Genomic DNA, 139,523 nt, shown 5'->3' with positions numbered 1-139,523 from the left:
TAGGAAAAATATGGAAATACACTCAAAACATTTTTTCCATCAAGGTGAAGATACAGGTGAAGATACAATTATGAAACTGGAAGGCAGCAACGAGGAAATATTTAGGATGCAATACAGGGGGAGTGGAATTAGACAGTTAAATACAGGGAGACTAGAAAGAGAGAAGCCCATGGATATGGGGAGTTTTGGGAAAAAGTGGTGAGGATGGCATCTGCTACAGCCCAAGAGGCTCATAGCTAGGTGTTTTGCAGAGAAGCAGAGAGCACACCCAGTGGCAAGGACCACAAATCTAGACTTAAAAAAAAAATTATTTCAAAGAGTTGGTTTCGCAGCCCACTGCCTGGTGCTTGCTTCAAACATCAATGTGCTCATTCAAACTGATGGCATTGCTGAAGAAACTCTTATCCAATGAGGACACAAAGAGCTTGATGTGTCCAGAGGGCATTTTTAGGAATGATTTCAGATTTCTCTGTCCTAATAAGGATGCTATTTTTTAAAAAACAGGGCCCTACTTATACGCATGTATTCTGTTCTCTGAAACATATTCTGTGTTCTGAGCTGAAGAGAAGCCTAGATCAAGGGATGTGCCTAATAAAAATAAGGAAGAATGTAGACTCACATATGACAGTGAACCAGAGCATGAAGGTGCGGATCCAAATAAGACACAAATGTAGTCTCATGGCATTGAAGTGACAAGTGAAGGGAATTGTTTTAAGAAAATCAGTAATGGTGGGACAGACATGTCTGCAGTTTAATAGCACCAGAGTCTCTACAGGCAACACTTGAGACGTATTTCATCATGTCAGCAACTTGTACTGCTCTTGACATTCTGAACAGTCAGTTCCCTCACATTGTGCTCCAGCTATTTCTCAGAACTTCCTGCTCAACAAGATTTATTTTCAAGAATTTACCTCATTGAATGGTGGACTTGTTGCCTTCTCTGTTCACATTCTCACTGCATTGTGGGCCCTCCTCTCGCTGTCTCGAGCCTGAAACAGCAGCACCCCGAGGGCCACCAGGAACAAGCCAGCAATGCCCATGCAGATGAGATTCTGCACTGTGTAGTCTTGGAGGAGAGAGGCTAAAAAAAATGGGGGTAAAGAGGTCATAGAGGTCAGGGCAGACTCAAATCACCCAAGTCCCCCTGAATAACCACCAGGGTACCTGCATTTCATTGACAGAGTTTGACACCCTGAGCATAGTCCCATAACTGAGATTTTCTCCTAAGCTCCAGTCTTGGCATATGAATTGTTTTGTGATCATCCCAGAGCATCAGCTGCTCCAGAGGAAAAGAAAACAGATAGGATGTGAATGAGGGGATGGGGGGATGCTCAAGTCCTCTCTTTTCTGATCCTGAATGGGCCTCTAACACCAAAATTGCCAGACTTTGTCCCCAAGGTGAGCATTTCGGGTGTCTTACTTTGAATTTTATTAGAAAACAAAGGTGAACATGCAGGAATGTAATTTGTCTTGAAAGTCATGGCATGAGAGAGTGAAGGGCTTGGTCTACCTGCTCATTGCTCTGTCTCAGCTAATATCTTTTATCTGTGACTTGGGAATATAATTTCCATGTGACCATTCTTTCAAAAATAAATGATATCATATGTACAACACAGAGTTTTTGGATCATGCATTAACATAACCCATAAGTATTCATTCATTTTGTAATCTAATAGGAAGATTGATAAGAAATTAGCAAAATGATAAAATAAAATATTTAGATGAAGACCTGCATGGAGTTACAGGCCTCGGTATATACAAGATAGGCTCTCATAATGTGACAAATAAAATTCCAGGAAATATAAGGACCTCTGAGAGGGGGAGGGCACTGACATGATTTCCTATGAGAGGTGTTTTGGAAAATGACCTGATTCAGCTGACAACCTGGTGCTCATGGAAATAGAGCAGAAGTCCTGCCATCTCTCCACGCCCACGTAATGACATTGGTCCCCGGTGGAGACAGGACATGCTCAGAGTGGACTCATGTTCTTTCTCCCATGAGCATTCACTGGCACCAAAGCTCTCAACTGATTTAGCTTTTTCAAATCTGGGCCGTATAGGCTTCTGCTGTGAAAGGTGAGAGGACCACATCCCAGATACGGAAGGATTCTGTCACTGGGAACGTTTCAAGGAGGCTGAGCCAACTGCACTTCAGCCTAGACTCCCAGTGGATCCTCAGTCACCCTGACCCAGACAACGGAGGCCCCCTTTACTCTGTCTTCCCCTGTGGGCCTCAGTGCACAGGTGCCAGGATGACGCCGGACCCTGGAATCAGCACCACGGACAGAGGCAGGTCTGGCGCCCACTCTTTGCTCCCCACCCGAGCTGGGCATCTTCCCCTTCATGCATCTCCTCTCACACTGACCAGACAGGACCCAGTGACCTCAGCGCTACTTGAGACATGCGGTCCCATCCTTAAGTCTTCACCGTAATCCCCGGGATATTAGAAACAAACCCTTCTGTAAATATGTGATGTGTTGAAGCATAAACTCAGAAACTAGCCCAAGACAGGTGGAGTCTGTGTGTCTGCTTGGCTAGGAGCACTCCGCTACCCCATAGACATACAGTTTGCTCATGTGGGTGAGGGTCTGTAGACCCAAAATATTGCATGAATCACGTACCAGAGGAGAAAGTGGGACTGTGCCTGCCTCTTCATGTCCCTTATAGTCCCACTTACTTTCCCCAAATGCTGGTCCTCCACCCTCTTCAGTCTGTTCCATGCAAACACCCAGTACCTCCTGGATCCTCAGACGGGGAGAGGCCTAGAGAGGGGGGGACACCTTATCTTCTCTGTCTCTTTATGGGGTGAGATTCCCCCTATTGGTGACTTCACTGTTTCTCCTTTCTCCCCATCCCAGCCCAGAGCTCTCCTGGGACAGAGTCTGCTCCCTCAGTGGACAGGGTAGGAGTCCCTCACCTGAGACCGTGAGCTCCAGGGGTTCACTGGGCTGTGACAGCAGGTAGGGGGAGGTGCTGCGGGAGCTGTAGCACCTGTAGGTGCCATTGTGGCCCGAGGTCACTGGAAAGATGACAAAGTTGGCCTGAGAGGGGGCGGCCGTGTCCTGCAGACGAAGCTGCCGGGGAGGACCCAGGGACCCCTCCCTGTGCAGGTGGAAGGTGTCAGACCCGACCTCGGATCCACACCGCAGGGTCACGTTTGCTCCCACGGGCACTGAGGGCCCTAGCTGGGCTGAGTGGGAGGGTTTTGTGTAGTCCTAAGGGGGAGGAGGGGTGTGATGTCCATAGAGCCCCCCCCCGCATCCTCTACCCCTGGTCCTGAGCTGAGGGACCATGTCATTCCCCAGGGACACGGCCGGGGCGCCTCACAGCTCCTCTATGTCCCTCTGGGAGGGTCTCCTTCATCCCCATGACCCACACTCCTCCTTCCTTACTCCTCTCCCTATATCTCAGCCCCTCCCAGCCTCTGCTCCAGGTCCCTCACCTGCACCCCACATGACCACGGTCACCCTGGGCTGAGCCCTCAGCAGACAGGACAGGGCCGTGCAGGGTCCTCACCTGCGATCAGGATGTCCAGGGGGACGCTGGGGGCCGACCACGCGTGGGAGAGGCTGAGGCCGCAGTAGCACCTGTACCGGCCCCCGTGGGTGCGGTTCACCCGGCCCAGGGGGAAGTCGGGGCTGGGCTGCCCACTGAGACGCTGGGGGGCTGGGGGCCCCGCGTCCTTGGTCAGAGCGAACCTGTCACAGCCGGGCTCTGAGCGACACTGGAGGGTCAGGCTGTCTCCTCGCAGCAGCAGTGCGCCCGGCTGGGCCGAGAGGGAGGGCGCCCTGTACACGCCTGGGGAGGGGGGTCGTCAGCACCCAGGGAGCACGCACCCACCACCTACGGGGCCGCAGGGAGAGTTCTCCTGGTCCCTCCCTGAGCCTCCCCCTGTGGTCTGTCCCCAACACACAAGTGTCCCTGACCCCACGACCCCCAGGGCTCTACTAGGCACAATGTTCAGATCAGTTACTTGGGTACAGGAAAGAACAGAAGACAAGTGTGGGCCACCTCACCTGTGACCTCCATGTGCAGAGGGTCACTGGGGTGTGACCACAGGTTGGGGTAGGAGCTCGGAGACCCATAGCATCTGTAGGTCCCCCCATGGGAGGAGCTCACGGGGCCCACAGGGAAGGTGGCCTGGGTCCACCACCTCCCAGCAGAGAACCTCAGTTCCGGTTCCATGCTTCGGGGCGGGTCAGCCCCTCCCTCCTTCAGCAGATACATGGTGCCCATGATGTTCCGTGATCTGCACACGAGGGACACGTTCCCTCCTGCGGCCACCATAGGTCTGGGCTGGGCTGAGAGGGAGGCGGCCTCATCCACTCCTGAGGGAGCAGGAGGACAGGAGGTAAAGGGACCGTCAACCCACCTTCCCCAGGTGTGGGCTGTGAGGAGTGAGGCCCCTAAAGCCACACTGTTCCCTTCAGCCTCTGAGGAGGAGCCCGTAGTGGGGAGTGGACCCGGGTTCCCCCTCACCTGTCACCACCAGGAGCAGTGGGTCACTCCGCTCAGACACTGTGTTCCCTATACTGTAGGCACAGTGGTATAGTCCTGCGTGGTGTGCGCTCACGGACTGAATGAGGAACCCAGACTTCCTGGGATCCTGTGCCGTCCTCATCAGCCAGGGCTCAGAGCTCTTCCCTATATACAGAGCGTAGCCATTTGCCCACAGAGGCCCCTGACACCAGATGGCCACAGGGCTCCCCCTGCTGACCACGGGGCCTGGGTCAGCCCAGATGGCGGGTTTGGGGAGGACTCCTGGAAAGGAAGAGACATGAAGTGTCAGGGGTGTCCTTGTTCCCCCAGTTTCCCCAGCTGTCTGTCCAAGGTCGCTCCCACACTGGTGACCATCAGCAGAGACCCACTGTGTGCCCCCAGATGCCCAGTGGTGATTTGGGGCTGAAGCAGGAGGTCTGGGGGAAAACTCACCGGCGTAGACCTGGTCCCATGGGCCCCAACACAGCCCTGGAAGAGAGTGGAAGTGAGATTCCCCCCCACCCAAAACAGGGGCTCCAGAACTGCTCTGGGCCCCTGAGCACTGGGGTCAGACCTGGGTGAGCACACCTATCCATCCTCTCAGGACTTCTGTCCCCACTCAGCCTCCTCGGTCCTGGGTCCTCTTTGGGAAGCTTCTGTTTCCCCCCAAACTCACCGAGGCAGAGAAGGGCAATGAGGGTCGGGGTCATGGCTCTGTCTCCCAGGGTTCCCGGTGTCAAGATGGCATATGAGGTCCACAGAGCCCAGTAGGACAGACAGACACACTGGAGTGATGAGGTCCTGGCTTGTGGGACAAATCACAGTTTCCTTCTCTGCCACAATCTGGTGGAGGAGACAGCAGGCTCTAGGAACTTTCAGACCAGAATGAGTCTCAGCAGACCCCACCACACACCTGCCTCTGCCTCATGGGAAACGCAAATCCAGAGCGTGACACCTGTCCTGGAACAGGAGGGGAGAGGACACAGGGCAGGACTCTGGTGCATCTCTACTTCTGTTGTAGCTCCGGCTTTTCCTTTTCTAGAACCCACATAACCTTGGAAATTTCACTTCCCTTTCCCCAGACTCTAAATACAAATCTACTTCCCACCTTTCTCCATCCCCGCAACCAATGGATGTTTCCTGAGCAGTTGCCTGTCCTGCATGAACTTCACTGGGGGAGGTGACCTCTACCCCCGGACACTCTCAGTGCTGATCTGTGACACCAGGCAGCACAAACATGTAGGCAGTGGGTGATGTGGGTGTCGTTGGTAATTCGTGGAGAAGGAGAAAAACAGGACAGAAAAAATCAGAGGGCACCTGGCACCTTAGTCATGGAGTGTGGGGACCTGCTGGTGAGGGACGGACCGGGACACCCTGGGGGTCAGCACAGGGTGCTGAAGAAGGGGGTGATTCTTCTACAGACATGTAGTCACCAGCGAGTGCTGTGCCCTGTCACATGGGCCTCTGCTCCCAGCAGGTGCTCCTGGGCTTTGTCTTCAAGGTATTGGAAGCCTGTTCATTACTGGGGTGTGTGAGCAGATTGTTGCTTTGAGAAGATTACTCTCTGTGGGGAATAGACCTCAGAAGTGGGGTGTGGGTGATAAGCTGTGATGGAGTTCCAACTTGTTCTCACCCCTATGGAATGAGCTGCTCAGTCCGCTCAGCAGTTTATGACAATTTCTCATGAAAGCCAAACACAAACCCCACAACAGAAGTACATTTGATGCTGAGTGAGAGGCTGCCGGGAGGTATCTTTGTCATTATCTGGTCTGGGACGTGTGCCGAGGCCTCTGCTCTGAGCAGGTTGGCTCAGGGGCGCCATGACAAGGACCGTGTGGTCACAACCCAGGTGTGAGGGTCTGGGGAGGGGGGGTGGTCACTGGGATGGGTCTGGTTTGCTGGCAGGTATGGGGACGCGCCCTGGCTTGGTGGAAACTCTCTGTCCTGCAGAGGCTTCAGGATCGTTGGTGCGGAGAACTGAGTTGACCCGGACACTGATTTCTGTCTGGGAGGAACAGAGGTGGCAGTTCTCTCTAGAGGAGAAAAGCCTGAACTCCTTTTCCTTGTGCCTTTTATTGAGAAGGATATACAGTCAGGATACACAAGTCACCAATTAACCCCAAAGGCTTTGGTTACTATTAACTTCGAGGGATTACAGATAACAATGGAAGGGGCACAGTGACAGCTTTAGGTCAAGGTGAGCTGGAGTCTCGTGCTAGAGAATGACCAGGTGTAGATTTTCATACATTTTTTTCTGCCTGTGATTTTGGACATTCTGTTTATGTTAAGGAGGAGATACACAGAGCAAGGCAAGCTTCACAGAGTCTTGTATGTCCTTCAAGCCTGACTTCTCACGGGAACCCTTGGTGCAACTATTGGGCCATGCCTGCCTCCAGCTTTCCCAGTTTTCCAGTTGAGACTTACAGGCCTTTTGCAAGGCATAGCACACAGTGGGGCTACAGTTCCCAATAGCACAGAAAGCCATCCTCTACAGGGAGGAGGGGGTTCTGCTTGGGGTGGAGAGTTGGGCTCAGCCCGCTCGTCAGCAACAGGCACCGTCAGGCAGAGTGACTGGGTGTGGCTGCAGCGAGGGCACCCTGTGGGAAGGATCCGTGCAGGGGAGGAGCCGAGACAGGTGAGCTCAGGTCCCCGAGAGAAAAACACTCCTCTGGTTGGGAGGGTCCACAGCAGGTCAGCGAGGAGGGTGAGGGGGGTCACACTTACAGGAGGTCCTGGGTCTTCATCTGAGGGGATGGTGGTGGTGAACTGGTCCCAGAAAGAAGGCCTGTGGTCAGAGCTGTGGGCATGTCCCTTGGATGGCATGAGGGGTGTAAAGGTGGAGGGCCCATCCCCTCTCTGTCCTGGTTTCGTGCAGGGGTCAATGGGACTGTCTCAGGACTGAGGACTGCAGGGAGTAGGAAGAGGCTGAGGAGCCTCACACTTCCTCTCTCTGACTCCCGCGTGTCTGTGAGCAAGAGACCTTCTCCGTCTCTCCCGTCCCGACCGCTGAGGCCCATCTGCTCCTCAGTGCCCTTCTCTGTGCGTGAGGGACTCCTCACGTGACACTGATTCCACCCCCACGCACTGGGCAGAGACACCAGGTGCGGACAGTTCACAGGCTGTGATTACAACGTGGAGAAGCACCGACTGATCGCCTGTGTTGACCAGTAACTTCCTCTCTATCTTCCTCATCGCAGAGACGTTGAAAGCTCAGCTCTCATGGTTGTCGTGAGGAGCAGCAGCACCTGAGACATGAGGACGCTGCATCTGGTGTCATTTCTGGGGCATGACGCACGCATGAGGGACTTGTGCAGGAAGCGCTGCTTGGGAGATGCAGGCCTCCCCCACTTCAACCGCCAGCCTGAAAGGGCCTCAGAACTGCGGGTTGTCCTTGGTTGAGTGACAGGTGAGCACAGACTGAAATAACAGAAATGCGCTGCTCACCCTGGAATTTGCACCCCCACACCCCAGAGTGAGGGGGGGCTCCCACCAGGGACTGAGCCCTGAGCACTGGGCCCTGAGGGCATCTCAGACCTGGGGGGCTCCCGCCTCCCATGAACCGGCACGGGGACCGGGTGCAACTTCTAAGGTAAAAGGGACCCACAGGGAACCATGAGGTTGACTAGCATTTGTTTTTGATGAAGTAAAATTCACAAAACATAGAATTAAACCGTTTAAAGCATAGAATTCCCTGGAGTTTAGTAAATTATGATGCTGCACCATCACGTCTTTCTAGTTTCAGAGGTTTTCATGCCCCAAAGGAAAACACCAAATCATCCGGCTCCCATATCTCCTGCATGTCAGCCCCTGAGAAAACACCTGATTTCTGCCCCAATAGGCTCCCTTCTCCTGGACATTTCATATAAAACCACAGAAATGCGATCTTTTATGTTTAGCTTTTTATTAAGCTGCATAAGTATGATGTTCACCCACAATATGGCAGGTGCCAATACTTTGTTCTTTACATTTAAAAAAACTTTCTGAGTATTGAAGACACCACATTTGTTAATATGAATGGGATCTGACATGAAGGGGTGTAGATGTGAATCCAAACCAGCCATGTCAGTGACTCTCAGGCCACAGGGGTGAGAACAGAAGGGCAGTCAACGGGAGTCCGCGATGACCACGAGGGACAGCCCCACAGTGGGATGGAGGAGGCGACTCACCAGGAACATGAATTGCGTTTCCTGCCCCCAAACCTTGCTGGCCACATCTGCTCCCCTGGACGACCTCAGCAGCAGCTTCCCCAGCTGCGGCCCAGACTGTCCTCCACCATATCCCAGGTGATCAGATGGGCTCCACGCTCCCCCACTCTGATCGGTGCCCGTCCCCTCCGTGCTCACGTCCTGGCTGCAGCGTGGGCCCGCCTCTCGCTGTCTCGTACCTGAAGCAGCAGCACCCCGAGGGCCAGCAGGACCAGACCAGCCACGCCCATGCGGATGAGGTTCTCCACCGTGTAGTCCTGGGCGTGGGAGGCTAGGGATTGTGGGTAAAGAGGTCACAGAAATAAGAAAGACAGAAGTAACCCCCGAATCATGGTTGTCCTCCCATAACACCTGCCTCCCTCTAACAGGACATGACCCTCTGCCCCAGCCCCGTCACTGAGGAGTTCCCCTGATCCCCACTCCTGGTACCTGGGCTGTTCTGTGATGGGCTGATGGTGCCGGCTGCTCCTGAGAATGACAAAAGGTAGGACCTGACCCAGCCTGTCCCTGCGTTCTCAGATCTAATACCCGCTTCTCGCAAAATAGGCTCTGTGTTGTCCTTAGTGACACATTTCTCTGCGGAGGAAGGTGCCCTCTGCAATCCTCGTCACTCACGCGAATGCAGATCCCCATTTCTCTGTCCCGGTGGAACCTATTTTGGTGGTTCCCCACATTCAAAACAGTTTTCTCTCCTATTCAATGCATCTCTCCTCTATTCTGGTTTCAGTCAGGGACCCAGGACCATGTCATTTAATTGCTTTGGGAGGAGAGTACCCACTTATTCTATAGCTGAGGCTGCAGGTATTGGAATGAGGGGATGGTGGTCTTGGATTCCTATGTCAGGAGCCCATTGGATTGAGGGTCTGGGCCTGACCCCTTTTTAACAAGTTCATTCCATTCACCTGGTGTTTCATAATTATTTAATCCATCGGTAATAATTCTTCCCCTAGTCAGGACTGCCTACCATAGGATATGTGTGCGAGTTTATTATGCTTGTATGTAATTTACATGTATGCACACATATGTGCACATATACACTCTTTCACATACAAGCACACACAGATCTATTCGTATTATTTGCAAAAGTTAGTGCTGAGTCAGTACATCATTATGACAGCATTTCTGGTTTTCTGTGGCTGAGCAGATTAGTAGCAAACATGTGAATCCACACAGGATGAAATATGCTGGTCAGATTCACACACACACACACACACACACATACACACATGCGCACTGAGGGAAGGAGACTATATCAGGTGCAAGGAGGCAGGTCTGCTCTGGGCAGTGTCAGGAGTGAAGGTCTTCCTTGAACGTGACCGTTGAGCTGATTTCTGAACGGGGAGGAGGGGCTTGAGCAGCCCCGTGAGGACCCGTCGCCCTCCCTGAGCCTCCCGCTCTCACTGCTTCTCACTCCCAGGGCCTCTGGGCCCAGAACCCTGGCACCTCCTCCCCTGACCGACCACCAGGGCTGCCCCTGAGACCTGCCTCCCCACTAAGTCACTCAGGGGTCAGGATGAGTCGTCCTCACCTGAGACCAGGAGCTCCAGGGTGTCACTGGGCAGTGACCACACTTGGGGGGTGTTACCGTAACAGCCGTAGCATCTGAACGTCCACCTGCGGCCGGGGGTCACGGGGCCCACGGGGAACAGGGCCTGCACCTGCCCACTGGGGTGTCGCTGTGAGTCCCGGGTCCAGGGGATCCTGTCCTCTCCTTCCTCGGTCAGAATGAACCTGTCAAATCCCCTCCATGAGTGACACTGGAGGGTAACGTTCCCTCCTGAGGTCACGACAGGGCTGGGCAGGGCTGAGAGGCTGGGTTTGCTGTACAATCCTAGGAGAGAAGGAGGCAGCGAGTTAAATGGGGATCACACCTCCCTCATGTCCCCCAGGGCTGTGAAGGGGAGACACCCTGAGAACACCCCCTTCCTGAGGGCAGAGCCTGAGGCTGGGACTGCTGAGTGTCCACTCACCTGTCACCACCAGCTCCAGGGGGTCACTGGGCTCTGACCAGCCAGCGGGGCTGAGGTAGTAACAGCGATAGCTCCCTGCAGTGTCCTGTATCATGTATGTGATGGAGAACTTGGCCTTGTCCCTGGGCTCCAGTGGTTTGTTTCTGTCCCAGGGAACTGGGCTTCCCTCTTTGTCCACACGGTACTCCTCAGCCTCCAGGGTCCCCTGACACCAGATGGTCACAGGACTCCCCCAGGGGATCACAGGGCCTGGCTCAGCCCAGATGGAGGATTTGGGGGGGATCCCTGGAAGGAACCAGGGGCTGGGTCACAAGTCATTTCCCAACCCCAGTGCCCAGCTGTCAGCCCCGAACATCTCAGACGTTCTTCATCCGTCAGCCCAGACCTGCAGTTCTCCACCCCCAACCTCCCAGAATGTGGCTTCTTATCCCAGTTAGGAGAGGGACCTGGGACCCTGGGGCGACTCACCTGCCTGCACTGGGGTCCGCAGGCCCATGCTCAGCCCTGGAAGAGAGGCGCTGTGAGAGACCTGCCCTGAATCCTGAGAGGGACCCTCCTCCCCGTGAGCCCCGAGTCCTGGGTCCTGGCAGAGCAGGGCTCCGCCTCCCCCTCCTCACGTCTCACCCAGGCAGAGCAGGGCCGTGAGGGTGGGGGCCATGCTGTCTCTCCTCTGTGGACTCCGCTGTGCAGAAGGAAGAGGCCCCGGTGTCCTCAGGGTAGACAGACGAACAGGGTGTGGTCACTGGGAGGCTGGCCCTCCCTGTCACGGGGTGTCTCGTTGGCAGCCTCTCAGGAAGGGGAACAGGGTCTCCCCAGGAGCCCGGCCCTCATTCCCATAGTGAAGCAGGTAACAGCTCTCGAGCCTCCTGAGATGCGCCTTGCAGGTGAATCGACTCAGGGCATGTCCTTCCAGGTCAGAGCCTCCCCCATGTGCCCACCCCTCAGCTGTCCATAAGTACCTGCCTGTGTGTCCTCCCCGTGGACAACGGCCACCCAGGCCCTGCAGGTGCTTCAGGAAGACGTGGTCCCTGTGCCTGCAGAGCTCAGACCACAGAGACACGTCCCCCTCTCGCTGTGCAGGCAGGTCCAGTGTAACCGTGACCATGAGCACCAAGGGCACATAGAGGGAAGGAGGGGAAGGATACGCGTCCCTTCCCCTGACCCCAGAGTGTGGCTTCTCTTTCTACCACAGCCCCTCCTGAACTTCTCCTTTTTTTTGGCAACAGCGTCCACCCACTCCTTCCAGGAAACCAGCCTGACTCACTCCTGCTCCTCTGAGCCCGTTCCCTGGGCAGAGCTGTCCCCACAACCTGCGTTCTGCCCTCTGGTCTTCACCCCTTGAGGACAATGAGTGGGTTAATGCACTCATTTGGGTGACAAAGCTCATTCTTAGTTAAATGCTCCTCCACCATCCATTGCCCTTGTGTTATTGAGCAGTAATATTTGGTCTCTGGGCCTCAGTTTCCCCACCTGCAACGTGTAGTCATGAACCCCCACTCATCAGAGCAGCTGTGGTTATCTGTGTCTGGGACATGGAGGGACCCGTCCTTGCTGATTTACAGATCCGATGAAGATGTGTGGGCTGAGAAATGAGAGGATCACGGTACCTGACTCTACAGTCAAGGTGGACCATAGACAGGCCCCCTCAAGAGCCCCCATGTGCTCCTAATTTCTGAAATACACACCAGGCTCAATGCAGAAAAGGAGAAGTAAAAGTTCCCAGTATCACAGGCACCTACCACAAATAAAACAGGCCAAAGCTGAGTGGCCGCCAATGCCTGACATGAGCAAAGGGTCATCTGATGGGTGGTTCCACTCTGTGGTCAGAAAAGATTCTGCCGGGTACTCCCACGCAGGGAGGGGACTTGGGGCAAGAAGGCAGTTGGAAGAAGTGTTTCCCCCTCCCCAGCTTTGGGGGTGGGTGTTGGGATATCTCTGTCCACTGATGGCCCATGGTCAGCACTGAGCCACGTCCCCTGTGTGTCTGAAACTGAGTCAATCCAGTCTCATCTGACATGGGCGTCTGTGCAGGTGTGAGTGTGATGCTCACACTGGACCCATCTTTTCTTTCTTAAAAATATTTTATTTATTAATTTTCAGAGAGAAGGGAAGAGAGGGAGAAAGAGAAGGAGAGAAATATCAGTGTGTGGCTGAGCTCACCACCACCACCCCCAACTGGGGACCCAGCCTGAAACCCAGGCATGTGCCCTGACTGGGAATCAAACCTGCGACCCTTTGATTCACCGGCCAGCACTCAATCCACTGAGCCACACCAGCCAGGGCTGGAGTCATCTTTTCCAGGCACAACATGGTCAGATGCTAAGTTTGGGGAGCGCACACCGCGGGGTGGGGTACGTTAGCCCTTTCAGGTCTGAATATCAGGACAGAAAAATCTCTATGGACAACTGGACGTGTGGGAAGTTCATTTCCAACAGGAATGGACATCAAGAAGAAACCCTCCAAACGACACCTGGTGGTGTGAAAGGCTGTCTACAGAGTCATTAATGGGACTGAGATTTCTGAGAAAACACTAGGAGTATATGAAACTCATTTTAACACAAGCGTGTTCCAATATGCAGGAAAAATAAAGAAGGAAATTTAATTCTTTAAAAAAATTAAAGGTTATTATATAGAAGAAGACAGAATTTTGTAAACAATTAGGCACCTACTTTAGAGGTAACAGAATAAATGACAATCTGATTTAACACGCTGCCAATATTTGGTGCAGCATGGGGACGATAGGGCTGCAGGTGCAACGACAGTGGGAAGGGAACGCGGAGGGAGCTCCGCGGGACGCACTACGCGGGGCCTGGAGTAGGACATGACGACACAGGGGGACCAGACGGAGGGAGGCCCACGGGGTGGGGGTTGCAGGGGCAAACGGGGAGCACGGCGTCTGCTGCGGCCCTAGGGGCCCCGGCTACGGTTTTGCAGAGAAGCAGAGGGAACGCGCAGAGCCCGGGAGCGTGGGTGTGGGAACGAACGGTGAGTCCTCACGTTCACGGCGAGTGGGAGAAATTGACAGACGCTGACCTTCAGACAAAAGCAAACCCTAGAAACTAAAGGCAGGGGCATAAAGTCATGGTCTAACTGTGAGTGAAGAACTCTGCACTCGCCCAATGCGACGGGAGCAGCGTCGGTCCCGGGAGCCGGGGGGCGGGGGGTGCCCGGGCCCTGCTGTCGCGGCCGCCCGCTCCCGAGAAGGCGAAGGCGAGCGGTCAGGCCCCCGCGCTCTCCGAGCATCCAGAACACGCCGTCGCTACAGGCTGGTCGGCCGTCAGCCCCGCCGCCGCCATCGGCTGCCGTCGCTCTGACTCGGGCACCCCCAGCGGCGCCCGTCTCCCCCAAAGGCCCCTCCCTGCGGCCCAGTTCCTTCGGGGCACCCGGCGGCCTACACTGTCCGTTCCTTCCTTATGCGGACTTGGCCTCGGCTGGACCGCCCGCGCGGACGGACGTATGCAAATGAGGCGCATGCAAATTAACCTGTCCCCCGCTTCCCCCAGAAGAAATGAAGATGGGCTTTGCTCCTTCCCAGAAGAAGTGCTGAGGGACCTAGCGCGACACACAGACCGGGAAAGTGGGGAGATGTAATAACCTGTTGACTGTGTTGATGTGTGGACTCACCCTAACCGGAAAGTGTGTTTTTGGAAAGATGTGGAGTTGGCGCCCGCAGATTTGTGATAAGCGCTCTGGAGAGACCTTTTAGCGGATTCAAAAGTCTTTTTAATTCATTTTTCTGTTTTTCTTTCAGTTCTTTTTTGTCTTCTTCTCTTTTCTATTTTGCCTCTTTTTTTCTTTTTACCTATTCTCATACCCCTGGCTGGTTTGGCTCAGTGGATTGAGCGTCGGCCTGCGAGCTAAGTGTCGCTGGTTCGGTCTTCCAGTCAGGGCACATCAGAGAAGGAAAACTCTGACTCCAAAAAACCTCCGCTGCCTTGCGGCATACCTCTTCAGGGGAAAGGCTAAGGGAGTAAACCCCGACAGAAAATCCGGAGCCGGAGTCCCTAAGGCGGTTTGACGTTGTAGTCAACACCGGCAACTCCTGCGGCGCACCTGAAGCCAAGCTGTATTGACTCCGTCTTTCCCTTGGACCCTTCAGCTGCGAAGAGAGGGGGGATCTGCTGCATGGGCAACAGCAGACCCTCCATATCACCCTGCCCAGGCTCTGTAGCTTCAGTTTCACTGGAGAGGACACTCCAGCGTCATCGCAAGATGTCGACTCAACACGGGAGGAGACAGATACCGGTTATAAGCTCATCCGATTGGCGAAGGAAACGAGCCCCAGGGGTCTCCTCTGACGGTGGGAGAGGTCATCGCACCTCACTGGACAGCTACCGCCTGCCTCAAGCTGGGCAGCCCCCACCCCCATTAGGTGCCGTCTCGCCACTGGGTGCGTGGGGATCAGAGAGGCGTCTCTCGAAAAATGGGCCACAAAACACTCGCACCAGGCAATTCCAAGCAAACAACAAGAAAGAAGCCTCCAGCTCTTCGCCTCGCTAGCTGGAACATCAGGACCATGTGTCCCGGACTTACTGCAGACCTTCCGTGGATCAATGGTGCCAGGAAAACCGCCGTCATCGACAGGGAACTGGCACGACTAAACATCGACGTTGCGGCTCTACAGGAGACCCGGTTGGCCGACAATGGAACTATCAGAGAAACCAACTACACCTTCTACTGGCAAGGGAAGTCTCCGGACCAACCAAGACAGCACGGTGTTGGGTTCGCTGTGAAGAACATGCTTGTTAACTCCATAGAGCCACCCACAGGAGGCACAGAGAGATTACTTACCCTCCGATTGTCAACAACTTTCGGCCCAGTCAGCATTCTTAGCGCGTACGCCCCAACCCTCTGCGCCACCACCGAAGAGAAAGAACAGTTCTACCATGCACTGGACGAAGCGTTATCCAAGATCCCCAGAAGTAACGCTCTTTATCTCCTTGGAGACTTCAACGCAAGAGTAGGAGCCGACCACATGGCCTGGCCCACCTGCCTTGAAACTTTGGGAGAGGAAAGATCAATGAGAATGGTAAGCGACTGCTTGAGCTTTTGTGTCACCATGTCCTGTGCGTGACAAACACATTCTTCAAGTGCAAAGAGATCCACCAGGTGTCATGGAGGCACCCCCGCTCCCGCCACTGGCACCAGCTTGACCTCGTCATCACCAGAAGAACGGATATTGGCAGCACCCTCCTCACCCGCAGCTACCACAGTGCAGACTGCGACACGGACCATGCCCTCATGGTAAGCAAGGTGCGCATAATGCCGAAGAGGTTGCACCACTCCAAGATGAACGGTCGCCCACGCATCAACACCAGTTGTGTCAGCAACCCAGTTAAGACCCAGCAATTGATCAACAGGATGGAAGATGCACTCGGCGAGGGAGTGGTGGCAGACGACATTATCGAATCCAATTGGCCACATCTCCGCGACGCCATATACAACTCCGCCATTATTGCTTACGGGAAGAAAGAGCGGAAGAACGCTGACTGGTATGAGGCTCACTGGGAAGAAATGGAACCCGTGATCGAGGCTAAGGGGAAGGCCCTACTGGCTTACAAGGCCACGCCCACTCCCAGTACACTTCAAGCTCTACGGGCTGCCAGGAACAAAGTCCAGTAGACCGCCCGCCACTGTGCCAACACCTATTGGCTAAATCTGTGCAGAAGCATCCAGGAAGCCACCGATATAGGCAACGCACGAGGAATGTATGAGGGTATCAAGAAGGCAACAGGCCCAATCCCCTCCAAGATCGCCCCCCTTAAGTCCAAGACAGGTGAGGTCATCACTGATCAGGAACAGTAAATGCGGCGGTGGACCGAGAACTACCTCGAGCTGTACGCAACGAGGAACACTGTAACAGACACTGCTCTTAACGCCATCCCAGACCTACCAGTCATGGAGGAGCTAGACACCCCACCTACTGCGGCAGAGCTCAGCAAAGCCATCGACCGCCTCGCTTGCGGGAAAGCACCAGGAAGCGACGGAATCCCTCCAGAAATCCTAAAGAGCAGGAAACCAGTCCTGCTACAGCCGCTCCACCATCTACTCTGTCTCTGCTGGAAGGAGGGTTACATCCCCCAGGATATGAGAGACGCCAACATTATCACCATGTACAAGAACAAAGGAGACCGCAGCGACTGCAACAACTACCAGGGCATCTCTCTTCTCAGCGTCGTCGGCAAAGTATTCGCCCGGGTCGCTCTTGCCCGCCTGCAGACCCTTGCTTCCCGCGTCTACCCAGAGTCCCAGTGTGGCTTCAGAGCTGGCCGATCAACAGTGGACATGATCTTCTCCCTAGGCCAGCTGCAGGAGAAGTGTCACGAGCAGCATAAACCCTCTACCTCGCCTTTATCGACCTCACGAAGGCGTTTGATCTGGTCAGTCGAAGCGGACTCTTCAGCTTGCTACGGAAGATTGGCTGTCCACCACATCTGCTTGCTGTGGTCATGTCCTTTCACGACAACATGCACAGCACGGTGTCCTACAACGGCGCAACCTCTGAGGCCTTCCCAGTCAGCAGCGGAGTAAAGCAGGGCTGCGTCCTCACGCCTACGCCATTCAGAATCTTCTCCATGCTCCTCCAATACGCCTTTAAGGACTGCAGCGAGGGTGTCTTCATTCACACCAGATCCTATGGCAAGCTCTACAACCTGGCCCGTCTACGAGCCAAGACCAAAGTCAAAGAGGTGCTCATCCGTGAGATGCTCTTCACCGATGACGCAGCCTTGACATCACACTCCGAAGAGGGACTCCAGCAGCTAGTCACTTGCGTTTCCCACGCATGCAAGGAGTTCGGACTAGCCATCAGCCTGACGAAGACGAACGTTATGGCTCAAGGCACGGGGACTCCCCCATGCATCACCATCGACGGATACACCCTGGAGTTGTCAACGACTTGACTTACCTTGGGTCCACCATCTCGAGCTCACTGTCAGTTGACTTGGAGGTCAACCGGAGAATCGCCAGGGCAGCCACAGTTATGGCCAAACTGAACCGGCGAGCATGGAACAATTCCAGCCTCACTGAGAAAACCAGACTGCGCATCTACCAAGCCTGCGTACTCAGCACTCTCCTCTATGGCAGCGAGACGTTGACCACCTACGCAAGGCACGAAAGGAAACTCAACAGCTTCCACATGAGGTGCCTGCGACGCGTCCTGCATGTCGCCTGGCAGGATAAGGTCCCCAACACCGAGGTGCTGAAGCGAGCCAACATGAGCAGTTTGTGTGCAGTTCTTAGTGAGAGACGCCTCAGGTGGCTCGGCCATGTCAAAAGAATGGATGCAGGCCGTATTCCCAAAGACCTCCTCTACGGCGAGCTAGCAGAAGGCCAGAGGATGACAGGGCGCCCGAAACTGCGGTTCAAAGACATCTGCAAAAAGGACATGACACAATGCTCCATCAATCTCAACACATGGGAAGTTCGAGCAGACGACCGCCTAGCCTGGAGGCTCGCGGTCAGGCAAGGTACGTCACGCGCAGAGGCTGCGCGCAACGAGGAGGCAACCCAGAAAAGATCGAGGCGGAAGCAGCGTCAACAGCAGCAACAACAGCCATCTGCCTTCACCTGTACCAAGTGTGGCAGGGATTGTCACTCCGGAGTCGGACTGCACAGCCATTCTCGGCGGTGCAGATAGACACTCAGGAAGCTACGCCATCGTCTCTCGAGATGGACGGCTGCCGACGACGATTATGGAGAAGCTCAATGAGCTCAGCGGAAACTACAAAGAACTCCAGAAAAACTACAGTGAACTCCAGAAGAACTATAAAGAACTTACTGAGAATTATACCAGCATCAAAAAGGACATGGAAGCTATCAATAAGAGCCAGGAGGAAATGAAGAATACGATCTCTGAATTGAAGAACACAGTAGAAGGAATTAAAAACAGGCTAGAGGAAGCAGAAGATCGGATCAGCGAGCTGGAGGACAACGTAGACAAAAACTCAGACAGTGCAACAAAATGAAAAAAGGCTGAACAAGACTGAAGAGGCTCTAAGACAGCTGCAGGACAACATGAAACGTAATAATATCCGTATCATAGGAATTCCAGAAAGAGAAGAAGAAAAGCAAGGAATAGAAAACCTCTTTGAAAAACTAATGACAGAAAACTTCCCTAACATTAAGAGAGAAAGAACCATGCAAGTCCAGGAAGCACAGAGGGTCCCAATGAAGATGAACCCCAACAGGCCCACTTCAAGACACATCATAATTAAAATGCCAACATTCAAAGACAAAGAGAGAATCCTAAAAGCAGCAAGAGAGAAACAACTAATTACATACAAGGGAGCTCCAATAAGGCTATCCTCAGATTTCTCAGCAGAAACACTACAAGCCAGAAGGGAATGGCAAAATATATTCCAAGTAATGAAAAACAAAGGCCTACAACCAAGAATACTCTACCCAGCAAGGCTCTCATTCAAAATGGAAGGTGAAATAAGGAGTTTCCAAGACAAAAGAAGGTTAAAAGAATACATCTCCACCAAACCAGTATTGCAAGAAATGCTAAGGGGTCTGCTTTAAGAAGATGAAGAAACAGAGAGAGACAGAGAGGAACACGAGTACAAAGGGGGAAAATGACAATGAATAAGTACTGAAAGAAAGAAGGAACTTCTACCATTTGCAACAACATGACTGGAACTAGAGAGAATTATGCTTAGCGAAATAAGCCTGGCAAAAAAAGAAAATTACCTTATGCTATCACCTATTACAAGAAACTAATGAACAACACAAACAAATGAGCAAAATTGAACCAGAGGTATGTAAACGAGGAATAAACTAACAGTAACAAAGGGGGAGATGGGAGGGAGAGAAGGGCTAAGAAGAGGAAGGGTCTAGTCAAAGAACATGTATAAATGACCCACGGACATGGACAACTGGGTGGGGACTGAATGTGGGAGAAGTGGGGGCAGGTGCAGGGAAGCAAGAGGGGGAAAAAAGTGAGACAACTGTAATGGAAAAACAAACAAACAGAAAATTTTTTAGTGGGGGGAAAAATAAAAATATAAAGAATAGAAATGCAAGTTCAGTGAATATTAGAAGGATGAGGATTTTCCTTCACACTGTATATTTTTCTCCCTATCTGATCCCTCCAGAATTTGGCATTCTAAAGAAGTAAGTAATGACCTAACTTCCTTTGCATAAAACTAATAAGACCAGTTGTTAATAGAGGTTTTGTTTTTTCTTTTTTAACTAAGACTTTGAATGGAAAGTCATGCCTAAAGGAGACATGCCTGGGCTTTGGTTGTTACCAAAAAGCCCTGAGCAACTGGGACTGACTTTCAAAGGTAATAAAAGTCCACAAGATAGAAAGCCTGGTACCTTGGATGGATGAGCGGTCCATAGCAATCTTTCCAGGGAAGGAATGAGGTTGTTTTCCTGAAAGATGGCTAGAAGGGACCTTAAGGCACAATGGAAAACCAGGAGGACCTGGAAAAGACAGGTGTTTACAGGCAAGGCTGAATGCCAGGTATGTGGATCTGCTTCTGTGCCTTGAAGGGGAGACTGAAGGTCACCCTAAATGTTCCTTGCGTAAGTTCCAGCAAAGCAGAACTACAGATCATAAGCGATCATTTGCTGCTCTTGTTGTGTTTATGCAAATGAACAGGATAAATTAAAAATGGACTTAATGCAGTCCCTTTAATGACAAGGAGGGTAATCTTAGGGAGAAAAATCAAGATTCAAGGAAGATGACAATGCCCAGTGGTAGACTATAAAGTAGTGCAGCTAACCATCTTTAAAGTTTCTTTTCATTTAAAATTTGTTTTCATTTGAAAGTTAAAGTATGTCTGTGGCATTATCAAAGATGTTTAATTTACAGGCAAGAAGAATGTCAAATGCCTTGCAACTGGAGGTCTTTCCGATAAGACAGTCCTTCAGATTTAGAGACTTGTATGTGGGTTATGTTACGTAAATTAACATGGGTTTTCTGTTTTCAAAGGGCAAAAGCCTACGATCTCATTACCTGAGTGATTGTCTGTATGTATAGGCCTCACTTAATCCTGTCTGCATCGCTGCCTCCTGAGACTCAATGGTTTGGCTGAACTAAGTGGCTGAGTTAGTGAAGAACGGGGTGGTCTGTGGGCTTCACTTTAAAACTGGTTTCTCTTTTCTATCCTAATGGCTTGGACAGAAAGAGCCCAGAGGCCTGAAAGGGGGGAAACCTAAACTATTTCCCTCAGTCCAAACTAAGTATAATGGGCAAAAGGGTTTTGGACAGGTGAGATGTACCTGGAATACCTTCCTCCAAAGAAGCCCTTATTTTCCCTAATGTGGGACATTGAAAAATTAATACCTGTCTTTTGTCATCTAGTGGTTATGGATTGAATGATGTCCTTTAACCCTGTTGCCCCCAGAATACAACGAGGATGCCAGCCTGTTAAACCAAGCATGCCGTTGACCAGAGACAGCCAACCAGCCTGGAGTCTGCACGATCCTTCCCCTTGTGGGAAAGTCACCCTCCCCTCCACACCCCTACTCTTATTAGGGATTTTTTGCCCAACGGGTAGGTAGGACGACGACCATGTCCAGCCTGAAGTAGCTAGAGGAGCTCGAGACCTTCGTCAATTGTCCTTTATAAGATTGTAAAGGGTCTTAAGTCTGAGAGGGAGGGATTGTTATTTTTTATTGTTAAAATATTTAACTAATTAATTAATTATTTGTTAAAAAGAAAAAGAATATATGAAAGGGTGAGGAAGGAGAGCTTGTATGTACGACCCATGGGCATCGACTTGGAGAGGGGATTGTTGGGGAAGGGGGGTGCTGGGCGGAGGGGAGCAAAGGGGAAAAAATTGGAACTATTGTAACAATATAATCAATAAAATATACTTGAAAAAAAAATAAACAAAAAGACCAAAGAAAAAATAAAAATAAAAAAATAAAAAAGATTTTCATATTGTTATTTTGTTACAAAAAGACTATCATTTTGTTGTAATTACTTTTTCTTTTTACTCTGGGGTTTATTTCTTTTTAAATTGACTTTATTGGGGTGACATTGGTTAATAAAATTATATAAGTTTCAGGGGTACAATTCTATAATACATCACCTGTAAATTATACTCTGTGTTCACCACCCCAAGCCAAGTCTCCTTCCATCACCATTTATTCCCCCAAATGCTTTCCCCTCTTGTAGTCGCCATACTGGGATTGTTTTATCTTTGCTGAATCTCTTTCCCGTTTTCTCCCAGCCCCCAATCCCCTCCCCCTGACAGCTGTCAATCTGTTTTCTGTACCCATGAATCCTTTTCTGCTTTGCTTGTTAGTTTATTTTGCCCATTAGATTCTACATATAAACAGTCATGTGGTGTTTGTCTTTCTGTGACTGGTGTACTTCTCAATGGAATACTACGCAGCCATAAAAAGGAAACAAGATGTTTTGTGTTGTTACAGCATGGATGGACCTGGAGAATACAAGTTCTTTTTAATTGCATACTTTTATTAAAATATAACCGGAGGCAATATTATATAAGCTTCAGGTGTACAGCACTGATTTTCTACTTGTGGATCTTACCATGTGCTTCCCACGCTAAGTCCAGTAAGCAAGCGTCCTGTGCAAAGTTATTGCACATTACTGACTATGTTCCCCTTGCCATCCACCCCTCTGCTGCACCCCCTCCAGCCACCATCACTTATTCTTCCTGTTTATGGGTCTGTTTTGTTTTGTTTGTTTGCATGATGTTAAAAATTCTACATATAAGTGAAATCTTTCTCTGTCCGAATTATGTCACTCATCCTGATACGCTCTAGGTCCATCCAGGTGGTCACAGATGGAAGGATGCATTATTTCATACGGCAGATTTTCATTCCATTGTGTGTACAGGCCACAGCTTTCTAACCAGTGGTCTGTGGTTCTAACAGTTTGATGAGATCTTTTTCTAAACCCTTGATAGAATAGCTCAGGCTGGTGATTTTTAAAGGCTTTTTATTTTCTGATAATTCACTCCTGGTTTTTACTGTTCTCACTTCACAGGTTTGACTTGTAATATTTACACAATCATTTACTCTAAACTCTTCACTTCTGTTTTGGTTCACACATTGGTCATTGAGAAGTCTGCTTGCTTTATTCCCAAAATGTGGGGATATTAGTTATCACTAACTATGAAATCTGCGGACCCCCGCAGGGTCCCAGGAACTGCTGGGGGCCCATGTCAGGCCTCCAGGCTGGCTGGGGTCACTAGCTGAGTGTCCTTGGGGGCAGCTCCTGTACCCTCTGGGGTACGTGCACGCCCCCTCCCTGGAGTGTGGGGTCTGGGTCCATCCTGGGCTAGCGGACAGCCAGAGCAGCGTACATGCTGGGCTCATCTGGGGGCTCCTCTGACGGGGAGGAACAGGGTGCCCTTGTCTCCCGTCTGATGCTCAAATGGTTCACCTGGGCATAGGTCACATCCTGGGGGTTGTCCTTGGACCTGATCTGCTGGAGAGACAGTGAGACCGAAACACGTCCCCTTGGTGCCACTGTGGAAATCCTTCATCAATTCTCTCTGTATCGTCAAGGTGACAAGTTCACTGCAGATCAGATGGGTCACTGTCCTGATGGTGTCTACAGGGACTTCCTGAGCCCTGGGCATCTGGTACTTCCATGGATCTGTTTCTTAACCTAACGCACTGTCTCTCTTGCTCACTCGGCTCCAGCCACACGGCCCATCCGGCTGAAGCAGCATGTGCTGCCTCAGGGCCTTTGCACCTGCTGTTGTCTCTGTTCTGGCCCCGCCCCCACCACACACTCTGTCCCCTGCCCTTGCTTTATTCTCACTAACAGCCCTGGCTCTCAAGGATGCCATCTGCTTGCTTGCCTGCATCTCTCCCACCCACAGGTGAGCACGAGGAGTGTGGGGAATGGGCTGCCCTGTGGCACCTAAATGCAGCTGGTAACCAGTGACCCTGTCACCGCTGCTGCATGAATGCGTGAGCGGGACCCTGGGACCTGTGTGTGTTCACTTATTCATGCCTCCTCCTGAGACCTGGGGCTGCACAAGGTCAGACAGAGGACAAGAAGCCAGCCCAGGGGACCACCTAGGAGGGCCAGGAGACCACAGGAAAGTGGGAGGAGTGAGTCACAGCAGGAGGTGCTCAGAAAGAGAGGTCAGCGTGGACGCTAATGAGAACCAGGTGAGGTGAGGACAGGGAAGGGACCACTGGGGTAAAGGGGGCGGCAGGAAGGTCCTTGGTGGCCTGGACAGGAGCAAGGATCTCACCTGAGGGTCCAGCTGCACGCCCTCCTCAGGCTGTGGGTCCTTCATGGTGGCATCTGTGGGGACAGAATGGGGTGTGTCTCCTGGCAGGTCCCCGGTATGTCAGGGCTGCAGACCGGCCTGCTCCCAGATGGGCCACTAACCCAGGGGGAGGGGAGGTGCCAGGTCACGCAGTGGGGATTTCAGTCCCTCTCCCCACTGATCCCACACCTCCCAGGCTGTCCCCTTCCCCATGAACCCTCCCCCAGGGCAGCCGTCCCTTCCTCTCACAGAGGGGCTCTTCCCGCGTGTTTGTAGCTGGGCTGGAGGACAGAGAGTCTCAGCCCTGGGAGGGGAGAGACCCCTCCCGTGTGATTCCAGAGGAAAGAAGAAAACCTTAACAGACTTGATGGGTGCTTTTCAAATTTCATGAGATTGAAAATGAAAAATTAACTTAAATTTATTTGTATGTCTGTGCTAACCTTGAATGTTTTCATTCTAGATTTTCCTTTTTTAAAAGAACAGATTTTATTTATTTATTTTTAGAGAGAGGGGAAGGGAGGGGGAAACAGAGGGAGAGAAACATCCGTGTGTGGTTGCCTCTTACACGCCCCCAACTGTGCACCTGGCCTCAACCCAGGCCTGTGACGTGACTGGGAACCGAACTGGTAACTATTTGGTACGGAGGCCAGCATTCAATCCACTGAGTCACAGCAGCCAGGGCTCTTTCTAGATTTTCTGATTTGAGATTCTGGAGAAATTTGTTTCTCAGCTGAGCATCTCCATCTTCTTGTCTTTCCTGTGGCAGATGCTCTGCACACCTCTCTCCTGTGGACCCAGCCACCCCGTTCCCTACTCACTTGATGTCCTGCCTTTGTTCTGATGCCACCTGTGTAGGAGGAAGAGGAAGAGGAGGAGGAAGAGGGGCAGCAGCACGACCACTGAGACCCCGATCAGGACGATCCAGTACCGTGGCAGACCTTGGGCAGGAGTGATGTCATCTGTGAGCCAAAGATGCCATTTAATGAGCACCTACTGTGTTCGAGGCACATGCTGGGTCTGTTGTTCGTCTCCTCTGAGCTCACAGACCTCAGGCCCCACCCCCAGTGCCCTGTGGCTCAGAGAGGTTACCCACGTGCCCCAGGTCACCCAGCCTGGATGGGCAGGGCAAGTACAGGACCCAGGATGTGGGGTCCCTGTGCTTTCCTCATGCTGCCCCCCAGGTGGACACCAGCCCTGAGCTCTGGGCTCCTCATCAGCAGGGGGCCTGTCCTGTCTCACATGGAGCTGAAGGTCCTTCCTTACTACCTGCCCCCAGCACAGCAGGGACACGGGAGGGGCAGGGTCGTGGGGTGGACCCTGTGTCTCTCCTGGGTTTTCTCCCCCCCACAGCTCTGACACCCCCTGGGGGTGTCAGGCTGGGCTGGAGCACGGCCTTCCTGAGGTTGTGAGACCCCTTATGTCACCTAATGCCACTTCAGTCCGTGAGCAGGAGGGTGACCAGGATGAACAGACATGAACCCGACGCTCAGAGCAGAAAAGGGATCTCTGACCCCGCCGTGGGAGCAGAAGAGCTGGGACAAGAACCAGGGCCCCCCAGTCCCCCACAGAGACCCTCACTTACCGCTCTGCTGACCTGACTCTGTGGTGGGGGGTCCTCCATCCTCAGAGCCGCCTGGAAATTCAGGATGTCGGTGAGGGGTGGGGGCTGCCTTCTCCCCTCCTGACCCTGGCTCCTCCCCCAGCCTGGGCCCCACATGTCCCTCTGCCATGACCCCCCTTTCCTGTCACCTGCAGCCTCAGAGCCCTGGGGGCCTGTGGCTCCCGGCATCTCTGCCTGACTCCCTACCCTGGGGACATAGCCCATCCCTGAGTGTCCGGGGGACATGAGACCCCTGATGGACCCTCAGAACTTCCAGGGCTGCTCTGTGCTCCGTCTGAGCAGAGGTCTCAGTGACTCACCGGTTGTGGGGATGGTCCTTGTGGGTGGGGATCGTGGGCCCCCATATGGTCCTGGGAAGGGGGACAGAAGCAGGACAGGGTCGGGGACTAACCCTGGAGCTCTCATCAGACGCTTTCCTCCATCAGCTTTGTGGGCCCAAGACACTTCCCTGCCCACCTGTCACCTCTGATCCCAGGGGAGGGGGAGGGGAGGCAGGACAGGGAGGGTCTCTGAGGGGCACATTTCTGCTGTGCGACCATCACTTAGACCCCTCAGTCCCCTCCAACCTCAGATGCCTCCTGGGGACACCACCCCGAGCTGACGGCTCAGGAAGGATGGGGTCAGGGGCCCTCACCTGAGACCAGGAGCTCCAGGGTGTCACTGGGCTGTGAGCACACCTGGGGGATGTTTCTGTAACAGCCGTAGCATCTGAACGTCCACCTGCGGCCGGGGGTCACGGGGCCCATGGAAAACAGGGCCCGGAAGAGCCCAATGGGGTGTGGCTGTGAGTTCAGGGTCCAGGAGAGCCTGTCCTCTCCTTCCTCAGTCAGAATGTACCTGTCAAATCCCTGCCGTGAGACACACTGGAGGGTCACGTTCCCTCCTGAGGTCACGACAGGGCTGGGCAGGGCTGAGAGGCTGGGTTTGCTGCTGTGCAATCCTAGGAGAGAATGAGGCAGTGTGTTAAATGGGGCTCACACCTCCCTCATGTCCACCAGGGCAGGGCTGTGAGGGGGAGACACCCTGAGAGCACCCCCTTCCTGAGGGCAGAGCCTGAGTCTGGGTCCCCTGAGTGTCCTCTCACCTGTCACCACCAGCTCCAGGGGGTCACTGCTCACTGACCAGCCAGCGGGGCTGAGGTAGAAACAGCGATAGCTCCCTGCATGTCCCTCTGTCACGCGTGTGATGGAGACCTTGACCCTGTCCCTGGGCTCCAGTGGCTTCTCTCTGTCCCAGGGCGCTGATCTTCCCCTCATGTCCATATAGTACTCCTGAGCCTCCACGGTCCCCTGACACCAGATGGTCACAGCGCTTCCCCAGGGGATCACAGAGTGTGGCTCAGCCCAGATGGTGGGCTTGGGGAGGGTCCCTGGAAGGAACCAGAGGCTGCATTGGAAAGGGCTCCCCCACCCCCCATTCCCCCACTCAGCCCACATCCCTCCTCATTACCACCTCATGCCAGGACCACTTGCTGCCTCCCGAGCCCCAGGGGTGAAGTAGAAGGTGGGACAGGGACCCTGGGGAGGACTCACCCTTCAGCTCGCGGGTTTTCTGGGCCAGGCTCAGCCCTGGAATAGAGTCCCTGTCAGAGGTTGGCCCCATCAGTGCCCTGTGCCCTCCTGCGGCCCCTGCCCGTCCCCACACTGACCGAGGCAGAGAAGAGCAGGGAGGATGGACACCATGCCGTCGCTGTGAGTGCTCCAGCTCCCCAGGGGGACGAGACCCTGGGCCTGAAGGACAGAGACGCACAGGATGTGGTGAGTCCGAGGCTGCTGCCGCACTTCCGGGCTCCTACCTCTGTGGACCCGCTGCGGGCGGACGCCCCGCCCTGGGCCTGGCGCTGGGTTTTTCCGTGACGTGAGCTCAGGAGGCCGGCAGGTCCCTTGGAGCCACTCAGCCCAGTTGTGGGGTCTGTGCTTGTTCCCAGGACCCTCTGCCTGGTCTGAGCTCCTGCTCAGAGAGGACGGGATCCAGACTCTGGTCCTCAGTCCACCCTCAACAGGCTGATTCCAGAAAGGATTGACCACTCATGTTCTCCACCTCCCACACACAAAATATACTTCTGGTGTTTGACTTGTCCATAGACAGACACTCGCTGATCTCCTACTACCTGCCGGGTGTTTGTGCCAGATCCAGAATTGCATCTGAGATCCAGGGGACTGATCTCCTATATTTCAAGAACCCTTCTTAGCAAAAATTCGGCATTCTAAGGCGATTGTTGCAATTAATGTGCTTAGAAAGGAGAAAGGAGAAAAATTATGAGAACCGGGGACCTTGAAAAAACATTTTCCCCAAACATTATAAATATTTAAAGTGTTCTGTGAATTATGACAAAACTTCTGTGTAATTATAATTACATTAGAAGGCATTGAACAACAGGTAGCATGAAAATCTCTAGTCAAAGACCACGCATGAATGAGCGACGGGCGTGACGACAGGGTGGGAACTGACTGTGGGAGCCGGGGTAGGGGGTTGGGATGGACAGAGGAGGCCAAAGGGGAAAAATGGAGACAAGGGTCATAGAAGAACAATAAAAAATGATGAAAAGACATTTTCTACATTGTTTGCTAAAGAAGAAGTCGTTGATTCACTCTTCATCCTGTGGCCCATCAGCATCAATTTTGTGTACGGAGTGAAGCAGGTATGAAAGTCACCTTGTTGGACACACACACAGCTGGCCCTGCAGCCCATGATGGGGAGGCCAGGGTCTCCCCCCATCCCTGTGAGGGTCTCTGCCGTGACTCACGTGACTGTGCTGTGGTCTGAGTCTGAGCCTTCCTTCTGCTCCATGGTCCAGGTACCTCTGCTTTTCAGTTTCTCAAACCTCCAGAATCTTCATCTGCTCTCAGTGACTGGCTTCCTCTCCCCCATGTCTCAGGCAAGAAGGATTCTAATGACATTTGTGGGGGCTGGGTGGTCTCACTGGGCTGTGACTGAGGGATCTGAGAGCTAGAGAGGAGGAAGTAGGCTGCTCAAGGGTCCTTCAGCCATCCATGAAGTGGTAGTGTGTGTGTGTGTGTGTGCCTGTGTGTGTGTGTGTGTGTGTGTGTGTGTGTGTTTACTGCTTTTGAACAGGACTCTCATGAATAAAGATTCTCTGAGTCCTGAAGAGCCTCCACAGTTCGAAGAGGACAGTGACACCCAGGATCTTGGCTGCCCTTAAAGGCAGAAAGGACTCCAATGATTCCCCCAAAGGGGAGGGAAGGAGAAAGAGCCCACTTCTCTCAGAGACACAAAGTAACGTGGGAACAGTGAGACTCAGCCCCGAGCTGCAGGCGAGGAGGAAGTGCTGGGATCCCCTGCGGAAGCAGAGTGCATGGCAAAGACCCCAGGCTCATCCCTGCGACCCCTGCTTCACTGTCCTGAGGGCTCCTTGGATTCCAGTCAATGAGGTGGGGAGAGATGGTCACCCTTCATGTCCCCCAGGCAGTGGTCACACCCTCCACCTGCCTGGGTACTGAGTCCTGCACCCTCACTTTCCTCTCAGTTCACCCTTCACATCAGTCTTTGCAAATTACATTTCAGATTCTGTCCATTTTCTGATGAATGTTTGTCCGTGGCCCTGTCTTCAGGTACCTCCAGTCATTTCTTTCTGAACTGAAAGCTATTCATGATCATCCACAGGTGACCCTCCAACCTCAGCTCTCACTTCTGTTTCCTCAGCCCCCCAGAGCTGTCATTACCCCGTGAGAACATTCAGTCACACGCACTCACACTCAAACCTTCACACACTCGCAGACACTCACACTCACACTAGGTGCTATTGACATTTTGGTTCTCCCCCATATCTGCTTTCTCAGCGTTCTATAGAACTGGCAACCCCTTCCGAAGCCCCCAGCTAAAAGCACAGAAATGGAAGGAACACGGAGATTCCTCCTTCTCATTTCTCGTCTTCACATGTGTTGAGAGCTGGGAAGAAGTATGCAAGGATGGTGTGTAAGTCCATGTAAGCCATCCATGTCCCATGGTTGGACATGCAAGACTGGAGTTCAGTTACTGTTGATGTTATACTTTATTGACACATATTGCTTGTCTCTGGTTCATTGGTAATCCATGGCACGTATGACATTTATTACTCGATCTGAACATACCTGTTCCCCTGTGTATTCTTCTTGTCTTATAAACATAATCCAACATCCTCGCCTGGCAGGGAGCAGGCCCGTGACCTGTCAACACCTCACCCTCTTTTGCTGCAGTTCAGAGAGTGGCTTTGTCTCCAGGGTTCTCTAAAATGTGGTCTTGTATTTGGTTGCACATTTTCTTCAACAGGAAGCCCAGAGGTTTCTACGTTCCATAACTGTAGATGTTTTTGCAACCCCCAAAGGTTTTACTTGAAAACAAATAAACAACCTCAGCTTGACAGCAATAGAATGTCACAGCATTTTGAAGAGCAAGTGTTGTTCAAAAAGCACGTCATAAAGTGACCACATCAGTGTGGGGCTGTTGAAGGTGGTGACAGAAACATTTTGGCTGGCTGAAAACAAACTCAGAAGACCACCCCTGCTCCTAACTAGTTTTTAAAAGTGTTTATACTTATTCTATTACAGTTGTTCCAATTTTTCTCCTTTGCCCTCTTCCCCCCAATCCACCCCCTCACCCACAGTTGTATCCCACACATGTCATGTCCATGGGTCATTCATACATGTTCTTTGACTAGACTCTTCCCCTTATTTCCTTCCTTATCACCCTTCCTCTCTGGTCACTTTCAATCTGATCCATGTTTCCATGCCTGTGGTTCTATTTTGTTTGTTAGTTTATTTTATTTATTAGGTTCCCCTTATAGGTGGGATCATACTCCTACCTTTTGTGACAGCATGGATGGACTTGGAGAATCTTGTGCTCAGTGAAATAAGCCAGGCAGCCAAAGGCCAATACCATATGATCTCATGTATTACAGGAACCTAATGAACAAAAAACAAATGGCCAAAATGGAACCAGAAGCGTGGAAACAAGGAACAGACTGACAGGGACCAGAGGTGTGCGGTAAGGGGAGAAGTGGGGAAAGAAGGGGAAGGGTGTAGTCAAGGAACTGGTATTAATGATCCACAGACATAGACAACATGGTGGGGATTGACGGTGAGGGTGGGGTGTGGGAGGGGCAGTGGAGGCCAATGGGGGACAAATTGGTAAATGGGCTGCACTAAAAATAATAACTGTTCCTATGGACACCCACAAGAGAGGGAAGAAGAAACCTCACAATGGGAAATGGTAGGAGGAGATATTAGCAATGGCAAAATAAGGCAAGGGACTGGGACTGAGAACACTTAAAACATATCTACACATCTGTAAGATGACAGCTGACACCCATAGGAGACAAACAAGTACTTTAACATGCAACTTACAAACATTGCTATCCAACGTGTGGTTATTTCTGAAATGGTTCCTTGGCTTTATACTTTATCGAAAGTGGGCATGAACTCTCAGTGTGGTAGCAACACATACATAGAGCGGTTCAAATATAAAGGTAGGAGCACCGACGGTTGACAATGGAGTGCACTGACCGTGAGAGCCCGGCACTGGTGATGGGAGTGAAATGGTGTGGTTACCATGGGCAAGGCCTTCCTGGCATCTTATCAAAGTCAGCACAGCAAACAGCCTTGATATCCAAATATTGAGCATCCTTTGATGCAAAGAACATCCTTTCTTTCTTGGTGTGTCTGGGCATCATTGTCTAAATGCAGTGGACTGAACTTGTGTGGGTCTATTTGTAGATCTTTATTATATTTCATTAAAATATGTGTCAATATTTTAACCAAATCCAAAATCCCTCTATTACAGGAATTTCATAGTAAGATTTGAAATGTGATCTTGTGAGTCCTCCCTTCTCACTATGCTTGCCTTCAGAATTATCTTTGGTTCATGTGGTAATCTTTTGGAGTTTCATGTAGACTGCAGAATCATCTTGTCCATATGTAAAGCATGAACTTGAGATGCTTCACCCTAGTGAAGTTTTTGAAAGTGTCTCTGTGCAGACACTTACACTGGAAAGTGGGAGTTGAGTGGTTGATTTTTTATGTCATGGAAATGCCAGGATTATTTCATCATTCATGCTTCTCAGGCTCATCCACCCAGACAGTGCTTCCTACTCAGGAGAGTTTTATATTCTTCCTAACAGTACACAGATTGTCCACAGGAGGATTTCAGCTTTTAAGTGTATATCCAGTCCTCTTCGTACTTTTGAGAGAACTCAACAAAAGATTATTCCCAGGCACTCATGCATACTTTCCTGTGAGTAAAGTAATGGGTGCACAGGTGAAATTTCAACTCTTCAGCAACGTGAATCTACCTCACTATTGTGTTCAGATCAATTATCGCCCCAATTCCGAGGACCTAAAATGAACTATGTGCTTCTGTCACTGCTTTTAAAACAAGCTCTCATTCCTTCTGTTGAATGTGTTCTTGGTGCTCAGCCCACCGAGAGGATAAAATACCTATATAAGATTAAAACACAACTGTAGTGAAGAGAAACACTTTAGAATACAGAAACCCATAAAATATTCTGCACAAAGTATATGTAAGTCATATACTCATATTTACATGCTCCTTTTACATAAAATTCAAGAAGCATTAGAAAATAGACAGCTAGATGACTAGGTGTGCTGGGGGGGGTGGAGCTGTCCAGGACCCAGTGCTGAATTCTCCACCATCTCTTGGGATTCATATGCAAACCAGGATAGAATGAGCGGAAGTGGAGGTGACCCATGGTTCTGAGGAAAGCCTCCTAGATACACATGCACATTTCTGTTCAAGGCTGGACAGGGCCTGGGTCAGCACAGCCTCTGGGCAGGAGACGCACTGTCCTGACTTGTGGATCCTGGGACAACTATTTTGAATTTTCATTGCTGCATCATGTTCCTCCTGTCCGTGCCTTAGGAAAAGGGGCAAACTCTCAGTGGACATATTTTATAGCAGAGCTTTTGATGACTCGTTTTTCAGTCTTTCAAGTGCAGCTCAGGAGACAGAGGCATAGGATGTGGTGGGCACTGTCCCCACAGCACAGTCAGTTCTGTGCACGAGGTGCCTGCCACACAGGAAGAAGACCAGCTTCTCCTCTCCCTACAAATAGCAGGTGCTGAGGGACTGAGCTGAGCCACGTCACTAAACAGCCCTCACGTCTCAGGTGTCACAATTGATTTTCCTAAACCCTACAGTCATAGGAGGATTTAACCTAATTTGCTTTTATTGGAGAACCATAACAATTATTAAGTTTATAGAAGTCAGCATTTCCTGGCAAAGCGAATTTATAAAATAGTTAATAATAAAAACCATTCTCAGAAGGCATATGATATTTGACTTCCACCTAATATTTATTACGCCTAGTATCACTTGCATATTTGTTATAGTTTACATCTTTAATAACACAAGAAGTATGAAATTGCAAACATATCAAAAAATCATTTGTAAGTTTAATTATTTAAATATCACTTATACCTGTTTACATTTGTGAAGTTTAAAAATATTTTTTTATTGTTGTGTCAGTTTCCCCCAATTGTCTTTGTACTCTGCTACAAAAGAAAGTCATTAACTGGGCAGTTTGATACTGCGTTTTCAGATGAGAAGAAAACTTGCAGAGTCTTATTTCAGCTGAAAGTATTTCTTGTGTATTAGTCAAAACTGAGTTCTTTCTCCCTCTATGGAGAGAGAGAGAGAGAGAGAGAGAGAGAGAGAGAGAGAGAGAGAGAGAGAGAGAGAGAGGAGAAGGAGGGCAATAAGGAAAATATAAGAAGGAGATGAAAAGAGACAGGAAGAAAAGAGAGGAGCTTGGTCAAGTTCTTGTAAGAAATTAAAAATAACTGGGTGGGTTTGGAAAAGAGAAATTTATTTTATTTTTTCCAGAAAGAAGGCCATAGATGATTCTCAGATGGCGATATATAGATAAATTGATTGAAAGATAGGTAAAGAGAGAAAAACAGCACCTGAGAGTTAGAGATACAGAGAGAGAGAGAGAGAAATGGATATATAAATACATAGATTCACAAACTCTGTGATATTTTCAGTCATCAGATCACATGACATTTGCCTGCTGTGAGTTATATTTTTTACATCAAGAATGCAGACAGACACTTCTGGCCAAGACAGAGACATAGACAGACACGCTGTGTCTCCCTCCACAAATTAGAAGGAACACAACTACCTCAGAACTAGAGACAACCAGAAGTTCCAGAAAATCAAGCTGCATGGAAGTCCAACAGACAAAGATATCAAGAAGAAATACTCAACAAGACAGGCAGGAGAAGCAGAGCCAGGGTGGAGAGGATGCGGTGTGGTGGTGGCAGTGGCAGGCCAGTGGAAAGCGCAGTCAGGAGGGACACCTGGGGGCGTTCCCAGCTCCTCACTGGACCTCACAGCTCAAGGTCCCAGCGCCGGGGAAAATCAAGCCTCATTGCTCCTGACTGTGCAGACCAGTGGGGGTTGGGGTAGAGGAAGAAACTGCCTGTCTCAGCAGAATCCACTTGTTTAAAGAGCCCCCATGGTCCTAGAACATCCACAGACCCACCTCATCTGGGAACGACAGCCAGGGCAGCAGCTAGAGGGGCACCCATTCCGGAGCGGTAGTGGAAGAGGTGTCTGGAAAAGGGGCAAGTGCTGGGCCGGTGATATTGTTCCCTCGTAAATCCCTTCCCCACATACAGCGCCACAACGTGGTGAAACAGATCGCCCTGTACTGAAGAATACCTAAGGCTCCGCCCCTTACAATGTAACAGGAGCGACAGCTCTACCTGGGATGCGGAGGCAAACAAACACAGGAACCTCTCAGAATGAGGAGACAGAGAAGTATGACCCAAAATGGGAAATGGATCAAGGCTCCAGTGGGAGACCTAAGCGGCAAGAAGATAACCAACCTAAGAAACGAGGATATAGCCAACCTAATAGACCCAGAATTCAAAACACTGGTGATAAAGTAGCTCACAGACTTGACAGATATGCTTGAGTACAGCAGACACATAAGGGAAGAAGTGAAAGCTATGCTAAGTGAAACGAAGGAAAATCTACACAAAACCAATGATGAAGGGAAGGAAACGGGTTTAAATCAACAATTTGGAACATAAGGAAGAAAAGAACTGTCAGCCAGTATAGAATGAGGAAGTAAGAATTGAAAAACTTGAGGAAAGCTTCCCCAAATCTTGTGGAGGATGGACATACGGGTCTGGGAAGCATGGAGGGTCCCGGGCGGGCTGGACCCAGAGGGGACCACACCAGGACACATCATGATTGAGATGCCAAAGGTGAAAGGTAAAGACAGAGTCCTGGGGGAAGCAAGAGAGAGGCGGAGAGTTGCATACAGGGGGTGCCCATAGGACTATCAGCTGATTTCTCAGAGGACACTTTGCAGGCAGGAAGAAAATGGCAAGCAGTATTCAATGTGATGAAAGGCAATCTGCAACCAGAACTACTGTATTCAGCAAGGCTATCATTTGGAATGGAAGGGCAGATGAAGTGCTTCCCAGAAAAGGTGAAGCTAAAGGAGCTCATCATCACCAAGCCATTATTATATGAAATGTCAAAGGGACTTACTTAAGAAAAAGAAGATCAAAACTATGAACACTGAAATGACAACAAACTCACAACTATCAACAACTGAGTCTAAAAAATAAAAACAAAATCCAACTAAGAAAACCAGAATAGGAACAGAATCATAGGTGTGGGGATCATTTGGAGGGTTATCGGCTGGGAGGGGGAAGGGCATAAATGGGGAAATGGTGCAGAGATTAAGAACCATAATCGATTAGTACAAAATAGACAAGGGGAAGTTAAGAATAATATAGGAAATGGTGAAGCCAAAGAAGTTATATGCATGACCCATGGACATGAACTAAGGGGGGTGGCATTGCTGGAAAGAAGGGGGTACTGGGCAGAGGGGAGCTAAGGGGAAAAATTGGAACTACTGCAACAATATAATCAATAAAATATACTTAAAAAAAGATATCACATGATTGCCACTCATTTTTTGTGGTGAGAACATCTCAGATGCACCTCCCTAAGCCACTCTCCAGTACATAACACAGCATAGCTCAGTGTAACCACCAGGCTGTCCGTTAGACACCCCGGGAATTGTTAGCCTTATGACTGGAAGCCGATGCCCTTTGCCCACCGTCTCCTTGTCCTGCACTCTGCTTGGTGAGCACCGTGCCACTCCCTGTGTCTACAGATCGGCTTCTAGAGATCCCACATGTACGTGAGATCAGTCAGGATTTCTCTTTCTCTGTGCAATCAAGCTGGGTTAACAAATGCCCTTCAGGTCCATTCACGTTGCCTCAAATGGCAGGACTTTTTGTTTATTTTTACTGTGACACTCTTACCGATGTCTCCATTTCAACCACCCCCCCCTTGCCCGCCTCCACCCAGCCCCCGCTCCCTTCCCTCTGGCCGTCACCGCCCTGCCGACAGTGTCTGTGGGTCATGCAGGCGTGTTCCTGGACTGATCCCTCCACCTTCTTTCATCCGGTCTCCTCCTCCATCCCCTCTGAGCTCTGTCTGTCTGCTCCAAGTGTCCTGCCTCTGTTTCTACTTGTTCTTCTTTCTCATGGTTGAGTAAAATTCCATTTTATTTATATTCAGACTTTGGAATATTCCACATATCCTATCATTCTTAAACATGGTAACATTTTAAGGTGACACCCCCACTAGGCTGTCCCTTCAAACACCAAGGGAGGACAGTTTTGGGGAAAGCACATGCGGCATCTGAAGAAGACGGGGAGCACGGGGGGCCCAGAGAAGGCAGGAGGCAGTGGTTTGGATTCATCTCTCAGGGTCGTCTCTACTTTTCCCCGTTTATTTACTTGTGGCTCACAGGCGACTCCTGTGATCTGAGATGAAGACCCCATGACATGCATCGGGTCATGTGGTGGTTAGAAATTAAGGACACTTTATCATCTACAAGTGGAAGAGGGCATGAGGTTTTAGATGTGTGGACCCAGACAGCCATGCGGGTGGACCTGGGTGTCACAGGGTTGAGGAAAGAAGGGGGGGTCATTACAGAGAGTCAACAAAGAAAGTCAGCAAAGACCAAGGGAGAGAAAACACACATTTACTGTAGCAGAGTCCTGTACAGGGGTCCACACACACCCCATGCACCCAAACCGTGTTTCCTCTCCCAGACAGATTCACAGACAGTTGCCCAGCTGTGGCCCAGACTGTCCTCCACCACGTCCCAGGTGATCAGATGACCTCCATCCTCCCCCACTCTGAACGGTGCCCGTCCCCTCTGTGTTCACGTCCTGGGTGCAGCGTGGGCCCTCCTCTCGCTGTCTCAAGCCTGAAACAGAAGCACCCCGAGGGCCACCAGGACCAGACCAGCCACGCCCATGCGGATGAGGTTCTCCACCGTGTAGTCCTGGGGGTGGGAGGCTAGGGATTGTGGGGAAACAGGTCACAGAAATAAGAAAGATAGAAGTCACCCCCGAATCATGGTTGTCCTCCCAGGGCACCTGCGTCCCTCTGACAGGACCTGACCCTCTGCCCCAGCCCCGTCACTGAGGATTTCCCCTGATCCCCACTCCTGGCACCTGGGCTGTTCTGTGATGGGCTGATGGTGCCGGCTGCTCCTGAGAATCATGAATGACGGGGTGAGTGAGGACTTGGGGGGACCGCAGGCCTTCCTCCTGGGGTCTGTGCTCTCCAATGCCCCACCTCTCAAATTACAACCTTTCCACGGTCCTTCCATGAGCTCCGTCCCATCTCTGCCAGGTTCCCTGTCCCCTCCTTGGGTGATCTCAGCCTCTGGTGTGTGAACGTGCCTGGATTCACTTTGGAGCCGCTAATGTCCCACAGAGGCCAAGGGTGGTAAGGAAGATGGTCACCATATGGAAATGGTTGTGTCCTTTGTGTGAGGCAGACCCCATCCTCTTCCTTCCCTCCAGCTCAGAGACCCCACTAACTCAGCAGCTGATGTCCCAGGGTCCATGGGGGAGGAATTGCTGTTGGGATTCCTGAATATCCTCCTCAGTGGAGTCCCCAAAACTCCCCAATTATTACTGTTTCAGACCCTGGAGAGACAGAGCCCTGCGCAGTGTGAGCTTAGGAAGGACAGAGTTAGGGTCTCCTCACCTGACACCGGGATCTTCAGGGGGCACTGGGCATTGACAGGATGTAGGGGGAAGTGCTGAGTGAGCTGTAGCACCTGTAGGTGCCCCCGTGGGCTGAGGTCACAGAGCTCATGAAGAATTGGGCCTACGTCTACCCAGTTCAGTAGTTTATCTAACATGGGGGAGAGGAACGGGCTGATATTTCATGGACAGAAAGTGACTCCCGGGCTCCGTGACTGACACAGCAGGGCCGTGTTCTCTCCTGAACCACCGCTGGGCCCGGCTGCACTGAGAGAGAGGGGCTGTCAGGGGTTCATTCTAGAGAGAGGGGGCAGGCTAGGCTGGGACACTGCCTTCCTGAGCTTGTGAGGTCCCTGATGTCAGCTAATGTCACTGCAGTCCGTGAGCAGGAGGGAAGCAGGATGAACAGACATGAACCCAACCCTCAGAGCAGAGAAGGGAGCCCTGTCCCCGCCGTGGGAGCTGAAGAGCGAGGACCAGAACGAGGACCCACCAGCCCCCCACAAAGTCTCTCACTTACCGCTCTGCTGACCTGAATCTGTTGTGGGGGGTCCTCCATCCTCAGAGCTGCCTGAAAATTCAAGTTGGGGGTGAGGAGTGGGCGCTGCCTTCTCCCCTCCGGAGCCTGGCTCCTCTCCCAGCCTGGGCCCCACATGTCCCTCTGCCATGCCCCCCCTTTCCTGTCACCTGCAGCCTCAGAGCCCTGGGGGCGTGTTGCTCCCAGCATCTCTGCCTGACTCTCTGCCCTGGGGACACAGCCTGTCCCTGAGTGTCCGGGGGACCCAAGACCCCTGATGGACCCTCAGAGCTCATAGGGCTGCTCTCTGCTCCCTCTGAGCAGAGGTCTCAGTGACGCACGAGCTGAGGGGATGGGTCCTGTGGTGGGGGGCAGGGGCCCCAAGGGGGTCCTGGGAAGGGGGACAGAAGTGGGCGAGGGTCAGAGACTAACCCTGGAGCTGTCATCAGACCCTTTCCTCCATCAGCTGTGTGGGACACAAGACACTCCCCCTGCCCACCTGTCACCTCTGATCCCAGGGGAGGGGGAGGAGAGGCAGGACAGGGAGGGTCTCTCCGGGCACATCTCTGCTAAGTGACCATCACTTAGACCCCTCAGTCCCCTCCAACCTCAGATGTCTCCTGGAGACACCACCCTGTGTTGACAGCTCAGAAAGGATGGGGTCAGGGGCCCTCACCTGAGACCTAGAGCTCCAGGGTGTCACTGGGCAGTGACCACACCTGGGGGGTTTTCCTGTAACAGCCGTAGCATCTGAACGTCCTCCTGCGGCCGGGGGTCACGGGGCCCACAGGGAACAGGGCCTGCACCTGCTCACTGGGGTGTCTCTGTGAGTTCAGGGTCCAGGAGAGCTTGTCCTCTCCTTCCTTAGTCAGAATGAACCTGCCAAATCCCCCCCATGAGACACACTCGAGGGTCACGTTCCCTCCTGAGGTCACAACAGGGCTGGGCAGGGCTGAGAGGCTGGGTTTGCTGCTGTAGAATCCTAGGGGAGAAGGAGGCAGCGTGTTAAATGTGGCTCACACCTCCCTCACGTCCCCCAGGGCTGGGCTGTGAGGGGGAGACGCCCTGAGAGCACCCCCTTCCTGAGGGCAGAGCCTGAGGCTGGGACCCCTGAGTGTCCTCTCACCTGTCACCACCAGCTCTAGGGGGTCACTGTGCTCTGACCGGCCAGCGGGACTGAGGTAGTAACAGCGATAGCTCCCTGCATGTACCTCTGTCATGTATGTGATGGAGAACTTGGCCTTGTTCTTGGGATCTAGTGGCTTCTCTCTGACCCAGGGCACTGGGCTTCCCTCTTTGTCCACACGATCCTCCTCAGCCTCCAGGGTCCCCTGACACCAGATGGTCACGGGGCTCTCCCTAGGGATCACAGGGCCTGGCTCAGCCCACATGATGGGCTTGGGGAGGGTCCCTGGAAGGAACCAGAGGCTGGGTCAGAAGTCATTTCCCAACCCCAGCGCCCAGCTATCGGCCCTGAGCAGCTCAGACGTTCTTCTCCGTCAGCCCAGACCTGCTGTTCTCCACCACCAGCCTCCCAGGGGCGGCCCCATGTCCCAGTGAGGACAGGGACCTGGGAAACCTGGGGATACTCACCTGCCTGCACTGTGGTCCTCAGTCCCACGCTCAGCCCTGGAAGAGAGGCGCTGTGACAGACCTGCCCTGAATCCTGAGCAGGACCCTCCTCCCCGTGAGCCCCGAGTCCTGGGTCCTGGCAGAGCAGGGCTCCCCCTCCCCCTCCTCACATCTCACCCAGGCAGAGCAGGGCCGTGAGGGTGGGGGACATGCTGTCTCTCCTCAGTGAGCCCCGCTGTGCAGAAGGAAGAGGACCCGGTGTCCTCAGGGTAGACAGACGCACGGGGTGTGGCCACTGGCAGGCTGGCCCTCCCTGTCATAGGGTGTCACGTCAGCAGCCTCTCAGGAAGGGGAACAGGGTCTCCCCAGGAACCTGGCCCTGATTCTCATGATGGAGCCTGAAACAAACCCCAAGTCTCCTGAGATGCCCCTTGCAAGTGAGGTACCACAGGGCATGTCTTTCCAGGTCAGAGCCTCCCCCATGGGGCCCCCGCCCCCACAGTTTTCCATGAGCACCTGCCTGCGGGTTTTTCCCATGGACTATGTTCACCCAGGCCCTGCAGGTGCTTCAGGAAGACGTGGTCCCTGTTCCTGCAGAGCTCAGACCACAGAGACATATCACCCTCTCGCTGTGCAGGCAGATCCAGTGTCACCGTGACCATGAGCACCAAGGGCACATGCAGGGAAGGCGGGGAAGGAAACGCACCCCTTCCCCTGGCCCCAGAGTGTGGCTTCTCTTCTACCCCAGCCCCTCATGAACTTCTCCTTTTTCTTGGCAACAGCGTCCACCCACTCCTTCCAGGAAACCAGCCTGACTCACTCCTGCTCCTCCGAGCCCATTCTCTGGGCAGAGCTGTCCCCACACCCTGCGTTCTGCCCTCCGGTCTTCAGCCCCTGAGTACAATGAATGGGTTAATGCGCTCATGTTGGTGACAAAGCTCATTCTTAGTTAAATGCTCCTCCACCGTCCACTGCCCTTGTGTTATTGAGCAGTAATACTCAGTCTCTGGGCCTCAGTTTCACCACCTGCAACGTGTTGTCATGAACCCCCACTCCTCAGAGCGGCTGTGAGTAGCTGTGCCTGGGACATGGAGGGACCCGTCCTTGCTGATTTCCTGATCTGATGAAGATATGTGGGCTGAGAAATGAGAGGGTCAAGGTACCTGACTCTACAGTCAGGGTGGATGGTGGACAGGCCCCCTCAAGAGCCCCCAAGTGCTCCTAATTTCTGAAATACACACCAGGCTCAATGCAGAAAAGGAGAAGTAAAAGTTCCCTGTATCACAGGCACCTACCATAAATAAAACAGGCCAAAAGTGAGTGGCCGCCAATGCCTGGCATGAGCAGTGGTCATCCGATGGGGGGCTCCACTATGTGGTCGGAAAAGATTCTGCCGGGTACTCCCACGCAGGGAGGGGACTTAGGGCAAGAAGGTAGTTGGAAGAAGTGTTTCCCCTCCCCAGCTTTGGGGGTTGACGCTGGGATATCTGTGCCCACTGACGGCCCATGGTCAGAACTGAGCCATGTCCCCTGTGTGTGTGAAGCTGAGTCAATCCAGTGTCATCTGACATGGGTGTCTGGGCAGGCTTGTGTGAGGCTCACATTGGAGCCATCTTTTCTTTCCATTTTTTAAAAAATATTTTATTTATTAATTTTCAGAGAGAGGGGAAGGGAGGGAAAAGGAAAGGGAGAGAAATATAAATGTGTGGTTGCCTCTCACATGCCCCCAACTGGGGACCCAGCCTGAAACCCAGGCATGTGTCCTGACTGGGAATCAAACTTGTGACCCTTTGATTCACAGGACAGCACTCAATCCACTGAGCCACGCCAGCCAGGGCTGGAACCATCTTTTCCAGGCACAACATGGTCAGATGCTAAGTTTGGGGAGCGCGCACCACGGGGTGGGGCACGTTAGCCCTTTCAGGTCTGAATATCAGGACAGCAAACTCTCTGTAGACAACTGGGCATGTGGGAGGTTCATTTCCAACAGGAATGGACATCAAGAAGAAACCCTCCAAATGACACCTACTGGTGTGAAAGACTGTCTACAGAGTCATTAATGGGACTCAGATTTCTGAGAAAACACTAGGAGTATATGGAACTCATTTTAACGTAAGAATGTTTAAATATCTGGGAAAAATAGAGAGATCCAAGATGGTGGAGGAGTAAGTGAAAGCTACACTAACCTCCTCCCAGGACCAGTCTGGATTTACAACTTCATTGTGGAGAAGTCATCTGGAATAACCAACTGAACAATAGCTGGAGAGAACTCATAACCACGGGGAGACAGAAAATGCCGCTACGTCACAACGTGACCAGTAGGGAGTGCGGAGATGAGAAATCACTGAATGGGCTCCCACGGTGGCAGCTGAAGGGACTGAGAAACAGCTCAGCAGCTGGGAGTTGCCCCTGAGAAGGGCAGGGTCTAAACCCGCAGCTGGGCTTCCCAACCTACAGCAAGAGAGTGGAAAGTAAAATAGTATCCAGCTGTGAAAAGCAAAAAACCACAGGATTTCTTGCTAGCTGGAAAGAGCTGGAGAAAAAGAGTTCTTAAGCGGATCCTGTACAAAAATATTTTGGCCCCCACTTACCCTGGGCTCAAACAGCGGGAAGGCAGAGAGGACCAGATCCCAGTGCTGACTCATTCCCAGTACTGCAGGCAGATCATTCCCCTCTGAGTGGCGTCAGCCTGAGGGGAAGCAAAGGCCCTGCCTACAGGAATTAAGTTGCCACACCCTCGGTCCTTAAACCTGATGGCAAATCACAGATTGAATAGATTAACAAGTAAAGAAGTCAGACAAAGGCAGTAGGTCCCTGGAAGTCTCCAACAGGCTGCCTAGGGCCAGACTGGTACACGATCTGACGCCACCAGGGGCAGATCCAGGAAGTGCAGATCAATCTGAGAAGCAGCAACAAACAATAAGAGTCACAAAAATGGGGAGACAGAGAAACAACCCCCCCATCAAAAGGAAAGGAAGAATCCCCAGAAAGAGTGCTAAATGAAATAGAGGAAAGCAAACTATCAGAGATGGAATTCAAAACAGGTATTATGGGGAAGATCAATGAGCTCAGCGAGCTCAAGAAAAACTACAAAGAACTCCAGGGAAACTACAAGGAATTTACAGAGCATTACACCAGCATGAAGAAGGAATAGAAGCTTTCAATAAGATCCAGGAACAAATGAAGAATACAATTTCTGAACTGAAGAACAAAGTAGAAGGAATTAAAAGCAGGCTAGAGGAAGCAGGAGATCAGATCAGCGAGCTGGAGGACAACGTAGACAAAAATTCCCAGACAGTGCAACAAAACGAAAATAGACTGAAAAAGAATGAAGAGGTTTTAAGAGAGCTGCAGGACAGCATAAAACATAATAATATCTGTATCATAGAAATCAGAAGGAGAAGAAGAGGAGCAAGGGATAGAAAACCTTTTTGAAAAAGTAATGACAGAAAACTTCCCTAACTTGACGAGAGGAAAAATCATGCAAGTCCAGGAAGCACAGAGGATCCCAATGAAGGTGAACTCCAAGACACATCCTAAGTAAAATGACAACATTGAAAGACGAAGAGAGAATAATAAAAGCAGCAAGAGAGAAACAGCTAATAACATACAAGGGAGCTCCAATAAGGCTACCATTAGATTTCTCAACAGAAACACTACAAGCCAGAAGAGAATGGCAAAATATATTTCAAGCAATGAAAAACAAAGGCCTACAACCAAGACTACTCTACCCAGCAAGGCTCTCATTCAAAATGAAAGGTGAAATAAAGAGTTTCCAAGACAAAAGAAGGCTAAAAGAATACGTCTCCACGAAGCCAGCATTGCAAGAGATGCTAAAGGTTCTGCTTTAAGAAGATGAAGAAACAAAGAGAGACAGAGAGGAACACAAGTACAAAGGGGAAAAATGACAATGAATAAGTACCTATCAATATTAACAAAAGAACTTATGCATCCCTATGTTCCCAGCAGTACTATTTACAATAGCCAAGTGATGGAAACAACCTAAGTGCCCGTCTGTACATGAGTGGATCAAAAAACTGTGGTCCTTTTATGCAATGGAGTACTATGTAGCAGAAAGAAAGAAGGAACTCCTACTATCTGCAACAACATGGATGGAACTAGAGAGAATTATGCTTAATGAAATAAGCCAGGCAACAAAAGAAAAATACCATATGATATCACCTAATGCAGAAAACTGAGGAACAACACAAACAAGTGAGCAAAATTGAACCAGAGGTATGTAAACAAGGAATAAATTAACAGTAACAAGGGGTATTGGGGGAGGGAGAGACGGGGGTAAGAAGGGGAAGGGTCTAGTCAAAGAATGTGTATGAATGACCCATGTACATGGACAATGGGGTGGGGATTGACTGTGGGAGAAGGAGTGCGCTGGGTGAGGGGAAGCAATGGGGAAAAAAGTGAGACAACTGTAATGGAAAAACAAACAAAAATGTTTAGTAGAAAAAAAATGAAAGCAAAATAAACAAATAAATGAGCCAGCAACCCCCCCCTCCAAAAAAACTTCACACATAGGAAAGTGAACAAAAGAAAATGTAAAGTATGGGAATGCAGGTTCAGTGAATATTAGAAGGACAAGTATTTTCCTTCACACTGTATATTTTCTCCATACCTGATCCCTCCAAAATTTGGCATTCTGAAGTAAGTAATGACATAAGGTTCTTTGCATAAAACTAATAAGAAAGGTTGCTAATAGAGGTTTTGTCGACCATGACTCTGACTGGAATGTCATGCCTGAAGGAGACATGCCTGGGCTCTGGTTGTTACCAAAAAGTCCTGAGGAACTGGGATTGACTTTTGAAGGTAATAAAAGCCCATGAGAAGAAAAGGCCTGGTGCCTTGGTTGTTTGTGAGGTCCATGGTAATCTTTCCAGGGAAGGAATGAAAGTTGCTTTCCTGAAAGATAGCTAGAAGAAACCTTAAGGCACAATGGAAAACGTGAAGGACTTGGAAAAGACAGGTGTTTACAGGCAAGGCTGAATGGCAGGTATGTGGCTCAGTTTCTGTGCCCTGAGGGCAGACTGAAGGTCACCCTAAAGGTTCCTTGTGTAAGTTCCAGCAAAGCAGAACTAAATATCATATGTGATCATCTGCTGCTCCTGTTGTGTTTATGCAAACAAACAGGATAAATTAAAAATGAACTTAATGCAGTCCCTTTAATGACAAGGAGGGTAATCTTAAGGAGAAAAATCATGACTCAAAGAAAATCACAATGCTCAGTGGTAGACTATAAACTAGTGCAGCTAACTATCTTTAAACTTTATTTTTATTTAGTTTGTTTTCATTTGAAAGTTAAACTAGATCTGTGACATCATCAAAGATGCTTAATTTACAGGCAAGAATGTCAAATGTTTTGCAACTGGATGTCTTCCCAGGGGGGAAAAAATAAAAAAGAAGTCACCAAATGGAAGTCACGAAAATCATTGAGCAGACCTTCTAACACTGCACTATATTTAACCCCTAAACAGATTACACGGGGCTCTATTCCTTCTTTTTTAAAAAAAAGATTGTATTTACTTATATTTAGAGTAGAGGAAAAGAGGGAAAGAAACATTAATACGTGGCTATCTGTTGCACGCCCCCAACTGGGGACGTGGTCTGTAACCCAGGCATGTGCCCTGATTGGATATCGAACTGGCAACCTTTTGGTTCACAGGCCGGTGCTCAATCCACTGAGCCACACCAGCCGGTGCCATTCCATCCTTTTATTGATAGTGTTTCTCCTGGTATGCTGACCTGCTGGATGAATGATGTCCCTTTTTGAATGTTGTGGAATGGAATGACCCTGCGTGCCTTCTTTTGAGAATCTTTTCTTATCGACCCGCCACCACGTTTGAAGATTGACATGCATTGTTCTTGATGATTTAATATGTGCTTTTGCACTGCCCTGGGGTAGCCCCTGGTGAGCACATACCTCCCATCCTTCTTTTTCAGTCATGGGGTTTTGTGATGTGTGCTTGCTTCATAACATGAGTCACGCCGGTCAACGTTGCTGTGGGAGGAACTCACGCCTGCATACACATTTTCGCCAGCACGTAGACGCTGTGGTCACAACTCTACATTTCCTCTTTTTCACTGGGTAATTCCAACGTACTCCCCCAATTGGCTGAAGTGATTTTCACCTCCCCCACAAGTGCACGTGAGTTCTGAGTCCATCTATCGCCAGATCTGATATGTTTTCTTTTGCCTCTTGCAGGAATGTTCTGGGGTTATGCTGTCACAGTTTTACTGACATGGCGCCATCCCACTGCGGTAGGAATTAGCATTATCTCTAAAAGATTATAGATACGGGTCAACACAGGGTGCACGGAGAGGTGTGGGGCAGGCAGCTTACTCAGTGGTGACAATAATTCTGTAGTCTCCCAACTATGCATTCGGTGGAGTCTCATTGACATTATGGGTTGGCCATAAGGAGGGAATTTACATTGCAGAAATTGGCAAATGACACAAGTTGGAGCACCCTATGGCATGTTTCTTCAGGGCAGCACACACCAGGTGGTTCGTTCAAACACCCACAGGTCGATGCCAGGTTAGAACAGTTCTGGGGAGATGGCACACGAGGCAGCTGATGAAGATGGGGAGGACGGGGTAGGGGAGGGAGAGGGTGGTAGGCATTGGATTTATAGTTCCCAGGTTTGTATCTGGTTTAGTTAATTTAATCATTTCTTGAAACCAGGTTAACTTCCATGAACTGAAGAGAAGAAGATGCAACAATAATTATCTGCTAAAGGAGACTTCTGGCCAAGATGGAGACTTAGATAGATCTGTGTGTCTCCCTCCACAATGAAGAAGGAACACAACTACCTCAAAACTAGAGACAACCAGAAGTTCCAGAAAATCAAGCTACACAGAAGTTCAACAAAAAAAGATATAAAGAAGAAATACTCATCCAGACAGGTAGGAGGGGTGGAGCCAGGGTGGAGAGGATGCGGTGTGGTCACAGCAGCAATGGCGGCAGCGACGGGCTGGCGGACAGTGGAGTCACGCCTTTTAAAAAGTCGTGAGGGTGGAGGAGAGCAAAGGGAAAAAAAATGGGACTTCTGTAACAACATAATCAATAAAATATACTTACAAATATAATTATCTGGTAAAGTAGTGATTAGAAATAAGGAGCACTTTATTACATAACAGTAAAGGACAGGAGCTTTGAATGTGGGGACTCAAATCAGCCACAGGGGACGAACCCTCATGTGAGGAAAGAAGGGGAGTCATTGAAGACAAAGAGAGAAAACACACATTTACTGTGGCAGAGTCCTGTACAGGGGCCCTCAGACACTCCCTGCACCCAAACCGTGCTTCCTCTCCCAGACAAATTCGCAGACAGTTGCCCCAGCTGCGGCCGAGAGTGTCCTTCACTACGTCCTGGCCATTAGATGGGCTCCACGCTCCCCCACTCTGCACGGTGCCGGTCCCCTCGGTGTTCACGTCCTGGCTGCAGCGTGGGCCCTCCTCTCACTGTCCCGAGCCAGACCCAGCAGCACCCCGAGGAGGAGCAGAACCAGACCAGCCACGCCCATGCGGGTGAGATTCTCCACCGTGTAGTCCTGGGGGTGGGAGGCTAGGGATTGTGGGTAAACAGGATGCAGAGGTCAGGGCAGAAAAATGTCACCCTAGAATCCTGAATGTCCACCCAGGGCACCTGCCTCCCTCTGACAGGACATGACCCTCTGTCCCAAGCTCCTCAACCCAGACTTTCTCTGCCTCACCGTTCTGGGTGTCTGTCTTGTTCTGTGATGGGCGGATGGTGCCGTCTGCTCCTGAGAACCACAAAAAGGTAGGACCTGACCCAGCCCGTCCCTGCGTTCTCAGGTCTAATACCCACTTCTCGCAACATAGGCTCTGTATCGACCTTAGTGACACCTCTCTCTGCGGAGGAAGGTCCCATTTGGACTCCTCATCGCTCACATGAATGCAGATCCCCATTTCTCCATCCCGGTGGAACCTATTTTGCTGGATTGCCAAGTTCACAACAGTTTTCTCTCCAATTCAATCGAGCTTTGCTCTGCTCTGGTTTCACTCTGGGACCCAGGACCACGTTGCTTAATTGCTTTGGGAGGAGAGTACCCACTTATTCTACAGCTGAGGACACAGGTACTGGGATGAGGGGATGGTGATCTTGGGGTCCGATGTCAGGAGCCTATTGGGTTGAGGGTCTGGGCCTGACCCCCTTTTTAACCAAGTTCATCCCATCCCCCTGGTGTTTCATCACCTATTTAATCCATCAGTAATAATTCTTCACATAGGACTGCCTACCATAGGATATGCCTATGAGTTTATTATGCTTGTATGTAATTTACATGTATGCACATATACACACACATATACACACTTAGACATTAAAGCACACAGAGATCTATGCATATTATTTACAAATGCTAGTGCTGAGTCAGTACGTCATTATGACAGCATTTCTGGTTTTCTGTGGATGAGCAGATAAATAACAAATATATGAATCCACACCGGATGTAATATGCTGTTCAGATTCACACACACACATACACACGTGCACACACACACACACATGCGCACTGAGGGAAGGAGACTATATCAGGTGCAAGGAGGCAGGTCCGCTCTGGGCAGGGTCAGGAGTGAAGGTCTTCCTTGGACGTGACCGTTGAGCTGATTTCTGAACGGGGAGGAGGGGCCTGAGCAGCCCCGTGAGGACCCGTCGCCCTCCCTGAGCCTCCCGTTCTCACTGCTTCTAACTCCCAGGGCCTCTGGGCCCAGAACCCTGGCACCTCCTCCCCTGGCCGGCCACCAGGGCTGCCCCTGAGACCTGCCTCCCCACTAAGTCACTCAGGGGCCAGGATGAGTTGTCCTCACCTGAGACCAGGAGCTGGAGGGCATCACTGGGCTGTGACCACATATGGGGCGTGTTCCTGTAACAGCCGTAGCATCTGAACGTCCACCTGCGGCCGGGGGTCACGGGGCCCACGGGGAACAGGGCCTGGAAGATCCCACTGGGCTGTATCTGTGAGTCCCGGGTCCAGGAGAGCCTGTCCTCTCCTTCCTCAGTCAGAATGAACCTGTCAAATCCCTCCCATGAGTGACACTGGAGCGTCACGTTCCCTCCTGAGGTCACAACAGGGCTGGGCAGGGCTGAGAGGCTGGGTTTGCTGTGCAATCCTAGGAGAGAAGGAGGCAGTGAGTTAAATGGGGCTCACACCTCCCTCACGTCCCCCAGGGCTGGCCTGTGAGGGGGAGACACCCTGAGAGCACCCCCTTCCTGAGGGCAGAGCCTGAGGCTGGGACCCCTGAGTGCCCTCTCACCTGTCACCACCAGCTCCAGGGGGTCACTGTGCTCTGACCGGCCAGCGGGGCTGAGGTAGTAACAGCGATAGATCCCTGCAGTGTAATCTGTCATCTGTGTGATGGGGAACTTGGCCTTGTCCCTGGGCTCCAGTGGCTTCTGTCTGTCCCAGGGAACTGGTCTTCCCTCTTTATTTAGAAGGTACTCTTCAGCCTCCAGGGTCCCCTGACACCAGATGGTCACAGCGCTCCCCCAGGGGATCACAGGCACTGGCTCAGCCCAGAGGGTGGGTTTGGGGAGGGTCCCTGGAAGGAATAAGTGGCTGGGTCAGAAGTCATTTCCCAACCCCAGTGCCCAGCTGTCAGCCTGGAACATCTCAGACGTCCTTCATCCGTCATCCCAGACCTGCTGTTCTCCACCCCCAACGTCCCAGGGGGTGGCCCTTTGTCCCCAGTGAGGACAGTGACCTGGGACACCGAGGGAGACTCACCTGCCTGCACTGGGGTCCGCAGGCCCATGCTCAGCCCTGGAAGAGAGGCGCTGTGAGAGACGTGCCCTGAATCCTGAGCGGACCCTTCTCCCCATGAGCCCCTGAGTCCTGGGTCCTGGCAGAGGAGGACTCCCCCCACTCACGTCTCACCCAGGCAGAGCAGGGCCGTGAGGGTGGGGACCATGCTGTCTCTCCTCAGTGAACCCCACTGTCCAGAAGGAAGAGGACCCAGTGTCCTCAGGGTAGACCGACACACAGGATGTGGTCACTGGGAGGCTGGCCCTCCCTGTCATGGGGGTGTCACGTCAGCAGCCTCTCAGGAAGGGGAACAGGGTCTCCCCAGGAGCCTGGCCCTCATTCCCATGATGGAGCCAGAAACATCCCAAGCCTCCTGAGATGCCCCTTGCAGGTGAAGTGCCCCAGGGCACGTCCTTCCAGGTCAGAGTCTACCCCATGGGGCCCCCTCCCCCTCAGCTGTCAATCAGCACCTGCCTGTGTGTCCTCCCCGTGGACAGTGGTCACCTGGCCCTGCAGGTGCTTCAGGAAGACGTGGTCCCTGTGCCTGCAGAGCTCAGACCTCAGAGACACGTCTCCCTCTCGCTGTGCAGGCAGGTCCAGTGTCACCGTGACCATGAGCACCAAGGGCACATGCAGGGAAGGAGGGGAAGGACACGCACCCCTCCCCCCGGCCCCAGAGTGTGGCTCCTTCCTATAACAGCCCCAATCCAACTTCTCCTTTTTTGTAGCAAAATGATCCACCCCACCTCCCTGGGAACCAACCTCAGAGTAATCCTGCCCCTCAGGGGCCCTTGTCCCTCAGAAGAGCTGTCCCTTCATGCTGTGGCCCTGTCTTCATTTATGGCACAATGAGTGAGTTCCTTCTTTCATTTGTGGGACAAAGCTGATTCCCATTAAAATATTCCTCGGTGGTCCACGGCCTGTGTGACCTGAGCACTCACGTTCCATCAGTCCCTGAGCTACAGTTTCATTGTTGGCATCATGTCACGAACCTCCGTCCTCAGAGGAGGTTTGGGGTCAGCGGTCCTGTGTGGGTGGGCGGGGTCCATCCTTGTTCATTTCACATCCGATGAAGATGTTGGGATGAGACATGAGAAGTCAGGTGATGGTCCCCACAGTCTAAGGTGGGCTACAGCTGTGCCCGCTCAAGAGCTGATGCCATTTCAGAGGAAACCAAAACCAAAATCAAAAACGAAAGTTTCCAAAATGGAGAGGGAACCACAACAGAGAAAGGAGGCCAAAGCTGGGGGCCTCTCTGTATCCAGGGGTTCCCAGAATAAAGGCTCCTGCACCTGTGTGGGCATGACAGGTACCCTAGTGTCCCCTCAGCAGGGAGAAGGTCTTTCACTAGGTGCAAACTGGAGGCTCTGTGGTCCTCTTGACCATCCGGGATGTCTCTGCCCACTGATGCAGTGCCCGGTCACAGCATTGAGTCACGTCGTGTGTGTGTGTGTGTGTGTGTGTGTGAAACAGACTCAATCCAGTTGAGTCTGACATGGGCGTCTGTCCAGGTCTTAGTGTGAGGCTCACCTTGGAGTCATCCCTGCCAGGCACATCCCAGTCAGATGCTAAGTTTCAGCAGCAAATGTCATGGGGCAGAGTAGCTGAAACTCTCCACCCGCTCTCAGTCCCAAGGCCAGGACAGCCCTGGGAGGGACTGTGTGTGGAGAACCAGGTGTGTGTGAGCTCAGGTGAGTGTCAGCAGGGATGGACCCAGACTCACAGTGGTGTGAGCACTGCCTACAGAGTCAGTAATGGGGGTCATCATATCTGAGAAAACAGAACACAGAGGTTAGGGAATAGTCCTTTTACTGTATATTTAGCTATCTGAAAAAATAAAGGAGACACTTGTATTCTTCAAACAACAGGGGTTATATTATAGAAGAATATGGAATTTTAGAATCAAATTAGGCAAACATCTTAGAGGTAGAAAAAAATTTTGAAATAACACTCAAAATATTATTTCCATCAAAATCAAGATGCAGCTGAAGATACAATTATGAAACTGGAAGGCAGCAATGGGGAAATGTTTAGGGTGCAATACGGGGGGACTGGAATTAGACAATAAGATACATTGAGGCTAGAAAGAGAGAAGCCAACGGATATGGGGAGTTTCAGGAAAACGTGGTGAGGATGGCGTCTGCTACAGCCGTAGAGGCTAACAGCTGGGTGTTTTGCAGAGAAGCAGAGAGAACACGCAGTGCCAGGGAGCACAAATCCAGGCTTTAAAAAATTATTATTTCAGAGAGTTGGGTTACAGTCCACTCTCTGAGTTTCACTTTAAACCTCAATGTCTCATTCAAACCGATGACATTTCTGAAGAAACTATTATCTGATGAGGACACAAGGGCTCGTTGGGTCCAGAGGACATTTTTAGCAATGATTTCAGATTTATCTGTCCTAATCAGGATGCTATGTTTTAAAACAAGACCCTACTTGTATCCATGTATTCAGTTCTCTGAAACAGACTGTGCTCTGAGCTGAAGAGCAGTCTACATTGAGGGATGTGCCTAATAGAAATAAGGAAGCATGTAGACTCACACATGGGAAAGTGAACCAGAGCACGAAGGTGTGGATCCAAAGCAGACACACATGTAGCCTCATGCCATTGGAGTGAGAAGGGAAGGGAATCATTCAATGAAAATCAGTAATGGTGGGAGGACATGTCCGCAGTTCAATAGCACCAGAGTCTCTACAGGCAACGCTTAAGACATATTTCATCATGTCAGCAACTTGTACTGCTGTTGATGTTCTGAACAGTCAGGTCCCTCACTTTGTGCTCCACATGTTTTTGAGAACTTCCTGCTCAACAAGATTTATTTTCAAGAATCTACCTCATCAAATGGTGGACTTGTCTTCTGCATTCACGTCCTCACTGCAGCGTGGGCCCTCCTCTCACTGTCTTGAGCCTGAAACAGCAGCACCCCGAGGGCCACCAGGACCAAGCCAGCGATGCCCATGCGGATGAGATTCTCCACCGTGTAGTCTTGGAGGGGGGAGGCAAAAAAAATGGGGGTAAAGAGGTCATAGAGGTCAGGGCAGACTCAAATCACCCCAGTTCCCCTGGATGTCCACCAGGGCACCTGCATTTCATTGACAGGTTCGACATCCTGAGCCCAACCTCATAACTGAGATTTTCTCCTATACTCGAGTCTTGGCATCTGAATAGTTTTGTGATCATCCCAGAGTATCAGCTACTCCAAAGGAAAAGAAAACATAGGATGTAAGTGAGGAAATGTAGAAATACTTGTCACCTCTTCTGATCTTAAATGGGTCTCTTACACTAACAGTGCCCATCACTGTCCCTGAGGCGAGCATCTTGGGTGTCTTACCTTGCATTTTATTAGAAAGAAAAGATGAACTTGGGGGACTGTAATTTATTCTGAAAGTCAGGACATGAAGAAATGAAGGGCTGGGTCTGCCTTTTCATTACTCTACCTCAGCTAGCATCTTTTATTTGTGACTTAGAAATATAATTTCCACTTGACAACTCTTTCTTCTTCCTATCATTCTTTCAAAAATAAATGATGGAATATGTATAATCCACAATTTTTTTGGATCGTGCACTAACATAACCCATAAGTGTTCATTCATTTTGTTGTCTAATAGATCATAAGAAACTAGCAAAATGACAAAATAAAATATTTAGATAGATACCTGCATGAATGTACAGGCCTCTGTACACACAAGGTAAACTCTGATTATGTGACAAATAAAATTCCAGGAAATACAGGGAAATCTTGGAGGTGGAGGGGCACTGACACGACTTCCTGTGAGAGGTGTTTTGGAAAATGACCCAATTCAGCTAACAACCTGGTGCTCATGGAAACTGAGCAGAAATCCTGCCATCTCTCCACGCCCACGTAATGACACTGGTCCCCAGAGGAGACAGGACATGCTCAGAGTGGACTCTTGCTGTATATCCCACAAGGGTTCACTGGCACCAATTCTGTCAACTGATTTAGCTTTTTAAATACCAGGCAGAATCGGCTTCTGCTTTGAAACATGAGAGGACCAAGTCCCAGATACGGTAGAATTTTGTCACTGGGACCGTCTCAAGGGGGCTGAGCTGACTCCATTTCAGCCTAGACTCCCAGTGGATCCTCAATCACCCTGACCCAGAAACGAGAGGCCCCTTTACTCTGTCTTCCCCTGTGGGCCTCAGTGCACAGGTGCCGGGATGATGCAGGACCCGGGAATCAGCACCACGGACAGAGGCAGGCATGGCGCCTGCTCTTTGCTCCCCACCCGAGCTGGGCATCTTCCCCTTCATGCATCTCCTCTCACACTGACCACACAAGACCCAGTGACCTCAGAGCTACTTGAGACATGCGGTCCCATCCTTAAGCCTTCACCGTAATCCCCGGGATATTAGAAACAAACCCTTCTGTAAATATGTGATGTGTTGAAGCATAAACTCAGAATCTAGCCCAAGACAGGTGGACTTTGTGTGTCTGCTTGGCTAGGAGCACTCCGCTACCCCATAGACATACAGTTTGCTCATGTGGGTGAGGGTCTGTGAACCCTAAATGCTGCCTGAAACAATGACCAGAGGAGGAAGTGGGACTGTGCTGCCTCTTCATGTCACTTACAGTCCTATTTACTTTCTCCAAATGTTGGCCCTTCACACTCTTTAGTCTGCTCCATGCACACGCCCAGTACCTCCTGGATCCTCAGACGGGGTGAGGCCTAGAGAGGGTGGGGACACCCCATCTTCTCCGTCTCTTTATGTGGGTGAGATTCCCCCTATTGGTGACTTCACTGTTTCTCTTTTCTCCCCATCCCAGCCCAGACCTCTCCTGGGACAGTCTGCTCCCCCACTGGACAGGGTAGGAGTCCCTCACCTGAGACCGTGAGCTCCAGGGCATCACTGGGGTGTGACAGCAGGTAGGGGGAGGTGCTGAGTGAGCTGTAGCACCTGTAGGTCCCCTTCTGGCCGGAGGTCACAGGACCAATGATGAAGTTGTCCTGAGAGGGGGCCGCCGTGTACTGCAGATGAAGCTGCCGGGGAGTATCCAGGGACCCCTCCCTGTGCAGGTGGGAGGTGTCAGACCCGACCTCGGATCCACACCGCAGGGTCACGTTTGCTCCCACGGGCACTGAGGGCCCCGGCTGGGCCGAGAGGGAGGGTTTTGTGTACAGTCCTGGGGAGGAGGAGGGGTGTGATGTGCATAGAGCCCCCCTGCACTCCCTGCCCCTGGCCCTGAGCTGAGGAACCATGTCATTCCCCAGGGACACTGTCTGGGACCCCTCGCAGCTCCTCTCTGTCCCTCTGGGAGGGTCTCCTTCATCCCCATGCCCTGAACTCCCCCTTCCTCACTCCTCCCCCTAAATCTCAGCCCCTCCAAGCCTCTGCTCCAGGTCCCTCACCTGAACCCCACACCCCCGCAGTGACCCTGGGCTGAGCCCTGAGCAGACAGGACAGGGCCGTGCAGGGTCCTCACCTGCGATCAGGGTGTCCAGGGGGGCGCTGGGGGCCGACCACGCGTGGGAGAAGCTGTGGCCGCAGTAGCACCTGTACTGGCCCCCGTGGGTGAGGTTCACCCGGCCCAGGGGGAAGTCGGGGCTGGGCTGCCCACTGAGACCCTGGGGACCTGGGGGCCCCGCGTCCTTGGTCAGAGCAAATCTGTCACAGCCGGGCTCTGAGCGACACTGGAGGGTCAGGCTGTCTCCTCGCAGCAGCAGTGCGCCCGGCTGGGCCGAGAGGGAGGGCGCCCTGTACACGCCTGGGGAGGGGGGTCATCAGCACCCAGGGGACACACCCACCACCCACGGGGCCGCAGGGAGAGTTCTCCTGGTCCCTCCCTGAGCCTCCCCCTGTGATCTGTCCCCAACACACCAGTGTCCTTGACCCCACGACCCCCAGGGCTCTACTAGGCACAAGGTTCAGATCAGTTACTTGGTTACAGGAAAGAACAGAAGACAAGTGTGGGCCACCTCACTTGTGACCTCGATGTGCAGAGGGTCACTGAGGTGTGACCGCAGGTTGGGGTAGGAGCTGGAAGAGCTGTAGCATCTGTAGGTCCCCCCATGGGAGGAGCTCACGGGGCCCACAGGGAAGGTGGCCTGGGTCCACCACCTCCCAGCAGAGAACCTCAGTTCGGGTTCCATGCTTCGGGGTGGGTCAGTCCCTCCCTCCGTCAGCAGATACATGGTGCCCGTGATGTTCCGTGATCTGCACAGGAGGAACACGTTCCCTCCCACGGCCACCACTGGGCTTGGCTGGGCTGAGAGGGAGGGGGCCTCGTCCACTCCTGAGGGAGAAGGAGGACAGGAGGTGAAGGGACCATCACCCCACCTTCCCCAGGTGTGGGCTGTGAGGGGTGAGGCCCCTAAAACCACACTGTTCCCTTCAGCCTCTGAGGAGGAGCCTGCAGTGGGGAGGGGACCCGGGTTCCCCCTCACCTGTCACCACCAGGAGCAGTGGGTCACTCCACTCAGACACTGTGTTCCCTATACTGTATGCACACTGGTATAGCCCTGCGTGGTGTGCGCCCACGGACTGAATGAGGAACCCGGTCTTCACATTGGGGACCCGTGGGGTCCTCGTGTCCACGGGCTCAGTGCTTTTGTTTTGATACAGAGCGTAGCCCTCCGCCTGCAGAGGCCCCTGACACCAGATGGTCACAGGGCCCCCCTTGCTGACCATGGGGCCTGGGTCAGCCCAGATGGAGGGCCTGGGGAGGACTCCTGGAAGGGAAGCAGACCTGGAGTCTTGGGATGTCCTTGTCCCCTCAGTTTCCCAAGCTGTAACCCCAGGGCCCCTCCTAGACTGGTCCTCATCAGCCTAGACCCATGTGTGCCCCCAGCTGCCCAGTGGTGATTTGGGGCTGAAGCAGCAGGTTTGGGGGGCGACTCACCGGCCTGGGCTTGGTCCCATGGGCCCCGACACAGCCCTGGAAGAGAGTCGGGTGAGATTGTCCCCCTTCCACACACACAGGAGCTCCAGAGCTGCTCTGGCCCCTGAGCACTGGGGTCAGACCCGGGGCTGAGCACACCTCTCCTCCCCCCAGGACTTCTGTCCCCACTGAGCCTCCTCGGTCCTGGGTCCTTTTGGGGAAGAAGATCTGGGAGGTGAGGGGACCCATCCTTCCCTTTTATCCCAAACTCACCGAGACAGAGAAGGGCAGTGAGGGTCGGGGTCATGGCGCTGTCTCCCAGGGTTCCCCGTGGTCAAGATGGCATATGAGGTCCACAGAGCCCAGCAGGACAGACAGACACACAGGGTGTGACGAGGTCCTGGACTGTGGGATGAGTCACAGTTTCCTTCCCTGCCACAATCTGGTTGAGGAGACAGCAGGTTCTGGGAGTTTGAAACCAGAATGTGTCTCAGCAGACCCCACACGCCTGCCTCCACCTCATGGGAACCCAAATCCAGAGGGTGACACCTCTCCCAGGACAGGAGGGGAGAGGACACAGGGCAGGACTCAGGAGCAGCCCAATTTCTGTTGTAGCTTCGACTTCCTTTTCTCAAACCCACGTGACCTTGGGAATTTCACTTCCCTTTCCCCAGACTCTAAATGCAAATTTGCTTCCCCTTTTTCTCCAACCCCGCAACCAACAGATGTTTCCTGAGCAGTTGACTGTCCTGCATAAACTTCACTGGGGGAGGTGACCTCTCCCCCCTGAACACTCTCAGTGCTGATCAGTGACACCAGGCAGCACAGTGTGTAGGCAGTGGGTGATGTGGGTGTCATTTCTATAATTTGTTGAGAAGGAGAAAAACAGGACAGAAAGAATCAGGGGCCTCTGGCACCTTAGTCATGGAGTGTGGGGACCTGCTGGTGAGGGAGGGACCGGGACACCCTGGGGGCCAGCACAGGACGCTGAGGAAGGGGGTGGTACTTCTATGGACATGTAGTCACCAGCGTGTGCTGTGCCCTGTCACACGGGCCTCTGCTCCCAGCAGGTGCTCCTGGGCTTGTCTTTAAGGTATTGGAAGCCTGTTCATTACTGGGGTGTGTGGGCAGATGGCTGCTTCAAGAACATTCTGTTCCGTGGGGAACAGACTGCACGGGTGGGGGTGGGTGATAAACTGATGAAACTCCAACCCCTTCTCACCCCCATGGAATGAGCTGCTCAGTCCTCTCAGCGGTTTATGAGCATTTCTCATGAAAACCTAACACAAATCCCACAACAGAAGTACATTTGAAGCTGCGTGAGAGGCTGCCGGGGGACATCTTTGTCATTATCTGGTCTGGGACGTGTGCCGAGGCGTCTGCTCTGAGCAGGTTGAATCAGGGGGCACCACGACAAGGCACCGTGTGGACACAACCCAGGTGTGAGGGTTTGGGGAGGGGGGTGGTCACTGGGATGGGTCTGGTTTGCTGGCAGGTATGGGGACGCGCCCCGGCTTGGTGGAAACTCTCTATCCTGCAGAGGTTTCAGGATCGTGGGTGCGGAGAACTGAGGTGACCCGGACACTGATTTCTGTCTGGGAGGAACAAAGGCGGCAGTTCTCTCTAGAGGAGAAAAGTCCTGAACTCCTTTTCCTTGTGCCTTTTATTGAGAAGGGTACAGTCAGGATACACAAGTCACCACTTAACCCCAAAGGCTTTGGTTACTATTAACTTCTAGGGATTACAGATAACAACGGAAGGAGCACAGTGATTGGTTTAGGTCAAGGTGCGCGGGATTCTTGTGTCAGAAAATTACCAGGTGCAGATTTTCATACACTTTTTCTGCCTGTGACTTTGGACATTTTGTTTATGTTAAGGAGGAGATACACAGAGCAGGGCAAGCTTCATAGCGTCATGTACATACTTCAAGCCTGACTTCCCACGGGAACCCTTGGTGCAACTATTGGGCCATGCCTGCCTCCAGCCTTCCCAGTTTTCCGGTTGAGGTTTACAGGCCTTTTGCAAGGCCTAGGGCACAGTGGGGCTACAGTTCCCAATAGCACAGAAAGCTGCCCTCTACAGGGGGGAGGTGGCTCTGCTTGGGGTGGAGAGTTGGGCTCAGCCCACTCGTAAGCCACAGGCACTGTCAGGGGGAGAGACTGGGTGTAGCTGCAGCGAGGGGACCCCTATGGGAAGACTCCGTGCAGGGGAGGGGCCAGGACAGGTGCGCTCAGGTCCACGAGAGGAAAACACCTCCTCTGGGTGGGAGGGTCTGCAGGAGGCCAGAGAGGAGGGTGACGGAATCACATCCACAGGAGGTCTGGGTATTCAGCTGAGGGGATGGTGGTGGTGAACTGGTCCGTGAAAGAAGGGCTGGGGTCAGAGGTGTGGGCGTGCCCCTAGGGTGAGGGGAGCGGTGGAAAGATGGAGGGCCCATCCAATCTCCGCCAGGGTTGCCTGCAGGGGCCCATGGGGCTGTCTTAGGACTGAGGACCCCAGGAAGGAGCAGAAAGCTGGGGAGCCGTGGTGACACTGTGGCCTGACCCACAGCGGGAGCCGCCCCGCCCTGGGCTGGGTGTGTGTTTGTGTCCCCCTCACACTTCCTCTCTCTCACTCCCGTGTGTCTGTGAGCAGGAGACCTTCTCCGTCTCTGCCATCCTGTGCTCTGAGGCCCATCTCCTCCTCGCTGCCCTTCTCTGTGCGTGAGGGACTCCCCACCTGACACTGATTCCAATCCCACACGCTGGGCAGAGACACCAGGTGCGGGCAGTTCAGAGGCTGTGATTTACAACATGGAGAAGTACTTACTGACCGTCTGTGTTGACCAGTAACTTCCACTCTATCTTCCTCATCGCGGAGAAGTTGGAAGCTCAGCTCTCATGGTTGTGAGGAGCAGCAGCGACCGAGACATGAAGACCCTCCATCTGGTGTCACTTCTGGGGCCTGACTGAGATGCGGGCAGTGGGACTTGTGCAGGAAGGACTGCTTGGGAGCCACAGGCTTATCCCTCCCTCCCCCCAACCTGCAAGGGCTGTGGCCCATTCTTGGTTGAATGGCAGGTGAGCACAGATGGAAAGGACACAGGAACATGCTGCCCACCCTGGGTCCTGCACCCCCACACCCTGGAATGAGGGTGGGCTCCCACCATGGGGCTGAGCCCTTAGCACTGGGCCTTGAGGGCATCTCAGACCTGGGGTCTCCCGCCTCCCATGAAACGGCATGTGGACAGGGGACAACTTCTAAGGTAAAAGGGACCCACAGGGAACCATGTGGTTGACTTGCATTTGTTTCTGATGACGTAAAATTCATGTAACATAGAATTGAGGCTTTTAAAGCATAGAATTCCCTGGAGTTTAGTAAATTCACGGTGTTGCACCATCACGTCTCTCTAGTTTCAAGGTTTTCATGCCCGAAAGGAAAACAGCAAGGTGCCTGGCTCCCGTCTCTCCTGCACGTCAGCCCCCGAGAAACCACCTGATTTCTGTCTCAATGGGCTCCCTTCTCCTGGACATTTCATATAAAATCACAGAAATGGGACCTTTTGTGTTTAGATTTTTATTTAACTGAAAAAGTTTGATGTTCACTCACAATATGGCAGGTGCCCATAGTTTGTTCCTTACATTTAAAAAAACATTCAGGCTATGAAGACACAACATTTAGTCGTATGAATGGGATCCAGCATGAAGAAGTGTGTAGATGTGAATCCAAACCAGCCATGTGGGTGACCGTCATGCCACTGGAGTGAGAACAGAAGGACAGTCAATGGGTGTCTGTGATGACTGGGAGGCACAGCCCCACAGTGGGATGGAGGAGGCGTCTCACCAGAAAGATGGCTCATCTTTCCTGCCCCCATATGTCACCATCCACGTCTGCTCCCCTGGACGATCTCAGCAGCAGTTCCCCAGCTGCGGCCCAGACTGTCGCTCACCACGTCCTGGGACATCAGATGGGCTCCACGCTCCCCCACTCTGAACGGTGCCCGTCCCCTCTGTGTTCACGTCCCGGCTGCAGCGTGGGCCCTCCTCTCACAGTCACGAGCCTGAAACAGCAGCACCCCGAGGGCCACCAGGACCAGACCAGCCACGACCATGCGGATGAGATTCTCCACCGTGTAGTCCTGGGGGTGGGAGGCTAGGGATTGTGGGGAAACAGGTCACAGAAATAAGAAAGATAGAAGTCACCCCCGAATCATGGTTGTCCTCCCAGAACACCTGCGTCCCTATGACAGGACATGACCCTCTGCCCCAGCCCCGTCACTGAGGACTTACCCTGCTCCCCACTCCTGGTACCTGGGCTGGTCTGTGATGGGCTGATGGTGCCGGCTGCTCCTGAGAATGACAAAAGGTAGGACCTGACCCAGCCTGTCCCTGCGTTCTCAGATCTAATACCCGCTTCTCGCAAAATAGGCTCTGTGTTGTCCTTAGTGACACCTCTCTCTGCGGAGGAAGGTGCCCTCTGGAATCCTTGTCGCTCACACAAATGCAGATCCCCATTTCTCTGTCCTGGTGGAACCTATTTTGGTGGTTCCCCACATTCAAAACAGTTTTCTCTCCTATTCAATGCATCTCTCCTCTGTTCTGGTTTCAGTCAGGGACCCAGGACCATGTTATTTAATTGCTTTGGGAGGAGAGTGCCCACTTATTCTATAGCTGAGGCTGCAGGTATTGGAATGAGGGGATGGTGGTCTTGGATTCCTATGTCAGGAGCCCATCGGATTGAGGGTCTGGGCCTGACCCCCTTTTTAACAAGTTCATTCCATTCACCTGGTGTTTCATAATTATTTAATCCATCGGTAATAATTCTTCCCCTAGTCAGGACTGCCAACATAGGATATGTGTGCGAGTTTATTATGCTTGTATGTAATTTACATGTATGCACATATCTACGCACATATACACTCTTTCACATACAAGCACACACAGATCTATTTGTATTATTTGCAAAAGTTAGTGCTGAGTCAGTACGTCATTATGACAGCATTTCTGGTTTTCTGTGGCTGAGCAGATAAGTAGCAAACATGTGAATCCACACAGGATGAAATATGCTGGTCAGACTCACACACACACACACACACACACACACACACACACACACACATGCGCACTGAGGGAAGGAGACTATATCAGGTGCAAGGAGGCAGGTCTGCGCTGGGCAGGGTCAGGAGTGAAGGTCTTCCTTGGACGTGACCGTTGAGCTGATTTCTGAACGGGGAGGAGGGGCTTGAGCAGCCCCGTGAGGACCCGTCGCCCTCCCTGAGCCTCCCGCTCTCACTGCTTCTCACTCCCAGGGCCTCTGGGCCCAGAACCCTGGCACCTCCTCCCCTGACCTGCCACCAGGGCTGCCCCTGAGACCTGCCTCCCCACTAAGTCACTCAGGGGCCAGGATGAGTTGTCCTCACCTGAGACCAGGAGCTGAAGGGCATCACTGGGCTGTGACCACATATGGGGCGTGTTCCTGTAACAGCCGTAGCATCTGAACGTCCACCTGCGGCCGGGGGTCACGGGGCCCACAGAGAACAGGGCCTGGAAGTGCCCACTGGGCTGTATCTGTGAGTCCCGGGTCCAGGAGAGCCTGTCCTCTCCTTTCTTAGTCAGAATGAACCTGTCAAATCCCTCCCATGAGCGACACTGGAGGGTCCTGTTCCCTCCTGAGGTCACGACAGGGCTGGGCAGGGCTGAGAGGCTGGGTTTGCTGATGTAGGATCCTAGGAGAGAAGGAGGCAGAGAGTTAAATGGGGATCACACCTCCCGCATGTCCCCCAGGGCTGAACTGTAAGGGGGAGACACCCTGAGAACACCCCCTTCCTGAGGGCAGAGCCTGAGACTGGGACCCCTGAGTGTCCTCTCACCTGTCACCACCAGCTCCAGGGGGTCTCTGCGCTCTGACCGGCCAGCGGGGCTGAGGTAGTAACAGCGATAGACCCCTGCGTATAGGTCTGTCATGTATGTGATGGAGAACTTGGCCTTGTTCCCGGGCTCCAGTGGCTTGTTTCTGTCCCAGGGCACTGGGCTTCCCTCTCTGTCCACACGGTACTCCTCAGCCTCCAGGGTCCCCTGACACCAGATCGTCACAGGGCTCCCCCAGAGGATCACAGGGCCTGGCTCAGCCCACATGATGGACTTGGGGAGGGTCCCTGGAAGGAATCAGGGGCTGGGTCAGAAGTCATTTCCCAACCCTAGTGCCCAGCTGTCAGCCCCGAACACGTCAGTTGTTCTTCATCCGTCAGCCCAGACCTGCTGTTCTCCACCCCAACCTCCCAAGGGGTAGCCCCTTGTCCCCAGTGAGGACAGGGACCTGGGACACCTGGGGAGACTCACCTGCCTGCACTGGGGTCTGAAGGCCCACGCTCAGCCCTGGAAGAGTGGCGCTGTGAGAGACCTGCCCTGAATTCTGAGAGGGACCCTCCTCCCCGTGAGCCCCGAGTCCTGGGTCCTGGCAGAGCAGGGATTCCCCTCCCCCTCCTCACATATCACCCAGGCAGAGCAGGGCCGTGAGGGTGGGGGCCATGCTGTCTCTCCTCTCTGGACGCCGCTGTGCAGAAGGAAGAGACCCCGGTGTCCTCAGGGTAGACAGACACACAGGGTGTGGCCACTGGGAGGCTGGCCCTCCCTGTCATGAGGGTGTCACGTCAGCAGCCTCTCAGAAAGGGGAACAGGGTCTCCCCAGGAACCCGGCCCTCATTCCCATGATGGAGCTGGAAACAGACCCTGAGCCTTCTGGGATGCTCCTTGCAGGTGAGGTGATTTAGGGCACATCCTTCCAGGTCAGAGTCTACCCCACGGGGCCCCCTCCCCTTCAGCTGTCCATCAGCATCTGCCTGTGCGTCCTTCCCATGGACACTGGTTACCTGGCCCTGCAGGTGCTTCAGGAAGACATGGTCCCTGTGCCTGCAGAGCTCAGACGACAGAGACACGTCTCCCTCCCGCTGTGCAGGCAGGTCCAGTGTCACTGTGACCATGAGCACCAAGGGCACATGCAGGGAAGGAGCAGAAGGACACGCACCCCTTGCCCTGGCCCCAGAGTGTGGCTTCTCTTTCTACCACAGCCCCTCATGAACTTCTCCTTTTTCTTGGCAACAGCGTCCACCCACTCCTTCCAGGAAACCAGCCTGACTCACTCCTGCTCCTCTGAGCCCGTCCCCTGGGCAGAGCTGTCCCCACACTCTGCGTTCTGCCCTCTGGTCTTCACCCCTTGAGGACAATGAGTGGGTTAATGCACTCATTTGGGTGACAAAGCTCATTCTTAGTTAAATGCTCCTCCACCATCCACTGCCCTTGTGTTATTGAGCAGTAATACTCGGTCTCTGGGCCTCAGTTTCCCCACCTGCAACGTGTTGTCATGAACCCCCACTCCTTAGAGTGACTGTGGTAGCTGTGCCTGGGACATGGAGGGACCCGTCCTTGCTGATTTACAGATCCGATGAAGATGTGTGGGCTGAGAAATGAGAGGGTCAAGGTACCTGACTCTACAGTCAGGGTGGACGGTGGACAGGCCCCCTGAAGGTCCCCCATGTGCTCCTAATTTCTGAAATACACACCAGGCTCAATGCAGAAAAGTGAGAAGTAAAAGTTCCCAGTATCACAGGCACCTACCACAAATAAAACAGGCCAAAGCTGAGTGGCCGCCAATGCCTGGCATGAGCTAGGGGTCATCCAATGGGAGACTCCACTCTGTGGTCAGAAAAATATCTGCCGGGCACTCCCACGCAGGGAGGGGACTTGGGGCAAGAAGGCAGTTGGAAGAAGTGTTTTCCCCTCCCCATCTTTGGGGGTTGACGCTGGGATATCTCTGCCAACTGACGGCCCATGGTCAGCACTGAGCCATGTCCCCTGTGTGTGTGAAGCTGAGTCAATTCAGTGTCATCTGACATGGGTGTCTGGGCAGGCTTGTGTGAGGCTCACATTGGAGCCACCATATCTTTCCGTTTTTTAAAAAATATTTTATTTATTAATTTTCAGAGAGAGGGTAAGGGAGGGAAAAGGAAAGGGAGAGAAATATAAATGTGTGGTTGCCTCTCACATGCCCCCAACTGGGGACCCAGCCTGAAACCCAGGCATGTGCCCTGACTGGGAATCAAACTTGCGACCCTTTGATTCACAGGACAGCACTCAATCCACTGAGCCACGCCAGCCAGGGCTGGAACCATCTTTTTCCAGGCACAACATGGTCAGATGCTAAGTTTGGTGAGCGCACACGACGGGGTGGGGCACGTTAGCCCTTTCAGGTCTGAATATCAGGACATCAAACTCTCTGTGGACAAATGGACGTGTGGGAAGTTCATTTCCAACAGGAATGGACATCAAGAAGAAACCCTCCAAACGACACCTGGTGGTGTGAAAGGCTGTCTACAGAGCCATTAATGGGACTAAGATTTCTGAGAAAACACTAGGAGTATATGGAACTCATTTTAATCTAAGCATGTTTAAATATCTGGGAAAAATAGGGAGATCCAAGATGGCGGAGGAGTAAGTGAAAGCTACACTAACCTCCTCCCAGGAGCAGTCTGGATTTACAACTTAATCGTGGAGAAGTCATCTGGAATAACCAACTGAACACTAGCTGGAGAGAACTCATAACCACGGGGAGATAGGAAATGCCGCTACATCACAGCGTGACCAGTAGGGAGTGCGGAGATGAGAAAGCACTGAACGGGCTCCCACGGTGGCAGCTGAAGGGACTGAGAAACAGCTCAGCAGCTGGGAGTTGCCCCTGAGAAGGGCAGGGTCTAAACCCCCAGCTGGGCTTCCCAACCTACAGCAAGAGACTGGAAAGTAAAATAGTATCCAGCTGTGAAAAGCAAAAAACCACAGGATTTCTTGCTAGCTGGAAACAGCTGGAGAAAAAGAGTTCTTAAGCGGATCATGTACAAAAATATTTTGGCCCCTACTTACCCTGGGCTCAAACAGCGGGAAGGCAGAGAGGACCAGATCCCAGTGCTGACTCATTCCCAGTACTGCAGGCAGACCATTCCCCTCTGAGTGGCGTCAGCCTGAGGGGAAGCAAAAGCCCCGCCTACAGGAATTAAGCTGCCACACCCACGGTCCTTAAACCTGACGGCAAATCACAGATTGAATAGATTAACAACTGAAGGAGGCAGACAAAGGCAGTAGATCCCTGGAAGTCTCCAACAGGCTGCCTAGGGCCAGACTGGTACACGATCTGACGCCACCAGGGGCAGATCCAGGAAGTGCAGATCAATCTAAGAAGCAGCAACAAACAATAAGAGTCACAAAAATGGGGAGACAGAGAAACAACCCCCCCATCAAAAGGAAAGGAAGAATCCCCAGAAAGAGTGCTAAATAAAATAGAGGAAAGCAAACTATCAGACATGGAATTCAAAACAGATATTCTGGGGAAGATCAATGAGCTCAGCGAGCTCAAGAAAAACTACAAAGAACTCCAGGGAAACTACAAGGAATTTACAGAGCATTACACCAGCATGAAGAAGGAATAGAAGCTTTCGATAAGAGCCAGGAACAAATGAAGAATACAATTTCTGAACTGAAGAACAAAGTAGAAGGAATTAAAAGCAGGCTAGAGGAAGCAGGAGATCAGATCAGCGAGCTGGAGGACAACGTAGACAAAAATTCCCAGACAGTGCAACAAAACGAAAATAGATTGAAAAAGAATGAAGAGGTTTTAAGAGAGCTGCAGGACAGCATAAAACATAATAATATCTGTATCATAGAAATCAGTAGGAGAAGAAGAGGAGCAAGGGGTAGAAAACCTGTTTGAAAAAGTAATGACAGAAAACTTCCCTAACTTGACGAGAGGAAAAATCATGCAAGTCCAGGAAGCACAGAGGATCCCAATGAAGGTCAACTCCAAGACACATCCTAATTAAAATGACAACATTGAAAGACGAAGAGAGAATAATAAAAGCAGCAAGAGAGAAACAGCTAATAACCTACAAGGGAGCTCCAATAAGGCTACCATTAGATTTCTCAACAGAAACACTACAAGCCAGAAGAGAATGGAAAATTTATTTCAAGCAATGAAAAACAAAGGCCTGACCAGGGGCAGATCCAGGAAGTGCAGATCATTCTAGGAAGCACCAACAAACAATAGGAGTCACAAAAATGGGGAGACAGAGAAACAACACCCCATCGAAAGGAAAGGTAGAGTCCCCAGAAGGAGTGCTAAATGAAATAGAGGGGAGCCAACTATCAGATATGGAATTGAAAGCATGTATTATAGAGAACCCCCTGGCTGGTTTGGCTCAGTGGATTGAGCGTCAGCCTGCGAGCTAAGTGTCGCTGGTTCTATCTTCCAGTCAGGGCACATCAGAGAAGGAAAACTCTGACTCCAAAAAACCTCCGCTGCATTGCGGCATACCTCTTCAGGGGAAAGGCTAAGGGAGTAAACCCCAGACAGAAAATCCGGAGCCGGAGTCCCTAAGGCGGTTTGATGTTGTAGTCAACACCGGCAACTCCTGCGGCGCACCTGAAGCCAAGCTGTATTGACTCTGTCTTTCCCCTTGGACCCTTCAGCTGTGAAGAGAGGGGGGGTCTGCTGCATGGGCAACAGCTGGCCCTCCATATCACCCTGCCCAGGCTTTGTAGCTTCACTGGAGAGGACACTCCAGCGTCATCGCAAGATGTCGACTCAACACGGGAGGAGACAGATACCGGTTATAAGCTCATCCGATTGGCGAAGGAAACGAGCGCCAGGGGTCTCCTCTGATGGTGGGAGAGGTCATCGCACCTCACTGGACAGCTACCACCCGCCTCAAGCTGGGCAGCCCCCAGCCAATTAGGTGCCGTCTCGCCATGGCTCGCCTGCCCCACTGGGTGCGTGGGGATCAGAGAGGCGCCTCTCGAAAAGTGGGCCACAAAACACCCGCACCAGTTAATTCCAAGCAAACAACAAGAAAGAAGCCTCCGGCTCTTCGCCTCGCTAGCTGGAACATCAGGACCATGTGCCCCGGACTTACTGCAGACCTTCCGTGGGTCAAGGGTGCCAGGAAAACAGCTGTCATCGATAGGGAACTGGCACGACTAAACATCGACATTGCGGCTCTACAGGAGAACCGGTTGGCCGACAACGGAACTATCAGAGAAACCAACTACACCTTCTACTGGCAAGGGAAGTCTCCAGACCAACCAAGACAGCACGGTGTTGGGTTCGCTGTGAAGAACATGCTTGTTAACTCCATAGAGCCACCCACAGGAGGCACAGAGAGATTACTTACCCTCCGATTGTCAACAACTTTCGGCCCAGTCAGCATTCTTAGCGCGTACGCCCCAACCCTCTGCGCCACCACCGAAGAGAAAGAACAGTTCTACCATGCACTGGACGAAGCGTTATCCAAGATCCCCAGAAGTAACGCTCTTTATCTCCTTGGAGACTTCAACGGAAGAGTAGGAGCCGACCACACGTCCTGGCCCACCTGCCTCGGAAACTTTGGGAGAGGAAAGATCAATGAGAATGGTCAGCGACTGCTTGAGCTTTCGTGTCACCACGGCCTGTGCGTGACAAACACATTCTTCAAGTGCAACGAGATCCACCAGGTGTCATGGAGGCATTCCCGCTCCCGCCACTGGCACCAGCTTGACCTCGTCATCACCAGAAGAACGGATATTGGCAGCACCCTCCTCACCCGCAGCTACCACAGTGCAGACTGCGACACGGACCATGCCCTCGTGGTAAGCAAGGTGCGCATAATGCCGAAGAGGTTGCACCACTCCAAGATGAAGGGTCGCCCACGCATCAACACCAGTTGTGCCAGCAACCCAGTTAAGACCCAGCAATTCATCAACAGGATGGAAGATGCACTCGGCGAGGGAACGGCGGCAGATGACATTATCGAATCCAATTGGCTACATCTCCGCGACGCCATATACAACTCCGCCATTATTGCTTACGGGAAGAAAGAGCGGAAGAACGCTGACTGGTACGAGGCTCACTGGGAAGAAATGGAACCCGTGATCGAGGCTAAGAGGAAGGCCCTACTGGCTTACAAGGCCACGCCCACTCCCAGTACACTTCAAGCTCTACGGGCTGCCAGGAACAAAGTCCAGAAGACCGCCCGCCAGTGTGCCAACACCTATTGGCTAAACCTGTGCAGTAGCATCCAGGAAGCCGCCGATATAGGCAACGGACAAGGAATGTATGCGGGTATCAAGAAGGCAACAGGCCCAATCCCCTCCAAGATCGCCCCCCTTAAGTCCAAGACAGGTAAGGTCATCACTGATCAGGAACAGCAAATGTGGCGGTGGACAGAGCACTACCTCGAGCTGTACGCAACGAAGAACACCGTAACAGACACTGCTCTTAACGCCATCCCAGACCTACCAGTCATGGAGGAGCTAGACACCCCACCTACTGCGGCAGAGCTCGGCAAAGCCATCGACCGCCTCGCTTGCGGGAAAGCACCAGGAAGCGACGGAATCCCTCCAGAAATCCTAAAGAGCGGGAAACCAGTCCTGCTACAGCCGCTCCACCATCTACTCTGTCGCTGCTAGAAGGAGGGTTAAATCCCTCAGGATATGAGAGACGCCAACAGTATCACCGTGTACAAGAACAAAGGTGACCGCAGCGACTGCAACAACTACCAGGGCATCTCTCTTCTCAGCGTCGTCGGCAAAGTATTCGCCCGGGTCGCTCTTGCCCGCCTGCAGACCCTTGCTTCCCGCGTCTACCCAGAGTTTCAGTGTGGCTTCAGAGCTGGCCGATCAACAGTGGACATGATCTTCTCCATACGCCAGCTGCAGGAGAAGTGTCACGAGCAGCATAAACCCTCTACCTCGCCTTTATCGACCTCACGAAGGCGTTTGATCTGGTCAGTCGAAGCGGACTCTTCAGCTTGCTACGGAAGATTGGCTGTCCACCACATCTGCTTGCTGTGGTCATGTCCTTTCACGACAACATGCACAGCACGGTGTCCTACAACGGCGCAACCTCTGAGGCCTTCCCAGTCAGCAGCGGAGTAAAGCAGGGCTGCGTCCTCACGCCTACGCTGTTCAGAATCTTCTTCTCCATGCTCCTCCAATACGCCTTTAAGGACTGCAGCGAGGGTGTCTTCATTCACACCAGATCCGATGGCAAGCTCTACAACCTGGCCCGTCTACGAGCCAAGACCAAAGTCAAAGAGGTGCTCATCCGTGAGATGCTCTTCGCCGACGACGCAGCCTTGACATCACACTCCGAAGAGGGACTCCAGCAGCTAGTCACTTGCCTTTCCCACGCATGCAAGGAGTTTGGACTAGCCATCAGCCTGACGAAGACGAACGTTATGGCTCAAGGCACGGGGACTCCCCCATGCATCACCATCGACGGATACACCCTGGAGGTTGTCAACGACTTCACTTACCTCGGGTCCACCATCTCGAGCTCATTGTCAGTCGACTTGGAGGTCAACCGGAGAATCACCAGGGCAGCCACAGTTATGGCCAAACTGAACCGGCGAGCGTGGAACAATTCCAGCCTCACTGAGAAAACCAGACTGCGCATCTACCAAGCCTGCATACTCAGCACTCTCCTCTATGGCAGCGAGACGTGGACCACCTACGCAAGGCACGAAAGGAAACTCATCAGCTTCCACATGAGGTGCCTGCGACGCGTCCTGCATGTCACCTGGCAGGATAAGGTCCCCAACACCGAGGTGCTGAAGCGAGCCAACATGAGCAGTTTGTGTGCAGTTCTTAGTGAGAGACGCCTCAGATGGCTCGGCCATGTCAAAAGAATGGATGCAGGCCGTATTCCCAAAGATCTCCTCTACGGCGAGCTAGCAGAAGGCCAGAGGATGACAGGGCGCCCGAAACTGCGGTTCAAAGACATCTGCAAAAAGGACATGACACAATGCTCCATCAATCTCAACACATGGGAAGTTCGAGCAGACGACCGCCTAGCCTGGAGGCTCGCGGTCAGGCAAGGTATGTCACGCGCAGAGGCTGCGCGCAACGAGGAGGCGGTCCAGAAAAGATCGAGGCGGAAGCAGCGTCTACGGCAGCAACAACAGCCATCTGCCTTCACCTGTAACAAGTGCGGCAGGGATTGTCACTCCCGAGTCGGACTTCACAGCCATTCTCGGCGGTGCAGATAGACTCTCAAGAAGCTACGCCATCGTCTCTCGAGACGGACGGCTGCCGACGACGATTATGGAGAAGCTCAATGAGCTCAGCGGAAACTACAAAGAACTCCAGAAAAACTACAGTGAACTCCAGAAGAACTATAAAGAACTTACTGAGAATTATACCAGTATCAAAAAGGACATGGAAGCTATCAATAAGAGCCAGGAGGAAATGAAGAATACGATCTCTGAATTGAAGAACACAGTAGAAGGAATTAAAAACAGGCTAGAGGAAGCAGAAGATCGGATCAGCGAGCTGGAGGACAACGTAGACAAAAACTCACAGACAGTGCAACAAAATGAAAAAAGGCTGAACAAGACTGAAGAGGCTCTAAGACAGCTGCAGGACAACATGAAACGTGATAATATCCGTATCATAGGAATTCCAGAAAAAGAAGAAGAAAAGCAAGGAATAGAAAACCTCTTTGAAAAACTAATGACAGAAAACTTCCCTAACATGAAGAGAGAAAGAATCATGCAAGTCCAGGAAGCACAGAGGGTCCCAATGAAGATGAACTCCAACAGGCCCACCTCAAGACACATCATAATTAAAATGCCGACATTCAAAGACAAAGAGAGAATCCTAAAAGCAGCAAGAGAGAAACAACTAATTACATACAAGGGAGCTCCAATAAAGCTATCATCAGATTTCTCAGCAGAAACACTACAAGCCAGAAGGGAATGGCAAAATATATTCCAAGTAATGAAAAACAAAGGCCTACAACCAAGAATACTCTACCCAGCAAGGCTCTCATTCAAAATGGAAGGTGAAATAAGGAGTTTCCAAGACAAAAGAAGGTTAAAAGAATACATCTCCACCAAACCAGTATTGCAAGAAATGCTAAGGGGTCTGCTTTAAGAAGATAAAGAAACAGAGAGAGACAGAGAGGAACACGAGTACAAAGGGGTAAAATGACAATGAATAAGTACTGAAAGAAAGAAGGAACTTCTACCATTTGCAACAACATGACTGGAACTAGAGAGAATTATGCTTAGCGAAATAAGCCTGGCAAAAAAAGAAAATTGCCTTATGCTATCACCTATTACAAGAAACTAATGAACAACACAAACAAATGAGCAAAATTGAACCAGAGGTATGTAAACGAGGAATAAACTAACAGTAACAAAGGGGGAGATGGGAGGGAGAGAAGGGCTCAGAAGGGGAAGGTCTAGTCAAAGAACATGTATAAATGACCCATGGACATGGACAGCTGGGTGGGGACTGAATGTGGGAGAAGGGGGGGCAGGGTGCAGGGAAGCAAGAGGGGGAAAAAAGTGAGACAACTGTAATGGAAAAACAAACAAACAGAAAATCTTTTAGTGGGGGGAAAAATAAAAATATAAAGAATAGAAATGCAAGTTCAGTGAATATTAGAAGGATGAGGATTTTCCTTCACACTGTATATTTTTCTCCCTATCTGATCCCTCCAGAATTTGGCATTCTAAAGAAGTAAGTAATGACCTAACTTCCTTTGCATAAAACTAATAAGACCAGTTGTTAATAGAGGTTTTGTTTTTTCTTTTTTAACTAAGACTTTGAATGGAAAGTCATGCCTAAAGGAGACATGCCTGGGCTTTGGTTGTTACCAAAAAGCCCTGAGCAACTGGGACTGACTTTCAAAGGTAATAAAAGTCCACGAGATAGAAAGCCTGGTACCTTGGATGGATGAGCGGTCCATAGCAATCTTTCCAGGGAAGGAATGAGGTTGTTTTCCTGAAAGATGGCTAGAAGGGACCTTAAGGCACAATGGAAAACCAGGAGGACCTGGAAAAGACAGGTGTTTACAGGCAAGGCTGAATGCCAGGTATGTGGATCTGCTTCTGTGCCTTGAAGGGGAGACTGAAGGTCACCCTAAATGTTCCTTGCGTAAGTTCCAGCAAAGCAGAACTACAGATCATAAGCGATCATTTGCTGCTCTTGTTGTGTATATGCAAATGAACAGGATAAATAAAAAATGGACTTAATGCAGTCCCTTTAATGACAAGGAGGGTAATCTTAGGGAGAAAAATCAAGATTCAAGGAAGATGACAATGCCCAGTGGTAGACTATAAAGTAGTGCAGCTAACCATCTTTAAAGTTTCTTTTCATTTAAAATTTGTTTTCATTTGAAAGTTAAAGTATGTCTGTGGCATTATCAAAGATGTTTAATTTACAGGCAAGAAGAATGTCAAATGCCTTGCAACTGGAGGTCTTTCCGATAAGACAGTCCTTCAGATTTAGAGACTTGTATGTGGGTTATGTTACGTAAATTAACATGGGTTTTCTGTTTTCAAAGGGCATAAGCCTACGATCTCATTACCTGAGTGATTGTCTGTACGTATAGGCCTCACTTAATCCTGTCTGCATTGCTGCCTCCTGAGACTCAATGGTTTGGCTGAACTAAGTGGCTGGGTTGGTGAAGAACGGGGTGGTCTGTGGGCTTCACTTTAAAACTGGTTTCTCTTTTCTATCCTAATGGCTTGGACAGAAAGAGCCCAGAGGCCTGAAAGGGGGGAAACCTAAACTATTTCCCTCAGTCCAAACTAAGTATAATGGGCAAAAGGGTTTTGGACAGGTGAGATGTACCTGGAATACCTTCCTCCAAAGAAGCCCTTATTTTCCCTAATGTGGGACATTGAAAAATTAATACCTGTCTTTTGTCATCTAGTGGTTATGGATTGAATGATGTCCTTTAACCCTGTTGCCCCCAGAATACAACGAGGATGCCAGCCTGTTAAACCAAGCATGCCGTTGACCAGAGACAGCCAACCAGCCTGGAATCTGCACGATCCTTCCCCTTGTGGGAAAGTAACCCTCCCCTCCACACCCCTACTCTTATTAAGGATTTTTTGCCCCACGAGTAGGTAGGACGACGACCATGTCCAGCTTGAAGTAGCTAGAGGAGCTCGAGACCTTCGTCCATTGTCCTTTATAAGATTGTAAAGGGTCTTAAGTCTGAGAGGGAGGGATTATTTTTTATTGTTAAAATATTTAACTAATTAACTAATTATTTTTTAAAAAGAAAAAGAATATATGAAAGGGTGAGGCAGGAGAGCTTGTATGTACGACCCATGGGCATGGACTTGGAGAGGGGATTGTTGGGAAAGGGGGGTGCCGGGCGGAGGGGAGCAAAGGGGAAAAAATTGGAACTATTGTAACAATATAATCAATAAAATATACTTGAAAAAAAATAAACAAAAAGACCAAAGAAAAAATAAAAATAAAAAAATAAAAAAGATTTTCATATTGTTATTTTGTTACAAAAAGACTATCATTTTGTTGTCATTACTTTTTCTTTTTGCTCTGGGGTTTATTTCTTTTTAAATTGACTTTATTGGGGTGACATTGGTTAATAAAATTATATAAGTTTCAGGGGTACAATTCTATAATACATCACCTGTAAATTATACTCTGTGTTCACCACCCCAAGCCAAGTCTCCTTCCATCACCATTTATTCCCCCAAATGCTTTCCCCTCTTCTAGTCACCATACTGGGATTGTTTTATCTTTGCTGAATCTCTTTCCCGTTTTCTCCCAGCCCCCAATCCCCTCCCCCTGACAGCTGTCAATCTGTTTTCGGTACCCATGAATCCTTTTCTGCTTTGCTTGTTAGTTTATTTTGCCCATTAGATTCTACATATAAACAGTCATGTGGTGTTTGTCTTTCTGTGACTGGTGTACTTCTCAATGGAATACTACGCAGCCATAAAAAGGAAACAAGATGTTTTGTGTTGTTACAGCATGGATGGGCCTGGAGAATACAAGTTCTTTTTAATTGAATACTTTTATTAAAATATAACCGGAGGCAATAGTATATTAGCTTCAGGTGTACAGCACTGATTTTCTACTTGTGGATCTTACCATGTGTTTCCCACGCTAAGTCCAGTAAGCACGCATCCTGTGCAAAGTTATTACACATTACTGACTGTGTTCCCCTTGCCATCCACCCCTCTACTGCACCCCCTCCAGCCACCATCACTTATTCTTCCTGTCTATGGGTCTGTTTTGTTTTGTTTGTTTGCATGATGTTAAAAATTCCACATATAAGTGAAATCTTTGTCTGAATTATGTCACTCATCCTGATACGCTCTAGGTCCATCCAGGTGGTCACAGATGGAAGGATGCATTATTTCATACGGCAGATTTTCATTCCATTGTGTGTACAGGCCACAGCTTTCTAACCAGTGGTCTGTGGTTCTAACAGTTCGATGAGATCTTTTTCTAAAACCTTGATAGAGTAGCTCAGGCTGGTGATTTTTAAAGGCTTTTTATTTTCTGATAATTCACTCCTGGTTTTTACTGTTCTCACTTCACAGGTTTGACTCGTAATATTTACACAATCATTTAATCTAAACTCTTCACTTCTATTTTGGTTCACACATTGGTCATTGAGAAGTCTGTTTGCTTTATTCCCAAAATGTGGGGATATTAGTTATCACTAACTATGAAATCTGGGGACCCCCGCAGGATCCCAGGGACTGCTGGGGGCCCATGTCAGGTCTCCAGGCTGGCTGGGTTCACTAGCTGAGTGTTCTTGGGGGCAGCTCCTGTGCCCTCTGGGGTACCTGCAGGCCCCCTCCCTGGAGTGTGGGGTCTGGGTCCATCCTGGGCTAGCGGACGGCCAGAGCAGCGTACATGCTGGGCTCATCTGGGGGCTCCTCTGACGGGGTGGAACGGGGTGCCCTTGTCTCCCGTCTGACGCTCAAATGGTTCAGCTGGGCATAGGTCACATCCTGGGGGTCGTCCTTTGACCTGACCTGCTGGAGAGACAGTGAGACCGAAACACGTCCCCTTGGTGCCACTGTGGAAATCCTTCATCAATTCTCTCCGTATCATCAAGGTGACAAGTTCACTGCAGATCAGATGGGTCACTGTCCTGATGGCGTCTGCAGGGACTTCCTGAGCCCTGGGCATCTGGTACCTCCATGGATCTGTTTCTTAACCTAATGCACTGCCTCTGTTGCTCACTCGGCTCCAGCCACACGGCCCATCTGGCTGAAGCAGCATGTGCTGCCTCAGGGCCTTTGCACCTGCTGTTGTCTCTGTTCTGGCCCCTCCCCCACAACACACTCTGTCCCCTGCTCTTATTCTCCCTCACAGCCCTGGCCCTCCAGGATGCCATCTGCCTGCTTGCCTGCGTCTCTCCCACCCACAGGTGAGCACGAGGAGTGTGGAGAGAGGGCTGCCCTCTGGCACCTAAATGCAGCCGGTAACCAGTGACCCTGTCACCGCTGCTGCATGAACACGTGAGGGGGACCCTGGAACCTGTGGGTGTTCACTTATTCATGCCTCCTCCAGAGACCTGGGGCTGCACAAGGTCAGACAGAGGACAAGAAACCAGCCCAGGGGACCACCTAGGAGGGCCAGGAGGCCACAGGAAAGTGGGAGGAGTGAGTCACAGCAAGAGGTGGTGACCAGAAGGAGAGGTCAGCGTGGACGATAATGAGAAGCAGGTGAGGTGAGGACGGGGAAGGGACCAGTGGAGTAAAGGGGGCGGCAGGAAGGTCCTTGGTGGCCTGGACAGGAGCAGGGATCTCACCCGAGGGTCCAGCTGCACGCCCTCCTCAGGCTGTGGGTCCCTCATGGTGGCATCTGTGGGGACAGAATGGGGTGTGTCTCCTGGCAGGTCCCCGGGATGTCAGGGCTGCAGACCTGCCTGCTCCCAGATAAGTCACTAACCCAGGGGGAGGGGAGGTGCCAGGTCACGCAGTGGGGATTTCAGTCCCTCTCCCCACTGATCCCGCACCTCCCGGGCTGTCCCCTTCCCCATGAACCCTCCCCCAGGGCAGCCGTCCCTTCCTCTCACAGAGGGGCTCTTCCTGGGTGTCTGCAGCTGGGCTGGAGGACAGAGAGTCTCAGCCCTGGGAGGGGAGGGACCCCTCCCGTGTGATTCCAGACGAAAGAAGGAAATCTTAACAGACTTGATGGGTGCTTTTCAAATTTCATGAGATTGAAAATGACAAAAAATAAATTTACATTTATTTGTACATTTCTGCTGGTACTCAGTGTATGCTTTTTGATTTTCTCAGTTCAGGTCTGGAGAAATCCATTTCCCAGGTGAGCTTCTCCATCTACTTGTCTTTCCTGCGGCAGGTGCTCTGGGCACCTATCTCCTGGGGCCCCAGCCACCCTGTTCCCTACTCACCTGATGTCCTGCCTTTGCCCTGACGCCGCCGGTGTCGGAGGAAGAGGAAGAGGAGGAGGGACAGCAGCAGGACGAGGGCCACCAAGACCCCGATCAGGACAATCCAGTACCATGGCAGACCTTGGGCAGGAGTGACGTCATCTGTGAGCCAAAGATGCCATTTAATGAGCACCTACTGTGTGCGAGGCACGTGCTGGGTCTGTTGTTCGTCTCCGCTGACCTCACAGCCCTCAGGCCCCACCCCCAGCGCCCTGAGGCTCAGAGAGGTTACCCACGTGCCCCAGGTCACCCAGCCTGGCCGGGCAGTGCGGGGACGGGACCTGGGACATGGGGTCCCTGTGCTCTCCTCATGCTGCCCCTTGGTGGCTACAGCCCTGAGCTCTGGGTTCCCCATCTGCAGGGGGCCTGTCCTGCCTCACATGGAGCCGAGGGTCCTACCTTACTACCTGCCACCAGCACAGCAGGGACACGGGAGGGGGTGGGGTGCGGGGTGGACCCTGTGTCTCTCCCGGTTTGTCTCCCCCCACAGGGCCTTGGCGCCCCCTTGGGAGGGTCAGACTGGGCTGTGGCGCTGCCTTCCTGTGGTTTCTGAAACCCCTTATGTCACCTAATGTTACTGCAGTCTGTGAGCAGGAGGGGACCGGGATGAACAGACATGAACCCGACCCTCAGAGCAGAGAAGGGAGCCCTGACCCCACCGCGGGAGCAGCGGAGCCGGGACCGGAACGAGGACCCACCTGCCCCCCACAGGGACCCTCACTTACCGCTCTGCTGACCTGACTCTGTGGTGGTGGGTCCTCCATCCTCAGAGCCGCCTAGAAATTCAGGATGGGGGTGAGGCGTGGGGGCTGACTTCTCCCCTCATGAGCCTGGATCCTCTCCTAGCCTGGGCCCCACATGTCCCTCTGCCATGACCCCCCTTTCCTCAGAGCCCTGAGAGCCTGTGGCTCCCGGCATCTCTGCCTGACTCCCTGCCCTGGGACCCAGCGCATCCCTGAGTGGCCGAGGGACATGAGACCCCTGATGGACCCTCAGAGCTCCCAGGGCTGCTCTGTGCTCTGTCTGAGCAGAGGTCTCAGTGACTCACCAGTTGTGGGGATGGTCCTTGTGGGTGGGGTGTAGGGGCCCTCAGGGGGTCCTGGGAAGGAGGACAGAAGTGGCTGAGGGTCGGGGACTAACCCTGGAGCTGTCATCAGACCCTTTCCTCCATCAGCTGTGTGGCCCCAAGACACTCCCCCTGCCCACTGACCACCTCTGAACCCAGGGGAGGGGGAGGGCAGGAAGGACAGGGGGGGTCCCTGAGGGGCACATCTCTGCTGGGTGACCATCACTTAGACCCCTCAGTCTCCTCAACCTCAGATGTCTCCTGGGGACACCAACCTGTGCTGACAGCTCAGAAAGGATGGGGTCAGGGGCCCTCACCTGAGACCAGGAGCTCCAGGGGGTCACTGGGCAGTGACCACATATAGGGCGTGTTCCCATAAGAGCCGTAGCATCTGAATGTCCACCTGCGGCCGGGTGTCACGGGGCCCACAGGGAACAGGGCATGCTCCTGCCCACTGGGCTGTAACTGTGAGTCCAGGGTCCAGGAGAGCCTGTCCTCTCCTTCCTCAGTCAGAATGAACCTGTCAAATCCCCCCCATGAGACACACTGGAGGGTCACGTTCCCCCCTGAGGTCACGACAGGGCTGGGCAGGGCTGAGAGGCTGGGTTTGCTGTAGAATCCTAGGAGAGAAGGAGGCAGAGAGTTAAATGGGGCTCACATCTACCTCACGTCCCCCAGGGCTGGGCTGTAAGGGGGAGACGCCCTGAGTACACGCCCTTCCTGAGGACAGAGCCTGAGTCTGGGTCCCCTGAGTGTCCTCTCACCTGTCACCACCAGCTCCAGGGGGTCACTGGGCTCTGACCGGCCAGCGGGGTTGAGATAGAAACAGCGATAGCTCCCTGCTTGTACCTCTGTCACGCGTGTGATGGAGACCTTGGCCTTGTCCCTGGGCTCCAGTGGCTTCTGTCTGTCCCACGTCACTGATCTTCCCCTTATGTCCATATAGTACTCCTCAGCCTCCAGGGTCCCCTGACACCAGATGGTTACAGCACTCCCCCAGGGAATCACAGGGCCTGGCTCAGCCCAGAGGGTGGGTTTGGGGAGGGTCCCTGGAAGGAACGAGGGGCTGCATTGGAAAGGGCTCCCCCACCCCCCATTCTGCAGCTCAGCCCACATCCCTCCTCATTACCACCTCATCCCAGGACCCCTTGCTGCCTCCCGAGCCCCAGGGGTGAAGTAGAAGGTGGGACAGGGACCCTGGGGAGGACTCACCGTTCAGCTCGAGGGTTTTCTGGGCCAGACTCAGCCCTGGAATAGAGTCCCTGTCAGAGGTTTGCCCATCAGTGCCCCGTGCCCTCCTGCGGCCCCTGCCCGTCCCCATCCCCACACTGACCGAGGCAGAGAAGAGCAGGGAGGATGGACACCATGCCGTCGCTGTGAGTGCTCCCGCTCTGCAGGGGGACGAGACCCTGGGCCTGAAGGACAGAGACGCACAGGATGTGGTGAGTCCGGGGCTGCTGCCGCCTTTCCGGGCTCCCACCTCTGTGGACCCGCTGCGGGCGGACGCCCCGCCCTGGGCCTGGTGCTGGGTTTCTCCGTGACGTGAGCTCAGGGGGCCGGCAGGTCCCTTGGAGCCACTCAGCCGAGTTGTGGGGTCTCTGCTTGTTCCCAGGACCCTCTGCCTGGTCTGAGCTCCTGCTCAGAGAGGGCGGGACCGACTCTGGTCCTCAGTCCACCATCAACAGGCTGACTCCAGAAAGGATTGACCACTCATGTTCTCCACCTCCCACAAGCAAAATACACTTCCGGAGTCTGACTTGTACATAGACAGACACTCGCTGATCTCCTACTACCTGCGGGTTGTTTGTGCCAGATCCAGAATTGCGTCTGAGATCCAGGGGAGTGATCTCCTATATTTCGAGAACACTTCTTAGCAAGAAATCGGCATTCTAAGGCGATTGTTGCAATTAATGTGCTTAGAAAGGAGAAATGAGAAAAATTATGAGAACCGGGGACCTTGAAAAAACATTTTCCCCAAACATTATAAATATTTAAAATGTTCTGTGAAATATGACAAAACTTCTATGTGATTATAATTATGTTAGAAGGTATTGAACAACAGGTAGCATGAAAATCTCTAGTCAAAGAACACGCATGAATGAGCCACGGGCGTGACGACAGGGTGGGAACTGACTGTGGGAGCCGGGGTAGGGGGTTGGGATGGACAGAGGAGGCCAAAGGGGAAAAATGGAGACAAGTGTCATAGAAGAACAATAAAAAATGATGAAAAGACATTTTCTACATTGTTTGCTAAAGAAGAAGTTGTTGATTTACTCTTCAGCCTGTGGTCCATCAGCATCAATTTTGTGTACAGAGTGAAGCAGGTATGAAAGTCACCTTGTTGGACACTCACAGAGCTGGCCCTGCAGCCCATGATGGGAAGGGCAGGGACACCCTCCGGCCCTGTGAGGGTCTCTGCCGTGACTCATGTGACTGTGCTGTGGTGTGAGTCTGAGCCTTCCTTCTGCTCCATGGACCAGGTACCTCTGCTTTTCAGTTTCTCAAACCTCCAGAATCTTCATCGGCTCTCAGTGACTGGCTTCCTCTCCCCCATGTCTCAGGCAAGAAGGATTCTGATGACATTTGTGGGGACTGGGTGGTCTCACTGGGCTTCGACTGAGGGATCTGAGAGCTAGAGAGGAAGTAGGCTGCTCAAGGGTCCTTCAGCCATCCAGGAAGTGGTAGTGTGTGTGTGTGTGTGTGTGTGTGTGTGTGTGTTTACTGCTTTTGAACAGGACTCTCATGAATAAAGATTCTCTGAGTCCTGAAGAGCCTCCACAGTTCGAAGAGGACAGTGACACCCAGGATTTTGGCTGCCCTGAAAGGCAGAAAGGACTCCATTGATTCCCCCAAGGGGAGGGAAGGAGAAAGAGCCCACTTCTCTCAGAGACACAAAGTCACGTGGGAACAGTGAGACTCAGCCCCGAGCTCCAGGCAAGGAGGAAGTGCTGGGATCCCCTGCGGAAGCAGAGTGCATTGCAAAGACCCCAGGCTCATCCCTGTGACCCCTGCTTCACGGTCCTGAGGGCTCCTTGGATTCTAGTCAATGAGGTGGGGAGACATGGTCACCCTTCCTGTCCCCCAGGCAGTGGTCACACCCTCCACCTGCCTGGGACTGAGTCCTGCACCCTCACTTTCCTCTCAGTTCACCCTTCACATCAGTCTTTGCAAATTACATTTCAGATTCCGTCCATTTTCTGCTAAATGTTTCTCCATGGCCCTGTCTTCAGGTACCTCCAGTCATTTCTTACTGAACTGAAAACTATTCATGATCATCCACAGGTGACCCTCCAACCTCAGCTCTCACTTCCTGTTTCCTTATCCCCCCAGAGCTGTCGTTACCCCGTGAGCACATTCAGTCACACACACTCACACTCAAACCTTCACACACTCGCAGACACGCACGCTCACACTAGGTGCTATTGACATTTCAGTTCTCCCCCATATCTGCTTTCTCAGCGTTCTATAGAACTGGCAACCCCTTCCGAAGCCCCCAGCTAAAAGCACAGAAATGGAAGGAACATGGAGATTCCTTCTTCTCATTTCTCGTCTTCACATGCGTTGAGAGCTGGGAAGAAGTATGCAAGGATTGTGTGTAAGTCCATGTAAGCCATCCACGTCCCATGGTTGGACATGCAAGACTGAAGTTCAATTACTGTTGATGTTATATTTTATTGACACATATTGCTTGTCTCTAGTTCATTGGTAATCCATGGCACATAAAACATTTATTACTCGATCTGACCATACCGGTTCCCCTGTGTATTCTTCTTGTCTTATAAACATAATCCAACATCCTTGCCTGGCAGAGAGCATGCCCGTGACCAGTCAACACCTCACCCTCTTTTGCTGCAGTTCAGAGAGTGGCTTTGTCTCCAGGGTTTTCAAAAATGTTGTATTTGGTTACACGTTTTCTTCAACAGGAAGACCAGAGGTTTCTATGTTCCATAACTGTAGATGTTTTTGCAAACCCCGAAGGCTTTACTGGGAAATGAATAAATAGCCTCAGCTTGACAGCAATAAACGTTTTCTTTGACAGGAAGCCCAGAGGTTTGCATGTTCCATAACCACAGGTGTTTTTGCAACCCCCAAAGGTTTTACTTTAAAACAAATAAACAACCTCATCTTGACAACAATAGAATGTCACAGCATTTTGAAGAGCAAGTGTGGTTCAAAAAGCACGTCATAAAGTGACCACATCAGTGTGGGGCTGTTGAAGGTGGTGACAGAAACATTTTGGCTGGCTGAAAACAAACTCAGAATACCACCCCTGCTCCTACTTAGTTTTTAAAAGTTTTTTATACTTATTCTATTACAGTTGTTCCAATTTTTCTCCTTCGCCCTCCTCCCCCCAATCCAACCCCTCACTCACAGTTGTATCCCACACATGTCATGTCCATGGGTCATGCATACATGTTCTTTGACTAGACTCTTCCCCTTATTTCCTTCCTTATCACCCTTCCTCTCTGGTCACTATCAATCTGATCTATGGTTCCATGCCTATGGTTCTATTTTGTTTGTTAGTTTATTTTTTTCATTAGCTTCATTTTATAGGTGAGATCTTACTCCTACCTTTCATGACAGCATGGATGGACTTGGAGAATATTGTGCTCAGTGAAATAAACCAGGCAGCGAAAGGCCAATACCATATGATCTCATGTATTACAGGAACCTAATGAACAAAAAACAAATGGGCAAAATTGAACCAGAAGCGTGGAAAGAAGGAACAGACTGACAGGGACCAGAGGTGTGCGGTAAGGGGAGAAGTGGGGAAAGAAGGGGAAGGGTCTAGTCAAGGAACTAGTTTTATGATCCACAGACATAGACAACATGGTGGGGATTGACGGTGGGGGCGGGGTGTGGGAGGGGCAGTGGAGGCCGATGGGGGACAAATTGGTAAATGGGTCACACTGAAAATAATAACTGTTCCTGTGGACACCCACAAGAGAGGGAAGTTGAAGCCGCACAATGCGAAAAGGTGGGAGGAGATATTAGCAATGGCAAAATGAGGCAAGGGACTGGGACTGAGAACATTTAAAACATATCTACACATCTGTAAGATGACAGCTGACACCAATAGGAGACAAACAAATACTTTAACATGCAACTTAGAAACATTGCTATCCAACGTGTGGTTATTTGTGAAACTGTTCCTTGGCTTTATACTTTATCGAAAGCGAGCATGAACGCTCAGTGTGTTAGCAACACATGCACAGAGTGGCTCAAATATAAAGGCAGGAGCACCGATGGTTGAAAACGGCGTGGACTGACCGTGAGAGCCCGGCACTGGTGATGGGAGTGAAATGTGGTGGCCACCATGGGCAAGGGCTTCCTGGCATCTTATCAAAATGAGCACAGCAAATGGCCTTGATATCCAGTTACTGAGCATCATGCGATGCAAAGAGAATCCTTTCTTTCTTGGTGTTTCTGGGCATCATTGTCTAAACTCAGTGGACTGTCCTTGTGTGGTTCTATTTGTAGATCTCTAGTATATTTCATTGATCTATGTGTCGATCTTTTAACCAAACCAAAAATCCCTCTATTAAAGGAACATTGTGGTAAGATTTGAAATGCAATCCTGTGAGTCCTTCTTTCTCACTATGTTTTCCTTCAGATTATTTTTGGCTCTTGTGGCAATCTTGTGGAGTTTCACATAAACTCCAGAATCAGCTTGTCCGTATGTAAAGCATGAACTTGAGATGCTTCACCCTAGTGAAGTTTTTGAAAGTGTCTCTGTGCAGACACTTACACTAGAAAGTGGGAGTTCAATGTCTGAATTTTTATGTCCTGGAAATTCCAGGATTGTTTCATCATTCATGCTTCTCAGGCTCATCCACCCAGACAGTGCTTCCTACTCAGGAGAGTTTTATATCCTTCCTAACAGTACACAGATTGTCCACAGGAGGAATTCAGCTTTTAAGTGTATGTCCAGGCTCTTTATACTTTTGAGAGAATTCAACAAAGGATCATCCCCAGGCACTCATGCATACTTTTCTGTGAGTAAATTAATGGGTGTACAGGGGAAATTTCAACTCTTTGGCAACGTGAATCTACCTCACTATTGTGTTCAGTGCAATTAATACCCCAATTCCGAGGACCTAAAATGAACTATGTGGTTCTGTCACTGTTTTTAATACAAGCTCTCATTCCTTCTGTTGAATGTGTTCTTGGTGCTCAGCCCACCGAGAGGATAAAATACCTATATAAGATTAAAACACAACTGTAGTGAAGAGAAACACTTTAGAATACAGAAACCCATAAAATATTCTGCACAAAGTATATGTAAGTCATATACTCATATTTACATGCACCTTTTACATAAAATTTAAGAAACATTAGAAAAGAGACAGCTAGATGACGAGGTGTGCTGGGGGGGGTGGAGCTGTCCAGGACCCAGTTCTGAATTCTCCACCACCTCTTGGGATTCATGTGCAAACCAGGATAGAATGAGCCGAAGTGGAGGTGACCCATGGTTCTGAGGAAAGCCTCCTAGATACACGTGCACCTTTCTGTTCAAGGCTGGACAGGGCCTGGGTCAGCACAGCCTCTGGGCAGGAGACGCACTGTCCTGACTTGTGGATCCTGGGACAACTATTTTGAATTTTCGTTGCTGCATCATGTTCCTCCTGTCCGTGCCTTAAGAAAAGGGGCAAACTCTCAGTGGACATTTTTTATAGCAGAGCTTTTGATGACTCGTTTTTCAGTCTTTCAAGTGCAACTCAGGAGACAGAGGCATAGGATGTGATGGGCACTGTCCCCACAGCACAGTCAGTTCTGTGCACGAGGTGCCTGCCACACAGGAAGAAGACCAGCTTCTCCTCTCCCTACAAATAGCAGGTGCTGAGGGACTAAGCTGAGCCACGTCACTAAACAGCCCTCATGTCTCAGGTGTCACCGTTCGTTTTCCTAAACCCTACAGTCATAGGAGGATTTAGCCTAGTTTGCTGTTATTGGAGAACTGTAACAAATATTCAGTTCTTAGCAGTCAATATTCCCTGGAAAAGTGAATATATAAAAGAGTTAATAATAAAAACCATTCTCAGAAGGCATATGATATTTGATTTCCACCTAATATTTATTACGCCTAGTTGTCGTCGGCAGCCGTCCGTCTTGAGAGACGATGGTGTAGCTTCTTAAGAGTCTATCTGCACCGCCGAGAATGGCTGTGCAGTCCAACTCGGGAGTGACACGGTATCTGTCTCCTCCCGTGTTGAATCGACATCTTGTGATGACGCTGGAGTGTCCTCTCCAGTGAAGCTGAAGCTACAGAGCCTGGGCAGGGTGATATGGAGGGTCTGCTGTTGCCCATGCATCAGACCCCCCCTCTCTTCGCAGCTGAAGGGTCCAAGGGAAAGACGGAGTCAATACAGCTTGGCTTCAGGTGCGCCGCAGGAGTTGCCGGTGTTGACTACAACGTCAAACCGCCTTAGGGACTCCGGCTCCGGATTTCTGTCGGGGTTTACTCCCTTAGCCTTTCCCCTGAAGAGGTATGCCGCAAGGCAGCGGAGGTTTTTTGGAGTCAGAGTTTTCCTTCTCTGATGTGCCCTGACTGGAAGATCGAACCAGCGACACTTAGCTCGCAGGCCGACGCTCAATCCACTGAGCCAAACCAGCCAGGGCTGATTACGCCTAGTATCACTTGCATATTTTTTATAGTTTACATCTTTAATAACATGAAAACTATGAAATTGCAAACATATCAAAAATCATTTGTAAGTTTAATTATTTGAATATCACTTATACCTATTTACATTTGTGAAGTTTAAAAAATTTTTTTTATTTTTGTCAATTTCCCTTCATTTTCTTTGTACTCTGCTACAAAAAGAGAGTCATTAACTGGGCAGTTTGATACTGTGTTTTCAGATGAGAAGAAAACTTTCAGAGTCTTGTTTCAGCTGAAATCATTTCTTGTGTATTAGTCAAAACCGAGTTCTTTCTCCCTCTATGGAGGGAGAGAGAGAGAGAGAGAGAGAGAGAGAGAGAGAGAGAGAGAGAGAGAGAGAGAGAGAGAGAGAGAATAAGAAGAAGGAGGAGGAGGAGGAGGAGGAAAGGAGGGCAAATAAGGGGAATATAAGAAGGAGAAGAAAAGAGACAGGAAGGGAAGAGAGGAGCTTGGTCAAGTTGTTGTAACAAATTACAAATAACTGGGTGGCTTTTGAAAAGAGAAATTTATTTTATTTTTTCCAGAAAGAAGGCCATAGATGATTCTCAGATGGCGATATATAGATAAATTGATTGCAAGATAGGTAAAAAGAGAGAAAAAGAACCTGAGAGTTAGAGATACAGAAAGAGAGAGAGAAATGGATACATAAATACATAGATTCACAAACGCTGTGATATTTGCAGTCATCAGATCACATGACATTTTTCTGTTGTGAGTTATATTTTTTACATCAAGAATGCAGACAGACACTTCTGGCCAAGATAGAAGCATATACAGACACGCTGTGTCTCCCTCCACAAATTGGAAGGAACACAACTACCTCAGAACTAGAGACAACCAGAAGTTCCAGAAAATCAAGCTGCATGGAAGTCCAACAGACAAAGATATAAAGAAGAAATACTCATCCAGACAGGTAGGAGGGGCAGAGCCGGGGTGGAGAGGATGTGGTGTGGTGGCGGCAGTGGCAGGCCAGTGGAAAGCACAGTCAGGAGGGACACCTGGGGAGCGTTTCCAGCTCCTAACTGGACCTCACAGCTCAAGGTCCCAGCTCCTGGGAAAGTCAAGCCTCATTGCTCCTGACTGTGCAGACCAGTGTGGGTTGGGGTAGAGGCAGAAACTGCCTGTCTCAGCAGAATCCGCTTGCTAAAGAGAGCCCCCATTGTCCTAGAAAATCCACAGACCCACCTCCTCTGGGAATGACAGCCACGGTAGCAGATAGAGGGGAGCCTATTCCGGAGCGGTAGTGGAAGAGGTGTCTGGAAAAGGGGCAAGTACTGAGCTGGTGGCATTGTTACCTCGTGGACCCCTCCCCCGCACACAGCGCCACAATTTGGTGAATCAGGCCGCCCTGTACTGACGAATCCCTAAGGCTCTGCCCCTAACAATGTAACAGGAGCCACAGCTCTACCTGGGATGCAGAGGCAAACAAACACAGGAGCCTGTCAGAATGAGGAGACAGAAAAGTATGACCCAAAATGGGAAATGGGTCAAGGTTCCAGAGGAAGAACTAAGCGACGAGGAGATAGCCAACCTAACAAACGAGGGGATAGCCAACCTAGCAGACCCAGAATTCAAAACACTGGTGATAAAGTAGCTCACAGGCTTGACAGATATGCTTGAGTATGGCAAACGCATAAGGGAGGAAGTGAAGGCTATGCTAAGTCAAAGGAAGGAAAATCCACACAAAACCAAAGGTCAAGGGAAGGAAATCAGGGTTCAAATAAATGATTTGGAACATAAGGAAGAAAGAACAGTCAACCAGTGTGGAATGAGAAAATAAGAATTGAAAAACATGAGGAAAACTTCCCAAATCTTGTGAAGGATGGACATACGGGTCTGGGAAGCATGGAGGGTCCCGGGCGGGCTGGACCCAGAGGGGACCACACCAGGACGCATCATAACTGAGATGCCAAAGGTGAAAGGTAAAGACAGAGTCCAGGGGCAGCAAGAGAGAGGCAGAGAGTTGCCTACAGGGGGGTGTCTATAGGGTCCCTGTGCCTGCAGAGCTCAGACCACAGAGACACGTCCCCTCTCGCTGTGCAGGCAGGTCCAGTGCCACCGTGACCGTGAGCACCAAGGGCACATGCAGGGAAGGAGGGGAAGGACACGCACCCCTCCCCCTGACCCCAGAGTGTGGCTTCTCTTTCTACCCCAGCCCCTCATGAACTTCTCCTTTTTCTTGGCAACAGCGTCCACCCACTCCTTCCAGGGAACCAGCCTGACTCACTCCTGCTCCTCCGAGCCCGTTCCCTGGGCAGAGCTGTCCCCACATCCTGCGTTCTGTCCTCTGGTCTTCACCCCTTGAGGACAATGAGTGGGTTAATGCTCTCATGTTGGTGACAAAGCTCATTCTTAGTTAAATGCTCCTCCACCGTCCACTCCCCTTGTGTTATTGAGCAGTAATACTCAGCCTCGGGGCCTCAGTTTCACCACCTGCAAACTGTTGACATGAACCACCACTCCTTAGAGTGACTGTGGTAGCTGTGCCTGGAACATGGAGGGACCCGTCCTTGCTGATTTCCTGATCCGATGAAGATGTGTGGGCTGAGAAATGAGAGGGTCAAGGTACCTGACTCTACAGTCAGGGTGGATGGTCGACAGGCCCCCTCAAGAGCCCCCATGTGCTCCTAATTTCTGAAATACACACCAGGCTCAATGCAGAAAAGGAGAAGTAAAAGTTCCCTGTATCACAGGCACCTACCACAAATAAAACAGGCCAAAACTGAGTGGCCGCCAATGCCTGGCATGAGCAGGGGTCATCTGATGGGAGGCTCCACTCTGTGGTCGGAAAAGATTCTGCTGGGTACTCCCATGCAGGGAGGGGACTTGGAACAAAAGGCAGTTGGAAGAAGTGTTTCCCCCTCCCCAGCTTTGGGGGTTGACGCTGGGATATCTGTGCCCACTGACGGCCCATGGTCAGCACTGAGCCATGTCCCCTGTGTGTGTGAAGCTGAGTCAATCCAGTGTCATCTGACATGGGTGTCTGGGCAGGCTTGTGTGAGGCTCACATTGGAGCCATCTTTTCGTTTTTTTTTAAATATTGTATTTATTAATTTTCAGAGAGACGGGAAGGGAGGGAAAAGGAAAGAGAGAGAAATATAAATGTGTGGTTGCCTCTCACATGCACACAACTGTGGACCCAGCCTGAAACCCAGGCATGCGCCCTGAGTGGGAATCAAACTTGCGACCCTTTGATTCACCGGCCAGCACTCAATCCACTGAGCTATGCCAGCCAGGGCTGGAACCATCTTTTTCCAGGCACTACATGGTCAGATGCTAAGTTTGGGGAGCGCACACCGCGGGGTGGGGCACGTTAGCCCTTTCAGGTCTGAATATCAGGACAGAAAAATCTCTATGAACAACTGGACGTGTGGGAAGTTCATTTCCAACAGGAATGGACATCAAGAAGAAACCCTCCAAACGACACCTGGTGGTGTGAAAGGTTGTCTACAGAGCCATTAATGGGACTAAGATTTCTGAGAAAACACTAGGAGTATATGGAACTCATTTTAACGTAAGCGTGTTTAAATATCTGGGAAAAATAGGGAGATCCAAGATGGCGGAGGAGTAAGTGAAAGCTACACTAACCTCCTCCCAGGAGCAGTCTGGATTTACAACTTAATCGTGGAGAAGTCATCTGGAATAACCAACTGAACAATAGCTGGAGAGAACTCATAACCACGGGGAGACAGAAAATGCCGCTATGTCACAACGTGACCAGTAGGGAGTGCGGAGATGAGAAAGCACTGAATGGGCTCCCACGGTGGCAGCTGAAGGGACTGAGAAACAGCTCAGCAGCTGGGAGTTGCCCCTGAGAAGGGCAGGGTCTAAACCCCCAGCTGGGCTTCCCAACCTACAGCAAGAGAGTGGAAAGTAAAATAGTATCCAGCTGTGAAAAGCAAAAAACCACAGGATTTCTTGCTAGCTGGAAAGAGCTGGAGAAAAAGAGTTCTTAAGCGGATCATGTACAAAAATATTTTGGCCCCCACTTACCCTGGGCTCAAACAGCGGGAAGGCAGAGAGGACCAGATCCCAGTGCTGACTCGTTCCCAGTACTGCAGGCAGATCATTCCCCTCTGAGTGGCGTCAGCCTGAGGGGAAGAAAAGGCCCTGCCTACAGGAATTAAGTTGCCACACCCTCGGTCCTTAAACCTGATGGCAAATCACAGATTGAATAGATTAACAAGTAAAGGAGGCAGACAAAGGCAGTAGATCCCTGTCTCCAACAGGCTGCCTAGGGCCAGACTGGTACACTATCTGACGCCACCAGGGGCAGATCCAGGAAGTGCAGATCAATCTAAGAAGCAGCAACAAACAATAAGAGTCACAAAAATGGGGAGACAGAGAAACAACACCCCCATCAAAAGGAAAGGAAGAATCCCCAGAAAGAGTGCTAAATAAAATAGAGGAAAGCAAACTATCAGACATGGAATTCAAAACAGGTATTCTGGGGAAGATCAATGAGCTCAGCGAGCTCAAGAAAAACTACAAAGAACTCCAGGGAAACTACAAGGAATTTACAGAGCATTACACCAGCATGAAGAAGGAATAGAAATTTTCAATAAGATCCAGGAACAAATGAAGAATACAATTTCTGAACTGAAGAACAAAATAGAAGGAATTAAAAGCAGGCTAGAGGAAGCAGGAGATCAGATCAGTGAGCTGGAGGACAACGTAGACAAAAATTCCCAGACAGTGCAACAAAACGAAAATAGACTGAAAAAGAATGAAGAGGTTTTAAGAGAGCTGCAGGACAGCATAAAACATAATAATATCTGTATCATAGAAATCAGAAGGAGAAGAAGAGGAGCAAGGGATAGAAAACCTGTTTGAAAAAGTAATGACAGAATATTTCCCTAACTTGATGAGAGGAAAAATCATGCAAGTCCAGGAAGCACAGAGGATCCCAATGAAGGTCCACTCCAAGACACATCCTAATTAAAATGACAACATTGGAAGACGAAGAGAGAATAATAAAAGCAGCAAGAGAGAAACAGCTAATAACCTACAAGGGAGCTCCAATAAGGCTACCATTAGATTTCTCAACAGAAACACTACAAGCCAGAAGAGAATGGAAAATTTATTTCAAGCAATGAAAAACAAAGGCCTGACCAGGGGCAGATCCAGGAAGTGAAGATCATTCTAGGAAGCACCAACAAACAATAGGAGTCACAAAAATGGGGAGACAGAGAAGCAACACCCCATCGAAAGGAAAGATAGAGTCCCCAGAAAGAGTGCTAAATGAAATAGAGGGGAGCCAACTATCAGATATGGAATTGAAAGCATGTATTATGGAGAAGCTCAATGAGCTCAGCGGAAACTACAAAGAACTCCAGAAAAACTACAGTGAACTTCAGAAGAACTATAAAGAACTTACTGAGAATTATACCAGCATCAAAAAGGACATGGAAGCTATCAATAAGAGCCAGGAGGAAATGAAGAATACGATCTCTGAATTGAAGAACACAGTAGAAGGAATTAAAAACAGGCTAGAGGAAGCAGAAAATCGGATCAGCGAGCTGGAGGACAATGTAGACAAAAACTCACAGACAGTGCAACAAAATGAAAAAAGGCTGAACAAGGCTGAAGAGGCTCTAAGACAGCTGCAGGACAACATGAAACGTAATAATATCCGTATCATAGGAATTCCAGAAGGAGAAGAAGAAGAGCAAGGGATAGAAAGACTCTTTGAAAAACTAATGACAGAAAACTTCCCTAACATGAAGAGAGAAAGAACCGTGCAAGTCCAGGAAGCACAGAGGGTCCCAATGAAGATGAACCCCAACAGGCCCACTTCAAGACACATCATCATTAAAATGCCAACATTCAAAGACAAAGAGAGAATCCTAAAAGCAGCAAGAGAGAAACAACTAATTACATACAAGGGAGCTCCAATAAGGCTATCATCAGATTTCTCAGCAGAAACACTACAAGCAAGAAGGGAATGGCAAAATATATTCCAAGTAATGAAAAACAAAGGCCTACAACCAAGAATACTCTACCCAGCAAGGCTCTCATTCAAAATGGAAGGTGAAATAAGGAGTTTCCAAGACAAAAGAAGGCTAAAAGAATACATCTCCACCAAACCAGCATTGCAAGAGATGCTAAAGGGTCTGCTTTAAGAAGATGAAGAAACAGAGAGAGACAGAGAGGAACACGAGTACAAAGGGGGAAAATGACAATGAATAAGTACTGAAAGAAAGAAGGAACTTCTACCATTTGCAACAACATGGTTGGAACTAGAGAGAATTATGCTTAGCGAAATAATCCAGGCAACAAAAGAAAATTATCTTATGCTATCACCTATTACGGGAAACTAATGAACAACACAAACAAATGAGCAAAATTGAACCAGAGGTATGTAAACGAGGAATAAACTAACAGTAACAAAGGGGGAGATGGGAGGGAGAGAAGTGGTAAGAAGGGGAAGGGTCTAGTCAAAGAACATGTATAAATGACCCATGGACATGGACAACTGGGTGGAGACTGAATGTGGAAGAAGGGGGGGCAGGGTGCAGGGAAGCAAGAGGGGGAAAAAAGTGAGACAACTGTAATGGAAAAACAAACAAACAGAAAATTTTTTAGTGGGGGAAAAAATAAAAATATAAAGAATAGAAATGCAAGTTCAGTGAATATTAGAAGGACAAGGATTTTCCTTCACACTGTATATTTTTCTCCCTATCTGATCCCTCCAGAATTTGGCATTCTAAAGAAGTAAGTAATGACCTAACTTTCTTTGCATAAAACTAATAAGACCAGTTGTTAATAGAGGTTTTGTTTTTTCTTTTTTAACTAAGACTTTGAATGGAAAGTCATGCCTAAAGGAGACATGCTTGGACTTTGGTTGTTACCAAAAAGCTCTGAGGAACTGGTATTTACTTTCAAAGGTAATAAAAGCCCACGAGATAAAAGGCCTGGTACCTTGGATGGATGAGCGGTCCATAGCAATCTTTCCAGGGAAGGAACGAAGGTTGTTTTCCTGAAAGATGGCTAGAAGGGACCTTAAGGCACAATGGAAAACCAGGAGGACCTGGAAAAGACAGGTGTTTACAGGCAAGGCTGAATGCCAAGTATGTGGATCTGCTTCTGTGCCTTGAAGGGGAGACTGAAGGTCACCCTAAATGTTCCTTGCGTAAGTTCCAGCAAAGCAGAACTACAGATCATAAGCGATCATTTGCTGCTCTTGTTGTGTTTATGCAAATGAACAGGATAAATTAAAAATGGACTTAATGCAGTCCCTTTAATGACAAGGAGGGTAATCTTAGGGAGAAAAATCACGATTCAAGGAAGATCACAATGCCCAGTGGTAGACTATAAAGTAGTGCAGCTAACCACTTTAAAGTTTCTTTTCATTTAAAATTTGTTTTCATTTGAAAGTTAAACTATGTCTGTGGCATTATCAAAGATGTTTAATTTACAGGCAAGAAGAATGTCAAATGCCTTGCAACTGGAGGTCTTTCCGATAAGACAGTCCTTCAGATTTAGAGACTGGTATGTGGGTTATGTTACATAAATTAACATGGGTTTTCTGTTTTCAAATGGCATAAGCCTACGATCTCATTATCTGAGTGATCGTCTGTATGTATAGGCCCCACTTAATCCTGTCTGCATCGCTGCCTCCTGAGACTCAAGGGTTTGGCTGAACTAAGTGGCTGGGTTGGTGAAGAACGGGGTGGTCTGTGGGCTTCACTTTAAAACTGGTTTCTCTTTTCTGTCCTAAGGGCTTGGACAGAAAGAGCCCAGAGGCCTGAGAGGGGGGAAACCTAAAATAGTTCCCTCAGTCCAAACTAAGAATAATGGGCAAAAGGGTTTTGGACAGGTGAAATGTACCTGGCACACCTTCCTCCAAAGAAGCCCTTATTTTCCCTAATGTGGGACATTGAAAAATTAATCCCTGCCTTTTGTCATCTAGTGGTTATGGATTGAATGATGTCCTTTAACCCTGTTGCCCCCAGAATACAACAAGGATGCCAGCCTGTTAAACCAAGCATGCCGTTGTCCAGAGACAGCCAACCAGCCTGGAGTCTGCATGATCCTTCCCGTTGTGGGAAGGCCACCCTCCCCTCCACACCCCGACTCTTATTAGGGATTTCTGGACCCAAGTGTAGGTAGGACGACGACCATGTCCAGCTTAAAGGAACTAGAGGAGCACAAGACCCATTGTCCTTGATAAGATTATAAAGGGTCTTAAGTCTGAGAGGGGGGAATTGTTATTTTTTATTGTTAAAATATTTAACTAATTAATTAATTATTTTTTAAAAAGAAGAAGAAGAATATATGAAAGGGTGAGGCAAGAGAGCTTGTATGTACAACCCATGGGCATGGACTTGGAGAGGGGATTGTTGGGGAAGGGGGGTGCTGGGCGGAGGGGAGCAAAGGGGAAAAAATTGGAACTATTGTAACAATATAATCAATAAAATATACTTAAAAAAAAAGAAAAAAAAATAAACAAAAAGACCAAAGGAAAAAAAAATAAAAAAATAAAAAAGATTTTCATATTGTTATTTTGATACAAAAAGACTATCATTTTGTTGTCATTACTTTTTCTTTTTGCTCTGGGGTTTATTTCTTTTTAAATTGACTTTATTGGGGTGACATTGGTTAATAAAATTATATAAGTTTCAGGGGTACAATTCTATAATACATCACCTGTAAATTATACTCTGTGTTCACCACCCCAAGCCAAGTCTCCTTCCATCACCATTTATTCCCCCAAATGCTTCCCCCTCTTGTAGTCACCATACTGGGATTGTTTTATCTTTGCTGAATCTCTTTCCCATTTTCTCCCAGCCCCCAATCCCCTCCCCCTGACAGCTGTCAATCTGTTTTCGGTACCCATGAATCCTTTTCTGCTTTGTTTGTTAGTTTATTTTGCCCATTAGATTCTACATATAAACAGTCATATGGTGTTTGTCTTTCTGTGACTGGTGTATTTCTCAATGGAATACTACGCAGCCATAAAAAGGAAACAAGATGTTTTGTGTTGTTACAGCATGGATGGACCTGGAGAATACAAGTCCTTTTTAATTGCATACTTTTATTAAAATATAACCGGAGGCAATATTATATTAGCTTCAGGTGTACAGCACTGATTTTCTACTTGTGGATCTTACCATGCGCTTCCCACGCTAAGTCCAGTAAGCACGCGTCCTGTGCAAAGTTATTACACATTACTGACTGTGTTCCCCTTGCCATCCACCCCTCTGCTGCACCCCCTCCAGCAACCATCACTTATTCTTCCTGTCTATGGGTCTGTTTTGTTTTGTTTGTTTGCATGATGTTAAAAATTCCACATATAAGTGAAATCTTTCTCTGTCCGAATTATGTCACTCATCCTGATACGCTCTAGGTCCATCCAGGTGGTCACAGATGGAAGGATGCATTATTTCATACGGCAGATTTTCATTCCATTGTGTGTACAGGCCACAGCTTTCTAACCAGTGGTCTGTGGTTCTAACAGTTCGATGAGATCTTTTTCTAAACCCTTGATAGAATAGCTCAGGCTGGTGATTTTTAAAGGCTTTTTATTTTCTGATAATTTGCTCCTGGTTTTTACTGTTCTCACTTCACAGGTTTGACTTGTAATATTTGAACAATCATTTAATTAAACTCTTCACTTCTATTTTGGTTCACACATTGGTCATTGAGAAGTCTGCTTGCTTTATTCCCAAAATGTGGGGATATTAGTTATCACTAACTATGAAATCTGGGGACCCCCGCGGGGTCCCAGGAACTGCTGGGGGCCCATGTCAGGTCTCCAGGCTGGCTGGGGTCACTAGCTGAGTGTCCTTGGGGGCAGCTCCTGTACCCTCTGGGGTACCTGCAGGCCCCCTCCCTGGAGTGTGGGGTCTGGGTCCATCCTGGGCCGGCGGACGGCCAGAGCAGCGTACATGCTGGGCTCATCTCGGGGCTCTTCTGATGGGGAGGAACGGGGTGCCCTTGTGTCCCGTCTGACGCCCAAATGGTTCAGCTGGGCATAGGTCACATCCTGGGGGTCGTCCTCGGACCTGATCTGCTGGAGAGACAGTGAGACCGAAACACATCCCCTTGGTGCCACTGTGGAAATCCTTCATCGATTCTCTCTGTATCGTCAAGGTGACAAGTCCACTGCAGATCAGATGGGTCACTGTCCTGATGGCGTCTGCAGGGACTTCCTGAGCCCTGAGCATCTGGTATTTCCATGGATCTGTCTCTTAACCTAACGTGCTGTCTCTCACTCATTCGGCTCCAGCCACGTGGCCCATCTGGCTGAAGCAGCATGTGCTGCCTCAGGGCCTTTGCACCTGATGTTGTCTCTGTTATGGCCCCTCCCCCACCACACACTCTGTCTCCTGCTCTTGCTTTGTTCTCCCTCACAGCCCTGGCTCTCCAGGACGCCATCTGCCTGCTTGCCTGTGTGTCCCCTGTCCACAGGTGAGCGTGAAGAGTGTGGGGACCAGGCTGCCCCATGGCACCTAAATGCAGCCGGGAAAGTGACCCCATCACCACTGCTGCATGAATGAGTGAGGGGGACCCTGGAACCTGTGGGTGTTCACTTATTCATGCCTCCTCCTGAGACCTGGGGCTGCACAAGGTCAGACAGAGGACAAGAAGCCAGCCCAGGGGACCACCTAGGAGGGCCAGGAGGCCACAGGAAAGTGGGAGGAGTGAGTCACAGCAAGAGGTGGTGACCAGAAGGAGAGGTCAGCGTGGACGATAATGAGAAGCTGGTGAGGTGAGGACGGGGAAGGGACCACTGGAGTAAAGGGGGCGACAGGAAGGTCCTTGGTGGTCTGGACAGGAGCAGGGATCTCACCCGAGGGTCCAGCTGCAAGCCCTCCTCAGGCTGCAGGTCCTTCACAGCTGCATCTGTGGGGACAGAATGGGGTGTGTTTCCTGGCAGGTCCCTGGGATGTCAGGGCTGCAGACCCGCCTGCTCCCAGATGGGCCACTAACCCAGGGGGAGGGGAGGCACCAGGTCACGCAGTGGGGATTTCAGTCCCTCTCCCCACTGATCCCACACCTCCCGGGCTGTCCCCTTCCCCATGAACCCTCCCCCAGGGCAGCCGTCCCTTCCTCTCACAGAGGGGCTCTTCCTGGGTGTTTGCAGCTGGGCTGGATGACAGAGAGTCTCAGCCCTGGGAGGGGACGGACCCCTCCTGTGTGATTAAAGAGGAAAGAAGGAAACCTTAACAGACTTGATGGGTGCTTTTCAAATTAAATGAGATTGAAAATGAAAAATTAACTTACATTTATTTGTATGTCTGTGCTAACCTTGGATGTTTTCATTCTAGATTTTCCTTTTTTAAAAGAAGAGATTTTATTTATTTATTTTTAGAGAGAGGGGAAGGGAGGGGGAAACAGAGGGAGAGAAACATCCGTGTGTGGTTGCCTCTCACACGCCCCCAACTGTGCAGCTGGCCTGCAACCCAGGCCTGTGCCCTGACTGGGAACCGAACTGGTAACTATTTGGTACGGAGGCCAGCACTCAATCCACTGAGTCACAGCAGCCAGGGCTCTTTCTAGATTTTCTGATTTGAGATTCTGGAGAAATTTGTTTCTCAGCTGAGCGTCTCCATCTTCTTGTCTTTCCTGCAGCAGGTGCTCTGGGCACCTCTCTCCTGTGGACCCAGTTACCCTTGTTCCCTACTCACCTGATGTCCTGCCTTTGTCCTGACGCTGCCGGTGTCGGAGAAAGAGGAAGAGGAGGAGGAAGAGGGGCAGCAGCAGAACCAGGGCTACTGAGACCCCGATCAGGACGACCCAGTACCATGGCAGACCTTGGGCAGGAGTGACGTCATCTGTGAGCCAAATATGCCATTTAATGAGCACCTACTGTGTGCGAGGCACGTGCTGGGTCTGTTGATCATCTCCTCTGACCTCACAGCCCTCAGGCCCCACCCCCAGGGCCCTGAGGCTCAGAGAGGTTACCCACGTGCCCCAGGTCACCCAGCCTGGCCGGGCAGGGTGGTGACGGGACCTGGGACGTGGGGTCCCTGTGCTCTCCTCATGCTGCCCCCAGGTGACTGCAACCCTGAGCTCTGGGTTCCCCATCTACAGGGGACCTATCCTGTCTCACATGAAGCCGAGGGTCCTTCCTTACTACCTGCCCCCAGCACAGCAGGGACACGGGAGGGGCAGGGGCGCGGGGTGGACACTGTGTCTCTCCTGGGTTGTCTCACCCCCACAACTCTGACACCCCTGGGGGGGTCAGGCTGGGCTGGAGCACGGCCTTTCTGAGGTTGTGAGACCCCTTATGTCACCTAATGTCACTGCAGTCTGTGAGAAGGAGGGTGACCAGGATGAACAGACATGAACCCGACCGTCAGTGCAGAAAAGGGATCTCTGACCCCACCGCGGGAGCAGCAGAGCTGGGACCAGAACGAGGAACCACCAGCCCCCCACAGAGATCCTCACTTACCGCTCTGCTGACCTGACTCTGTGGTGGGGGGTCCTCCATCCTCAGGGCCGCCTGGAAATTCAGGATGGGGGTGAGGGGTGGGGGCTGCCTTCTCCGCACCTGAGCCTGGCTCCTCCCCCAGCCTGGGCCCCACATGTCCCTCTGCCATGCCCCCCCACCCCCCATCACCTGCAGCCTCAGAGCCCTGAGGGCCTTTGGCTCCAGGCACCTCTGCCTGACTCCCTGCCCTGGGGACCCAGCCCATCCCTGAGTGGCCAGGGGACATGAGACCCCTGGTGGACCCTCAGAGCTCCCAGGGCTGCTCTGTGCTCCCTCTGAGCAGAGGTCACAGTGACCCACCAGCTGTGGGGATGGTCCTTGTGGGTGGGGGCAGAGGCCCCCAGGGGGTCCTGGGAAGGGGAACAGAAGCAGCTGAGGGTCGGGGACTAACCCTGGAGCTGTCATCAGACCCTTTCCTCCATCAGCTGTGTGGCCCCCAAGACATTTCCCTGCCCACTTGTCACCTCTGAACCCAGGGGAGCGGGAGGGGAGGCAGGATAGGGGGGTCTCTGAGGGGCACATCTCTGCTGGGCGGCCATCACTTAGACCCCTCAGTCCCCTCCAACCTCAGATGTCTCCCGGGGACACAACCCAGAGCTGACGGCTCAGGAAGGATGGGGTCAGGGGCCCTCACCTGAGACCAGGAGCTCCAGGGGGTCACTGGGCAGTGACCACACCTGGGGGGTGTTCCTGTAACAGCCGTAGCATCTGAACGTCCACCTGCGGCCGGGGGTCACAGGGCCCACAGGGAACAAGGTCTGGAAGTGCCCACTGGGGTGTGGATGTGAGTCCCGGGTCCAGGGGAGCCTGTCCTCTCCTTCCTCAGTCAGAATGAACCTGTCAAATCCCTCCCATGAGCCACACTGGAGGGTCACATTCCCCCCTGAGGTCACGACAGGGCTGGGCAGGGCTGAGAGGCTGGGTTTGCTGCTGTAGGATCCTAGGAGAGAAGGAGGCAGCGAGTTAAATGGGGCTCACACCTCACTCATGTCCCCCAGGGCTGGGCTGTGAGGGGAAGACACCCTGAGAGCACCGCCTTCCTGAGGACAGAGCCTGAGGCTGGGACCCCTGAGTGCCCTCTCACCTGTCACCACCAGCTCCAGGGTGTAACTGCGCTCTGTCCCGCCAGCGGGGCTGAGGTAGTAACAGCAATAGCTCCCTGCGTGTACCTCTGTCACATGTGTGATGGAGAACTTGACCCTGTCCCTGGGCTCCAGTGGCTTCTGTCTGTCCCAGGGAATTGGTCTTCCCCTTATGTCCATATAGTACTCCTCAGCCTCCACGGTCCCCTGACACCAGATGGTAACGGGGCTCTCCCAGGGGATCACACGTCCTGGCTCAGCCCAGATGGTTGGTTTGAGGAGGGTCCCTGGAAGGAACCAGAGGCTGCATTGGAAAGGGCTCCCCTACCCCCCATTCCCCCGCTCAGCCCACGTCCCTCCTCATTACCATCGCATCCCAGGACCCCTTGCTGCCTCCTGAGCCCCAGGGGTGAAGTAGAAGGTGGGACAGGGACCCTGGGGAGAACTCACCCTTCAGCTCGCAGGTTTTCTGGGCCAGACTCAGCCCTGGAATAGAGTCCCTGTCAGAGGTTTGCCCATCAGTGCCCTGTGCCCTCCTGCGGCCCCTGCCCGTCCCCACACTGACCGAGGCAGAGAAGAGCAGGGAGGATGGACACCATGCCGTCGCTGTGAGTGCTCCCGCTCCCCAGGGGGACGAGACCCTGTGCCTGAAGGACAGAGACGCACAGGATGTGGTGAGTCCGGGGCTGCTGCTCTTCCGGGCTCCCACCTCTGTGGACCTGCGGCGGTCGGATGCCCCGCCCTGGGCCTGGCGCTGGGTTTTTCCGTGACGTGAGCTCAGGAGGCCGGCAGGCCCCTTGGAGCCACTCAGCCCAGTTGTGGGGTCTCTGCTTGTTCCCAGGACCCTCTGCCTGGTCTGAGCTCCTGCTCAGAGAGGGCGGGACCCAGGCTCTGGTCCTCAGTCCACCCTCAACAGGCTGACTCCAGAACGGATTGACCACTCATGTTCCCCACCTCCCACGAACAAAATATACTTCTGGTGTCTGACTTGTCCATAGACAGACGCTCGCTGATCTCCTACTGCCTGCCGGGTGTCTGTGCCAGATCCAGAATTGCGTCTGAGATCCAGGGGACTGATCTCCTGTATTTCGAGAACCCTTCTTAGCAAGAAATCGGCATTCTAAGGCGATTGTTGCAATTAATGTGCTTAGAAGGAAGAAATGAGAAAAATTATGAGAACCGGGGACCTTGAAAAAAAGTTTTCCCCAAACATTATAAATATTTAAAATGTTCTGTGAATTATGACAAAACTTCTATGTGATTATAATTATATTAGAAGGCATTGAATAACAGGTAGCATAGAAAATCTCTTGTCAAAGAACACGCATGAATGAGCCATGGGCGTGACGACAGGGTGGGAACTGACTGTGGAGCCGGGGTAGGGGGTTGGGATGGACAGGGGAAGCCAAAGGGGAAAAATGGAGACAAGTGTCATAGAAGAACAATAAAAAATGATGAAAAGACATTTTCTACATTGTTTGCTAAAGAAGAAGTCGTTGATTTACTCTTCAGCCTGTGGCCCATCAGCATCAATTTTGTGTACGGAGTGAAGCAGGTATGAAAGTCACCTTGTTGGGCACTCACACAACTGACCCTGCAGCCCATGATGGGGAGGCCAGGGGCTCCCCCCGGCCCTGTGAGGGTCTCTGCCGTGACTCACGTGACTCTGCTGTGGTGTGAGTCTGAGCCTTCCTTCTGCTCCATGGACCAGGTACCTCTGCTTTTCAGTTTCTCAAACCTCCAGAATCTTCATCTGCTCTCAGTGACTGGCTTCCTCTCCCCCATGTCTCAGGCAAGAAGGATTCTGATGACATTTGTGGGGGCTGGGTGGTCTCACTGGGCTGTGACTGAGGGATCTGAGAGCTAGAGAGGAGGAAGTAGGCTGCTCAAGGGTCCTTCAGCCATCCAGGAAGTGGTAGTGTGTGTGTGTGTGTGTGTGTGTGTGTGTGTGTGTGTGTGTGTAAGCACGGAGAGTCCCTGGCGGGCTGGACCCAGAGGGGACCACACCAGGACGCATCATGACTGAGATGCCAAAAGTGAGAGATAAAGACAGAGTCCTGGGGGCAGGAAGAGAGAGGCTGAGAGTTGCATACAGAGGGGTGCCCATAGGACTATCAGCTGATTTTTCAGAGGACACTTTGCAGGCAGGAAGGGACTGGCAAGCAGTAGTCAATGTGATGAAAGGCAACCTGCAACCAGGATTACTCTACCCAGCAAGGCTATCACTTAGAATGGAAGGGCAGATGAAGTGCTTCCCAGATAAGGTGAAGCTAAAGGAGCTCATCATCATCAACCATTATTATATGAAATGTCAAAGGGACTTACTTAAGAAAAAGAAGATCAAAACTACGAGCACTGAAATGACAACAAACTCACAACTATTAACAGCTGAACCTAAAAAATAAAAACAAAATCCAACTAAGCAATCCAAAATAGGAACAGAATTATAGGTATGGGGATCATTTGGAGGGTTATCGGCTGGGAAGGGGAGGGGTAGAAATGGGCAAATGGTGCAGGGATCAAGAACAATAATCGATTGGTACAAAATAGACAGGGGGGAGTTAAGAATAATACAGGAAAGTGTGAAGCCAAAGAACTTATATGCACGACCCATGGACATGAACTAAGGGGGGTGGGATTGCTGGAAAGAAGGGGGTACTGGGCAGAGGTGAGCGAAGGGGAAAAAATTGGAACTACTGCAACAATATAATCAATAATATATACTTAAAAAAAGAAATCACATGATTGCCACTTACTTTTTGTGGTTAGAACATCTCAGATGCACCTCCCTAAGCCACTCTCGAATACATAACAGTATAGCTCAGTGTAACCACCAGGCTGTCCGTTAGACTCCCCGGGAATTGTTAGCCTTATGACTGGAGGCCGATGCCCTTTGCTCATCTTCTCCTTGTCCTACACTCTGCTTGGTGAGCACCGTGCCACTCCCTGTGTCTACGGATCGGCTTCTAGAGATCCCACATGTACGTGAGATCAGTGAGGATTTCTCTTTCTCTGTGCGATCAAGCTGGGTTAACAAATGCCCTCCAGGTCCATTCACGTTGTCTCAAATGGCAGGGCTTTTTGTTTATTTTTACTGTGACACTCTTACCGGTGTCCCCATTTCTACCCCACCCCCCTTGCCCGCCTCCACCCAGCCCCCACTCCCTTCCCTCTGGCCATCACCGCCCAGCCGACAGTGTCTGTGGGTCACGCATGTGCGTTCCTGGACTGATCCCTCCACCTTCTTTCATCCGGTCTCCTCCTCCATCCCCTCTGACCTCTGTCTGTCTGCTCCAAGTGTCCTGCCTCTGTTTCTACTTGTTCTTCTTTCTCATGGTTGAGTAAAATTCCATTTTATTTATATTCAGACTTTGGAATATTCCACAAATCCTATCATTCTTAAACATGGTAACGTTTTAACGTGACACCCCCACTAGGCTGTCCCTTCAAACACCAAGGAAGGACAGTTCTGGGGAAAGCACACGTGCATCTGAAGAAGACGGGGAGCACGGGGGGCCCAGAGAGGGCAGGAGGTAGTGGTTTGCATTCATCTCTCAGGGTCGTCTATACTTTTGCCAGTTTATTTACTTGTGGCTCACAGGCGACTCCTGTGATCTGAGGAGATGAAGACCCCATGACATGCATCGGGTCGTGTGGTGGTTAGAAATTAAGGACACTTTATCATCTACAAGTGGAAGAGGGCATGAGGTTTTAGATGTGTGGACCCAGACAGCCATGCGGGTGGACCCTGATGTCACAGGGGTGAGGAAAGAAGGGGGGTCATTACAGAGTCAACAAAGAAAGTCAGCAAAGACCAAGGGAGAGAAAACACACATTTACTGTGGCAGAGTCCTGTACAGGGGTGCACAGGCACCCCATGCACCCAAACCGTGTTTCCTCTCCCAGACAGATTCGCAGACAGTTGCCCCAGCTGCGGCCCAGACTGTCCTCCACCACGTCCTGGGTCATCAGATGGGCTCCACGCTCCCCCATTCTGAACGGTGCCCGTCCCCTCCGTGCTCACATCCTGGCTGCAGCGTGGGCCCTCCTCTCGCTGTCTCGAGCCTGAAACAGCAGCACCCCGAGGGCCACCAGGACCAGACCAGCCACGCCCATGCGGATGAGGTTCTCCACCGTGTAGTCCTGGGCGTGGGAGGCTAGAGATTGTGGGTAAAGAGGTCACAGAAATAAGAAAGATAGAAGTCACCCCCGAATCATGGTTGTCCTCCCAGGGCACCTGCGTCCCTCTGACAGGACCTGACCCTCTGCCCCAGCCCCGTCACTGAGGATTTCCCCTGATCCCCACTCCTGGCACCTGGGCTGTTCTGTGGTGGGCTGATGGTGCCAGCTGCACCTGAGAATCATGAATGAGGGGGTGAGTGAGGACTTGGGGCGACCACAGGCCTTCCTCCTGGGGTCTGTGCTCTCCAATGCCCCACCTCTGAAATTACAACCTTTCCATGGTACTTCCATGAGCTCCGTCCCATCTCTGCCAGGTTCCCTGTCCCCTCCTTGGGTGATCTCAGCCTCTGGTGTATGAACGTGCCTGGATTCACTTTGGAGCAGCTAATGTCCCACAGAGCCCAAGGGTGGTAAGGAAGATGGTCACCATATAGAAATGGTTGTGTCCTGTGTGTGAGGCAGACCCCCTCCACTTCCTTCCCTGCAGCTCCGAGACCCCAATAACTCAGCAGCTGACATCCCAGGGTCCATGGGGGAGAGATTGCTGTTGGGGTTCCTGAATATCCTCCTTAGTGGAGTCCCCAAAACTCCCCAATTATTACTGCTTCAGACCCTGGAGAGACAGAGCCCTGCGCAGTGTGAGCTTAGGAAGGACAGAGTTAGGGTCTCCTCACCTGACAACAGGAGCTCCAGGGGGCACTGGGCTTTGACAGGATGTAGGGGGAAGTGCTGAGTGAGCTGTAGCACCTGTAGGTGCCCCCGTGGGCTGAGGTCACAGAGCTCATGAAGAATTGGGCCTACGTCTACCCAGTTCAGTAGTTTATCTAACATGGGGGTGGGGAACGGGCTGATATTTCATGGACAGAAAGCGACTCCCAGGCTCCGTGACTGACACAGCAGGGCCGTGTTCTTTCCTGAGCCACCGCTGGGCCTGGCTGCACTGAGAGGGAGGGGCTGTCAGGGATTCATTCTAGAGAGAGGGGGGCAGGCTGGGCTTGGGCAGTGCCTTCCTGACCTTGTGAGGTCCCTGATGTCAGCTAATGCCACTGCAGTCCGTGAGCAGGAGGGAAGCAGGATGAACAGACATGAACCCAACCCTCAGAGCAGAGAAGGGACCCCTATCTCCACCGTGGGAGCTGAAGAGCTGGGACCAGAACCAGGGCCCACCAGCCCCCCACAGAGACCCCCACTTACTGCTCTGCTGACCTGAATCTCTGGTGGGGGGTCCTCCGTCCTCAGAGCCGCCTGGAAATTCAGGATGGGGGTGAGAGGTGGGTTTGCCTTCTCCCCTCCTGAGCCTGGCTCCTCTCCCTGCCTGGGCCCCACATGTCCCTCTGCCATGACCCCCCACTATCACCTGCTGCCTCAGAGCCCTGAGGGCCTATGGCTCCCGGTAACTCTAACTGACTCCCTGCTGCTTGGACCCAGCCCATCCTTGAGTGTCTGGGGGACACAATACCCTTGATGGACCCTCAGAGCTCCCAGGGCTGCTCTGTGCTCCCTCTGAGGAGAGGTCTCAGTGACGCACCAGCTGTGAGGATGGGCCCTGTGGGTGGGGGGCAGGGACCCTCAGAGGGTCCTGGGAAGGAGGACAGAAGCAGCTGAGGGTCGGGGACTAACCCTGGAGTTGTCATCAGACACTTTTTCTACGTCTGCTGTTTGGCCCCCAGACACTTCCCTGCCCTTCTGTCACCTCTGAACCCGGGGAGGGGAAGGGGAGGCAGGACAGGGAGGGTCTCTGAGGGGCACTTCTGTGCTGGGCGACCATCACTTAGACCCCTCAGTCCCCTCCAACCTCAGATGTCTCCTGGGGATACCACCCCAAGCTGACGGCTCAGGAAGGATGGGGTCCGGGGTCCTCACCTGAGACCAGGAGCTCCAGGGTGTCACTGGGCAGTGACCACACCTGGGGGGTGTACCTGTAACAGCCGTAGCATCTGAACGTCCACCTGCGGCCTGGGGTCACGGGGCCCACAGGGAACAGGGCCTGGAAGTGCCCACTGGGGTGTCGCTGTGAGTCCAGGGTCCAGGGGAGCCTGTCCTCTCCTTCCTCAGTCAGAATGAACCTGTCAAATCCCTGCCGTGAGCCACACTGGAGGGTCACGTTCCCTCCTGGGGTCACGACAGGGCTGGGCAGGGCTGAGAGGCTGGGTTTGCTGTAGGATCCTAGGAGAGAAGGACGCAGCGAGTTAAATGGGGCTCACACCTCCCTCATGTCCCCTAGGGCTGGGCTGTGATGGAGAGACACCCTGAGAGCACCCCCTTCTTGAGGGCAGAGCCTGAGGCTGGGACCCCTGAGTGTCCTCTCACCTGTCACCACCAGCTGCAGGGGGTCACTGCGCTCTGACCGGCCAGCGGGGCTGAGGTAGTGACAGCGATAGATCCCTGCAGTGTCCCATGTCATGTATGTGATCGAGAACTTGACCCTCTCCCTGTGCTCCAGTGGCTTCTGTCTGTCCCAGGGCACTGAGCTTCCCTCTTTGTCCACACGGTACTCCTCAGCCTCCAGGGTCCCCTGACACCAGATGGTCACGGGGCTCCCCGAGGGTATCACAGGCCCTGGCTCAGCCCAGAGGGTGGGTTTGGGGAGGGTCCCTGGAAGGAATAAGGGGCTGGGTCACAGTTTATTTCCCAACCCCAGTGCCCATCTGTCGGCCCTGAGCAGCTGAGACGTCCTTCATCCGTCATCCTAGACCTGCTCTTCTCCACCCCCAACCGCTCAGGGGTTGGCCCCTTGTCCCCGGTGAGGACAGCACCTGGGAAACCTGGGAAGACTCACCTGCCTGCACTGGGGTCCGCAGGCCCACGATCACCCCTGGAAGAGAGGCGCTGTGAGAGACGTGCCCTGAATCCAGAGCAGGACCCTCCTCCTCGTGAGCCCCGAGTCCTGGGTCCTGGCAGAGCAGGGCTCCCTCTCCCCCCCCATGTCTCACCCAGGCAGAGCAGGGCCGTGAGGGTGGGGGCCATGCTGTCTCTCCTCTTTGGACACTGCTGTGCAGAAGGAAGAGGCCCCGGTGTCCTCAGGGTAGACAGACCCACAGGGTGTGGCCACTGGGAGGCCGGCCCTCCCTGTCATGGGGGTGTGACGTCAGCAGCCTCTCAGGAAGGGGAACAGGGTCTCCCCAGGAGCCCGGCCCGGATTCTCATGATGGAGCCTGAAACAAACCCCAAGCCTCCTGAGACGCCCCTTGCAAGTGAGGTGACCCGGGGCATGTCCTTCAAGGTCAGAGCCTCCCCCATGTGCCCCCCCCCAGCTGTCCATAAGTACCTGCTTGTGGGTTTTTCCCATGGACAGTGGTCACCAGGGCCCTGCAGATGCTTCAGGAAGGCGTGGTCCCTGTGCCTGCAGAGCTCAGACCACAGAGACACGTCCCCCTCTCGCTGTGCAGGCAGGTCCAGTGTCACCGTGACCGTGAGCACCAAGGGCATGTGCAGGGAAGGAGGGGAAGGAAACGCGCCCCTTCCCTGGCCCCAGAGTGTGGCTTCTCTTCTACCCCAGCACCTCATGAACTTCTCCTTTTTCTTGGCAACAGCGTCCACCCACTCCTTCCAGGGAACCAGCCTGACTCACTCCTGCTCCTCCGAGCCTCTTCCCTGGGCAGAGCTGTCCCCACACCCTGCATTCTGCCCTCTGTCTTCACCCCTTGAGGACAATGAGTGGGTTAATGCTCTCATGTTGGTGACAAAGCTCATTCTTAGTTAAATGCTCCTCCACCGTCCACTGACCTTGTGTTATTGAGCAGTAATACTTGGTTTCTGGGCCTCAGTTTCCCCACCTGCAACGTGTTGTCATGAACCCCCACTCCTCAGAGCAGCTGTGGGTAGCTGTGCCTGGGACATGGAGGGACCTGTCCTTGCTGATTTCCTGATCCGATGAAGATGTGTGGGCTGAGAAATGAGAGGATCACGGTACCTCACTCTACAGTCAGGGTGGACGATGGACAGGTCCCCTCAAGAGCCCCCAAGTGCTCCTAATTTCTGAAATACACACCAGGCTCAATGCAGAAAAGGAGAAGTAAAAGTTCCCAGTATCACAGGCACCTACCACAAATAAAACAGGCCAAAGCTGAGTGGCCGCCAATGCCTGGCATGAGCTAGGGGTCATCCAATGGGAGACTCCACTCTGTGGTCAGAAAAAAGTCTGCCGGGTACTCCCACGCAGGGATGGGACTTGGGGCAAGAAGGCAGTTGGAAGAAGTGTTTTCCCCTCCCCAGCTTTGGGGGTTGACGCTGGGATATCTCTGCCCACTGATGGGCCATGGTCAGCACTGAGCCATGTCCCCTGTGTGTGTGAAGCTGAGTCAATTCAGTGTCATCTGACATGGGTGTCTGGGCAGGATTGTGTGAGGCTCACATTGGAGCCATCTTTTCTTTCCGTTTTTTAAAAAATATTTTATTTATTAATTTTCAGAGAGAGGGGAAGGGAGGGAAAAGGAAAAGGAGAGAAATATAAATGTGTGGTTGCCTCTCACATGCCCCCAACTGGGGACCCAGCCTGAAACCCAGGCATGTGTCCTGACTGGGAATCAAACGTGCGACCCTTTGATTCACAGAACAGCACTCAATCCACTGAGCTATGCCAGCCAGGGCTGGAACCATCTTTTCCAGGCACAACATGGTCAGATGCTAAGTTTGGGGGGCGCGCACCACGGGGTGGGGCACGTTAGCCCTTTCAGGTCTGAATATCAGGACATCAAACTCTCTGTGGACAACTGGGCATGTGGGAGGTTCATGTCCAATAGGAATGGACATCAAGAAGAAACCCTCCAAACGACACCTGGTGGTGTGAATGGCTGTCTACAGAGCCATTAATGGGACTCAGATTTCTGAGAAAACACTAGGAGTATATGGAACTCATTTTAACGTAAGCGTGTTTAAATATCTGGGAAAAATAGGGAGATCCAAGATGGCGGAGGAGTAAGTGAAAGCTACACTAACCTCCTCCCAGGACCAGTCTGGATTTACAACTTAATCGTGGAGAAGTCATCTGGAATAACCAACTGAACAATAGCTGGAGAGAACTCATAACCACGGGGAGACAGAAAATGCCGCTATGTCACAACGTGACCAGTAGGGAGTGCGGAGACGAGAAAGCACTGAATGGGCTCCCACGGTGGCAGCTGAAGGGGCTGAGAAACAGCTCAGCAGCTGGGAGTTGCCCCTGAGAAGGGCAGGGTCTAAACCCCCAGCTGGGCTTCCCAACCTACAGCAAGAGAGTGGAAAGTAAAATAGTATCCAGCTGTGAAAAGCAAAAAACCACAGGATTTCTTGCTAGCTGGAAAGAGCTGGAGAAAAAGAGTTCTTAAGCGGATCACATACAAAAATGTTTTGGCCCCCACTTACCCTGGGCTCAAACAGTGGGAAGGCAGAGAGGACCAGATCCCAGTGCTGACTCATTCCCACACTGCAGGCAGATCATTCCCCTCTGAGTGGCGTCAGCCTGAGGGGAAGCAAAGGCCCTGCCTACAGGAATTAAGTTGCCACACCCTCGGTCCTCACCCTGGCTGGTTTGGCTCAGTGGATTGAGCGTCGGCCTGCGAGCTAAGTTTCGCTGGTTCGATCTTCCAGTCAGGGCACATCAGAGAAGGAAAACTCTGACTCCAAAAAACCTCCGCTGCCTTGCGGCATACCTCTTCAGGGGAAAGGCTAAGGGAGTAAACCCCGACAGAAAATCCGGAGCCGGAGTCCCTAAGGCAGTTTGACGTTGTAGTCAACACCGGCAACTCCTGCGGCGCACCTGAAGCCAAGCTGTATTGACTCCGTCTTTCCCTTGGATCCTTCAGCTGCGAAGAGAGGGGGGGTCTGCTGCATGGGCAACAGCAGACCCTCCATATCACCCTGCCCAGACTCTGTAGCTTCAGCTTCACTGGAGAGGACACTCCAGCGTCATCGCAAGATGTCGATTCAACACGGGAAGAGACAGATACCGTGTCACTCCCGAGTCGGACTGCACAACCATTCTCGGCGGTGCAGATAGACTCTTAAGAAGCTACACCATCGTCTCTCGAGACGGACGGCTGCCGTCGACGGCCCTCGGCCCTTAAACCTGATGGCAAATCACAGATTGAATAGATTAACAAGTAAAGGAGGCAGACAAAGGCAGTAGATCCCTGGAAGTCTCCAACAGGCTGCCTAGGGCCAGACTCGTACACGATCTGACGCCACCAGGGGCAGATCCAAGAAGTGCAGATCAATCTAAGAAGCAGCAACAAACAATAAGAGTCACAAAAATGGGGAGACAGAGAAACAACCCCCCCATCAAAAGGAAAGGAAGAATCCCCAGAAAGAGTGCTAAATAAAATAGAGGAAAGCAAACTATCAGACATGGAATTCAAAACAGGTATTATGGGGAAGATCAATGAGGTCAGCGAGCTAAAAAAAAAACTACAAAGAACTCCAGGGAAACTACAAGGAATTTACAGAGCATAACACCAGCATGAAGAAGGAATAGAAGCTTTCAATAAGAGCCAGGAACAAATGAAGAATACAATTTCTGAACTGAAGAACAAAGTAGAAGGAATTAAAAGCAGGCTAGAGGAAGCAGGAGATCAGATCAGCGAGCTGGAGGACAACGTAGACAAAAATTCGCAGACAGTGCAACAAAACGAAAATAGACTGAAAAAGAATGGAGAGTTTTTAAGAGAGCTGCAGGACAGCATAAAACATAATAATATCTGTATCATAGAAATCAGTAGGAGAAGAAGAGGAGCAAGGGATAGAAAACCTGTTTGAAAAAGTAATGACAGAAAACTTCCCTAACTTGACGAGAGGAAAAATCATGCAAGTCCAGGAAGCACAGAGGATCCCAATGAAGGTCAACTCCAAGACACATCCTAAGTAAAATGACAACATTGAAAGACGAAGAGAGAATAATAAAAGCAGCAAGAGAGAAACAGCTAATAGCATACAAGGGAGCTCCAATAAGGCTACCATTAGATTTCTCAACAGAAACACTACAAGCCAGAAGAGAATGGCAAAATATATTTCAAGCAATGAAAAACAAAGGCCTACAACCTAGAATACTCCACCCAGCAAGGCTCTCATTCAAAATGGAAGGTGAAATAAAGAGTTTCCCAGACAAAAGAAGGCTAAAAGAATAGGTCTCCACGAAGGCAACATTGCAAGAGATGCTAAAGGGTCTGCTTTAAGAAGATGAAGAAACAAAGAGAGACAGAGAGGAACACAAGTACAAAGGGGAAAAATGACAATGAATAAGTACCTATCAATATTAACAAAAGAACTTATGCATCCCTATGTTCCCAGCAGTACTATTTACAATAGCCTAGTGATGGAAACAACCTAAGTGCCCGTCTGTACATGAGTGGATCAAAAAACTGTGGTCCTTTTATGCAATGGAGTACTATGTAGCAGAAAGAAAGAAGGAACTCCTACTATCTGCAACAGCATGGACGGAACTAGAGAGAATTATGCTTAATGAAATAAACCAGGCAACAAAAGAAAAATACCATATGATATCACCTAATGCAGAAAACTGAGGAACAACAAAAACAAATGAGCAAAATTGAACCAGAGGTATGTAAACAAGGAATAAATTAACAGTAACAAGGGGGGTTGGGGGAGGGAGAGACTGGGGTTAGAAGGGGAAGGGTCTAGTCAAAGAATGTGTATGAATGACCCATGAACATGGACAATGGGGTGGGGATTGACTGTGGGAGAAGGAGTGCGCTGGGTGTGGGGAAGCAATGGGGAAAAAAGTGAGACAACTGTAATGGGAAAACAAACAAAAATGTTTAGTAGAAAAAAAATGAAAGCAAAATAAACAAATAAATAGCTAGCAACCCCCCCCTCCAAAAAAACTTCACACATAGGAAAGTGAACAAAAGAAAATGTAAAGTATGGGAATGCCAGTTCAGTGAATATTAGAAGGACAAGTATTTTCCTTCACAGTGTATATTTTTTCCCTACCTGATCCCTCCAAAATTTGGCATTCTGAAGTAAGTAATGACATAAGGTTCTTTGCATAAAACTAATAAGAAAGGTTGCTAATAGAGGTTTTGTCGACCATGACTCTGACTGGAATGTCATGCCTAAAGGAGACATGCCTGGGCTCTGGTTGTTACCAAAAAGCCCTGAGGAACTGGGATTGACTTTTGAAGGTAATAAAAGCCCATGAGAAGAAAAGGCCTGGTGCCTTGGTTGGTTGTGCGGTCCATGGTAATCTTTCCAGGGAAGGAATGAAAGTTGCTTTCCTGAAAGATGGCTAGAAGAAACCTTAAGGCACAATGGAAAACGTGAAGGACTTGGAAAAGACAGGTGTTTACAAGCAAGGCTGAATGGCAGGTATGTGGCTCAGTTTCTGTGCCCTGAGGGCAGACTGAAGGTCTCCCTAAAGGTTCCTTGTGTAAGTTTCAGCAAAGCAGAACTAAATATCATATGTGATCATCTGCTGCTCCTGTTGTGTTTATGCAAACAAACAGGATAAATTAAAAATGAACTTAATGCAGTCCCTTTAATGACAAGGAGGGCAATCTTAAGGAGAAAAATCGTGATTCAAAGAAAATCACAATGCTCAGTGGTAGACTATAAACTAGTGCAGTTAACTGTCTTTAAAGTTTATTTTTATTTAAAGTTTGTTTTCATTTGAAAGTTAAACTAGGTCTGTGACATCATCAAAGATGATTAATTTACAGGCAAGAATGTCAAATGTTTTGCAACTGGATGTCTTCCCAGAGGGGAAAAAATAAAAAAGAAGTCACCAAATGGAAGTCACGAAAATCATTGTGCAAACCTTCCAACACTGCACTATATTTAACCCCTAAACAGATTGCACAGGGCTCTATTTCTTCTTCTTTTTTTTTTTTTTTAAAGATTGTATTTACTTATATTTAGAGTAGAGGAAAAGAGGGAAAGAAACATTAATACGTGGCTATCTGTTGCACGCCCCCAACTGGGGACGTGGTCTGTAACCCAGGCATGTGCCCTGATTGGGTATCAAACTGGCAACCTTTTGGTTCACAGGCCAGTGCTCAATCCACTGAGGGACACCAGCTGGTGCCATTCCATCTTTTTATTGATAGTGTTTCTCCTGGTATGCTGACCTGCTGGATGAATGATGTCCCTTTTTGAATGTTGTGGAATGGAATGACCCTGCGTGCCTTCTTTTGAGAATCTTTTCTTATGGACCCGCCACCACGTTTGAAGATTGACACGCATTGTTCTTGGTGATTTAATTTGTGCTTTTGCACTGCCCTTGGGTAGCGCCTGGTGAGCACATACCTCCCATCCTTCTTTTTCAGTCATGGGGTTTTGTGATGTGTGCTTGCTTCATAACATGAGTCACGCCGGTCAACGTTGCTGTGGGAGGAGCTCACGCCTGCATACACATTTTCGCCAGCATGTAGACGCTGTGGTCACAACTATACATTTCCTCTTTTTCACTGCGTAATTCCAACGTACTCCCCCAATTGGCTGAAGTGATTTTCACCTCCCCCACAAGTGCACGTGAGTTCTGAGTCCATCTATCACCAGATCTGATATGTTTTCTTTTGCCTCTTGCAGGAATGTTCTGGGGTGAGGCTGTCACAGTTTTGCTGACATGGCACCATCCCACTGCGGTAGGAATTAGCATTATCTCTAAAAGATTATAGATACGGGTCAACACAGGGTGCACGGAGAGGTGTGGGGCAGGCAGCTTACTCAGTGGTGACAATAATTCTGTAGTCTCCCAACTCTGCATTCGGCGGAGTCTCATTGACATTATGGGTTGGCCATAAAGAGGGAATTTACATTGCAGAAATTGGCAAATGTCACAAGTTGGAGCACCCTATGGCATGTTTCTTCAGGGCAGCACACACCAGGTGGTTCGTTCAAACACCCACGTGTCGATGCCAGGTGAGAACAGTTCTGGGGAGATGGCACATGAGGCAGCTGATGAAGGCAGGGAGGACGAGGGGAAAGGGAGAGGGTGGTAGGCATTGGATTTATAGTTCCCAGGCTTGTACCTGGTTTAGTTAATTTAATCATTTCTTGAAACCAGGTTAACTTCCATGAACTGAAGAGAAGAAGATGCAACAATAATTATCTGCTAAAGGAGACTTCTGGCCAAGATGGAGGCCTAGATAAATCTGTGTGTCTCCCTCCACAACTAAGAAGGAACACAACTACCTCAAAACTAGAGACAACCAGAAGTTCCAGAAAATCAAGCTACATAGAAGTTCAACAAAAAAAGATATAAAGAAGAAATACTCATCCAGAGAGGTAGGAGGGGTGGAGCCAGGGTGGAGAGGATGCGGTGTGGTTGCAGCAGCAATGGCGGCAGTGGCAGGCTGGCGGAAAGTGGAGTCACGCCTTTTAAAAAGTTGTGAGGGTGGAGGAGAGCAAAGGGAAAAAAATGGGACGACTGTAACAACATAATCAATAAAATATACTTACAAATATAATTATCTGGTAAAGTAGTGATTAGAAATGAGGAGCACTTTATTACATAACAGTAAAGGACAGGAGCTTTGAATGTGGGGACTCAAATCAGCCACAGGGGACGAACCCTCATGTGAGGAAAGAAGGGGGGTCATTGAAGACAAAGAGAGAGAAAACACACATTTACTGTGGCAGAGTCCTGCACAGGGGCCCTCAGACACTCCCTGCACCCAAACCGTGCTTCCTCTCCCAGACAAATTCGCAGACAGTTGCCCCAGCTGCGGCCGAGAGTGTCCTTCACCACGTCCTGGCCATTAGATGGGCTCCACGCTCCCGCCCTCTGCACGGTGCCCGTCCCCTCTGTGTTCACGTCCTGGCTGCAGTGTGGGCCTTCCTCTCACTGTCTCGAGCCTGAAGCAGCAGCACCCCGAGGACGAGCAGAACCAGACCAGCCACGCCCATGCGGATGAGATTCTCCACCGTGTAGTCCTGGGGGTGGGAGGCTAGGGATTGTGGGTAAACAGTTTGCAGAGGTCAGGGCAGAAAAAAGTCACCCCAGAATCCTGAATGTCCACCCAGGGCACGTGCCTCTCTCTGACAGGACATGACACTCTGTCCCAAGCTCCTCAACCCAGACTTTCTCTGACTCACCGTTCTGGGGGTCTGTCTTGTTTTGTGATGGGCTGATGGTGCCGGCTGCTCCTGAGAACCACAAAAAGATGGGACCTGACCCCAGCCCGTCCCTGCGTTCTCAGGTCTAATACCCACTTCTCACAACATAGGCTCTGTATCGACCTTAGTGACACCTCTCTCTGCTGAGGAAGGTCCCATCTGGACTCCTCATCGCTCACATGAATGCAGATCCCCATTTCTCCATCCCGGTGGAACCTATTTTGCTGGATTCCCAAGTTCACAACAGTTTTCTCTCCAATTCAATCGAGCTTTGCTCTGCTCCGGTTTCACTCTGGGACCAAGGACCACGTTGCTTAATTGCTTTGGGAGGAGAGTATCCACTTATTCTACAGCTGAGGACACAGGTACTGGGATGAGGGGATGGTGATCTTGGGGTCCGATGTCAGGAGCCTATTGGGTTGAGGGTCTGGGCCTGACCCCCTTTTTAACCAAGTTCATCCCATTCCCCTGGTGTTTCATCACCTATTTAATCCATCAGTAATAATTCTTCACATAGGACTGCCTACCATAGGATATGTGTGCGAGTTTATTATGCTTGTATGTAATTTACATGTGTGCACATATACACACACATATACACATTTAGACATTAAAGCACACAGAGATCTATGCATATTATTTACAAACACCAGTGCTGAGTCAGTACGTCATTATGACAGCATTTCTGGTTTTCTGTGGCTGAGCAGATAAATAGCAAACGTGTGAATCCACACCGGATGTAATATGCTGTTCAGATTCACACACACACATGCACACACACACACACACACACAGTCTGAGGGAAGGAGACTGTATCAGGTGCAAGGAGGCAGGTCTGCTCTGGGCAGGGTCAGGAGTGAAGGTCTTCCTTGCACGTGACCGTTGAGCTGATTTCTGAACGGGGAGGAGGGGCCTGAGCAGCCCCGTGAGGACCCGTCGCCCTCCCTGAGCCTCCTGCTCTCACTGCTTCTCACTCCCAGGGCCTCTGGGTCCAGAACCCTGGCATCTCCTCCCCTGACCGGCCACCAGGGCTGCCCCTGAGACCTGCCTCCCCACTAAGTCACTCAGGGGTCAGGATGAGTGGTCCTCACCTGAGACCAGGAGCTCCAGGGCGTCACTGGGCTGTGACCACACCTGGGGGGTGTACCTGTAACAGCCGTAGCATCTGAACGTCCACCTGCGGCCGGGGGTCGCGGGGCCCACGGGGAACAGGGCCTGGAAGATCCCACTGGGGAGTTGCTGTGAGTCCCGGGTCCAGGGGAGCCTGTCCTCTCCTTCCTCAGTCAGAATGAACCTGCCAAATCCCTGCCGTGAGCCACACTGGAGGGTCACGTTCCCCCCTGAGGTCACGACAGGGCTGGGCAGGGCTGAGAGGCTGGGTTTGCTGCTGTAGGATCCTAGGGGAGAAGGAGGCAGCGAGTTAAATGGGGATCACACCTCCCTCATGTCCCCCAGGGCTGGCCTGTGAGGGGGAGACACCCTGAGAGCACCCCCTTCCTGAGGGCAGAGCCTGAGGCTGGGACCCCTGAGTGTCCTCTCACCTGTCACCACCAGCTCCAGGGGGTCACTGTGCTCTGACCGGCCAGCGGGGCTGAGGTAGTAACAGCGATAGAGCCCTGCAGTGTAATCTGTCATCTGTGTGATGGAGAACTTGGCCTTGTCCCTGGGCTCCAGTGGCTTCTGTCTGTCCCAGGGAACTGGTCTTCCCTCTTTATTTAGAAGGTACTCTTCAGCCTCCAGGGTCCCCTGACACCAGATGGTCACAGCACTCCCCCAGGGGATCACAGGCCCTGGCTCAGCCCAGAGGGTGGGTTTGGGGAGGGTCCCTGGAAGGAATAAGTGGCTGGGTCAGAAGTCATTTCCCAACCCCAGTGCCCAGCTGTCAGCCCCAAGCATCTCAGACGTACTTCATCCGTCATCCCAGACCTGCTGTTCTCCACCCCCAACGTCCCAGGGGGTGGCCCTTTGTCCCCAGTGAGGACAGGGACCTGGGACACCGAGGGAGACTCACCTGCCTGCACTGGGGTCCGCAGGCCCACGCTCAGCCCTGGAAGAGAGGCGCTGTGAGAGACGTGCCCTGAATCCTGAGCGGACCCTTCTCCCCGTGAGCCCCCGAGTCCTGGGTCCTGGTAGAGCAGGGCTCTCCCTCCCCCACCTCACGTCTCACCCAGGCAGAGCAGGGCCGTGAGGGTGGGGACCATGCTGTCTCTCCTCAGTGAACCCCACTGTCCAGAAGGAAGAGGACCCAGTGTCCTCAGGGTAGACCGATGCACTGGGTGTGGTCACTGGGAGGCTGGCCCTCCCTGTCACGGGGTGTCACGTCAGCAGCCTCTCAGGAAGGGGAACATGGTCTCCCCAGGAGCCCGGCCCTCATTCCCATGATGGAGCCAGAAACATCCCAAGCCTCCTGAGATGCCCCTTGCAGGTGAGGTGCCCCAGGGCACGTCCTTCCAGGTCAGAGTCTACCCCACGGGGCCTCCTGCTCCTCAGCCATCCATCAGCATCTGCCTGTGCGTCCTCCCCGTGGACAGTGGTCACCCGGGCCCTGCAGGTGCCTCAGGAAGACATGGTCCCTGTGCCTGCAGAGCTCAGACCACAGAGACACGTCTTTCTCTCGCTGTGCAGGCAGGTCCAGTGTCACCGTGACCATGAGCACAAAGGGCACATGCAGGGAAGGAGGGGAAGGACATGCACCCCTCCCCCTGGCCCCAGAGTGTGGCTCCTTCCTATAACAGCCCCAATCCAACTTCTCCTTTTTTGTAGCAAAATGATCCACCCCACTTCCGTGAGAACCAACCTCAGAGTAATCCTGCCCCTCAGGGGCCCTTGTCCCTCAGAAGAGCTGTCCCTTCATGCTGTGGCCCCGTCTTCATTTATGGCACAATGAGTGGGTTACTTCTTTCATTTGGGGGAGAAAGCTGATTTCCATTGAAATATTCCTCCGTGGTCCATGGCCTGTGTGACCTGAGCACTCACGTTCCATCAGTTCCTGAGCTACAGTTTCATTGTTGGCATCAGGTCATGAACCTCCATCCTCAGAGGAGGTTTGGGGTCCGCAGTCCTGTGTGGGTTTGCCGGGTCCATCCTTGGTCATTTCACATCCGATGAAGATGTTGGGATGAGACATGAGAAGTCAGGTGATGGACCCCACAGTCTAAGGTGGGCTACAGCTGTGCCCGCTCAAGAGCCAATGCCATTTCAGAGGAAACCAAAACCAAAATCAAAAACGAAAGTTTCCAAAATGGAGAAGGAACCACAACAGAGAAAGGAGGCCAAAGCTGGGGGCCTCTCTGTATCCAGGGGTTCCCAGAATAAAGGCTCCTGCCCCTGTGTGGGCATGACAGGTACCCTAGTGTCCCCTCAGCAGGGAGAAGACCTTTCACTAGGTGCAAACTGGAAGCTCTGTGGTCCTCTCGACCATCTGGGATGTCTCTGCCCACTGATGCAGTGCCCGGTCACAGCACTGAGCACTGAGTCACGTCGTGTGTGTGTGTGTGTGTGTGTGTGTGTGTGTGTGTGTGTGTGTGAAACAGACTCAATCCAGCCTAGTCTGACATGGGCATCTGTCCAGGTCTTAGTGTGAGGCTCACCTTGGAGTCATCCCTGCCAGGCACATCCGGGTCAGATGCTAAGTTTCAGCAGCAAATGTCATGGGGCAGAGTAGCTGAAACTCTCCACCCGCTCTCAGTCCCAAGGCCAGGACAGCCCTGGGAGGGACTGTGTGTGGAGAACCAGGTGTGTGTGAGCTGAGGTGAGTGTCAGCAGGGATGGATCCAAACTCACAGTGGTGTGAGCACAGCCTACAGAGTCAGTAACGGGGGTCGTCATATCTGAGGGAACAGAACACGGAGGTTAGGGAATAGTCCTTTTACTGTATATTTAGCTATCGGAAAAAATAAAGGAGACACTTGTATTCTTCAAACAACAGGGGTTATATTATAGAAGAATATGGAATTTTAGAATCAAATTAGGCAAACATCTTAGAGGTAGAAAAAAATTTTGAAATAACACTCAAAATATTATTTCCATCAAAATCAAGATGCAGCTGAAGATACAATTATGAAACTGGAAGGCAGCAATGGGGAAATGTTTAGGGTGCAATACGGGGGAGTGGAATTAGACAATAAGATACAGGGAGACTAGAAAGAGAGAATCCCATGGATATGGGGAGTTTCAGGAAAACGTGGTGAGGATGGCATGTGCTACAGCCGTAGAGGCTAACAGCTGGGTGTTTTGCAGAGAAGCAGAGAGCACATGCAGTGCCAGGGACCACAAATCCAGGCTTTAAAAAATTATTATTTCAGAGAGTTGGGTTACAGTCCACTCTCTGAGTTTCACTTCAAACCTCAATGTGCTCATTCAAACGGATGGCATTTCTGAAGAAACTATTATCTGATGAGGACACAAGGGCTCAATGGGTGCAGAGGACATTTTTAGCAATGATTTCAGATTTTTCTGTCCTAATCAGGATGCTATGTTTTAAAACAAGACCTTACTTGTATCCATGTATTCAGTTCTCTGAAACAGACTGTGCTCTGAGCGAAGAGCAGTCTACATTGAGGGATGTGCCTAATAGAAATAAGGAAGCATGTAGACTCACACACGGGAAAGGGAACCAGAGCACGAAGGTGCAGATCCAAAGCAGACACACATGTAGCCTCACACCATTGGAGTGAGAAGGGAAGGGAATCATTCAAAGAAAATCAGTAATAGTTGGGAGGACCCGTCTGCAGTTCAATAGCACCAGAGTCTCTACGGGCAACGCTTAAGACGTATTTCATCATGTCCACAACTTGTACTGCTGTTGACGTTCTGAACAGTCAGGTCCCTCACTTCGTGCTCCACATATTTTTGAGAACTTCCTGCTCAACAAGATTTATTTTCAAGAATCTACCTCATCAAATGGTGGACTTGTCTTCTGCATTCACGTCCTCACTGCAGCGTGGGCCCTCCTCTCACTGTCTTGAGCCTGAAACAGCAGCACCCCGAGGGCCACCAGGACCAAGCCAGCGATGCCCATGCGGATGAGATTCTCCACCGTGTAGTCTTGGAGGGGGGAGGCAAAAAAAATGGGGGTAAAGAGGTCATAGAGGTCAGGGCAGACTCAAGTCACCCCAGTTCCCCTGGATGTCCACCAGGGCACCTGCATTTCATTGACAGGTTCGACATTCTGAGCCCAACCCCATAACTGAGATTTTCTCCTACTCTCTAGTCTTGTAATCTGAATAGTTTTGTGATCATCCCAGAGTATCAGCTGTTCCAAAGGAAAAGAAAACATAGGATATAAGTGAGGAAATGTAGAAATGCTTGTCATCTCTTCTGATCTTAAATGGGTCTCTTACACTAACAGTGCCCATCACTGTCCCTGAGGCGAGCATCTTGGGTGTCTTACCTTGCATATTATTAGAAAAAAAAGATGAACTTGGAGGACTGTAATTTATTCTGAAAGTCAGGACATGAAGAAATGAAGGGCTGGGTCTACCTTTTCATTACTCTACCTCAGCTAGCCTCTTTTATTTGTGACTTAGAAATATAATTTCCACGTGACAATTCTTTCTTCTTTCTATCATTCTTTCAAAAATAAATGATGGAATATGTATAATCCACAAATTTTTTGGATCATGCACTAACATAACCCATAAGTTTTCATTCATTTTGTAGTCTAATAGGAGATCATAAGAAACTAGCAAAATGACAAAATAAAATATTTAGATAGATACCTGCATGAATTTACAGGCCTCTGTACACACAAGGTAAACTCTGATTATGTGACAAATAAAATTCCAGGAAATACAGGGAAATCTTGGAGGGGGAGGGGCACTGACACGATTTCCTGTGAGAGGTGTTTTGGAAAATGACCTGATTCAGCTGACAACCTGGTGCTCATGGAAACTGAGCAGAAATCCTGCCGTCTCTCCACGTCCACGTAATGACACTGGTCCCCAGAGGAGACAGGACATGCTCAGAGTGGACTCTTGCTGTATATCCCACAAGGGTTCACTGGCACCAATTCTGTCAACTGATTTAGCTTTTTAAATACCAGGCAGAATCGGCTTCTGCTTTGAAACATGAGAGGACCAAGTCCCAGATACGGTAGAATTTTGTCACTGGGACCATCTCAAGGGGAATGAGCTGACTCCATTTCAGCCTAGACTCCCAGTGGATCCTCAATCACCCTGACCCAGAAACGAGAGGCCCCTTTACTCTGTCTTCCTCTGTGGGCCTCAGTGCACAGGTGCCGGGATGATGCAGGACCCGGGAATCAGCACCACGGACAGAGGCAGGCATGGCGCCTGCTCTTTGCTCCCCACCCGAGCTGGGCATCTTCCCCTTCATGCATCTCCTCTCACACTGACCACACAAGACCCAGTGACCTCAGAGCTACTTGAGACATGCGGTCCCATCCTTAAGCCTTCACCGTAATCCCCGGGATATTAGAAACAAACCCTTCTGTAAATATGTGATGTGTTGAAGCATAAACTCAGAATCTAGCCCAAGACAGGTGGACTTTGTGTGTCTGCTTGGCTAGGAGCACTCCGCTACCCCATAGACATACAGTTTGCTCATGTGGGTGAGGGTCTGTGAACCCTAAATGCTGCCTGAAACAATGACCAGAGGAGGAAGTGGGACTGTGCTGCCTCTTCATGTCACTTACAGTCCTATTTACTTTCTCCAAATGTTGGCCCTTCACACTCTTTAGTCTGCTCCATGCACACGCCCAGTACCTCCTGGATCCTCAGACGGGGTGAGGCCTAGAGAGGGTGGGGACACCCCATCTTCTCCGTCTCTTTATGTGGGTGAGATTCCCCCTATTGGTGACTTCACTGTTTCTCTTTTCTCCCCATCCCAGCCCAGACCTCTCCTGGGACAGTCTGCTCCCCCACTGGACAGGGTAGGAGTCCCTCACCTGAGACCGTGAGCTCCAGGGCATCACTGGGGTGTGACAGCAGGTAGGGGGAGGTGCTGAGTGAGCTGTAGCACCTGTAGGTCCCCTTCTGGCCGGAGGTCACAGGACCAATGATGAAGTTGTCCTGAGAGGGGGCCGCCGTGTACTGCAGATGAAGCTGCCGGGGAGTATCCAGGGACCCCTCCCTGTGCAGGTGGGAGGTGTCAGACCCGACCTCGGATCCACACCGCAGGGTCACGTTTGCTCCCACGGGCACTGAGGGCCCCGGCTGGGCCGAGAGGGAGGGTTTTGTGTACAGTCCTGGGGAGGAGGAGGGGTGTGATGTGCATAGAGCCCCCCTGCACTCCCTGCCCCTGGCCCTGAGCTGAGGAACCATGTCATTCCCCAGGGACACTGTCTGGGACCCCTCGCAGCTCCTCTCTGTCCCTCTGGGAGGGTCTCCTTCATCCCCATGCCCTGAACTCCCCCTTCCTCACTCCTCCCCCTAAATCTCAGCCCCTCCAAGCCTCTGCTCCAGGTCCCTCACCTGAACCCCACACCCCCGCAGTGACCCTGGGCTGAGCCCTGAGCAGACAGGACAGGGCCGTGCAGGGTCCTCACCTGCGATCAGGGTGTCCAGGGGGGCGCTGGGGGCCGACCACGCGTGGGAGAAGCTGTGGCCGCAGTAGCACCTGTACTGGCCCCCGTGGGTGAGGTTCACCCGGCCCAGGGGGAAGTCGGGGCTGGGCTGCCCACTGAGACCCTGGGGACCTGGGGGCCCCGCGTCCTTGGTCAGAGCAAATCTGTCACAGCCGGGCTCTGAGCGACACTGGAGGGTCAGGCTGTCTCCTCGCAGCAGCAGTGCGCCCGGCTGGGCCGAGAGGGAGGGCGCCCTGTACACGCCTGGGGAGGGGGGTCATCAGCACCCAGGGGACACACCCACCACCCACGGGGCCGCAGGGAGAGTTCTCCTGGTCCCTCCCTGAGCCTCCCCCTGTGATCTGTCCCCAACACACCAGTGTCCTTGACCCCACGACCCCCAGGGCTCTACTAGGCACAAGGTTCAGATCAGTTACTTGGTTACAGGAAAGAACAGAAGACAAGTGTGGGCCACCTCACTTGTGACCTCGATGTGCAGAGGGTCACTGAGGTGTGACCGCAGGTTGGGGTAGGAGCTGGAAGAGCTGTAGCATCTGTAGGTCCCCCCATGGGAGGAGCTCACGGGGCCCACAGGGAAGGTGGCCTGGGTCCACCACCTCCCAGCAGAGAACCTCAGTTCGGGTTCCATGCTTCGGGGTGGGTCAGTCCCTCCCTCCGTCAGCAGATACATGGTGCCCGTGATGTTCCGTGATCTGCACAGGAGGAACACGTTCCCTCCCACGGCCACCACTGGGCTTGGCTGGGCTGAGAGGGAGGGGGCCTCGTCCACTCCTGAGGGAGAAGGAGGACAGGAGGTGAAGGGACCATCACCCCACCTTCCCCAGGTGTGGGCTGTGAGGGGTGAGGCCCCTAAAACCACACTGTTCCCTTCAGCCTCTGAGGAGGAGCCTGCAGTGGGGAGGGGACCCGGGTTCCCCCTCACCTGTCACCACCAGGAGCAGTGGGTCACTCCACTCAGACACTGTGTTCCCTATACTGTATGCACACTGGTATAGCCCTGCGTGGTGTGCGCCCACGGACTGAATGAGGAACCCGGTCTTCACATTGGGGACCCGTGGGGTCCTCGTGTCCACGGGCTCAGTGCTTTTGTTTTGATACAGAGCGTAGCCCTCCGCCTGCAGAGGCCCCTGACACCAGATGGTCACAGGGCCCCCCTTGCTGACCATGGGGCCTGGGTCAGCCCAGATGGAGGGCCTGGGGAGGACTCCTGGAAGGGAAGCAGACCTGGAGTCTTGGGATGTCCTTGTCCCCTCAGTTTCCCAAGCTGTAACCCCAGGGCCCCTCCTAGACTGGTCCCCATCAGCCCAGACCCATGTGTGCCCCCAGCTGCCCAGTGGTGATTTGGGGCTGAAGCAGCAGGTTTGGGGGGCGACTCACCGGCCTGGGCTTGGTCCCATGGGCCCTGAAACAGCCCTGGAAGAGAGTCGGGTGAGATTGTCCCCCTTCCACACACACAGGAGCTCCAGAGCTGCTCTGGCCCCTGAGCACTGGGGTCAGACCCGGGGCTGAGCACACCTCTCCTCCCCCCAGGACTTCTGTCCCCACTGAGCCTCCTCGGTCCTGGGTCCTTTTGGGGAAGAAGATCTGGGAGGTGAGGGGACCCATCCTTCCCTTTTATCCCAAACTCACCGAGACAGAGAAGGGCAGTGAGGGTCGGGGTCATGGCGCTGTCTCCCAGGGTTCCCCGTGGTCAAGATGGCATATGAGGTCCACAGAGCCCAGCAGGACAGACAGACACACAGGGTGTGACGAGGTCCTGGACTGTGGGACGAGTCACAGTTTCCTTCCCTGCCACAATCTGGTTGAGGAGACAGCAGGTTCTGGGAGTTTGAAACCAGAATGTGTCTCAGCAGACCCCACACGCCTGCCTCCACCTCATGGGAACCCAAATCCAGAGGGTGACACCTCTCCCAGGACAGGAGGGGAGAGGACACAGGGCAGGACTCAGGAGCAGCCCAATTTCTGTTGTAGCTTCGACTTCCTTTTCTCAAACCCACGTGACCTTGGGAATTTCACTTCCCTTTCCCCAGACTCTAAATGCAAATTTGCTTCCCCTTTTTCTCCAACCCCGCAACCAACAGATGTTTCCTGAGCAGTTGACTGTCCTGCATAAACTTCACTGGGGGAGGTGACCTCTCCCCCCTGAACACTCTCAGTGCTGATCAGTGACACCAGGCAGCACAGTGTGTAGGCAGTGGGTGATGTGGGTGTCATTTCTATAATTTGTTGAGAAGGAGAAAAACAGGACAGAAAGAATCAGGGGCCTCTGGCACCTTAGTCATGGAGTGTGGGGACCTGCTGGTGAGGGAGGGACCGGGACACCCTGGGGGCCAGCACAGGACGCTGAGGAAGGGGGTGGTACTTCTATGGACATGTAGTCACCAGCGTGTGCTGTGCCCTGTCACACGGGCCTCTGCTCCCAGCAGGTGCTCCTGGGCTTGTCTTTAAGGTATTGGAAGCCTGTTCATTACTGGGGTGTGTGGGCAGATGGCTGCTTCAAGAACATTCTGTTCCGTGGGGAACAGACTGCACGGGTGGGGGTGGGTGATAAACTGATGAAACTCCAACCCCTTCTCACCCCCATGGAATGAGCTGCTCAGTCCTCTCAGCGGTTTATGAGCATTTCTCATGAAAACCTAACACAAATCCCACAACAGAAGTACATTTGAAGCTGCGTGAGAGGCTGCCGGGGGACATCTTTGTCATTATCTGGTCTGGGACGTGTGCCGAGGCGTCTGCTCTGAGCAGGTTGAATCAGGGGGCACCACGACAAGGCACCGTGTGGACACAACCCAGGTGTGAGGGTTTGGGGAGGGGGGTGGTCACTGGGATGGGTCTGGTTTGCTGGCAGGTATGGGGACGCGCCCCGGCTTGGTGGAAACTCTCTATCCTGCAGAGGTTTCAGGATCGTGGGTGAGGAGAACTGAGGTGACCCGGACACTGATTTCTGTCTGGGAGGAACAAAGGCGGCAGTTCTCTCTAGAGGAGAAAAGTCCTGAACTCCTTTTCCTTGTGCCTTTTATTGAGAAGGGTACAGTCAGGATACACAAGTCACCACTTAACCCCAAAGGCTTTGGCTACTATTAACTTCGAGGGATTACAAATAACAATGGAAGGAGCACAGTGATTGGTTTAGGTCTCGGTGTGCGGGATTCTTGTGCCAGAGAACGACCAGGTGCAGATTTTCATACATTTTTTTTGGCGTGTGATTTTGGACATTTTGTTTATGTTAAGGAGGAGATACACAGAGCAAGGCAAGCTTCACAGCGTCATGTACATCCTTCAAGTCTGACTTCCCACGGGAACCCTTGGTGCAAATATTTGGTCTTGCCTGCTTCCAGCTTTACCAGTTTTCCGGTTAAGACTTACAGGCCTTTTGCAAGGCATAGCGCACAGTGGGGCTACAGTTCCCAATACCACACAAAGCTGCCATCTACAGGGAGGAGGGGGCTCTGCTTGGGGTGGAGAGTTGGGCTCAGCCCGCTCGTCAGCAACAGGCACCGTCAGGCAGAGTGACTGGATGTTGCTGCTGCGAGTGGACACCTGTGGGAAGGATCCGTGCAGGGAAGGGGCTGGGACAGGTGAGTTCAGGTCCCCGAGAGGAAAACACCTTCACTGGGTGGGACAGTCTGCAGGAGGCCAGAGAGGAGGGTGACGGGATCACACCCACAGGAGGTCCTGGGTCTTCATCTGAGGGGACAATGGTGGTGAACTGGTCCCAGAGAGAAGGGCTGGAGTCAGAGGTGTGGGCATATTCCTTGGGTGAGGGGAGCGGTGGAAAGATGGAGGGCCCATCCAATCTCTGCCCGGGTTGCCTGCAGGGGCCCATGGGGCTGTCTTAGGACTGAGGACCCCAGGGAGGAGCAGAAAGCTAGGGAGCTGTGGTGACACTGTGGCCTGAGCCTCAGCAGAAGCCACCCCGCCCTGTGCTGGGTGTGTGTTTGTGTCCCCCTCACATTTCCGCTCTCTGACTCCTGCGTGTCTGTGAGCAGAAGACCTTCTCCGTCTCTCCCGTCCCGTCCGCTGAGGCCCGTGTGCCCCTCGCTGCCCCTCTCTGTGCGTGAGGGACTCCTCACCTGACACTGATTCCACCTCCACACGCTGGGCAGAGGCACCAGGTTCGGACAGTTCACAGGCTGTGATTTACAACATGGAGAACTTACTGACCATCTGTGTTGACCAGTAACTTCCGCTCTATCTTCCTCATCGCAGAGACGTTGGAAGCTCAGCTCTCATGGTTGTCGTGAGGAGCAGCAGTGCCCGAGACATGAAGATGCTCCATGTGGTGTCATTTTGGGGGCCTGACTGAGACGCGGGCAGTGGGACGTGTGCAGGAAGGACTGCTTGGGAGCCACAGGCTTATCCCTCCCTCCCCCCAGGCTGCAAGGGACTCAGAGCTGTGGTCCATTCTTGGTTGAACGGCAGGTGAGCACAGATGGAAAGGACACAGGAACACGCTGCTCACCCTGGGTCCTGCACCCCCACACACCGAAATGATGGTGGGCTCCCACCATGGGCCTGAGCCCTGAGCACTGGGCCTTGAGGGCATCTTAGACCTGGGGGCTCCCGCCTCCCATGAAACGACATGTGGACAGGGGACAACTTCTAAGGTAAAAGGAACCCACAGGGAACCATGTGGTTGACTTGCATTTGTTTCTGATGACGTAAAATTCATGTAACATAGAATTGAGGCTTTTAAAGCATAGAATTCCCTGGAGTTTAGTAAATTCATGATGTTGCACCATCATGTCTCTCTAGTTTCAAGAGGTTTTCATGCCCGAAAGGAAAACACCAAGCTGCATGGCTCCCATCTCTCGTGCACATCAGCCCTGGAGAAACCACATGATTTCTGTCTCAATGGGCTCCCTTCTCCTAGACATTTCATTTAAAATCACAGAAATGGGACCTTTTGTGTTTAGCTTTTTATTTAACTGAAAAAGTTTGATGTTCACTCACAATATGGCAGGTGCCCATAGTTTGTTCCTTACATTTAAAAAAACATTCAGGCTATGAAGACACAACATTTGGTCGTATGAATGGGATCCAGCATGAAGAAGTGTGTAGATGTGGATCCAAACCAGCCATGTGGGTGACCGTCATGCCACTGGAGTGAGAACAGAAGGACAGTCAATGGGTATCTGTGATGACCGGGAGGGACAGCCCCACAGTGGGATGGAGGAGGCGTCTCACCAGAAAGACGGCTCGCCTTTCCTGCCCCTAAATGTCACCATCCATGTCTGCTCCCCTGGACGATCTCAGCAGCTCTTTCCCCAGCTGCAGCCCAGACTGTCCTCAACCACGTCCCGGGTCATCAGCTGGGTTCCACGCTCCCCCACTCTGAATGGTGCCCGTCCCCTCTGTATTCACGTCCCGGCTGCAGCGTGGGCCCTCCTCTCGCTGTCTCGAGCCTGAAGCAGCAGCACCCCGAGGGCCACCAGGACCAGACCAGCCACACCCATGCGGATGAGGTTCTCCACCGTGTAGTCCTGGGGGTGGGAGGCTAGGGATTGTGGGTAAAGAGGTCACAGAGGTCAGGGCAGACAATGTCACCCCAGAATCCTGGATGTCCACCCAGGGCACCTGCCTCCCTCTGATAGGACAGGACCCTCTGTCCCAAGCCCCTCAACCCAGACTTTCTCCGACTCACCGTTCTGGGGGTCTGTCTTGTTTTGTGATGGGCTGATGGTGCTGTCTGCTCCTGAGAACCACAGAAAGGTAGGACCTGACCCAGCCAGTCCCTGCGTTCTCAGGTCTAATACCCGCTTCTTGCAACATAAGCTCTGTGTTGTCCTTAGTGACGCCTTTCTCTGCAGAGGAAGGTCCCCTCTGGATTCCTCATCACTCACGCGAATGCAGATCCCCATTTCTCTGTCCCAGTGGAACCTATTTTGGTAGTTCCTCAGTTCACCACAGTTTTCTCTCCAATTCAATGGAGCTCTCCTCTGCTCTGGTTTCACTCTGGGGCCCAGGATCACATTGCTTAATTGCTTTGGGAGGAGAGTATCCACTTATTCTACAGCTGAGGATGCAGGTACTGGAATGAGGGGATGGTGGTCTTGGGGTCCGATGTCAGGAGCCCATTGCGTTGAGGGTCTGGGCCTGACCCCCTTTTTAACCAAGTTTATTGCGTTCACCTGGTGTTTCATCACCTATTTATTTCATTAGTAATAATTCTTCACGTCGTCAGGACTGCCTGCCATAGGATATGTGTGCGAGTTTATTATGCTTCTATGTAATTTACATGTATGCACATATATGCACACATATACACACACATAGAAGCACACACAGATCTATGCATATTATTTTCAAATGCTAGTGCTGAGTCAGTACGTCATTATGACAGTATTTCTGGTTTTCTGTGGCTGAGCAGATAAATAGCAAACGTGTGAATTTACACAGGGTGAAATATGCTGGTCAGATTCACACACACACACACACACACACACACACATGCGCACTGAGGGAAGGAGACTATATCAGGTGCAAGGAGGCAGGTCTGCTCTGGGCAGTGTCAGGAGTGAATGTCTTCCTTGGACGTGACCGTTGAGCTGATTTCTGAACGGGGACGAGGGGCCTGAGCAGCCCCGTGAGGACCCGTCGCCCTCCCTGAGCCTCCCGCTCTCACTGCTTCCCACTCCCAGGGCCTCTGGGCCCAGAACTCTGGTACCTCCGCCCCTGGCCGGCCACCAGGGCTGCCCCTGAGACCTGCCTCCCCACTAAGTCACTCAGGGGCCAGGATGAGTTGTCCTCACCTGAGACCAGGAGCTCCAGGGCGTCACTGGGCTGTGACCACACCTGGGGGGTGTTCCTGTAAGAGCCGTAGCATCTGAACGTCCACCTGCGGCCGGGGGTCACGGGGCCCACGGGGAACAGGGCCTGCACCTGCCCACTGGGGTGTCGCTGAGAGTCCAGGTTCCAGGGGAGCCTGTCCTCTCCTTCCTCAGTCAGAATGAACCTGCCAAATCCCTTGTCTGAGTGACATTTGAGAGTCACCTTTCCTCCTGGGGTCACGACAGGGCTGGGCAGGGCTGAGAGGCTGGGTTTGCTGTACAATCCTAGGAGAGAAGGAGGCAGAGAGTTAAATGGGGAATCACACCTCGCGCATGTCCCCCAGGGCTGGGCTGTGAGGGGGAGACACCCTGAGAGCACCCCCTTCCTGAGGGCGGAGCCTGAGGCTGGGACCCCTGAGTGTCCTCTTACCTGTCACCACCAGCTCCAGGGGGTCACTGTGCTCTGACCAGCCAGCAGGGCTGAGGTAGTAACAGCGATAGATCCCTGCGTATAGGTCCATCATTTGTGTGATGGAGAACTTGGCCTTGTTCCCAGGCTCCAGTGGCTTGTTTCTGTCCCAGGGCACTGGGCTTCCCTCTCTGTCCACACGGTACTCCTCAGCCTCCAGGGTCCCCTGACACCAGATGGTCACAGGACTCCCCCAGGGGATCACAGGGCCTGGCTCAGCCCAGAGGGTGGGTTTGGGGAGGGCCCCTGGAAGGAACCAGAGGCTGGGTCAGAAGTCATTTCCCAACCCCAGTGCCCAGCTGTCAGCCCCGAACATCTCAGACATCCTTCATCCGTCAGCCCAGACCTGCTGTTCTCCACCCCCAACCTCCCAAAATGTGGCTTCTTATCCCAGTGAGGACAGGGACCTGAGACACATGGGGAGACTCACCTGCCTGCACTGGGGTCCGCAGGCCCATGCTCAGCCCTGGAAGAGAGGCGCTGTGAGAGACGTGCCCTGAATCCAGAGCAGGACCCTCTTCCCTATGAGCCCCGAGTCCTGGGTCCTGGCAGAGCAGGGCCCCCCTCCCCCTCCCCCTCCTCACATCTCACCCAGGCAGAGCAGCGCCGTGAGGGTGGGGGCCATGGTGTCTCTCCTCTCTGGACCCCGCTGTGCAGAAGGAAGAGGCCTCGGTGTCCTCAGGGTAGACAGACGCACAGGGTGTGGTCACTGGGAGGCTGGCCCTCCCTGTCATGGGGGTGTCACGTCGGCAGTCTCTCAGGAAGGGGAACAGGGTCTCCTCAGGAGCCCGGCCCTGATTCTCATGATGGAGCCTGAAACAAACCCCAAGCCTCCTGAGATGAGCCTTGCCGGTGAGGTGATTTAGGGCACCTCCTTTCTGGTCAGAGCCTCCCCCATGTGCCCCCCCCCAGCTGTCCATAAGTACCTGCCTGTGTGTCCTCCCTGTGGACAGTGGTCACCTGGCCCTGCAGGTGCTTCAGGAAGACGTGGTCCCTGTGCCTGCAGAGCTCAGACCACAGAGACACATCACCCTCTCGCTGTGCAGGCAGGTCCAGTGTCACCGTGACCGTGAGCACCAAGGGCACATGCAGGGAAGGAGGGGAAGGAAACGCACCCCTCCCCTTGGCCCCAGAGTGTGGCTTCTCTTCTACCCCAGTCACTCATGAACTTCTCCTTTTTCTTGGCAACAGCATCCACCCACTCCTTCCAGGAAACCAGCCTGACTCACTCCTGCTCCTCCGAGCCCGTTCCCTTGGCAGAGCTGTCCCCACACCCTGCGTTCTGTCCTCTGGTCTTCACCCCTTGAGGACAATGAGTGGGTTAATGCTCTCATGTTGGTGACAAAGCTCATTCTTAGTTAAATGCTCCTCCACCGTCCACTGACCTTGTGTTATTGAGCAGTAATACTCGGTCTCTGGGCCTCAGTTTCCCCACCTGCAACGTGTCGTCATGAACCCCCACTCCTCAGAGCGGCTGTGGGTAGCTGTGCCTGGGACATGGAGGGACCCGTCCTTGCTGATTTCCTGATCCGATGAAGATGTGTGGGCTGAGAAATGAGAGGATCACGGTACCTGACTCTACAGTCAGGGTGGACGATGGACAGGCCCCCTCAAGAGCCCCCATGTGCTCCTAATTTCTGAAATACACACCAGGCTCAATGCAGAAAAGGAGAAGTAAAAGTTCCCAGTATCACAGGCACCTACCACAAATAAAACAGGCCAAAGCTGAGTGGCCGCCAATGCCTGACATGAGCAAGGGGTCATCCGATGGGAGGCTCCACTCTGTGGTCGGAAAAGATTCTGCCGGGTACTCCCACGCAGGGATGGGACTTGGAGCAAGAAGGCAGTTGGAAGAAGTGTTTCCCCCTCCCCGGCTTTGGGGGTGGGCGCTGGGATATCTCTGCCCACTGACGGCCCATGATCAGCAGTGAGCCACATCCCCTGTGTGTGTGAAGCCGAGTCAATCCAGTCTCATCTGACATGGGCGTCTCTGAAGGTGTGAGTGTGAGGCTCACACTGGAGCCATCTTTTCTTTTTGTAAAATATTTTATTTATTAATTTTCAGAGAGAGGGGAAGAGAGAAAAAAAGAGAGGGAGAAAAACATCAGTGTGTGGCTGCCTCTCACACACCCCCAACTGGGGACCCAGCCTGAAACCCAGGCATGTGCCCTGACTGGGAATCAAACCTGTGACCCTTTGATTCACCGGGCAGCACTCAATCCACTGAGCCACACCAGCCGGGGCTGGAGCCATCTTTTCCAGGCACAACATGGTCAGATGCTAAGTTTGGGGCACATTAGCCCTTTCAGGTCTGAATATCAGGACAGGAAAATCTCTATGGGCAACTGGGCATGTGGGAGGTGCATGTCCAACAGGAATGGACATCAAGAAGAAACCCTCCAAACGACACCTGGTGGTGTGAAAGTCTGTCTACAGAGTCATTAATGGGACTCAGATTTCTGAGAAAACACTAGGAGTATATGAAACTCATTTTAACATAAGCGTGATCCAATATCCGGGAAAAATAAAGAAGGAAATTTAATTCTTTAAAAAAATTAAAGGTTATTATATAGAAGAAGACAGAATTTTATAAACAATTAGGCACCTACTTAGAGGTAACAAAATAAATGACAATCTGATTTAACACGCTGCCAATATTTGGTCCACCATGGGGACGATAGGGCTGCAGGTGCAACGACAGTGGGAAGGCAACGCGGAGGGAGCTCCGCGGGACGCACTACGCAGGGCCTGGAGTAGGACATGACGACACAGGGGGACCAGACGGAGGGAGGCCCCCGGGGTGGGGGTTGCAGGGGCAAACGGGGAGCACGGCGTCTGCTGCGGCCCGAGGGGCCCCGGCTTCGGTTTTGCAGAGATACAGAGGGAACGCGCAGAGCCCGGGAGCATGGGTGTGGGAACGAACGGTGAGTCCTCACGTTCACGGCAAGTGGGAGAAATTGACAGACGCTGACCTTCAGACAAAAGCAAACCCTAGAAACCAAAGGCAGGGGCATAAAGTCATGGTCTAACTGTGAGTGAAGAACTCTGCACTCGCCCAATGCGACGGGAGCAGCGTCGGTCCCGGGGGCCGGGGTGGCGGGGGTGCCCGGGACCTGCTGTCGCGGCCGCCCGCTCCCGAGAAGGCGAAGGCGAGCGGTCAGGCCCCCGCGTGCTCCGAGCATCCAGAACACGCCGTCGCTACAGGCTGGTCGGCCGTCAGCCCCGCCGCCGCCATCGGCTGCCGTCGCTCTGACTCGGGCTGAGCCAGCGGCGGCCCGTCTCCCCCAAAGGCCCCTCCCTGCGGCCCAGTTCCTTCGGGGCACCCGGCGGTCTACACTGTCCGTTCCTTCCTTCCTTAGGCGGACCTGGCGGCGGCTGGACCGCCCGCGCAGACGGACGTATGCAAATGAAGCGTATGCAAATGAAGCGTATGCAAATTAACCTTGTCCTGGCTTTTTCCCAAAAGAAATGAAAATGGGCTTTGCTCCTTCCCAGAAGAAGTGATGAGGGACCTAGCACGACACACAGACCGGGGAAGTGGGGAGATGTAATAACCTGTTGACTGTGTTGATGTGTGGACTCACCCTAACCGTAAAGCGTATTTTTGGAAAGATGTGGCGTTGGCACCCCCAGGTTTGTGATAAGTGCTCTGGAGAGACCTTTTAGCGGGATTCAAGTCTTTTTAATTCATTTTTCTGTTTTACTTTCAGTTCTTTTTTTGTCTTCTTTTCTTTTTTGCCTCTTTTGTTTCTTTTTACCTATTCTCGTCCTGTCTCTCCCTTTCTCTTTTTCTTCCACCCATCCCTATTTTTGTTTTTCCCTACAATAAACGTGATACAGAGTGCTCACTCCGGCAGCACATATACTAAAATTGGAACGATACAGAGAAGATTAGCATGGCCCCTGCGCAAGGATGACACGCAAATTCGTGAAGCGTTCCATATTTTTTTGTTATTTTTTATTGTTAAAATATTTAACTAATTAATTAATTATTTAAAAAAAAAAGAAGAAGAATATATGAAAGGTTGAGCCATGGGCATGGACTTAGGGAGGGGATTGTCGGGGAAGGGGGGTGCTGGGCGGAGGGGAGCAAAGGGGAAAAAATTGGAACTATTGTAACAATATAATCAATAAAATATACTTAAAAAAATAAATAAATAAACGTGATACAGAAACCCAACTGTTCTCTGAGTGATTTCTCAGAACAAATGTATCCTGGCAGGGAGCGTAAATTTCCATGTAGTTTTCTTCTTTTTCTATTTATCCATTTTTTCTTTACGGTTTTATTTACATATTTTCAGAGACAGGCAAAGGGAGGGAGACAAACATCGATATGTGGTTGTCTCTTGTGGGCCCCCCAACTGGGGACCTGGCCTGTAACCTGGGCATGTGCCCTGACTGGGAATCGAACCGGCAACCCTTTGGTTCACAGGCTGGCAATCAATCCACTGAGCCACACCAGCCAGGGATGAATCTATTCTTTTTAAAATACATGACGACATATCTACAATGCACCACGCAACCTTTCTAGGCGCAAGGATTGCCACACTAAATGTAAGCTCCAATTACTCATTCAGTTTGTAGTCTAGATAGAGGTGTTGATAAGAAAATGCAAAAAGGGATGTCCCGTGGTTAAAGGGGAAGCCACTATCCCACATACAGCCAGGTGTGGACTTTGAGGGATGAGGTCCCCCTGAGGCCACACTCTGTCCCCTTTTGCTGTGAGGAGGAATCCACAGTGGGTGGGGACCCGGCTCCTTTCTCTGTTACCTGTCACCCCCAGAGGGAGGGGTCACTCTTCTCTGAGTAGCCCCTGGATATCACCCTGCAGCATGTGACTTCGTGGATTCAGTGTTGCTCGAGTCCTGTGGGACCTCGCAGCCCAGTCCCCAAAGTCCGTCTCTTTATACCGACCGTAGAGACAGGAGCTGGCAGAGACCCTCTGACACAGACTGTCACAGGGCCCCTCTGGGGATCAGTGTGGACGAAGGGTTTGGGGAGGACCCCTGGAAAGGAATCAGACCTGAAGCATCTGGGGTGCTCTTCTCCCCTCTCAGCTGCCTCAGCTGTCACCCCAGACCCCATCCAGACTGATCACCACCAGCCCAGACCAGCTGTACCCACCCAGCTGCCAAGCAGGCTTACTGGGATGAAGCCAGAGGTCGGGGAAGAATCACCTGCCTGTACCAGGTCCCGTGAGCTCTGCCGCATCCCTGGAAGTGTATGTAGACATACTCCATACAGTGACAACATAAATATGTGAGGATAAAGGAGCTCTACGCCCATAGGGTTTTTACATTTTCCTGGAGGAGGTAAAGGACTGACTCTGACGTGAGTGTGTTGAGTTAGTTATGCATGAGGATGTCCCCAACAGCTACTTTAACAACATTCAAAGATCTTTAGTAGTCGGGGTGCACTGCTTCTTTTTCTGCTCTCAGGAGATGTTGCCGTAAGTTTCATGTATGTGTGTCTGCGTGTGTGTGTGTGCGCGCGTGTGTGTTATACACGCATAAACGTTTGGAAGAACTGAACAAGGAAGGCTTCTGAACTGAAACCTGGATGTGTTGCAAAATGATGGCCACTTCAGCATTAGCTAACAACTCCTTCCTGTCAGAGTTGCCGCCTGTTTTTGTGGTGGGAACGTCTGCGCTTCCCTCTCTTAGCAACACTCAAAACGATGGTTTAGCATTAGTAGCTACAATCACCATGCTGCACGTTAGATCCCCAGAACTTGTCAGTCTCTTAACTGGAAGTTCGTAACTTTTAACCAATATCGCCCCATTTCCCTTCCCTCGACTGCCTCTCACTGACGTTCTGCTTTGTTTCTTTTTGACTTTTTTATAGTCCACCGTGTTCGGCTGTAGGAAAATTTCTACAGTGTATTTAATGTGATACATAAAGTGATACAGGTTTTCTATTCATTCTTACATCTACTTAGTAAATTGTACATTGGAAGGTGTCCATTTTAACTACACGTTCTAATACATTGGCATCAAATTGTTTATGACGTTATCTGTTTAGAGTTTCCAGGATCTATAATGCTGTCCTGAGGGTATAATGTGTATTTTCCTTTTCTGTTCTCTGCCCATTGTGCTAGAATTTGTAAGTGTGATTAAGGTTTTCTGGAATGAATGTTTTTAGTTTTGTTGCTTTTTCTCTATTTTTGTTTGTCTTCATTAGTAGCTACTCATTACTATATCTCTCCTTTTACCTTTATTTAGAATAACTTGCTATTCCTTCTCTATGTTCTTTTTATTGATTTTACTGGGATGACATTAATTAATAAAATTATATAGATTCCAGTTGTATAATTCTATACTTCTTGATATAATAAACTAGGTCATTAATCTTTGAGGCTTTTTGACATATATAGGAATTTTATTTTGTGTTTTTCTCTTTTTTATTAAAACAATTTTTATTGTAATTCTGTTATAGTTGTCCCATTTTCCCTCCCCTTTGCGCTCCTCTGCCCCTCCTTCCCCCATATGCCATTCACACACATTTATCCATTTTTTCCAATATATTTGTTCCTCCTTAATTTTCTTGTTTCATAGACTTGATGTATAATGTTTACATCATCAATTTAAAATATCCTCTCACTTCTCGTCAATAACCAGTCCACACATTGATTATTGATAAGTCTATTACTTTGATTGCCAAATGGAGGGATATCACTTATCTTTAAGTGCAGAACCAGGGGATCCCCAAAGGGTTCCTAGAACCTTCTGGGGGCCCACGTCAGGCCTCCAGGCTGGCTGGGGTCACTAGCTGAGTGTCCTTGGGGGCAGTTCCTGTACCCTCTGGGTTCCTTGCAGGCCCCTTCCCTGGAGTGTTGGGTCTGGGTCTGTCCTGGGCTAGTGGATGGCCAGAGAAGCATACACACGAGGCTCATTCTGCTGATGGGGGAGAGGGGGAGGTGGCCATTCCCTGCCTTAGTCTTGACCTTGAGTGGTTCACCTGGGTGTATGTCGCTCCCTTGGGGTCATCCTCAGGCCTCTTATGCTGGAGAGACAGTGAGACAGAAACATGTCCCCTTGGTTCCACTGTGGAAATCTTCCATCAAGTCTCCCCATGTCATCAGAGTAACGATTTCACTGCAGATCAGATGGGTCACTGTCCTGATGGCATCTGCAGGGACTTCCTGAGCCCTGGGCATCCGGTGCTCCCACAGCTCTGCTTCGTAACCTAACGTGCTGTCTCTCTTGCTCACTCGGCTCCAGCCACACGGCCCATCTGGCTGAAGCAGCATGTGCTGCCTCAGAGCCTTTGCACCTGATGTTGTCTCTGTTCTGACCCCTCCCCCACCACACACTCTGTCCCATGCTCTTGCTTTATTCTCCCTCACAGCCCTGGCTCTCCAGGATGCCATCTGCCTGCTTGCCTGTGTGTTCCCTGCCCACAGGTGAATGTGAGGAGTGTGGGGACCAGGATGCCCCATGGCACCTAAATGCAGCCGGTAAAGTGACCCCATCACCGCTGCTGCATGAACACGTGAGGGGGACCCTGGAACTTGTGGGTGTTCACTTATTCATGCCTCCTCCAGAGACCTGGGGCTGCACAAGGTCAGGGGCGGCCGGAAGGTCCTTGGTGGCCTGGACAGGAGCAGGGATCTCACCCGAGGGTCCAGCTGCACGCCCTCCCCTGGCTGTGGGTCCTTCACAGCTGCATCTGTGGGGGCAAAATGGGGTGTGTCTCCTGGCAGGTCCCTGGGATCCCAGGGCTGCAGACCCGCCTGCTCCCAGATGGGCCACTAACCCAGGGGGAGGGGAGGCGCCAGGTCACGCAGTGGGGATTTCAGTCCCTCTCCCCACTGATCCCGCACCTCCCAGGCTGTTCCCTCCCCCATTGCCTCTGACATCCTCGTTCCCTACTCACCTGATGTCCCACCTTTGCCCTGACACCTCCGGTGTCGGAGGAAGAGGAAGAGGAGGAAGAGGGACAGCAGCAGGACGAGGGCCACTGAGACCCCGATCAGGACGATCCAGTACCATGGCAGACCTTGGGCAGGAGTGACATCATCTGTGAGCCCAAGATGCCATTTAATGAGCACCTACTGTGTGCGAGGCACGTGCTGGGTCTGTTGTTCATCTCCTCTGACCTCACAGCCCTCAGGCCCCACCCCCAGTGCACTGAGGTTCAGAGAGGTTACCCATGTGCCCCAGGTCATCGGGGACAGGACCTGGGACGTGGAGTCCCTGTGCTCTCCTCATGCTGCCCCCAGGTGGCTGCAGCCCTGAGCTCTGGGCTCCTCCTCAGCAGGGGGCCTGTCCTCTCTCACATGGAGCCGAGGGTCCTTCCTTACTACCTGCCCCCAGCACAGCAGGGACACGGGTGCGGCAGAGGTGCGGGGTGGGCCCTGTGTCTCCCGGGTTGTCTCCCCCCTGCACGCCCTCTTGGGAGGGTCGGGCTGGGTTGAGGCGCTGCCTTCCTGAGCCTGTGAGGCCCCTTATGTCACCAAATGTCACCGCAGTCTGTGGGCAGGAGGGGACCAGGATGAACAGACAGAACCCGACCCTCAGGGAAGAGAAGGGACCCCTGAGCCCACCGCGGGAGCAGCGGAGCCGGGACCGGAACCAGGTCTGACTCCTGGCCTCTCCCTCCTGTGAGCTGAGCACCTGAGCTGAGGGAAAGGCCTGAAACCCCGAACCACTGTCCTGTCTGTCCCTCCCTGCTACAGAGGGGACAGACCCCAGCCCACCCCATCTGGCGGGGGGCTGCCCTGTGAGACCCCCATCCCAGGGAGTCAGAGGCAGACTGAAAGGAAATCTAAGATCTGGCCCACAATCCTCTCCTTCTGCTCATGGAGACACTGCGGCACAGACAGAGCGAGGACGTGCCCAAGTCCGCGTCTCCTGAGCTGCCTGCACTCCCATAGGACTCAGCGCTGTCCCCCACGGATGCCCCACCTGCCCCCCACAGAGACCCCCACTTACCGCTCTGCTGACCTGACTCTGTGGTGGGGGGCCCTCTATTCTCAGAGCCGCCTGGAAATTCAGGATGGGGGTGAGGGGTGGGGGCTGCCTTCTCCCCACCTGACTCTGGCTCCTCTTCCAGCCTGGGCCCCACATGTCCCTCTGCCATGCCCCCCCCCCCATTATCACCTGCAGCCTCAGGGCCCTGGGGGCCTGTGGCTCCCGGCATCTCTGCCTGACTCCCTGCCCCTGTGACCCAGCCTTTCCCTGAGTGTCCAGGGGACCCAAAAGCCCTGATGGACCCTCAGAACTTCCAGGGCTGCTCTGTGCTCCCTCTGAGCAGAGGTCTCAGTGACGCAGCAGCTGAGGGGATGGGCCCTGTGGGTGGGGGGCAGGGGCCCCCAGAGGGTCCTGGAAGGGGGACAGAAGCGGCTGAGGGTCGGGGACTAACCCTGGACTTGTCATCAGATGCTTTCCCTGCGTCAGTTCTGTTGCCCGCAGACATTGCCCTGCCCAGCCCACATGCCACCTCTGAACCCAAGAGAGGGGGAGGGGAGGCAGGACAGGGAGGGTCTCTGAGGGGCACATCTCTGCTGGGCGACCATCACTTAGACCCCTCAGTCCCCTCCAACCTCAGATGTCTCCTGGGGACACCACCCCGAGCTGACGGCCCAGGAAGGATGGGGTCAGGGGCCCTCACCTGAGACCAGGAGCTCCAGGGGGTCACTGGGCTCTGACCATTGCAGGGGCCGGTCCCCAAAACAGCCGTAGCATCTGAACATCCACGTGCAGCCGGGGGTCACGGGGCCCACGGGGTACAGGGCCTGCTCCTGCCCACTGGGGTGTGGCTGTGAGTCCAGGGTCCAGGAGAGCCTGTCCTCTCCTTCCTTAGTCAGAATGAACCTGTCAAATCCCCCCCATGAGACACACTGGAGGGTCACGTTCCCTCCTGGGGTCACGACAGGGCTGGGCAGGGCTGAGAGGCTGGGTTTACCATAGGATACTAGGAGAGAAAAAGGCAGTGAGTTAAATGGGGCTCACACCTCCCTTATGTCCCCAGAGCTGGGCTGTGAAGGGGAGACACCCTGAGAGCACCCCCGTCCTGAGGGCAGAGCCTGAGGCTGGGACCCCTGAGTGCCCTCTCACCTGTCACCACCAGCTCCAGGGGGTCACTGCGCGCTGACCAGCCAGCAGGGCTGTGGTAGTAACAGCGATAGCTCCCTGCAGTGTCCCGTGTCATGTATGCGATGGAGAAGTTGACCCTGTCCCTGGGATCCAGTGGCTTCTGTCTGTCCCAGGGCACTGAGCTTCCCTCTCTGTCCACACGGTACTCTTCAGCCTCCAGGGTCCCCTGACACCAGATGGCCACAGGGTTCCCCTAGGGGATTGCAGGCCCTGGCTCAGCCCAGAGGGTGGGTTTGGGGAGGGTCCCTGGAAGGAATCAGGGGCTGGGTCACAATTATTTCCGAACCCCAGTGCCCAGCTGTCAGCCCCGAACATCTCAGATGTCCTTCATCCGTCAGCCCAGACCTGCTGCTCTCCACCCCCAACCTCCCAGGGGGTGGCCTCTTGTCCCAGTGAGGACAGGGACATGGGACACGGGGGGAGACTCACCTGCCTGCACTGGGGTCCGCAGGCCCACGCTCAGCCCTGGAAGAGAGGCGCTGTGAGAGACCTGCCGTGAATCCTGGGCAGGACCCTCCTCCTGTGAGCCCCCGAGTCCTGGGTCCTGGCAGAGCGGGGCTTCCCCTCCCTCCTCACGTCTCACCCAGGCAGAGCAGGACCGTGAGGGTGGGGGCCATGCTGTCTCTCCTCTTTGGACCCCGCTGTACAGAAGGAAGAGGCCCCGGTGTCCTCAGGGTAGACAGAC

The 139,523-nt window shown here is 51.8% G+C and overlaps 7 protein-coding genes, 1 non-coding gene and 2 pseudogenes across 9 annotated transcripts; 1 reads left to right on the top strand and 9 right to left on the bottom strand.

The window, feature by feature from the left end:
- Nucleotides 1–944: 944 nt before the first annotated feature.
- LOC149995462 (paired immunoglobulin-like receptor B) lies at nt 945–27,171 on the bottom strand. The gene is made up of 17 exons (XM_090259237.1): nt 27,135–27,171; nt 27,019–27,054; nt 26,571–26,855; nt 26,121–26,426; nt 24,684–24,803; nt 23,848–23,900; nt 22,922–23,066; nt 11,123–11,266; nt 10,655–10,939; nt 10,220–10,515; nt 8,823–8,941; nt 5,393–5,439; nt 4,480–4,761; nt 4,017–4,328; nt 3,517–3,798; nt 2,918–3,190; nt 945–1,081 (listed from the first exon to the last, which is right to left on the bottom strand). The coding sequence occupies exons 1-17, from the start codon at nt 27,166–27,168 to the stop codon at nt 945–947; spliced, it is 3,156 nt and encodes a 1,051-aa protein (XP_090115363.1). The 5' UTR covers nt 27,169–27,171.
- A 9,566-nt stretch (nt 27,172–36,737) lies between these two features.
- Nucleotides 36,738–49,597, bottom strand: LOC149995461 (leukocyte immunoglobulin-like receptor subfamily A member 6). Its single transcript, XM_090259236.1, is given in 12 exon segments — nt 36,738–36,835; nt 36,985–37,032; nt 38,727–39,032; nt 39,177–39,461; nt 39,644–39,679; nt 39,800–39,857; nt 47,122–47,198; nt 47,347–47,397; nt 48,437–48,766; nt 48,911–49,195; nt 49,381–49,416; nt 49,531–49,597. Coding segments are annotated over 12 exon segments (1,644 nt in total). The 5' UTR covers nt 49,565–49,597.
- A 2,306-nt stretch (nt 49,598–51,903) lies between these two features.
- LOC149995460 (leukocyte immunoglobulin-like receptor subfamily A member 6) lies at nt 51,904–56,667 on the bottom strand. The gene is made up of 7 exons (XM_090261162.1): nt 56,511–56,667; nt 56,259–56,294; nt 55,804–56,088; nt 55,341–55,652; nt 54,843–55,124; nt 54,243–54,542; nt 51,904–52,384 (listed from the first exon to the last, which is right to left on the bottom strand). The coding sequence occupies exons 1-7, from the start codon at nt 56,542–56,544 to the stop codon at nt 52,263–52,265; spliced, it is 1,371 nt and encodes a 456-aa protein (XP_090117288.1). The 5' UTR covers nt 56,545–56,667; the 3' UTR covers nt 51,904–52,262.
- Nucleotides 56,668–60,082: 3,415 nt separating this feature from the next.
- LOC149995459 (leukocyte immunoglobulin-like receptor subfamily A member 5) lies at nt 60,083–62,757 on the bottom strand. The gene is made up of 6 exons (XM_090259235.1): nt 62,711–62,757; nt 62,555–62,590; nt 62,086–62,370; nt 61,636–61,941; nt 60,506–60,565; nt 60,083–60,368 (listed from the first exon to the last, which is right to left on the bottom strand). The coding sequence occupies exons 1-6, from the start codon at nt 62,742–62,744 to the stop codon at nt 60,232–60,234; spliced, it is 858 nt and encodes a 285-aa protein (XP_090115361.1). The 5' UTR covers nt 62,745–62,757; the 3' UTR covers nt 60,083–60,231.
- Nucleotides 62,758–75,249: 12,492 nt separating this feature from the next.
- On the bottom strand, nt 75,250–123,458 carry LOC149995456 (leukocyte immunoglobulin-like receptor subfamily A member 6). The gene is made up of 8 exons (XM_090261158.1): nt 123,129–123,458; nt 122,877–122,912; nt 122,422–122,706; nt 121,959–122,270; nt 121,461–121,742; nt 120,861–121,160; nt 96,835–96,981; nt 75,250–75,880 (listed from the first exon to the last, which is right to left on the bottom strand). Exons 1-8 carry the CDS (start codon nt 123,160–123,162, stop codon nt 75,684–75,686), a joined length of 1,593 nt encoding a protein of 530 aa, XP_090117284.1. The 5' UTR covers nt 123,163–123,458; the 3' UTR covers nt 75,250–75,683.
- On the bottom strand, nt 76,281–78,936 carry LOC149995458 (leukocyte immunoglobulin-like receptor subfamily A member 5). Its single transcript, XM_090261174.1, has 5 exons — nt 78,872–78,936; nt 78,751–78,786; nt 78,303–78,587; nt 77,856–78,158; nt 76,281–76,553 (listed from the first exon to the last, which is right to left on the bottom strand). The coding sequence occupies exons 1-5, from the start codon at nt 78,903–78,905 to the stop codon at nt 76,426–76,428; spliced, it is 786 nt and encodes a 261-aa protein (XP_090117300.1). The 5' UTR covers nt 78,906–78,936; the 3' UTR covers nt 76,281–76,425.
- On the bottom strand, nt 102,594–116,487 carry LOC149995457 (leukocyte immunoglobulin-like receptor subfamily A member 5). Of its 2 annotated transcripts, none has more exons than XM_090261165.1 (6): nt 116,121–116,487; nt 115,965–116,000; nt 115,495–115,779; nt 115,045–115,350; nt 113,933–113,983; nt 102,594–102,879 (listed from the first exon to the last, which is right to left on the bottom strand). In XM_090261165.1, the coding sequence occupies exons 1-6, from the start codon at nt 116,152–116,154 to the stop codon at nt 102,743–102,745; spliced, it is 849 nt and encodes a 282-aa protein (XP_090117291.1). In that variant the 5' UTR covers nt 116,155–116,487; the 3' UTR covers nt 102,594–102,742. The 2 variants fall into 2 exon arrangements, with proteins under 2 accessions (XP_090117291.1, XP_090117290.1); XM_090261164.1 differs by lacking the exon at nt 102,594–102,879 and adding an exon at nt 113,314–113,784.
- Nucleotides 123,459–128,123: 4,665 nt separating the features above from the next.
- On the bottom strand, nt 128,124–129,199 carry LOC149995455 (leukocyte immunoglobulin-like receptor subfamily A member 6 pseudogene; annotated as a pseudogene).
- A 3,383-nt stretch (nt 129,200–132,582) lies between these two features.
- On the top strand, nt 132,583–132,689 carry LOC149995454 (U6 spliceosomal RNA). The gene has a single exon (XR_016507961.1). It is a non-coding gene; the product is annotated as a U6 spliceosomal RNA (small nuclear RNA).
- Nucleotides 132,690–137,957: 5,268 nt separating this feature from the next.
- Nucleotides 137,958–139,455, bottom strand: LOC149995453 (leukocyte immunoglobulin-like receptor subfamily A member 5; annotated as a pseudogene).
- Nucleotides 139,456–139,523: the final 68 nt, after the last annotated feature.

The sequence above is a fragment of the Furipterus horrens genome, unplaced genomic scaffold (genome assembly GCF_987537825.1).
Source record: "Furipterus horrens unplaced genomic scaffold, mFurHor1.1.pri manual_scaffold_13, whole genome shotgun sequence".
NCBI classification, from domain to species: Eukaryota; Metazoa; Chordata; class Mammalia; order Chiroptera; family Furipteridae; genus Furipterus; species Furipterus horrens.
This window is presented reverse-complemented; position numbering and strand designations above follow the sequence as displayed.

Bases quoted from the DNA above. Each gene is read 5' to 3' on its own strand.
- LOC149995462 (XM_090259237.1), bottom strand. From the start codon at position 27,168: ATGGTGTCCATCCTCCCTGCTCTTCTCTGCCTCG. The intron at 24,804-26,120 runs GTGAGGGCCCCT...CTCCTGCCCAAG, and splicing joins CCTGGAGCTCCTGGTCTCAG to GTCTGCCACGGTACTGGATC. The intron at 4,329-4,479 runs GTGAGGGGGAAC...CTGCTCCCTCAG, and splicing joins ACTGCTCCTGGTGGTGACAG to GAGTGGATGAGGCCGCCTCC.
- LOC149995460 (XM_090261162.1), bottom strand. From the start codon at position 56,544: ATGACCCCGACCCTCACTGCCCTTCTCTGTCTCG. The intron at 55,653-55,803 runs GTGAGGGGGAAC...CTTCTCCCTCAG, and splicing joins ACTGCTCCTGGTGGTGACAG to GAGTGGACGAGGCCCCCTCC. The intron at 55,125-55,340 runs GTGAGGTGGCCC...CCCCCTCCCCAG, and splicing joins TCTGCACATCGAGGTCACAA to GCGTGTACAGGGCGCCCTCC.
- LOC149995459 (XM_090259235.1), bottom strand. From the start codon at position 62,744: ATGGCCCCCACCCTCACGGCCCTGCTCTGCCTGG. The intron at 62,591-62,710 runs GTGATATGTGAG...CCACTCTTCCAG, and splicing joins CACGGCCCTGCTCTGCCTGG to GGCTGAGCGTGGGCCTTCAG. The intron at 61,942-62,085 runs GTGAGAGGACAC...CTTCTCTCCTAG, and splicing joins CCTGGAGCTGGTGGTGACAG to GATCCTACATCAGCAAACCC.
- LOC149995458 (XM_090261174.1), bottom strand. From the start codon at position 78,905: ATGGTGTCCATCCTCCCTGCTCTTCTCTGCCTCG. The intron at 78,588-78,750 runs GTGAGTCCTCCC...CGTTCCTTCCAG, and splicing joins GAAAACCCTCGAGCTGAACG to GGACCCTCCCCAAACCCACC. The intron at 78,159-78,302 runs GTGAGAGGACAC...CTTCTCTCCTAG, and splicing joins CCTGGAGCTGGTGGTGACAG to GATTCTACAGCAAACCCAGC.
- LOC149995457 (XM_090261165.1), bottom strand. From the start codon at position 116,154: ATGGTCCCCACCCTCACGGCCCTGCTCTGCCTGG. The intron at 115,780-115,964 runs GTGAGTCTCCCT...TATTCCTTCCAG, and splicing joins GCGGACCCCAGTGCAGGCAG to GGACCCTCCCCAAACCCACC. The intron at 115,351-115,494 runs GTGAGAGGACAC...CTTCTCCCCTAG, and splicing joins CCTGGAGCTGGTGGTGACAG to GATCCTACAGCAGCAAACCC.
- LOC149995456 (XM_090261158.1), bottom strand. From the start codon at position 123,162: ATGACCCCGACCCTCACTGCCCTTCTCTGTCTCG. The intron at 121,743-121,958 runs GTGAGGTGGCCC...CCCCCTCCCCAG, and splicing joins TCTGCACATCGAGGTCACAA to GCGTGTACAGGGCGCCCTCC. The intron at 96,982-120,860 runs GTGAGGGACTCC...TTTGGCTCACAG, and splicing joins CCTGGAGCTCACGGTCTCAG to ATGACGTCACTCCTGCCCAA.